At 49.4% G+C, this 121,896-nt stretch overlaps 35 protein-coding genes and 1 non-coding gene across 36 annotated transcripts; 17 read left to right on the top strand and 19 right to left on the bottom strand.

Annotated features, from left to right (window-relative positions):
* Positions 1-729: 729 nt before the first annotated feature.
* VC83_00098 (uncharacterized protein) lies at positions 730-2,464 on the bottom strand. The gene is made up of 3 exons (XM_024463795.1): positions 2,073-2,464; positions 972-2,022; positions 730-913 (listed from the first exon to the last, which is right to left on the bottom strand). Exons 1-3 carry the CDS (start codon positions 2,157-2,159, stop codon positions 798-800), a joined length of 1,254 nt encoding a protein of 417 aa, XP_024328691.1. The 5' UTR covers positions 2,160-2,464; the 3' UTR covers positions 730-797.
* Positions 2,465-2,520: 56 nt separating this feature from the next.
* On the top strand, positions 2,521-2,612 carry VC83_00099 (the record flags this gene model as incomplete). The annotated part of the gene is made up of 1 exon: positions 2,521-2,612. It is a non-coding gene; the product is annotated as a tRNA-Pro (tRNA).
* A 433-nt stretch (positions 2,613-3,045) lies between these two features.
* Positions 3,046-3,348, bottom strand: VC83_00100 (uncharacterized protein; the record flags this gene model as incomplete). The annotated part of the gene is made up of 1 exon (XM_024463796.1): positions 3,046-3,348. The coding sequence occupies one exon, from the start codon at positions 3,346-3,348 to the stop codon at positions 3,046-3,048; it is 303 nt and encodes a 100-aa protein (XP_024328347.1).
* A 1,406-nt stretch (positions 3,349-4,754) lies between these two features.
* Positions 4,755-5,214, bottom strand: VC83_00101 (uncharacterized protein; the record flags this gene model as incomplete). The annotated part of the gene is made up of 2 exons (XM_024463797.1): positions 4,755-4,759; positions 4,812-5,214. 2 exons carry the CDS (start codon positions 5,212-5,214, stop codon positions 4,755-4,757), a joined length of 408 nt encoding a protein of 135 aa, XP_024328206.1.
* Positions 5,215-28,538: 23,324 nt separating this feature from the next.
* On the top strand, positions 28,539-30,174 carry VC83_00102 (uncharacterized protein). Its single transcript, XM_024463798.1, has 5 exons — positions 28,539-28,839; positions 28,891-29,028; positions 29,081-29,234; positions 29,286-30,005; positions 30,058-30,174. Exons 1-5 carry the CDS (start codon positions 28,645-28,647, stop codon positions 30,141-30,143), a joined length of 1,293 nt encoding a protein of 430 aa, XP_024328349.1. The 5' UTR covers positions 28,539-28,644; the 3' UTR covers positions 30,144-30,174.
* Positions 30,160-30,921, top strand: VC83_09579 (uncharacterized protein). The gene has a single exon (XM_024472992.1). The coding sequence runs from the start codon at positions 30,308-30,310 to the stop codon at positions 30,740-30,742; it is 435 nt and encodes a 144-aa protein (XP_024328760.1). The 5' UTR covers positions 30,160-30,307; the 3' UTR covers positions 30,743-30,921.
* A 722-nt stretch (positions 30,922-31,643) lies between these two features.
* VC83_00103 (uncharacterized protein) lies at positions 31,644-31,958 on the top strand (the record flags this gene model as incomplete). The annotated part of the gene is made up of 1 exon (XM_024463799.1): positions 31,644-31,958. One exon carries the CDS (start codon positions 31,644-31,646, stop codon positions 31,956-31,958), a length of 315 nt encoding a protein of 104 aa, XP_024328372.1.
* Positions 31,959-32,060: 102 nt separating this feature from the next.
* On the bottom strand, positions 32,061-35,614 carry VC83_00104 (uncharacterized protein). The gene is made up of 2 exons (XM_024463800.1): positions 34,580-35,614; positions 32,061-34,535 (listed from the first exon to the last, which is right to left on the bottom strand). The coding sequence occupies exons 1-2, from the start codon at positions 34,868-34,870 to the stop codon at positions 32,760-32,762; spliced, it is 2,067 nt and encodes a 688-aa protein (XP_024328208.1). The 5' UTR covers positions 34,871-35,614; the 3' UTR covers positions 32,061-32,759.
* A 450-nt stretch (positions 35,615-36,064) lies between these two features.
* On the bottom strand, positions 36,065-37,729 carry VC83_00105 (uncharacterized protein). The gene is made up of 2 exons (XM_024463801.1): positions 37,390-37,729; positions 36,065-37,329 (listed from the first exon to the last, which is right to left on the bottom strand). Exons 1-2 carry the CDS (start codon positions 37,475-37,477, stop codon positions 36,365-36,367), a joined length of 1,053 nt encoding a protein of 350 aa, XP_024328209.1. The 5' UTR covers positions 37,478-37,729; the 3' UTR covers positions 36,065-36,364.
* Positions 37,730-40,413: 2,684 nt separating this feature from the next.
* Positions 40,414-40,908, bottom strand: VC83_00106 (uncharacterized protein; the record flags this gene model as incomplete). The annotated part of the gene is made up of 1 exon (XM_024463802.1): positions 40,414-40,908. One exon carries the CDS (start codon positions 40,906-40,908, stop codon positions 40,414-40,416), a length of 495 nt encoding a protein of 164 aa, XP_024328210.1.
* A 1,686-nt stretch (positions 40,909-42,594) lies between these two features.
* Positions 42,595-43,125, top strand: PLC1_1 (Phospholipase C; the record flags this gene model as incomplete). Its single annotated transcript, XM_024463803.1, has 2 exons — positions 42,595-43,005; positions 43,054-43,125. 2 exons carry the CDS (start codon positions 42,595-42,597, stop codon positions 43,123-43,125), a joined length of 483 nt encoding a protein of 160 aa, XP_024328211.1.
* Positions 43,126-44,152: 1,027 nt separating this feature from the next.
* VC83_00108 (uncharacterized protein) lies at positions 44,153-46,764 on the top strand. Its single transcript, XM_024463804.1, has 4 exons — positions 44,153-44,734; positions 44,785-44,977; positions 45,086-46,168; positions 46,268-46,764. The coding sequence occupies exons 1-4, from the start codon at positions 44,473-44,475 to the stop codon at positions 46,428-46,430; spliced, it is 1,701 nt and encodes a 566-aa protein (XP_024328343.1). The 5' UTR covers positions 44,153-44,472; the 3' UTR covers positions 46,431-46,764.
* Positions 46,765-49,239: 2,475 nt separating this feature from the next.
* On the bottom strand, positions 49,240-49,753 carry VC83_00109 (uncharacterized protein; the record flags this gene model as incomplete). Its single annotated transcript, XM_024463805.1, has 1 exon — positions 49,240-49,753. The coding sequence occupies one exon, from the start codon at positions 49,751-49,753 to the stop codon at positions 49,397-49,399; it is 357 nt and encodes a 118-aa protein (XP_024328344.1). The 3' UTR covers positions 49,240-49,396.
* Positions 49,754-50,136: 383 nt separating this feature from the next.
* Positions 50,137-50,990, bottom strand: VC83_00110 (uncharacterized protein; the record flags this gene model as incomplete). Its single annotated transcript, XM_024463806.1, has 5 exons — positions 50,137-50,321; positions 50,373-50,528; positions 50,585-50,722; positions 50,779-50,868; positions 50,939-50,990. The coding sequence occupies 5 exons, from the start codon at positions 50,988-50,990 to the stop codon at positions 50,137-50,139; spliced, it is 621 nt and encodes a 206-aa protein (XP_024328672.1).
* Positions 50,991-51,385: 395 nt separating this feature from the next.
* On the bottom strand, positions 51,386-51,760 carry VC83_00111 (uncharacterized protein; the record flags this gene model as incomplete). The annotated part of the gene is made up of 2 exons (XM_024463807.1): positions 51,386-51,478; positions 51,539-51,760. The coding sequence occupies 2 exons, from the start codon at positions 51,758-51,760 to the stop codon at positions 51,386-51,388; spliced, it is 315 nt and encodes a 104-aa protein (XP_024328282.1).
* Positions 51,761-54,881: 3,121 nt separating this feature from the next.
* VC83_00112 (uncharacterized protein) lies at positions 54,882-55,393 on the bottom strand (the record flags this gene model as incomplete). Its single annotated transcript, XM_024463808.1, has 2 exons — positions 54,882-54,889; positions 54,940-55,393. 2 exons carry the CDS (start codon positions 55,391-55,393, stop codon positions 54,882-54,884), a joined length of 462 nt encoding a protein of 153 aa, XP_024328279.1.
* A 1,725-nt stretch (positions 55,394-57,118) lies between these two features.
* On the bottom strand, positions 57,119-57,586 carry VC83_00113 (uncharacterized protein; the record flags this gene model as incomplete). The annotated part of the gene is made up of 1 exon (XM_024463809.1): positions 57,119-57,586. One exon carries the CDS (start codon positions 57,584-57,586, stop codon positions 57,119-57,121), a length of 468 nt encoding a protein of 155 aa, XP_024328278.1.
* Positions 57,587-58,068: 482 nt separating this feature from the next.
* VC83_00114 (uncharacterized protein) lies at positions 58,069-58,405 on the top strand (the record flags this gene model as incomplete). Its single annotated transcript, XM_024463810.1, has 2 exons — positions 58,069-58,152; positions 58,202-58,405. The coding sequence occupies 2 exons, from the start codon at positions 58,069-58,071 to the stop codon at positions 58,403-58,405; spliced, it is 288 nt and encodes a 95-aa protein (XP_024328277.1).
* Positions 58,406-63,050: 4,645 nt separating this feature from the next.
* On the bottom strand, positions 63,051-69,997 carry VC83_00115 (uncharacterized protein). Its single transcript, XM_024463811.1, has 3 exons — positions 69,746-69,997; positions 63,722-69,583; positions 63,051-63,662 (listed from the first exon to the last, which is right to left on the bottom strand). Exons 2-3 carry the CDS (start codon positions 69,500-69,502, stop codon positions 63,600-63,602), a joined length of 5,844 nt encoding a protein of 1,947 aa, XP_024328276.1. The 5' UTR covers positions 69,503-69,583; positions 69,746-69,997; the 3' UTR covers positions 63,051-63,599.
* A 31-nt stretch (positions 69,998-70,028) lies between these two features.
* Positions 70,029-72,655, top strand: VC83_00116 (uncharacterized protein). The gene is made up of 5 exons (XM_024463812.1): positions 70,029-70,277; positions 70,334-70,519; positions 70,570-70,909; positions 70,964-71,958; positions 72,008-72,655. Exons 1-5 carry the CDS (start codon positions 70,272-70,274, stop codon positions 72,014-72,016), a joined length of 1,536 nt encoding a protein of 511 aa, XP_024328275.1. The 5' UTR covers positions 70,029-70,271; the 3' UTR covers positions 72,017-72,655.
* On the bottom strand, positions 72,488-75,287 carry VC83_00117 (uncharacterized protein; the record flags this gene model as incomplete). The annotated part of the gene is made up of 1 exon (XM_024463813.1): positions 72,488-75,287. The coding sequence occupies exon 1, from the start codon at positions 74,321-74,323 to the stop codon at positions 72,488-72,490; it is 1,836 nt and encodes a 611-aa protein (XP_024328664.1). The 5' UTR covers positions 74,324-75,287.
* A 319-nt stretch (positions 75,288-75,606) lies between these two features.
* STU2 lies at positions 75,607-79,187 on the bottom strand. The gene is made up of 5 exons (XM_024463814.1): positions 78,674-79,187; positions 78,431-78,532; positions 78,162-78,373; positions 75,730-78,112; positions 75,607-75,665 (listed from the first exon to the last, which is right to left on the bottom strand). The coding sequence occupies exons 2-5, from the start codon at positions 78,488-78,490 to the stop codon at positions 75,639-75,641; spliced, it is 2,682 nt and encodes an 893-aa protein (XP_024328663.1). The 5' UTR covers positions 78,491-78,532; positions 78,674-79,187; the 3' UTR covers positions 75,607-75,638.
* VC83_00119 (uncharacterized protein) lies at positions 79,188-82,112 on the top strand. The gene has a single exon (XM_024463815.1). It carries the CDS (start codon positions 79,249-79,251, stop codon positions 82,000-82,002), a length of 2,754 nt encoding a protein of 917 aa, XP_024328662.1. The 5' UTR covers positions 79,188-79,248; the 3' UTR covers positions 82,003-82,112.
* On the bottom strand, positions 82,113-86,485 carry VC83_00120 (uncharacterized protein). Its single transcript, XM_024463816.1, has 4 exons — positions 84,987-86,485; positions 84,685-84,930; positions 84,256-84,448; positions 82,113-84,207 (listed from the first exon to the last, which is right to left on the bottom strand). The coding sequence occupies exons 1-4, from the start codon at positions 86,145-86,147 to the stop codon at positions 82,799-82,801; spliced, it is 3,009 nt and encodes a 1,002-aa protein (XP_024328338.1). The 5' UTR covers positions 86,148-86,485; the 3' UTR covers positions 82,113-82,798.
* Positions 86,486-87,082: 597 nt separating this feature from the next.
* VC83_00121 (uncharacterized protein) lies at positions 87,083-90,572 on the top strand. Its single transcript, XM_024463817.1, has 2 exons — positions 87,083-87,557; positions 87,613-90,572. Exons 1-2 carry the CDS (start codon positions 87,419-87,421, stop codon positions 90,267-90,269), a joined length of 2,796 nt encoding a protein of 931 aa, XP_024328339.1. The 5' UTR covers positions 87,083-87,418; the 3' UTR covers positions 90,270-90,572.
* Positions 90,573-90,901: 329 nt separating this feature from the next.
* On the top strand, positions 90,902-94,458 carry VC83_00122 (uncharacterized protein). Its single transcript, XM_024463818.1, has 4 exons — positions 90,902-91,966; positions 92,044-92,202; positions 92,305-92,469; positions 92,518-94,458. The coding sequence occupies exons 1-4, from the start codon at positions 91,788-91,790 to the stop codon at positions 94,400-94,402; spliced, it is 2,388 nt and encodes a 795-aa protein (XP_024328336.1). The 5' UTR covers positions 90,902-91,787; the 3' UTR covers positions 94,403-94,458.
* A 246-nt stretch (positions 94,459-94,704) lies between these two features.
* On the top strand, positions 94,705-95,931 carry VC83_00123 (uncharacterized protein). The gene has a single exon (XM_024463819.1). It carries the CDS (start codon positions 94,752-94,754, stop codon positions 95,628-95,630), a length of 879 nt encoding a protein of 292 aa, XP_024328337.1. The 5' UTR covers positions 94,705-94,751; the 3' UTR covers positions 95,631-95,931.
* Positions 95,932-96,479: 548 nt separating this feature from the next.
* Positions 96,480-97,054, bottom strand: VC83_00124 (uncharacterized protein; the record flags this gene model as incomplete). The annotated part of the gene is made up of 3 exons (XM_024463820.1): positions 96,480-96,556; positions 96,686-96,940; positions 97,003-97,054. 3 exons carry the CDS (start codon positions 97,052-97,054, stop codon positions 96,480-96,482), a joined length of 384 nt encoding a protein of 127 aa, XP_024328334.1.
* A 345-nt stretch (positions 97,055-97,399) lies between these two features.
* On the top strand, positions 97,400-99,267 carry NPR2 (nitrogen permease regulating protein). Its single transcript, XM_024463821.1, has 2 exons — positions 97,400-97,557; positions 97,738-99,267. Exons 1-2 carry the CDS (start codon positions 97,515-97,517, stop codon positions 98,943-98,945), a joined length of 1,251 nt encoding a protein of 416 aa, XP_024328335.1. The 5' UTR covers positions 97,400-97,514; the 3' UTR covers positions 98,946-99,267.
* Positions 99,268-100,493: 1,226 nt separating this feature from the next.
* Positions 100,494-103,603, top strand: VC83_00126 (uncharacterized protein). The gene is made up of 3 exons (XM_024463822.1): positions 100,494-101,654; positions 101,707-102,172; positions 102,223-103,603. Exons 1-3 carry the CDS (start codon positions 101,559-101,561, stop codon positions 103,455-103,457), a joined length of 1,797 nt encoding a protein of 598 aa, XP_024328332.1. The 5' UTR covers positions 100,494-101,558; the 3' UTR covers positions 103,458-103,603.
* A 511-nt stretch (positions 103,604-104,114) lies between these two features.
* On the bottom strand, positions 104,115-105,855 carry VC83_00127 (uncharacterized protein; the record flags this gene model as incomplete). Its single annotated transcript, XM_024463823.1, has 2 exons — positions 104,115-105,031; positions 105,177-105,855. The coding sequence occupies 2 exons, from the start codon at positions 105,853-105,855 to the stop codon at positions 104,115-104,117; spliced, it is 1,596 nt and encodes a 531-aa protein (XP_024328333.1).
* A 737-nt stretch (positions 105,856-106,592) lies between these two features.
* Positions 106,593-107,208, top strand: VC83_00128 (uncharacterized protein; the record flags this gene model as incomplete). The annotated part of the gene is made up of 2 exons (XM_024463824.1): positions 106,593-106,935; positions 106,988-107,208. 2 exons carry the CDS (start codon positions 106,593-106,595, stop codon positions 107,206-107,208), a joined length of 564 nt encoding a protein of 187 aa, XP_024328340.1.
* Positions 107,209-107,450: 242 nt separating this feature from the next.
* VC83_00129 (uncharacterized protein) lies at positions 107,451-108,118 on the bottom strand (the record flags this gene model as incomplete). Its single annotated transcript, XM_024463825.1, has 3 exons — positions 107,451-107,467; positions 107,551-107,921; positions 107,994-108,118. 3 exons carry the CDS (start codon positions 108,116-108,118, stop codon positions 107,451-107,453), a joined length of 513 nt encoding a protein of 170 aa, XP_024328341.1.
* A 238-nt stretch (positions 108,119-108,356) lies between these two features.
* On the top strand, positions 108,357-111,732 carry VC83_00130 (uncharacterized protein). The gene is made up of 3 exons (XM_024463826.1): positions 108,357-109,061; positions 109,135-109,861; positions 109,912-111,732. The coding sequence occupies exons 1-3, from the start codon at positions 108,878-108,880 to the stop codon at positions 111,332-111,334; spliced, it is 2,334 nt and encodes a 777-aa protein (XP_024328649.1). The 5' UTR covers positions 108,357-108,877; the 3' UTR covers positions 111,335-111,732.
* A 265-nt stretch (positions 111,733-111,997) lies between these two features.
* On the top strand, positions 111,998-112,551 carry VC83_00131 (uncharacterized protein; the record flags this gene model as incomplete). The annotated part of the gene is made up of 2 exons (XM_024463827.1): positions 111,998-112,321; positions 112,429-112,551. The coding sequence occupies 2 exons, from the start codon at positions 111,998-112,000 to the stop codon at positions 112,549-112,551; spliced, it is 447 nt and encodes a 148-aa protein (XP_024328648.1).
* A 184-nt stretch (positions 112,552-112,735) lies between these two features.
* Positions 112,736-115,379, bottom strand: VC83_00132 (uncharacterized protein). The gene is made up of 4 exons (XM_024463828.1): positions 115,239-115,379; positions 114,146-115,144; positions 113,210-114,095; positions 112,736-113,147 (listed from the first exon to the last, which is right to left on the bottom strand). The coding sequence occupies exons 2-4, from the start codon at positions 114,812-114,814 to the stop codon at positions 113,074-113,076; spliced, it is 1,629 nt and encodes a 542-aa protein (XP_024328651.1). The 5' UTR covers positions 114,815-115,144; positions 115,239-115,379; the 3' UTR covers positions 112,736-113,073.
* Positions 115,380-121,896: the final 6,517 nt, after the last annotated feature.

Here is a 121,896-nt window from a genome sequence, read left to right on the forward strand (position 1 = left end):
GGTAATGGTAGAACTATTTTCAATTTTTTTGAAGCTGCTCATATTTTGAAGGGGTGGCTTACCCCACCATCCCAGTAACGTAAGTCGTGGCGTAAGCGGCGATCTGGCGTAAGCGGCGATAAGTACCCTTATATACAACTTTGTATGGAAAGGTACTTCTACATCCAAAACTAAAACCTTAAATAGCTCCATGGATAAAAATCGTTAGGCTTAGCTGTTCAATATTTAGGTTCTATATATAGGCCTTTACCTAATATAAAAACGCTAGTATTGCTAGTGTGATTATTATGCTTCTATTAGTAGGAGAAGATTGCTCATACAAATATTTGTATGAGGAAAACTTAACCCTTAAATTAGCATTGCAAAAAGACACTAGCAATACTAGCGTTTTTATATTAGGTAAAGGCCTATATATAGAACCTAAATATTGAACAGCTAAGCCTAACGATTTTTATCCATGGAGCTATTTAAGGTTTTAGTTTTGGATGTAGAAGTACCTTTCCATACAAAGTTGTATATAAGGGTACTTATCGCTGCTTACGCCAGATCGCCGCTTACGCCACGACTTACGTTATGGCCATGGCCCCGGTATGGCCACGACCTACGTTACGCCACGACTTACGTTATCCCCACGACCTACGTTACACCATGTAGCCGGTTACACCACGACCTACGTAATTATAAAGTTGTTAAGTTATTATCTTGTAAAAATTTTGATTTTAACTGGAAGTTCAGTGATCCATCCTCTCGCTTGTGTGATCCGTCCACTTGTGAAATACTTAACCAAAAAACTATAATTACAGATACCTGCTGCGGAATGCATGACTAAGAGTGCTCATCTTGCTTGCCATGCCACCGTGCTGCATATTACTGAGCAGCGCCTCTTCGAGCGCGGATTGAGTCACGGAGGCATCTATCCAAGAATGTGTCAGTAACGGCCTCTAATAGCGGCATACATTGGACAAACTCACCATCAAGGTCGCTGAAACTACTACCCATACTTGGTGTCCCATCGCTCTCTCTCCCCATCCCCTGTTCCTTGCCTGTACTTACGGGACTCCTCCCTGCTAGTTCCGCGGTTCTGCGACCGGGAATCGGACTTGCGCCAGCCAAGCCCCGGACCTGCTTCGCATCTCTATGGCTGGGCGGATGGTTCTGCGCGGTCGAGCTGGCCGAAGAATCAGATGTATGTGACCGAAGCACGGCATCGGATATTTTCTTGCGATGTGAACCTCCAATCGCGTTTTCTTGCGCAGCGGTTGCGCTTGGGTTATAGGCGGCGGGAGGTTTAGTTGTGGCGGTAAATGGGAGGAATGTAGGCGAATCTTCGTCATCATCGCCATCTTCAGAGTGGTGGAGACGACGGGGTGGACGACGTAGCATTCGACTCTGAACTGGGAGGTCCGAGTCTGAGGAGGAGCCTTCTGAACCTGACTCGAGTACAGACGTTGGTGAAAGTGGGGTAGGGCGTGAAGAAACATGCGGGTGTGCGGTGTTGATTGTATTGGACAGCCTCCGTGCCCTTGACAGAGGTGACATGGACCGGCCATGTAGTTCGGCCTTCGCGGTGTGGGGGCTTGAGGGGATGATAGTGTGTCGACTTTGAATCTGGATTGCCGTGTTTGATGACGATGTGCGGCTTATTTGGGGGGCACCAGCCCGCCCGGTGGGTTGTTGAACGCTGCCGTCTCCATTTGCTGCAGGAGAATCTCTCCGAATCGAGAGAGAGGATGGAGTTTGTTGTTGGCTACCGCCAGATGCCGTTCTTACCATGGTCTCGCCACCAGTGCTTTCTGTACCCAGTATAGGTGATTGAACCATGTTCTTTGATGCGCCAACCTTTCGAAGCTGGGCCCTAACTTGGGAAAATTGACGGTCATAGAGGTATGCTGCTTGCTGGAGTAGGAACGATAAAGACACATCATAACTCTCAGCCAGTGTGTTCCAATTCATCTCGTTGTTCTTGGGTGTCTTGGAGAGGATCTTCCACAGCGACCTATCTTTCGATGCATCCCAGGCAACCTTCACAAAGAGGTCAGACAGATGCCAGGAAGGGAGGACGGGCAACATACCGGTGGAGGATCCACAAAGTTATCTCGGGGGAATGGCACCCTGACTATAACAGTATATAGGGGTTCTGGATCTTCTGGCGTTGACATTTTGATAGGATTCTTGCTTCCGTGATTGGCAAGTCAGGTCGGTGGAGTAATGAGGAAAGAATATAGCCCTCAAGGCTACATTTATGGCCCGGCTGTGGGCGGTATGTCATGGCAGAAAGTCACCATCCCACCATCCCACCAATCTAAACCGCACCGGTAGCAGATACTGTGAGTCAAATAGAACAACAACAGTTGCAAGTCATGTTTAGGTTATGCCCCAGTTTCCCTCATATAGGGTAGCTTTCTTGTTTGTTGTTGGAGAAGGTTTTGGTTTCAAGTAGGTACGTTGGGGGTGTTTTTTGCTGGTTGTAGTGCCTTATTCGTATATATGTACTAAAAGGAAGCATCCAATTACTAAAACGGGTCTTGTGGTCTAGTGGTATGATTCTCGCTTAGGGTACACCCTACAGCAATGTTTGCGAGAGGTCCCCGATTCGATCTCGGGCAAGACCCAACAGTGTATTTTTTGTATTTATTTTATATCCTCGCAAAGGGCTTGCTTCCCCGCAAACAGGGGTAGGGTAGGTAATTGCTCCGACTTGCAAGGACCCTTCCACTCTGCCACTGTGCACATTGCCCATATGTAGTAAAGTATATACTCTGAGTTCTCTGCTTGTGTGAAATCTCACAGTCCTGTGAAGTTATCCTATGAGTGTTGTCTTATACTCTTTTATTACTGTATACCCATGCAATTACAAGCTGTGTACTCGTGCAACAGTGCTGTGATAATGGCAGTGCATGTACCACACAGTAGCCACCCAGGCACCACGGCCCAACACTTCCCCAACCCGCAAGTAAGCCAATATATTACCTTGCTCGTTTCCTTCTCCTCCTTTCCTTTCTCCCATCTACCGTCCTCTCCAACCCACATCCCCCCCCCCTGTTTCTACTCTTCCAACCTATACCGGCGTTGATAATTGAACTCTCCATCTGACATTACAACCAACAATCGCACTCCCGTCAGAATGAAGCTTTCCGTGCTATCCGTTCCTCTCCTCCCCGTTCTCATCCACGCCCAAGCTATCCCCGACTGCGCAACCGCCTGTCTCTCCTCCGCCATCGTCGCCGCATCATGCACTCCTGGTGACAACGCTTGCGCCTGCACTTCCGCCAAGCAAATCGAAATTGGCATCGCCGGTACCTCTTGCCTCTTGAGCTCATGCTCCCCCGAGGAGCTTCCTGCCGTCATTGCTGCCGGAAGCGCGGCATGCTCCTCCTACTTCGCCACGCTGTCTGGCTCTGCGAAGGCAACGACGGGCAGCACAGCCACCCACTCCAAGAGCTCTGAATCAAGTGGTGCACCCACCATCACCTCCGAGCGAAGCACCTCTACCGGAACTACTTCTGCACCAGGCACCTCAGGGGACCCCAGTGACACAATGGTCCCAAGCGATGTCAGCACCACCGCTGGCCCTGCCTCAATGACAACCGGTGGGGCCAAGGCGCCTAGCTCCTCGACTGGCGGTGCGGCTGCCATGGCCACTGCATTCGGCGGCGTAGCAATGGCGCTCTTGGGCGTTGCCGTGGCCCTGTAAGGGTCCTAAGGCTTCGAATTGGCGAGGGACGACATTGAACAGACTTGACGTACCTTGGTGGATGGATAGGAGTGAGAGAGGACGAGTTGCACAAGGGGAGTAGGATCACAGAAGTGTTCCAGGATCTGCCACGTTACATTCTTGCTGTAGCCATGACCACTCATGACTTTAATAAAACACCATGACAGCCTTGAGACTACTCTCATCCATTCGTTCCGTGTGCATGAATTGCGTGCATCCGAATAACTCACACATCAGCCCCTCAAGCAACATATAGGAATGTCCCTAGAATAATAATGGTATTTTTATAGACCATGACGTTCAAGGCCTTTCGTTGTCAGTTCATGACGGTATTTAGTGGAGACCCCGCAATTGCCCCCGAAATCTGGGGAAGCTCCACGCATAATTATGGACTGCATTCATACGTACTGTATTAAATTGAGTCCATAATCCTGACACACGAACATCGATTATCAGGCCTATCACAGCGAGAAACTGGAGATAGTGGGGTTTACTAGTTTATATAGCTCGATAGATCAATTGCTTGATCAGAACGTAGGTGGCCCGATCTTTCCGCCAACCTCAGGTGACCCGCTCCACAACCGCCAAAACCTCGGCTGACCCCCCCACAGATAAATCTTCAACTTCTGACCTTCGACCCCGTCAACAACAGCACCAACTCCACCACCTCCGCCACCACGATGGCGCCCATCAAGCTTGACGATAATGTATGAATAATACATTACCAATGGATTGATAATTCTTAGGGCTCGGCACGGATGACCAATTTATCCGTCAAATCCGTGCATCCGTGAATATGAATACAAATTGTTAGATTCCAAAAAGTATGAGTATGAATATGAATACAAATTATGATTTTTACTAACGGATATGGATGCCAATCCATTCAATCCGCGGATTGAACAAATTAGATAGACTGTAGTTAGAAACTGAATTCATTGAGGTCATAGAATGCAGCCCTAGCCTTAACGCCCCCCTTTACTCAAATCCCTCTCCCACATCGCACGAAGTAGTGTTAGAGTCCTCATAGTTTCACTACTTAGACTATGCCGACGTAAACCTAATAAGTCTGTATTTTGGTTGAAAGGGCGCTCACAACTAACCTCTGTAATGGGAATTGCAAGGAAATCGCGTGCAACATGTGCCATTAGCAGATATTCTCCCTTATGAGAATCCCACCACTTTGGGAGCCAATCAGTTGACTTTGCATCACTAACAGCCACTGGTGGTGAATCAAGATATATACCAATATCAGACACCTTCACTGTGGTCTTCTTTTTGCCAAAGCGCTCAAGCATACGCTTATATGGATCTAGCTCAGGTTGAGATGTCATTGTTTTCAGATTGAGTAATGGTGGGAGTACCAGCTCATCGCTCAGAGGAGGAGTTGAATAATGATCATGAAGGTAGGTCCGTATTTGCTCCTTGACAACATTTGTCGCATCTTCGTCTTCAAATTCCTCTTTCAGCATCTCAAATTTGAGTTGTGGATCAAGCATCATCGCAATGTAATGAATATTTGACCCATAATCCATATATGCGTAATACTTTTCGTACTTTCTTAGCCCAACCTGCACAGCCTTTGAGATATCATCATCTAAGCTTGCAAAGTCCCCCTTTTGGTCAATTGCATCCTCAAAAAGCTCTTACACTCAAAATAGAGGTAGACTGACATGCTTATTTGTGGTGACGCCTGTGATATATGCTTTGAGAACTCATTAACTTGCTTGTTATGTTTTGCACTCAGTTTTGATCTTCGATGGTTGTTTTTTTCTTTGGCTCAATCGATTGAGAAGCAATCATTATTGCGGATGGGCGCAAGGCGTGATTTTCTCAAGCCACTCCCAATCAGCTTTTTCAAATAGGGGAATAGCAGTTGAATTATAATTGCAAAAGAGTGTGAATTGCTTTGATGACTTAAGGGCGTCATCAATCATCCGGAAAGTTGAGTTCCATCGTGTATCAACATCATACTCAATCATATTTGTTGGAAGGTTGTTAACTGTACACACAGTCTTCCAATTTTGCCGACGAACTGCACTACGATTCATCCAGACTATAATAAGTCTAAGTCGTGCAAGTGCAGCGATGCCTGATGGAAAAGGGGTTCCCTTTGCCATAGCGTTGCAAGTATCAACTGCAGTCTTCATATCCCCTGACTTTAAACTTTGTAAGATGTCTTTCACAATTAAATTGAGAACATGTGCAAGACAGCATACATAGCTAGCATCTCCTTCAAGCAGATAGTGTTACGATATCAAGTGCGCCTTGCAGCTCGAGTGGGGGTTCAGGGGTGTGGGGATCTTTCTGGGGTTGGAGCGAAGTTTTCAGTTGTGGAGTGAATTCTCAGAACTGGTCTCGCTAAAGAGAATTCACTCCACAACAATATAGCTGTATATAGATCGAGCCACTGCTCGAGTGCTCCTCTTCTCTTTCCTTTCTTCTCTAGATTGAGTTTAATTCATAATACCCAACTGGCGCCCTATGCCTTGGTGAACCGTGACAGATAGAGAGGTTTGGCTCCTCAATATATTGCATAATGTTGTTATGAGATAGTAGCTCATATAAATGAGAACATAGTATGCCATTGTTATCCGCATTATCTGCAGTGATCGCAAGTAGCTTTGAATTAAGATTCAACTCCTGACATAATGAGAATATCATTTCAGCCATATTCTCTCCACTATGTCATCCAGGGATCTCTGCAAACTCAAGGACTGACTCATGATATTGAAAGTCTTTTGACAGCCAATGGCCAATTACACCTAGCATTCCACAATGATTGGTACTTGTCCATGCATCAAGTGAAAAGTCAATAGTAGAGCACTCAACATCTAGCTGATTCTGTAATGTAGTAATGGTATTTTTCTCTTCTGTATGTAGAGGGTGTGAGGCTTGAACTTGCGAAGCTGAATCATGTGGTGAGATATTATCATCTTCTTCTCTTAAAAGTGATAAATCTTGAGAGATTTGGGCTTGTTTTTGGGCGTTTCGTGGTCGTTTAACTCGTGATATGACATCAGAGTCATATTCTTCGTCACTTCCATCATTTAATGTATGAAAATCAATTTCTCGATGACGTGTGCGCCGTGCTAGGGGAGAATTAGACGGATTCATATTTAGATAATATGAATATATCCTAAATAGAGCGAAGAATAAAAAAGAGAAGTTATGGGGTTTTGTCATGATTATAACACAAAACAAATATAACTTACCCCTCCTTTACATGATTTTACGGCCTCAATTATGGCACGTGCATACCACTAACGCATTGCCAAGCATTCATGAATATATTCACAAATATTCATGAATACGACGAATATGAATATGAATAGTTTTAATCTTCTATGAATATTATCACGGATTGAATATAAGGGCCTTCAAAACCCATGAATACAGATACGGATTGAGAAAAATTTGCATCCATGCCGAGCCCTAATAATTATACTAACAACCACAACAGGCGGCCTATAAGGCCTACAAACTCCTTACTGAACGCCCACTCGGAATGAAGCCTTTTCAATTCTAGTTCAACTTCACTTTCAACTTCACACTGAGATTAATACATTACTAATACATTATTAATGCATTAGTCATCCTTTTACAATAAGCATTGTTAAGGACACTGCAGTGTGTTGGCTTTGGTGGCTGAAGTTGTTTATGGCAATATTAGACCTATAATGCATTAATAATGCATTAAGAACACATTACTGAAGAACACACATTATTACACATAGCATCAACTACTTCTGGTGTCATTGAGGAAGTATTGATGATATAGGCGACCCCATTTTCAGATGTTTCAGGGTATTCTGGTAAATCTGTTGTATAGTTTACCTTCATTACCCGGGTTGCTTTGTCGCTAACAATCGCTTGAAATAACTGTGGTTGTTTCGATCTTAATGCATTAGTAATGCATTAAGTATATATTAGGCGGCTCTTACCTTCTCCGCCTCTTCTCCTTCTTCAGTGACAAGTTGTTCTTCCCGATATCTTTCATCCTCAAATTGAAGACTACTATCAATACTAACAGTATTAGACCATAGGTCTAGTTGAGGTAGTGAAATTATCCCATCCATTGTGAATAATGCATTAGCAATGAATTAGTACTGTTGTTGTTGCCATGCCCTACAGGTTTTACGTTGGTAGGAAATTAGGGCCCTATTATACCATTTTTCGCCCTACCTGACCATATCATGTGATGCTACATGAGTGTTACGACGGAACAAGAAGGCTGGCCAACTACAGGACAGGAAGGAGGGAGGTCGCATGAGACCGGCCCTGGTACCTGGAGGGGCAGCGGGGAATAGTAATTCCGAAAGTATCACGTGACGGACTCGCAGGATGATGAGAAGAGTCCTAAGAGTCCAGGACTCTGAGGACTCGAGTGAGTTCCCAGGAGTCCACTAGGCACGTGATGGACTCGCAGGATGATGAGAAGAGTCCTAAGAGTCCCACGCGAAGATTAGGGCCGAACGAGACAAGCCCAATGGCCAGAGGAAAATCCCCATGCTTAAAGACCTCTACGGGAACCTGTTACAGGGACTTCCGTTAAAATGCAAGGTGGACGACTGCAAGGATGACCTCTGGAGATACTACGACCAACTAACGAATACCCGCAGGCTGCTTGGCACGTCCCAAGACGTAGCTAAGTTGGAAGCCCAAGAAGCGGAAGAACTGGAGAAGGATGTTGAGCATATGGCTAAACTGAAGTATATGAAAAGCGTCGAACTTTACTACCAGGACCGCAGGAGAGCCCTGAAGAAGTACGACGAGAAAGCCAGAGATATGCTCCGACGGGAAAATGCGAGACCCACTCCACGCATCGAAAGGAGAGCCATGGAGCAACTAGACACGTTCTCCACGCCTCCGAGGGAAGATAGTGCATGGGTGAGAGGACAGCGGGAACTATCAACGACAGACGCAACAGAGACTGATCATCCCTGGCACGCGTATGTCTACTGGGAGTATTGCAGCAAAGATGACTGCAAGCTCCACTGGAAAAAGAAACACCAGAATCAGTTGTTTCCCCGATCCTCGCCCAGGATACACTTCAGAGACGCAGAGCAAGTTCACGCCCTCAGGCGAAGCCAGTCTGAAGGGGACTTGCCTATCAAAAGCGAACAGGTATACAAGAAATACCCACATCTGCTAGACGAAGCAGAAGAGCGAGGGAAACGATCTCCCCAAGGACCACCATTGGAAGCGGATGAATACTATCCTTCCTCGGACGAGTCAAAAAACTAGGAGTCCTCGATGGTAGGCCACCGGCGAGCGACACGAAGAGGCCTAGTACAGACCAACTATGCGCCACGACGGGCAGCATGCAACTATATGTGGTCGCTAAGATACAACAGCGACACCTCCGAGCAATGATTGACTCAGGAGCGACGGGCAACTTTATGACAAAGAAAGTAGCAGATACACAGGGCTTCAAAACAACAATGAAAGCCGAACCATACCCGTTAATGGTCGTAGATGGAGAGCCCATCTCGACTAATGAAGGAATGGTGACCCACGAAACGGTCCCATTGGAAATGGTCATGCTACACGGGCACAAGGAAACGATTCAGTTTGACATCGTGCACATGGACAACCATGCGTGCATCCTTGGTGTGCCATGGCTCAAGAAACACAACCCCCAGATTGACTGGTGGAACGAGAAAGTTGTGATGAGCCAGTGCGCGTGTGAACAACGGACGGACACGCGACAACGGGAGAAACCCTCCCAGGGCCGGAAGGAGTTATGTGCAACCTCCGAGCTCGATGACCTAGCCCAGGCATCCTCACCGACGAGTATACCGGTGGAGTACAAGGAATACGAGCAATTATTCCAGGAAGGCCCTAAGAACGAGGCGCTTCCTAAGCACCAACCATGGGATCACGAGATACCCTTGGAGAAAGACAAGAGTCCACCGTTCGGACCAATATATCAGCTATCAGAAAAAGAGCTAAAGGTACTCAAGGAGTACATTGATGATAACCTAGCAAAAGGATTCATCAAACCATCCACGTCACCCGCAGGAAGTCCGGTGCTTTTCGTACCAAAGAAAGACGGCTCCCTACGGTTATGTGTGGACTATCGAGCGTTGAACAACATCACAATCAAGGACAGGTATGCCCTGCTGTTAATCAACGAACTACACGATAGATTTCAAGGAGCAAAGATCTTCAGTAAGCTAGATCTGCGAGGAGCATACAACCTGATCCGAATCAAGGCTGGGGAAGAGTGGAAAACAGCATTCCGCACCCGCTATGGCCTATTCGAGTATCAAGTCATGCCCTTTGGGCTAACAAACGCACCCGCATCTATGCAATGACTGATGAATGATGCTTTGCATGAATACTTAGACATCTTTACCATTGTCTACCTAGATGACGTCCTGGTGTATTCAGCAACCAAGGAGGAGCATGTCAAGCATGTCAAACTCGTCCTGAAGAAACTAAAGGAGTACAGCTTACTCCTCAAACCAGAGAAGTGCGAGTTCCATAAAAACCAAGTCGAATTCTTGGGTTACATTATTGGAACGCACGGCATCAAGATGGACCAAGCAAAAGTAACGGCAGTGTTGGAATGGCCAACACCGACCACGGTCAAGGAAGTGCAAGCCTTCCTAGGCTTCGCCAACTTCTACCGAAGATTCATCTCGGGATATTCCAAGGTAGCTCAACCACTCACGGAGCTTACCAGAAAGGATCTCGAATTCAAATGGACGGACAAGGCAGAGGCTGCTTTCCAGGAACTTAAGACGAAGTTCACGGAAGCACCTATCCTTGCTACATTTGACCCTGCAAAGAAGATCATCCTCGAAACGGACTCTTCTGACTTCGCAATTGGAGCATGTCTGAATCAACCAGACGAGAACGGTAAGTTCAAACCAATCGCGTACTACTCTAGGAAACTGTCACCCGCGGAACTCAATTACGACATCCACGACAAGGAGCTACTGGCTATTGTCGTTGCCTTTGAGCAGTGGCGAGTATATCTTGAGGGATCCACCTACCCTGTGCAGGTATGGACGGATCACAAGAACCTCATATACTTCACCACGACCAAGGTTTTAAACCGCAGACAAGTCCGCTGGGCAGAAACCCTCGCAGCCTACAACTTCACGATAACCTATCGCAAGGGCTCCGAGAATGCAAGAGCAGACGCTCTCAGCAGACGGACCGACTACGCCGGCCCAAAGGAAGAAAGACCTAGAGCAATTCTGAAGAAAACAGATGCAGGAATACAGTACAACGAGTTACTAGCGACGATCTCAGTCATCGAAGATACAGAACTCGAGGAAAGACTCAAGAAAGCTTACGCAACAGACGAATGCGCCAAGCGAGTCTTGTCCAAAGTCGAAGGCGACTTCACCATCGACGAACAAGGATTGATTCGATACAAAGGGTTAGTGTATGTCCCAAGTCAAATGAGACGCCCGCTGGTGCAAGAACAACACTCGTTACCAGCACACGGTCATCAGGGAGTAACACGAACCTTCGAACGAATCACTCGACACTACTACTTCCCAGGTATGAGGAAGCAGGTAGAGACAGTGGTAAGAGAGTGCGACATTTGCAGCAAGTCAAAATCCAATAGGCATCTGCCATACGGACAACTCAAGTCGACACCAGTACCAAAAGGAGCGTGGAAATCAATAGCTTTGGACTTCATCGTCAAGCTTCCACCCTCCAAGGACCCGTTAACAGGAATAGAATACGACTCTATCCTCGTCATCACGGAAAGACTCACGAAATATGGGAAGTTTATACCATATCTAGAAGCTAGCGACGCCGAGGCGCTCGCATATACCTTCATTCGAGTCATATTAGCCGATCATGGGATGCCAGAAGAAATCATCTCAGATAGAGACAAGCTCTTTACTTCGAAATTCTGGAAATCATTGATGGCGCTACTGGGAACAAATCATAAGCTATCAACAGCTTTTCATCCCCAGACAGATGGCCAAACAGAAAGATTAAATCAGACCCTTGAACAGTACCTGCGAAGCTATGTCAATCATCAACAGGATAACTGGGTTCAGATCTTACCCATCGCACAGTTTGCATATAACAGCGCGATGACAGAAGCAACGAAAGTCTCACCGTTCTTTGCCAATTATGGCTACCAGCCAGAAGCATATAGGCAACCAAGACCGGATGAATCACGAGCTGAACAAGCCCTGATCGTGGTGGAACAACTGAAATCGTTCCACGAACAACTTGCGACGGACATCCAATTCTTAAATGAACGATCCGCCGCATACGCAAACAAGAAGCGCAGTATGGAACCTGCCTTCAAGGAGGGGGATAAAGTATACCTACTCCGGAAACATATCAAAACGAAACGACCAAGCACAAAGTTGGACTTCAAGAAATTGGGACCATTCAAAATATTGAACAAAGTCAGCTCAGTTAATTACAGACTGCAGCTACCCAGGAAGTCTAGACTACACCCGGTATTTCATGTCTCACTACTGGAACCAGCAAGAGGAAATACCCCAATTGCGACCGACACCGAACTCCAACCCAAGAATGAGATAATCGAATATGAGGTCGAAGCGATCCTAGACAGAAGGTTAGTAGGACGTCGAGAAGAGTTTTTGATAAAATGGGAAAATTACGAACCTACGGATAATTCGTGGGAACCAACAAGGAACATCAGCAAAGAACTGCTGGAGGAATATCGACGCCGCCATCCGCCAGCCATTGATCCCAAGATGCAGGGGAGTAGGCCAGTGGATCGGAGGAAGCGGAGGTCCCGGTCACAGACGAGGAGGCAGCGCTAACTGCCTGTTCCTCGACCTCAACAGCGTCACGCTTCTCAGCAGCCACACGTTCGGCCTCCTCTGCCGCATCAAGCTCGTCGAGGGTTTTCAAACCTCGTCGGAGCATATCTTTACCACGGGTTCGGATGAGGCGTTTCTGCTTTCGCAGACGAAGTAACTTCGAAAGGGTTTCTTCCTCTTCGCGATCCAGGCGATCCTCCTCCCGTTCGAGCTTCACCCAGTCGGGATGCTCAGGACCCATACAGTCACACTTTTCTTTCAAGTTGCGACGAACGCACTCGGCGCACCGCCGTGAATCATTTGGAGACGACACGCAAGTAATGTTTCGCCTCACGCAGTTCGAGCAAGAATCCATTTCGGGTAGTTCGTATCCGTGGTTCTTTATTCGACGGACAAGATCGTTGCGTTCCTGGAGTTTGCGGGCAGTGTCAGTAGGCATGTTGCATGTTGAAGGACTCGCTGAGGAGCAGCAGAGTCCCGGGGACATGGACGTACTTATAGGATTCGAGACGAATGCCCAGGGGAAGGGAGCGAGTGTTACGACGGAACAAGAAGGCTGGCCAACTACAGGACAGGAAGGAGGGAGGTCGCATGAGACCGGCCCTGGTACCTGGAGGGGCAGCGGGGAATAGTAGTTCCAAAAGTATCACGTGACGGACTCGCAGGATGATGAGAAGAGTCCTAAGAGTCCAGGACTCTGAGGACTCGAGTGAGTTCCCAGGAGTCCACTAGGCACGTGATGGACTCGCAGGATGATGAGAAGAGTCCTAAGAGTCCAGGACTCCGAGGACTCGAGTGAGTTCCCAAGAGTCCACTAGGCACGACGCCACTATATAAGTAGATAGTATTTCCTTAGATAGGAGCTTCGTGCTCAACTCAATACAGTATTTGTTATATACTAGTAACGTGTTACTTGAAGCCTTTGTGTCTGATCCCCTGCCTCCTCTGATAAGTAAACCTTTACGCAAGAGAACCTCTGTGTCTTCTATCGTTTAGAAGTCAGCGTTACAGAGGAGGGTTGAGCTCAGCCCCAGTATAGTGTGCTGAAAAGCCGTCCATTGTTAAGAGTATTTGCCGAGTAGTTCCAATATGCTGATAAAAGGCTTGAAGCCATTCGCTCATAAGTATTCCAGTCATCCAAGCCTTCTTGTTCACTTTCAATTGTGCCCCCATTGTTTGTATATTAATTCATTGTAATGCTCGAGGTGCTTTTGCATGGCCAATTGCCTAAACAGGGAGTCGGTCTGTTTCAGTAGCGTTGACGCAGAAACCCAGGGAGATCCGAGTCTTATTCTTCTTAACACAAGATTGGAGCTGTGATGAGAGGCCACATGATGGCATCATCTTCCAGAAGAGTCCAGTTTCATCCATATTTTATATATCCTCTTCTTGAAACGCCCCTGCTATTGTCCGTAGTGCCCTCATTTCTTACTCAACATTTTCCGGAACTGATGCCGCCTCCCCAAACCGTTGTCATGATTATGATGTCGCTTTTTGAATTTTTTGAGCCAGCCAGTAGAAAACGATGGGCACTCTTGGCCAGTATATTCTGGCAGTCGTTTTCAGATCTGCTGTGCCTTCTGCTGTAGTATATCACCAGTTGTAAACCCTCCCTTTTCTTCAATCCGAATCTGCCACTCCTAAAGGATTTCCTCTAGCTTTGGCCACTGGCCTAGTCGACGGCATTGGATTCTAGTGTCTTGGTTCTTATCAAGGGCCTCAAAGTTGCTGCTTAGTGATTCAGAAATAGTCGACTGGCTTAATTTGTGATGATACTGTCGTTCAAACCATTCGATACACTGCTGCTGAGTTGGCTTTGGAACTTGTTGGGCCCAGTGTTGAAGGGCACGCCGCTCGTCGACTGTAATCGGCCTTTTTTGAGGCATTTTGGGTGATTCTAATGGCTGTCAGAATATACGTTAAGACAGTAAACAGGCTGAAAAAGACGATAATTGTTGAATCGTATTTTGTATGTGTCCGAGCCGCTACAATGTCATACGATGTATCACCTAGAACTCTCGCTAGCAGAATGAATGGAATATCTTCCTGACGCGACTGTACCCCTAACTTACGTAAGTGTAAGGACAGTTCGAACTGAGGCTGACCTTCAAGTGAAATTTGAAGATGCTAAGGTGAATCAAGACATCCAACTCGCGCCAGTCCACCTACAGGAAGCAAGTATTCTAGACAAAATCCAAACTGCACAACTTCAAGACAGCTTATGCAAAGACACTATTCAGAAGCTTCAGAATGGAGAACGAAACAGTCCAGGCATAGCTCTAGCATATTGCGAGGTGAAGGAAGGGCTCTTATATTATCATAATAGAGTGTGGGTTCCAGAAAGTGCTCATGTCGAACTCTTACAAGAAATTCATGACCAACCAGCAATGGGACACCCTGGCATTGGGAAGGTCGATGGGCTGAGTTTCTGTCAAGTTTAACTTTCAAATTATATATCGACCTGGGAAACAGAACGGAAAAGCAGATGCATTAACTCGAAGACCAGGAGATAGACCAGAAGGGAACGAAGAAGATGACTGCCAAAAACAACAACTTCAAACCCTGCTACCACTCAAGAGACTCCATCCAGACCTCCAAGAGATAGTATCTGAAGTATAATGTGAAGACTTCGATACTCGAAGCAGTAGGACAAGGTATAGTAGTTCAGGCTCCAAAGCATCTACTTTATACCACAGGGGTCAAGTGGTGAGACTAACAGGTTGGCCAAGTTGTTTGACTCGAAGTAAGGGAATGCAAAGTAAGTCGAAGAAGGAGGAATTGCAAGAAGACCAGGTAGTGTATAATTTGCTAGCTAAAGATCAATAAGAGACATGAGCAATAAGTGCTTATATAACAGTAAAAATCCCTAGTGCCAAATAAGCGAAGGCACTAATTAACCGAACCCTAGCTAAGCGAGCCCTAGTGCAGCAAGCCAATAACAAGAGAGCCTAAGCCAGTAGTCAACATTTGGGCTGATCTAGGTCAGCAAGTGAAGCGAAGTGAGCGAAGTGAGCGAAGCAGGTGAAGTGAATGACATAGTGAATGACTCTGTACGAAGAGTTAGCTCTCGTTTGGTACATCCTCAACCTAGACTCATGTGGATTTTTACCCTAGCCACAAGCCGTACAAGAAATGGCTAACCTTCTACTCTCTAAATGAGGTGAGAGCCCTATTAGGAAGAACTGGACTACCAACTTCATTAAGTGTCGTATAGAAATCAAAGAAAAGTTCAGTCAGAAGTACGATTATAAACAAGCAAAATATGAAGATCCTAAGATAATTCAAGGATGGTTCTTGTTATGATGGTCACGGAGGTCATGATGCCAGTCCGGGTAAAGTAAGCTAGATTGAATCTAAAGAGAGAAGAGGAAGAAAGGAAGGAAGGTAAGGCTATCCCTCATTATATACAGTTGTTCGCTTAGCGATCCCTTGTAACCTTGGTGGCTATTATAGCTGCCTGTTCCCATAGTTGCTAGCAGCTGTGAGCTGCGATTGTAACAAAGCGTGTTCTGGGTCCCTAAGTAGTGTTTCTCTTCTGTTGTAGGTGTGGCTTTCCAAGGGGTCTTCGTGGCTTGTAGTAGACTGCGTTTCTTGCCCTTGATCTTGACTCCAGTCATGGATGACGCATCCTTGTGCATCACGTGCCATTGTAGCAGGCTTCACTTCTTGTCCTTGGAGTTGTTGAGGTCAGGATCTTCTTCTGACTTGCTGGAATCAGGAATCAGACACGTATATGGTGAGGGCCCTATTTGTAATGGTGGGTGCACCAGATGTGAGAATCTAGCCACCCAAGGAAGGGATGAATTTACTAAGACAACACACTGTCTTAGGAAACAGAGCCAAAGGGTTGTAGCTTAGACTATTCCACAACGCAGCAATCAGGTGTGTGATGTAGTGAAGTGGTTCAGACAAGTTGCAACAAATGTTGAGTCTGGGAACTCAGGGGTAAGTCAGAGGTTAACACCTCATTGACTTTTTAGAAACAAGGAGTAACAAGATGAATGCTTGGAAGCTTGGAAAAGACGTGGAAGTATGTGATAGTCGATTTACTGTATTGTCTGCTTGCCCTTTCTTAAGGAAAGGGCAATCCTATTTATGCTAAAGGAATGTAGTTCTCTCATTTTCCAAGACTTTCCATGACTTACCAGGCTTGGTAACTGTAGTCGACGTAAGAGAATCCCATAGAACCATCTCTTAGGTTTGTAGCCTATAGGAAGTAAAAGGAGGTCCAAAGTCAGAGTACCCCTATAGACAAATTATGTCATAGACAAATTATGTCACAGACAAATTATGTCATAACTTAACCAATCTTGTGGGTAACTAAAGAGCGATGACATGTAATGAATCATAGAGGGTTGTAGAGATATGCTATGTGGTAATATCGGCCCAGTAACTAAGGAGCGATGACGTGTAATGAATCATAGATGGTTGTAGCAATCGTTGAGTAGTATTGCTCTTGTTGTTGGTGTGATAAACCAAAATATGTATAGTGACTTGTAGGTTTGAGGAGGAGATTTCCAAGTTTGCTCTTGAGTTTGATAGCAAACTGAGTGCAACGAATGCCAGTATGACACTATTGCACAGGTTGTAAGGACACAGGGCACCCAGCTCACAGCATATGAGAGTGCGAGTCGGAGGCTAAACGGATGCTATCCTATAGGTCTACTACGAAGGATAGAAAAAAGATGAAGGGGGAACCCCGTTAAGTCTGTTTCTTAAGTACCCGAAACGGGCCCGACTCGTCTCAACCCTAGCCCTGAACCTTCCACCGCAACAGGTCCGCATCGACCCTGAACCCTACACCCTTACCGTCCCCCACTATAGTGTAACTCGCTATGTGCTCCTCTACTGGTTCGAAATCACACCGAGTCGGATTTCATGCTTGTGGTGACCGTAACAGCTCTGAGGCCGGTTCTTCACAGGTGTCAGCCATACGAGCCACTCAAGAGGAGCGCACTTCCGTCATGGTTATACCCTTGTTGAGGGAGCATCACGAAAAGGTCTGATTCTGCTGATGTATTCGATGTTTGAGTATAGGGCTTCTTCGAAATCTCAGGTTGTTCTGGGTTCTAAGTTTCTGGGTTCTGGGTTTTTTGTTTCTTTTCTGGTTTCTGGGGTTTCCAAAGAAGGGAATTGGAATTTCAGTATCAAGGTTCGTGCTCAGAGAGCAAAAGAAAGGTGAGATTCAATCTTATGTTATGATGGTCATGGAGGTCATGATGCCAGTCCAGGTAAAGTAAGCTAGATTGAATCTAAAGAGAGAAGAAGAAGAAAGGAAGGAAGGTGAGGCTATCCTTCATTATATACAGCTGTTTGCTTAGCGATCCCTTGTAACCTTGGTGGCTACTATACTGCCTGTCCCATAGTTGCTAGCAGCTGTGAGCTGCGATCATAACACTCTAGGCGTTCCTCCTTTTAGAACTGATGTAAGTTCACTCCTAGCCCACCCCTCTTAAAACTCACTTTCACTTTGAACTTCACCTCCTTCTAATACATTGCTAATCCATTCAGAATGCATTAGAAGACTGGCACCTTCATCGTTTCCTCTAGAGAGCTGCTCTACCGCCTTAACATGCTTAATGAACAGGAGAAGTATGAAGCTAGATTGACCGACTAGCCTACTATCTGCCTCTGCCATTATTATGTGAGTTCAACTTGGCAATTACTAATGCATTCCTAATGCATTACAGACTCGCTTCTCTCATACTAGCAACCTTTAGGTGCACCTAACGAAAGGCCACAAGGTCAAGCTTGCTAAGGTCTACAAGGGTGCATCGACTATGCAAAAAGTGATTATGCTAGCAGTAAGTCTCCTGGCAATACATTCCTAATGCATTCCTAGTGCATTACTAGAATTCTTTAAGGCTACCATGGCTACTCATTGTCACTACACTTTGGCCAAGCTTAACAATGTCGAGGTCGAGGACTATAGTGAAGCCCTAAAGACACCTTAGAAAGAGAAACTGCATGCTACGGTCACTGTCTGCCATCCTGCTATGCCTAAGAAAGGTGATGGATTAGTAAGTCTCCTAGTAATGCATTCATACAAAGACTAATAAGGCTCATATGAAGGCAATTGCCAACATCACACGTAAGTGCTAGGGCTACAAAGACAGCAAGGAGAAGTGTAAGTGAACCATCTAATATATTGCTAATACATTCCTAATGCATTACAGTATGCCTGCCAACTAAGCCTTCCGACCACTGTCTAGTGTGGGATTTCTTCACTAATGATGAGGGGGAGGAGGATGGAGGAAAGGAGGGCCTAGTTGTTGTCCCTTCTAATGACTCTTCATCTGACTCTAGCAGCTCTAATGAAGAGTAAAGTGGAGAATATATTAGCAATGCATTGATGCATTAGGAATATATTATAGATGATCCATATGATCTGCTCTGCCACGTGAAGCTTCACGTAGAGTTATAAGCTCAAGCTCTAGTTTCTCATTCTTAAGTTCCATTCGCCATACTCGTGCAGCTCTAGCTTGAAGTCCAAGTCGTGATCACTTAATTGAAAGTTCTTGAACCTGTGATGCTAAAGTAATTGATGCAACACACCGAAGAGTAGGCTGGGTGCTTCGCCTATAATGCATTACTAATGCATTACTAATACATTATATTGATATTACCTCTAAGACTGTGATTGTGATCTTGACTAGACCTTAACCTAGAGGATGAAGCACTTCAAATGACACTTATACTGTCATTATGGTCATTCTCTTAGTGGTGACGTTTTCAACCTTAATATATTAGTAATGCATTAGAAATATATTATAGGTAAAACTTACAGTGCCGAGATTCCTAGAGTGCATATTGAGATGATAGGCTATTTGAGTGCTAGGAGTGGTTTATCCCATAAGTAACCTTCCCTAGGTATTGCTTTAGGTCTATGTCATCAAGTATTTGTCCCCTATAATACATTAGTAATATATTATTAATATATTAGATGACTTACATCTGAATTGCCTTTAGTATTAACAGTTGCTTTCTAAGTGAGGTGCTTTTCCAATGTGTTTATTCAACAGCATTTGTATGTCAGCAGGTCTGAATAAATAGCTCATCATCCATTAAAGAGCAAGCTGCATTTAATCCAGATGCAATACAGAGCTGTTTCTTGTGTATTACCTAGAATCTAATCTGCTCTGTAGTTTATAGAGTATCTAATACATTAGTAATGCATTAACAATATATAATAAACTTACTAATTATTAAATTGCAGAGCTCCATATATTTCTCACATGTTGAAATATATAATACTTGCTCCATTTGCTCCTGTAGAAAGTTACTAGATAAAGCTGTTCCAACAGCCTTAAGAATTCCCCTTTTAAAATGGATTGTACAATATATAATAACATGTTGTACATGCCATTGCCAGGGGCAATCATGCTCATTAATATCAGATAAATATTGACCAAGTCCTTAATGTATTAGCAATGCATTAACAATATATTATGCAATTATCATACTAGACATTTGTTTTGAATCCATATCTATAACAATACCCCTAAATCCAGACTGGTGTAGATGCTTCTAACGAATTGTTGGCCTGTTTCCTTTGCTATAGCATTAAATACAGTATGGAAAAGCTGTGTATACATCTCAGTTGATTCTTAATTAACAAAAATTCAGACAAATGTCATAACTAATACATTAGTAAAGCATTATTAATATATTAGATGCTTACCTTTATTTAGCTCTGGTAGGAAAGCTGCAAATACAACCTCATTAATATCTATAGCTTTAATCCTCTTAAAAGTCATGTCAAATTCAAAGGAATCCTGTTTAAGTAAAACTTTAGCTGCTTCTGTATAGAGGCATACTGCCATAAAGATATCCTCATCAAGAATTAAATCTTTAATGCACTATAATGTATTAGTAATATATTTGGAATGTATTATAATAACATACACTATTTGGCTTGTTTTTATGGGATATATCCCACTTGTGTTGAACACTAATAAGGTGTTGGCTATATGGGTAGTTAAGTGTAATGGTGGGTGCACCAGATGTGAGAATCCAGCCACCCAAGGAAGGGATGATTTTACTAAGACACCACACTGTCTTAGGAAACAGAGCCAAAGGGTTGTAGCTGACTATTCCACAATGCAGCAATCAGGTGTATGATGTAGTGAAGTGGTTTAGACAAGTTGTAACAAATGTTGAGTCTGAGAACTCAGGGGTAAGTCAGAGGTTAGCACCTCACTGACTTTTCAGAAACAAAGAATAACAAGATCAATGCTTGGAAGCTTGAAAAAGACATAGAAGTATGTGCTAGTCGATTTACTGTATTGTCTGCTTGCTATTTCTCAAGGAAAGGGCAATCCTATTTATGCTAAAGGAGTGTGGTTCTCTCATTTTCCATGACTTTCCATGACTAACCAGGCTTGGTAACTGTATTAGAAATCAAGTGCGACCCACAACTAGCTTGCTAACCATGTAGTGAATGTAAGAAAATCCCATAGAACCATCTCTTGGGTTCCTAGCCTATAGGAAGTGAAAAGGAGGTCCAAGGTCAGAGTACCCCTATAGACAAATTATGTCATAACTTAACCAATCTTGTGGGTAACTAATGAGCAATGATGTGTAATGAATCATAGAGGGTTGTAAAAGCTTTTAGAGCTATTGTTCATGTTCCTAGGCCTCTAGTTGGTAGAGATATGCCATGTGGTAGTATTGGCCCACCCCCTTAAGGAGGATATTTTCTTAATAACTTGTTCAATGAGTGTCCAAATGATATACTGTGATGTATGTAGCATAAACAGATGTAGTAGAAGAGTTTGTAGCAATTGTTAAGTAGTATTGCTCTTGTTGTTGGTGTGATAAGCCAAGATATGTATGGTGACTTGTAGGTCTGAGGAGGAGATTTCTAAGTTTGCTCTTGAGTTTGATAGCAAACTGAGTGCAACGAATGTCAGTATGACACATAGTCACTATTGTCACTTGATATAACAGTAGTAAGTTCGGGCTTAATGCATTAGTAATGCATTAGTAATATATTATAGATCTTACCTCTTCTTCCTCTTCTGTTACTAGGCATTCCTCTTGTTATCTTTCATCCTCAAAACGAAGGCTACTATTAATACTTACCTGACCATATCATGAGTACACAGGTGAGCAGACCATCAGGGGTTAGCTCAGCTGACCCAAAAATGCCCACTTTTATGACTAAACCTTGCACGTTGGTCAGCTAAGCTCATTGTAACGCTGACTTCTAAACGATAGAAGACACAGAGGTTCTCTTGCGTAAAGGTTTACTTATCAGAGGAGGCAGGGGATCAGACACAAAGGCTTCAAGTAACACGTTACTAGTATATAACAAATACTGTATTGAGTTGAGCACGAAGCTCCTATCTAAGGAAATACTATCTACTTATATAGTGGCGTCGTGCCTAGTGGACTCTTGGGAACTCACTCGAGTCCTCGGAGTCCTGGACTCTTAGGACTCTTCTCATCATCCTGCGAGTCCATCACGTGCCTAGTGGACTCCTGGGAACTCACTCGAGTCCTCAGAGTCCTGGACTCTTAGGACTCTTCTCATCATCCTGCGAGTCCGTCACGTGATACTTTTGGAACTACTATTCCCCGCTGCCCCTCCAGGTACCAGGGCCGGTCTCATGCGACCTCCCTCCTTCCTGTCCTGTAGTTGGCCAGCCTTCTTGTTCCGTCGTAACACTCGCTCCCTTCCCCTGGGCATTCGTCTCGAATCCTATAAGTACGTCCATGTCCCCGGGACTCTGCTGCTCCTCAGCGAGTCCTTCAACATGCAACATGCCTACTGACACTGCCCGCAAACTCCAGGAACGCAACGATCTTGTCCGTCGAATAAAGAACCACGGATACGAACTACCCGAAATGGATTCTTGCTCGAACTGCGTGAGGCGAAACATTACTTGCGTGTCGTCTCCAAATGATTCACGGCGGTGCGCCGAGTGCGTTCGTCGCAACTTGAAAGAAAAGTGTGACTGTATGGGTCCTGAGCATCCCGACTGGGTGAAGCTCGAACGGGAGGAGGATCGCCTGGATCGCGAAGAGGAAGAAACCCTTTCGAAGTTACTTCGTCTGCGAAAGCAGAAACGCCTCATCCGAACCCGTGGTAAAGATATGCTCCGACGAGGTTTGAAAACCCTCGACGAGCTTGATGCGGCAGAGGAGGCCGAACGTGTGGCTGCTGAGAAGCGTGACGCTGTTGAGGTCGAGGAACAGGCAGTTAGCGCTGCCTCCTCGTCTGTGACCGGGACCTCCGCTTCCTCCGATCCACTGGCCTACTCCCCTGCATCTTGGGATCAATGGCTGGCGGATGGCGGCGTCGATATTCCTCCAGCAGTTCTTTGCTGATGTTCCTTGTTGGTTCCCACGAATTATCCGTAGGTTCGTAATTTTCCCATTTTATCAAAAACTCTTCTCGACGTCCTACTAACCTTCTGTCTAGGATCGCTTCGACCTCATATTCGATTATCTCATTCTTGGGTTGGAGTTCGGTGTCGGTCGCAATTGGGGTATTTCCTCTTGCTGGTTCCAGTAGTGAGACATGAAATACCGGGTGTAGTCTAGACTTCCTGGGTAGCTGCAGTCTGTAATTAACTGAGCTGACTTTGTTCAATATTTTGAATGGTCCCAATTTCTTGAAGTCCAACTTTGTGCTTGGTCGTTTCGTTTTGATATGTTTCCGGAGTAGGTATACTTTATCCCCCTCCTTGAAGGCAGGTTCCATACTGCGCTTCTTGTTTGCGTATGCGGCGGATCGTTCATTTAAGAATTGGATGTCCGTCGCAAGTTGTTCGTGGAACGATTTCAGTTGTTCCACCACGATCAGGGCTTGTTCAGCTCGTGATTCATCCGGTCTTGGTTGCCTATATGCTTCTGGCTGGTAGCCATAATTGGCAAAGAACGGTGAGACTTTCGTTGCTTCTGTCATCGCGCTGTTATATGCAAACTGTGCGATGGGTAAGATCTGAACCCAGTTATCCTGTTGATGATTGACATAGCTTCGCAGGTACTGTTCAAGGGTCTGATTTAATCTTTCTGTTTGGCCATCTGTCTGGGGATGAAAAGCTGTTGATAGCTTATGATTTGTTCCCAGTAGCGCCATCAATGATTTCCAGAATTTCGAAGTAAAGAGCTTGTCTCTATCTGAGATGATTTCTTCTGGCATCCCATGATCGGCTAATATGACTCGAATGAAGGTATATGCGAGCGCCTCGGCGTCGCTAGCTTCTAGATATGGTATAAACTTCCCATATTTCGTGAGTCTTTCCGTGATGACGAGGATAGAGTCGTATTCTATTCCTGTTAACGGGTCCTTGGAGGGTGGAAGCTTGACGATGAAGTCCAAAGCTATTGATTTCCACGCTCCTTTTGGTACTGGTGTCGACTTGAGTTGTCCGTATGGCAGATGCCTATTGGATTTTGACTTGCTGCAAATGTCGCACTCTCTTACCACTGTCTCTACCTGCTTCCTCATACCTGGGAAGTAGTAGTGTCGAGTGATTCGTTCGAAGGTTCGTGTTACTCCCTGATGACCGTGTGCTGGTAACGAGTGTTGTTCTTGCACCAGCGGGCGTCTCATTTGACTTGGGACATACACTAACCCTTTGTATCGAATCAATCCTTGTTCGTCGATGGTGAAGTCGCCTTCGACTTTGGACAAGACTCGCTTGGCGCATTCGTCTGTTGCGTAAGCTTTCTTGAGTCTTTCCTCGAGTTCTGTATCTTCGATGACTGAGATCGTCGCTAGTAACTCGTTGTACTGTATTCCTGCATCTGTTTTCTTCAGAATTGCTCTAGGTCTTTCTTCCTTTGGGCCGGCGTAGTCGGTCCGTCTGCTGAGAGCGTCTGCTCTTGCATTCTCGGAGCCCTTGCGATAGGTTATCGTGAAGTTGTAGGCTGCGAGGGTTTCTGCCCAGCGGACTTGTCTGCGGTTTAAAACCTTGGTCGTGGTGAAGTATATGAGGTTCTTGTGATCCGTCCATACCTGCACAGGGTAGGTGGATCCCTCAAGATATACTCGCCACTGCTCAAAGGCAACGACAATAGCCAGTAGCTCCTTGTCGTGGATGTCGTAATTGAGTTCCGCGGGTGACAGTTTCCTAGAGTAGTACGCGATTGGTTTGAACTTACCGTTCTCGTCTGGTTGATTCAGACATGCTCCAATTGCGAAGTCAGAAGAGTCCGTTTCGAGGATGATCTTCTTTGCAGGGTCAAATGTAGCAAGGATAGGTGCTTCCGTGAACTTCGTCTTAAGTTCCTGGAAAGCAGCCTCTGCCTTGTCCGTCCATTTGAATTCGAGATCCTTTCTGGTAAGCTCCGTGAGTGGTTGAGCTACCTTGGAATATCCCGAGATGAATCTTCGGTAGAAGTTGGCGAAGCCTAGGAAGGCTTGCACTTCCTTGACCGTGGTCGGTGTTGGCCATTCCAACACTGCCGTTACTTTTGCTTGGTCCATCTTGATGCCGTGCGTTCCAATAATGTAACCCAAGAATTCGACTTGGTTTTTATGGAACTCGCACTTCTCTGGTTTGAGGAGTAAGCTGTACTCCTTTAGTTTCTTCAGGACGAGTTTGACATGCTTGACATGCTCCTCCTTGGTTGCTGAATACACCAGGACGTCATCTAGGTAGACAATGGTAAAGATGTCTAAGTATTCATGCAAAGCATCATTCATCAGTCATTGCATAGATGCGGGTGCGTTTGTTAGCCCAAAGGGCATGACTTGATACTCGAATAGGCCATAGCGGGTGCGGAATGCTGTTTTCCACTCTTCCCCAGCCTTGATTCGGATCAGGTTGTATGCTCCTCGCAGATCTAGCTTACTGAAGATCTTTGCTCCTTGAAATCTATCGTGTAGTTCGTTGATTAACAGCAGGGCATACCTGTCCTTGATTGTGATGTTGTTCAACGCTCGATAGTCCACACATAACCGTAGGGAGCCGTCTTTCTTTGGTACGAAAAGCACCGGACTTCCTGCGGGTGACGTGGATGGTTTGATGAATCCTTTTGCTAGGTTATCATCAATGTACTCCTTGAGTACCTTTAGCTCTTTTTCTGATAGCTGATATATTGGTCCGAACGGTGGACTCTTGTCTTTCTCCAAGGGTATCTCGTGATCCCATGGTTGGTGCTTAGGAAGCGCCTCGTTCTTAGGGCCTTCCTGGAATAATTGCTCGTATTCCTTGTACTCCACCGGTATACTCGTCGGTGAGGATGCCTGGGCTAGGTCATCGAGCTCGGAGGTTGCACATAACTCCTTCCGGCCCTGGGAGGGTTTCTCCCGTTGTCGCGTGTCCGTCCGTTGTTCACACGCGCACTGGCTCATCACAACTTTCTCGTTCCACCAGTCAATCTGGGGGTTGTGTTTCTTGAGCCATGGCACACCAAGGATGCACGCATGGTTGTCCATGTGCACGATGTCAAACTGAATCGTTTCCTTGTGCCCGTGTAGCATGACCATTTCCAATGGGACCGTTTCGTGGGTCACCATTCCTTCATTAGTCGAGATGGGCTCTCCATCTACGACCATTAACGGGTATGGTTCGGCTTTCATTGTTGTTTTGAAGCCCTGTGTATCTGCTACTTTCTTTGTCATAAAGTTGCCCGTCGCTCCTGAGTCAATCATTGCTCGGAGGTGTCGCTGTTGTATCTTAGCGACCACATATAGTTGCATGCTGCCCGTCGTGGCGCATAGTTGGTCTGTACTAGGCCTCTTCGTGTCGCTCGCCGGTGGCCTACCATCGAGGACTCCTAGTTTTTTGACTCGTCCGAGGAAGGATAGTATTCATCCGCTTCCAATGGTGGTCCTTGGGGAGATCGTTTCCCTCGCTCTTCTGCTTCGTCTAGCAGATGTGGGTATTTCTTGTATACCTGTTCGCTTTTGATAGGCAAGTCCCCTTCAGACTGGCTTCGCCTGAGGGCGTGAACTTGCTCTGCGTCTCTGAAGTGTATCCTGGGCGAGGATCGGGGAAACAACTGATTCTGGTGTTTCTTTTTCCAGTGGAGCTTGCAGTCATCTTTGCTGCAATACTCCCAGTAGACATACGCGTGCCAGGGATGATCAGTCTCTGTTGCGTCTGTCGTTGATAGTTCCCGCTGTCCTCTCACCCATGCACTATCTTCCCTCGGAGGCGTGGAGAACGTGTCTAGTTGCTCCATGGCTCTCCTTTCGATGCGTGGAGTGGGTCTCGCATTTTCCCGTCGGAGCATATCTCTGGCTTTCTCGTCGTACTTCTTCAGGGCTCTCCTGCGGTCCTGGTAGTAAAGTTCGACGCTTTTCATATACTTCAGTTTAGCCATATGCTCAACATCCTTCTCCAGTTCTTCCGCTTCTTGGGCTTCCAACTTAGCTACGTCTTGGGACGTGCCAAGCAGCCTGCGGGTATTCGTTAGTTGGTCGTAGTATCTCCAGAGGTCATCCTTGCAGTCGTCCACCTTGCATTTTAACGGAAGTCCCTGTAACAGGTTCCCGTAGAGGTCTTTAAGCATGGGGATTTTCCTCTGGCCATTGGGCTTGTCTCGTTCGGCCCTAATCTTCGCGTGGGACTCTTAGGACTCTTCTCATCATCCTGCGAGTCCATCACGTGCCTAGTGGACTCCTGGGAACTCACTCGAGTCCTCAGAGTCCTGGACTCTTAGGACTCTTCTCATCATCCTGCGAGTCCGTCACGTGATACTTTCGGAACTACTATTCCCCGCTGCCCCTCCAGGTACCAGGGCCGGTCTCATGCGACCTCCCTCCTTCCTGTCCTGTAGTTGGCCAGCCTTCTTGTTCCGTCGTAACATCCTCCCCCTAATATCCGCATTTGCTGGCTTCCAGCTAACAGTACCAGTCGTTTCCAGCCTCTTGATCAATGAATTATTCAAAATTTTAAAGCTTATTATCGACAACATTGGCTTCAGTTTATAATTGACACTATCGATTCAAATCAAGATCCACAGAAACTTATGAATCTTCGACTCGCTCTTCGCTGGATTATTCGTGCTTGGAATACAGAGGTTATGAAGACTACGATATACAACTGTTTCCAGAAATCTACACTTGTTTCAAATCCAATTATCCTTCTGACAATAATGATACCTACTGGAATACAAGAACTCTATAACCAAGCGATAACTATAGCATCAATTACAGACTCAATGGCTATTTCGAACTTTCTAAACTCTGTGGAAGAGGCTGGAGCAGTAGAAGGAGAGACTACTGATGAAGAACTACTTGAGGAGATAATAGAGGGGCAACTTGGGCATCAGAACTCTAAAAATGATAACGAAGAGGAGGAGCAGCCTGAGCAGCCTGCGCCTACGGCAAAGGAGGCCCAGGATGCCCTCCGGATACTGATTGAGTATTCTGAAGGCCAGGATGCCCTTACTACGGGGCATATACGGGCACTAGAGCGGCTGCAAACAGCCTTTGAGGCTATTCAAGCCCAGTCACAGCAGCAGGTTACATTAGATAGGTGGATTACATAATATTACTCTATATAACGATATATACGATAAGACGATGGAAATCCTTGCTACGGATGCCATCGTCTTAACAAGGGTTTGACTGTATCTATGGTTACATGACATCAATCTAAGGTGATTACTAACCATTACTCTAACTACAATAGGTATCTAGCTTGCTGTAAGTCTTTAACAGATAACTGTCAAGTGTCTACAGTCCTATTTCCTAATTAGGAAATAGTGGAGTTCACAGGGTGCAAGGTTTGTATAGGGGTTTTAGGCTATATTTATCGATTTTTCTACACTAACTATATACAGGCATGTAAAATGAGCTGTTTTACAGCTGCTGAATTCAACGCAACCGCGGAACCACCGCCTATGGTGATGAGCGTGATGAGCGTGTCCGAAGGGCCCTGGACTCTAGAGGGGGGGTGTTGTCACGGGTAGGTAGGAAGTAGGAAGCGTTGGTCGCGGGGTTCGCGTTAGGCTGAGCTAACCCCTGATCTGATGGGCAGTTCACCTGTGTACTCCTCGGTATCCCCATCTTTTTACCGACTCCATCACGCTCGCAACAAGCCGAGGCCCAAGCACCTCGGTAAAAGCGGAACGGCTCCATTTGCAACTACGTGCTATCAACTTTATAACATATGAGGCGAATGATTGCCCTTTACGTAGTGACATGATTGTAGATTTGTGTATACTATCTAATCCTCCGCAATAATAATGGCAACATCTACAGAATTGAAGCCTTTTGGCTCGCGGACACCATTCGCAGAGCCCTTGTGGTACTCCCGAAATCTAACCCCGCATTATAACGAGTCCCACCGCAAACTAAGAGCTGCGATAAGAGCGTACGTCGACGATGAGCTTATCCCTTACGCCTTTGAATGGGAGACTGCAGGGCAAGTGCCAGACTGGGTAAGCTGCGAACCAGAGTTGTGATAACGCAAACTTACAGTCTGAATGTAGGCCTTTAAGCGACACACCGAGCTGGGATTTAGTGCCTTGCACACAAAACTTGACAACGTGCGGCTTCCAGGCGATATTCCGTTCAAGGATTGGGATAACTGGCATACTTTGATTATTACCGATGAGCTAGCACGAGTGGTTAGGCCCCCAGCAAAACATCTGTTGGTTTCGACTTCTAATTTATGAAAAGGGATACACTGGAGTCTTATGGGGGCTTGGTGGTGGTACCGGCATTGGAGTTCCTCCGATTGTGAACTTTGGAACCCAGGATCAGAAGGACCGCTTTTTGCCTGGAGTGGCCGACGGTAGTATTCGCTTTTGCTTGGGTATTACGGAGCCAGATGGTAAGGAATCTTCTCCTTAGTTAACGTTTGATAATAGCTGACATTCAAAAGCTGGATCCGACGTGGCCAACATCAAGACGACTGCCATCCGTCAAGGCGACCACTACATTGTTAATGGCTCGAAGAAGTGGATTACCAACGGCATTTGGGCGGATTATGTCACAGCTGCTGTCCGCACAGGTGGCCCTGGCTCAAAGGGAATTTCAGTGCTCGTAATTCCCATGAAAGTTGAGGGTGTCACCACTCGCAAAATGTTCAACTCTGGAGTAGGTGCATCTGGATCTACATTCATAGAATTCGACAATGTGAAGGTTCCCGTGTCAAACTTACTCCACAAGGAAGGCCGAGGGTTCGAGGTTATCATGTCGAATTTCAACCCGGAGCGAAAGGGTATGATTACATCTGCGTTACGCATGTCGAGGGTGTGCTGCGAGGATGCATACAGGCATGCCTGCACGCGCGAGACATTTGGCAAGAAGCTGATTGAAAACCCTATTATTCGAGCCAAATTCCTGAAGATGGGAAGGTTAATCGAGCCTGCCTTTGCTTTCCTGGAACAGCTAACTTGGATGATGGAGGAGAGTCGGAAGACCGGGAGGACCGATATCAGGATTGGCGGTATGACAGCCATGGGGAAAGTAATGGCAACGAGGTGCTTGGAGTCGTGCGTTAGAGAAGCGCAACAGGTTATGGGCGGATTGGGATACTCCAAGGGCGGCAAGGGTGGGAGGATTGAGGCAATCTCGAGAGACGTGAGAGTTATGGCAGTTGGTAAGTTACTCCCATCCGTTAATATGGGAAGGGTTCTAATTCATACTTGCAGGTGGTGGAAGCGAAGAAATTCTCAGTGAGCTGGCGCTGAGGGAAGAGGCAAAGGATCTTTTCCTGTACCATAAAACAAAGCTATGATTGCATTATAAGTACTGGGCATATATAGCGAACAAATACCTTTTATATATTTGGTTTCTTGTATGATATTGGCTTCGAACAAGAGGTTCGCTGGGTGTGACTAGGTTGTGTGAATATACTGTGACCTTGCAAAGCGCTCATTCACTTATACCCCGTAAGAGACTATGGATCTCCTAGGAATAGACTATACCAATAACTATTTTGCGCTTGCAGCTATTACTCTCTTGCCTCCACTGCCATCTTCTCTCAGCGAACCAGGTTCCAGTCCACAAAGTACAAAATACGAGGACAAGCTATTCTCACACCCAACTTTCAACATCATGTCGCTTTCAACACAGCGTTATCCCAGCACCAACCAACCGCCTAAGCACCTCAATACGGAGTATGGGAATAATACACCCGCCGCTCTCGGTCCTTTCCCACTTCCTGATGGCGACTCTCTGCTATGGGAAGACATAGATCTCCACAGAGAAGCAGTAGTAGCATGCCCCGATCCGACCAAAGAGCTAGACGACATACAGATGCGTGGAGGCTCAAGGTGGTGTGCGATGTTATGCATTGCTTGCCGTTGGAATTGCTGGAATACGAACAGGAAATAAGCTGTAGCTTGGTTTCGTCACGCAGGAGGGCAAATGCAAAGGGTTGTCTTCCCACCTTCTTTGTATCATAGATCGACCGGCATACGTAAGCCTTGGTTTACAGAGCAGACTGTGCAAAGCAAAATGGACAGAGAGAGATAGGATTAGTCCAATATTTCCAATGAATTTTCGACTATAGTGACCCTATATACGTTCTTTCTCCAACTAAATACAACCGAAACCTACTCACATGCGAGTACCACTGGTTAGCAGCCTGGCAAGTGCTTCCGCTAGCGCAAACAGTTCCGCCAGTCAATCCCAGACCGCCACACTGTCCATACTTCGCAACGGTGCCGCTAGCCGCTCCGCCCGTGGCAGTAGTGGGGACACTGGTGCTAGTCGGCGGGTTGGTGCCGGTGGCGCTGAGCTGACTGTTGATGAAGGCCAGTGCCTGCTGTCCGTACACGTTTCCGTAGCTCTGGTGCGTGTTCGCGTCATTGCCGTTGCAGCAGTAAGGATCAGCGGCATCGCAGTAGCTCTTGATCTTGCTGGCGGATGGGCACTGGAAACTCGATGGGCGGGGGGGCGAACTGGGGGTTTTATTAGCTGTGGTTAAGTGTAAAAGGTGGTAGGAAGGCTTACTCCGCCTGCTTGGCAAGTTCCGACGTTGTAGGACAGGCCCGGGGTGTGGCGTGGGTCACCCATGAAGATGGCAGCCTAGATCATGTTGACGGCTGAAGCTTGGATGGAAATTGAGGTGTCGCTGATCCCCTCGTTGGTATCACCACCACCGCAGAATGCATCGTCAAAGATTTGACCACCCTATTAACTAGTTAGCTCCTCTCTTCTATAATTCACCATCAGCTCCAGCTGGTTTCTAACCTGAGACTATCCGACAAGGACGAGCTGCGTGCTTGGGAACATGGTGTTGAATACACTAGACTCCCTGCTGAACAGAGTTGGCGTAGCTAACTCCGCCGCAGCTGGATTGTCCACCACAAGCTGGGTAGACAATGGCCTCAGCGGTGGATCCGGAGTGTGCGTTCAGAACCAAGTTAACAACAACGCCGGCAGTACCGTAGCCTGGAGACACCGAAGTCTCGCGAGCGCCAAAGATGTGAATACCGGGACAGCTGCTCTGGCGTTCCTCAAGTACGCCTGCTGGCGTCGCGAGTGCGCCGCCGAGGAGAAGAAGGGAAGTAGCTGCCTTGAACATATTGAGAAGCTGAATAGATAGATGAGTGCTGCTGTAGAAATTGGGATCTGGATGTATTCAAGATGGGGAAGGGAAGAAGTGAAAAGAGCAAAGGGAATACTGGCTTTATAGCCATATGAGAATGAGACGGCCCACCCATCATGAGGTGGTATTTTCTACCAAGCTTTTCTTGTCTTGATGACCTCTGGAGCCTTTCCTTTCCCCCGGAATGGAAGCTTTCTTTATTTACCCGCCAGAAACAAAAAGTCAAGTGCAGTTTCAATAACAAGGTCTCCACCAGCTGTCCAGCGTGCGGGGCTAATGTGGGGATATAGGCACAACACCGAACCGAGCACTTAGATTGATATAGACGCCTCAACAATGCAAGCGGCTGCAATAGACTGGCGAAAAAGCCATATATATGGGCCATTTTAAATAATTCGGATCAATCAAATGCAAAACAACTGCAGACCACGTGGCCTGGAAGAGGACACCAAGAACGACCTTATCCAACAATGCATCGTCGGATTCGTCGGATGCTAGGCCTAATTATCGTCTTAATTAAGATCGATGGTTGACAGCTACTACTTAACAAGCTTAGTAACTTCACCAGCCGGTGTCACAAATTGTATAACAGGCAGTCTGTTCATATCCCGTCCGTCCCTGCGCCCGTCCGAGGCATCTTCAAGGCCATATGTGGTGAAAGATAGATGGCAAGGGCCAGCACCGTAGCTCATTAAATCTCCAATGCCTCTGGGCTCGCGGTATCCCTTGTCACCGCCTCCACAGGAACACCCTTGGTCTTGGTGAGAATCCAGCATGATGCATACATATTGACGCTGTTTAGGAGTTAGCCATTTCCTTCCAGGGGATAAAAAGGTTAACATACCGATCAATACAACCGCCATTCTCTCTTACACCCTCCCTCTTAGCCACAAATCCCCACTTCTCAAATTCGTCGATATACCACGGCTTCTTGCCAGCACTCCTCAGCATAACCCTACCACCGAGCTTGAGGGCATTGTTTAACTTCGAAATCTGCGTTGCCGCCGCCTGACTCCCTGGGTCAAACCAATCCATGCTGTCCATCACAACGGCCACAGTCAATGTGCCAGGTCGTATCCTGTTTACGACCTCTTCGATCTCATCAGTGTGAATGCGTAGGCCCTCGAATGCATCTTTGCGAGATAGCTTCTTGTGCGCCCTCTCGTCCAGATACTCTGGGTGACACTGTGGCGTGTATGTACCCGCCATACAGACCTGGTAGTAATGGTTGTCCTGCCCGATGAGAGTGTGCTCAACAACTGGGTCAAGCGTGTCCACCATGTACTGCCAAACTGCCTTACCTCTGTTCTGCTCCCTCACCCTCTTATCCAGGATTTTTCCATCAGAAGAATCGGTGCCCTGAGATATGGAAGGATAGTCGCTCTCAATAACGGCAAGCTGGTTCTTTGGCACACCGAGTGCGGCCCACAAAAAGCGCGGCTGTGAGATTAAGACGCTTGAGAGGATGCGCGAGAGGATTACTGGTCGGATTGAGGAGCGGTAGATCTCTCGTTGCTCAATCAAAGTCTTTGCGCGGAGTACCTTTCGTACCTCGTTGGAGAGACCGAACACATTCGACATGTAACGGAATAGCTTCACGGCGTATCGGCTTCCACCTGTCTCATATAATCCGCGACCCCTGGGCGAGAAAATAGATACATTGTCGAGCCAGTACTGGAACGCGCGGCTCGACAAGTGTGGCGACAGCTTCTCAATCAGCAGCTCGCGGAAGTTGGCATGCTTTCCTTCGCCGAAGATCCTCCAGAAGTCGGCGTAAGGGAGGCAGTGATAGCCAGCGACCTTGAGTTCGAGGAGGTTGTTCTGAGAAGGGTTCAGGTCCACGGCGTGGATGCGAGCCGGAGAGCGTAGAGCGTACGAGAGGATGTTGTCGCCAGCGCTGGTGATGGCGAGTACGACGTCGGAGGGGGTGAGATTCAGGATACGGTCGTCCACACGGGTATCTTCCCAAGTAAAGGCGTAAATGTACTCGTTGTTGAACTGGGTGTGCTTTTGTAACTGATCGTCGAAGTGAATGCGGTAGTGGTGGTTTTGATAGAAGAACGAAGGGAGGGGAAGGTTGGAGGTCAGGTTCAGGAGAGCGGCGGAGTAAGCCTTGGATCGGATCTCTGGGTTTGCCTTCTCAACTGCCTTTGACAGGTTGGCCGTGTAGTTCGCGGGGTGTAGGTAAGGAGATTCGGTGACGGCCGCATCTATGCGCTCGATAATATCATGGCTGGACGGAGACAGTGCTGTCGAGTGCTTCTTGGGGCAGCCAAGCCACATATAGTAAGGGATGGCGCCCAGGGCATAGTTGCGGCTGTCGGCCGAGAGGACCGTTCCAAATCGGTATTCAAGGTAATCACGGCGGCTGGCATCGAGACCGACGCGGTCGATGTCAAACCACGCACGCCAGAACAGTCGGCTAACCCAGTTGACGTGGCGTGTCAGGGCACCACCGGTGTAATTCCTGGAGCTCAGATCGACGACAGATTGCACGTAAAAGTCGACGACTCCAATAACTCCAGACGGAGAGAGGAGGTTGGTGAGAGAGTCGATCACTGAGTAGAAATCGGGCTACGCAATTAGCTTGGTACTTTTAAACTGGAGGCGTCACTCACAATCATTGACAAGCTGTATGACATTGTAACCAAGTCTGCTCCCACAGAAGATTTTGAGTCGGAGAAGTACTCATAAATGGCAGGCGGGGGGAGAATGAGGTCGCTGGAAGACTCGTCGCTCTCGCCCTCGTGGTCTTCAAGTCGGAAAAGTCTCGCATCCTGGCACACAACTTTCACATTATTCCATCCAAGGCGGACAAATCTCTTACGCGCCACTTCGCACAGCGAGGGCGAGAAGTCGACAAGATAGACGCTGGAGAAGAACTCGGGGACGTTTACGTATTCGGACATAGCCTCGATGTTGTAGCCTGTCCCGCCACCAACCTGGGTATCTAGCGCATCAGTTGCCGCGACTGGCTGGAGGGTGCGGCTCTATACTCACATCAACCCAAATACGTCTCTGGTTCTTCGACTGGTTGGCTGCTGTAGCCTTTTGCTTCAACTGCGCAGCCACCAACCCAAGCATGTCCTCTCGGCCACATAGGAGTCGTTTGCGGGTCGCGTCATAGACGCCGGCTTGCGCCTTGTAGAAGCTCTCGAGAGCATCTTGCTGGCCATTCTCACCGCTCTTCTCGTGCGGCTTGAGAAAGCACGCGTAGAAGAAGCGGATGAACGAGGACCACGTGCTCAGCTCTTCGTCATTTTCGGGGTTCTTCTTTCCCCCGAAGGTTGTGACAAATACAATACCGACAAGAATCGCAATGGATGCTCCGGCAGCAATAATTTGGGAGTGGGAATCCTTGGGCAGGATGTTAGGGATAAGAGAAGCCATGGTACTCTCTCATAGTGTGTGAGAAAAGCACCGCGGAGATTTGGATAGAAACTGCACAATGAAGCAAAGCTGCTGGGCGGAGATAATAGGTAGTTGCAAGAAATCAGAGGAAAAAGGAAAGAGGAAAAAGGAAAAAGGAAAGAGGAAAAGGCAAAAAGGAAAGAGAGGAAGGGGACAGCAGCGGGGAGATATAAAGGCCCAATGGGCCGTACTGGGACAGGCATAGCTGTGTGTGGGTGGCGGTAGGAGGGGTGGAGGCGGGGTGACGTTTCAACGTCGAGCAATACACACAACGTGGACTGATTCAGGAGGAGCAGGAGGACCAAGGAAATGACCAGGGACGATCAGGGCTCAGTTGATGACCCCTCGTGGTCCACAGTAACATCCCACTATCTGGGCGGTTATCGGTACAGCGCAGCGGTGGAGTACTTTAACAGACCACAATGTGACCCCCATCTGCAACATTTCCATACTGTATAGCTACAGCATCACCGTCTTGGGGGGACAGGGGAGCTCTCGTTGACAGGCCGTTGTGGTTCTGATGGAACGGGGCAGCATCGACCTATCATCGCGGCACATGGCCTGGTTACACTGTGTTGGACGAGTAGTATACTGTACTGGCGCTGTACGGGTGCTGCACTGCAATTGTATCCATTTAAAGTAAGAACAGTAGACAAATCCCTGGCTCTCATCAGATTTGACGATCCTAAAGATCGTCTCTATAGAAACGTGTATGGTCTCTATGGACGAGAGGTGCCAAGACTCACGATGGTCGAATGTCGTCATTTCGACCAATCAGATGCGCAAGAGCAACCACGACCTAGCGACCTTAGTCAGCCACCCACCACAAGCCAGACGTGCTGCCCCAGTGCCCATGGTCTATCCATTTCCCTCAGCCTTGCCCGTAGCCTTCCCCTTCCCTCTTACAAAACCTACAGAACAAACTGTGGTAGTGAGCATCCTACAGTATACGCAAGCCCAAAACGCCATTACCTCGGCACCCACCCTCAGCCTTAAGCCCGCCTCTCACGCTCCTGCCTCTCCATCTCACTTCTAAATACATTACTTCCCCTTGCCCCTCCCCCCACGCCATTCCCGAACTCGGGTCTTGTCGGGGTGCTCACCAAGCTCCCCAGATCGCTGTCCCTCCTCCTTGCCCGATCTTGCTCCAATTCAAACGTGTCATCTCTGAACGACGTCTGGGCATCGAGAGGAGCACCAGCCTCTCCTTCCCGCTCCTGCAACTTAATCGCCCCCTTCCGCCCCATCCCCAACCGCTCGCCCCTGCTCTTCCCGATTCCATACCCCTTCCTCCGACTCATCACGTTGCCCAGCCCAATGACCCTGGCGTGTCTGTTCCACCAGAAGCCGCCGCACACACAAAGGATGATGAACCCAAACACTGCCGGTAGCGCGATGTATAGTGCCGGTCCCTTGGGCACCTGCGTGGGCTTGAACTCGACTTCCTCTGGCGCAGTGCCAATTGCTATCCGTGGGCCCGGCAGGCGTTTCCCACCTGTTGCGGTGGCCAGGAACAAATCGATATAGTTCTCCTTGGATCCCTGTTTCCATGCCTCTAGGGCATTCAGGGCGTACCACCCGCGAGAGCCCGACAGTGTGTCTGACTGAAACGCTTGCTCGCCACCAACAGAGGCATTGAAGTAATTCCCAAGGACGAACACGGATGCGTTTCCGGGGAATGCGCTTGTATCCCAAGTTATATAGTATGTGGAGCCGGGTTCAAGGTGTGTGCCATTGGTAGGTACGCAGAACGGCGCGTTGGGACCATCTTTGTTGTGGCAGACGTCGAAGGATGAGCCGCCTGCTTGTGTCTGCTGAGCACCCGCACTAGTTGTAGTTGCGCTTGGAGAGGCATTTATGGTCGTTGCTACGCCATTGATGGTTGTGGCTACTGGCGTAACAGTCGAGGCAACGCTGGACGGGTTGACGGTTATCCACGGTTCGAGGCCCGAGTTATCTGTGCAAAGTAACAATTTTAGCATGTGTAACAATTGGAGGAGCTGTTATGAAGTAATACCACGACGATGGCCCGGTACGGCGAGTGCAGAGGGTGCAAAGGAGGCCAGGCCGAGGAGAGCAACACTGAAGCTGGCCAACGCGTGCATTGTTGCAGCAGTTCGCGAGTTCAGACGTGGAGAGCGAGTAAACAAAAGCAACAGATGCAATTATGAAGACTAATTGGATTTCGTAGACATTGAAGATAAACGATCGGTAAATCACAGGCAATTAATTGGAAAAGGAAGACAATCTTCGGTCAAACCTTGCTACAATAATTAACAAGGTACCTGACGAGTTCCAGCATACGGACACCAGTGTCCGAATAAAGCGAACGACATTCGCGGACACCCCTGGATTTGTAAGCGGTTACGTAAGCAAACCCTAGCAAACTGAAACGGGCCAAATTGATAAAGGGATTCATAGTAGAGTAAGGTGCATAATAGTATAAATGAATCACTAAATAAGAAGTGATTCATAGTAAGAATACCCCTATTTCTACTTGCCTTATTCCTCTTCATGCCTTTCCTTTCTTCTTGTAATATGAACTTCTTCAACTCTTACTTTAACTATTACTAATTACAATGTCTTCCTACTGTAATGGTGGGTGCACCAGATATGAGAATCTAGCCACCCAAGGAAGGGATGAATTTACTAAGACAACACACTGTCTTAGGAAACAGAGCCAAAGGGTTGTAGCTTAGACTATTCCACAACGCAGCAATCAGGTGTATGATGTGGTGAAGTGGGTTAGACAAGTTGCAACAAATGTTGAGTCTGGGAACTCAGGGGTAAGTCAGAGGTTAGCACCTCACTGACTTTTCAAAAACAGAGAATAACAAGATCAATGCTTGGAAGCTTGGAAAAGACGTAGAAGTATGTGCTAGTCGATTTACTGTATTGCCTGCTTGCCCTTTCTTAAGGAAAGGGCAATCCTATTTATGCCAAAGGAGTGTAGTTCTCTCATTTTCCATGACTTTCCATGACTAACCAGGCTTGGTAAATGTATTAGAAATCAAGTGCGACCCACAACTAGCTTGCTAATCATGTAGTGAACGTAAGAGAATCCCATAGAACCATCTCTTGGGTTCCTAGCCTATAGGAAGTGAAAAGGAGGTCCAAGGTCAGAGTACCTATAGACAAATTATGTCATAACTTAACCAATCTTGTGGGTAACTAAGGAGCGATGACGTGTAATGAATCATAGAGGGTTGTAGAAGCTTCTAGAGCTATCGTTCATGTTCCTAGGCCTCTACTTGGTAGAGATATGCCATGTGGTAGTATTGACCCACCCCCTTAAGGAGGAGATTTTCTTAATAACTTGTTCAATGAGTGTCCAAATGATATGCGGTGATGTATGTAGCATAAACAGATGTAGTAGAAGAGTTTGCAGCAATCGTTGAGTAGTATTGCTTCTGTTGTTGGTGTGATAAGCCAAGATATGTATGGTGACTTGTAGGTTTGAGGAGGAGATTTCTAAGTTTGCTCTTGAGTTTGATAGCAAACTGAGTGCAACGAATGTCAGTATGACACCTACCTTACTCTAACTACGGTCTTAGCTAAGTTCAACATCCCTAGATGTCATGTCCACCCCTAGGTAGTTGAATTCAATGACAAGGCAGATAGGACCAAGAAGATGGCTACCTACACTAACAAAATGAAGGCAGCTAACTATTACTAACAGACTGTAACGCTGACTTCTAAACGATAGAAGACACAGAGGTTTCTTGCGTAAGGTTGACTTGACAGAGGAGGCAGGGGATTATACACAAAGGCTTTCCAAGTAACATGTTACAGTATTGTAAAGAATACTATATTGAGTTGAGCACAAAGCTCCTATCTAAGGAAATACTATCTACTTATATAGTGGCGTCGTGCCTCAAGGGTAATCTGGATAGTTGGCGGATAGCTAGATATTCAGGATAGTTCGTGGATAGCTCAACTATCCAATATCCACTAGTTTTTGCAACTATCCATTAGCCCCATCACATGGCAGCCTACCCCGCTTCCCCCTGTGACTCACACATCACGTTACTAGGCCCTGGCCCTGTAACCATGACGTCATGTTACTGTAGCCGTAACACTCTGCTGGTGACATCTGATATATTGGTCCGAACGGTGGACTCTTTCCTTCCATGATAGGTATCTCATGATCCCATGGTTGGTGCTTAGGAAGCGCCTCTTTGTTAGGGCCTTCCTGGAATAACTGCTCGTATTCCTTATACTCCACTGGTATTTGCCTCAGTGAGGATGCCTGGGCTAGGTCATCAGACTCGGTGGTCGCACATAACTCCTTCCAGTCTTTGGAGGTTTTCTCCTTCTGCGTTGTGTCCGTTCGTTGTTCACACGCGCACTGGCTCATCACAACTTTCTCATTCCGCCAGTCAATCTGGGGGTTGTGTTTCTTGAGCCACGGTACACCAAGTATGCATGCATAATTGTCCATGTGCACGATATCAAACTGTATCATTTCCTTGTGTCCGCGTAGCATGACCATTTCTAATGGGACCGTCTCCTGGGTCACCATTCCGTTGTTGGTTAAGATGGGCTCTCCATCTACAACCATTAATGGGTATGGGTCGGTCTTCAGTTGCATCCTGAAACTGTGTGTGTCTGCTACTTTCTTTGTCATAAAGTTGCCCGTTGCTCCTGAGTCTATCATAGCTCGGAGGTGTTGCTGTTGTATCTTAGCAACCACATATAGCTGCATGCCGCCCATTGTGGCCCATAGCTGGTTTGTACTAGGCCTCTTTGTGTCGCTCGCCAGTGGCCTACTGCTAAGGACTCCTAGTTTTTTGAATCGTCTGAGGAATAACCGTCTGAGGAAAATCAATCCATCATGTTCACAATATTCTAATGGTCGTAGAACTGGTACCCTTTCTCTTCTTTGTTCTATTTCACGGTGTAGGCGTTCGTGTGCTTCTAACACTCGTGTTCCCCTTTCTTCTCTTGGGATGCTTTCCTGGGAAGGATACTTATTTGCATCCCAGATTTCTGCAAGCTGTGATGCTTCATACTCTCCCTCCTGTTCTAGTTGTTGTAATACTCATAACAGGTTGTTTCGTCGAGCCTTATATACCTCATTCTTAGGGTGGTGTATGTCATCGATTCTCCAATCTGCGATAGCGTCCCGGACGTTGTATTCGCAGAGCTTGTACTCTAGCCATCCTGTGGCTTCCTTCTCTGTGTATTTCGCTCCATGGGGTTCCTGCTGGTGAGGGTATTCTGGTCGGCACCTGATTGTGCAAACTGCAACCTCCCAGTCTTGTGTCGTGTCCTGCCAGCTCATTGGTGGCTTGGGCACAGGAATTTCTTGATTGACCATCTCTTGAAGCATGGCTTCCTTGAAGGTTCTCACTGCTCCTGGCAGTTGTTCCTTGAAGAGAGTCTTACTTGCTGTCTTCTCAAATGCTTGTAACTGGTGCTTTTGAGAGCTAGTGAGCTCCTTGTTGTCATTCTTGTCTTTCTGTTTGACAAGTGGAATTCCTTGAGATCCTGAGTAGTAATACTCCAGTTCTCTTTTCCCTTCAACGTGGCACATAGCTGTCCTCGCGGGGCCTTATACCCGCCTTGACCTTGCCAAGTAGCGTTAAGCTGTTTGCCATACTTTCATCCTCCATTCCCTTTCTTTGCACCACCCCCCTTCTTCCTCCCCCCAGTGCGGTCCGGAACCGTCACGGTGACAGCGATGGCAGGAAGCCTGCCCACGGCAGCCACCACTTCCCCTAAAAGAGCCGGCATGCTCCCCTGCTCCATCCGAAGACGGCGCAGTGCTGCCTGCAGCAAACGCTGCAGAAAATGCTCCTGTGAAGGCCCGTCGACAAGTGGGGGATCGCACATAGAAGGCTACTGCGCCGTGACAGAAAAGGTATCTGATCATGCATCCCCGCCTCCGGACCAATCACGGCCCACATCTTCTTCATCGTCATCACTGCGAGACGTCGATGAGCCTCTCACTCCAAGAATGGATGTAGATTTTAGGATAGATTCTCTCTCGGATATCTTTGACATAGCAGTAGATACTCCCGGCTCTTCTCCAGCAGGATACAGTACCTTTGAAGGTGAGTTTGAGCACTACCACAATCAAGTAATGGCTTCTAGGGATCCAAACTATGACTTTTCCTCTACTGTCTGGCAATACTGATGTCATTTCAATTCGATCAGCTTTTATCCCGTAATATGATACCAGTCGTAGATCAAGGCTGGAGATCTGATGCAGCGCGTCTGTCGCAAGTCTTGCGGAAGCTGCTGGCCAGCTGATCATACGCCAAACTCTTACATTTGCTGCAACACTGCCACCAGAAATGTCTTCTATTATTTCATTACATTACTATTATTACAAATGTCCTTACTTTTCACCAAATCAAGGAATACCAAAGCCGTTTATAGAGGTCCTGTAGAACAGGTCATATGGTTGCGTCAGGTTATACTGGGAGTCTGCAAAGACAAATTTACAAGGAATGGATTTCACAGGCGTATGTTATAGCAATGATCTGCAGAGGTGTGGTTATAGGGAACAGTTATTTTGATATATGATTAATTGTCACTTATCTACCAAGACGTGCCAGGCTCATGTGATTCCATTGCTACACAATCCGCCGACTTTTATTCACGTATCAAACATTTCAAATATAGCTGTAAAACAAAACTAACACTGACAAAAATGCATACTAGAAAGGAGAGCAAATCAGAGAAGTGTATTAACTTATGCTCCCACAACATCTCGCGCCTGTTCATGGTACCGGAAGCCTCGGTGAGAACTGACTGCCGCCAGAGCTACCATCCACTTGAGGTCTTCTTTTTTCCAACCGAGCTGTAAAAGCGGATGCTGATTAGATGTAGCACAACTTGTAGTGGGACTTGCTTACATCTAATAGCTCGTCAAATGATCTGGCTACTGGATCTTGGCCAGGAAGTCAACAGCTTTGCAGTCGGCTGGCCATCGCTCCATGTTGTGGGCACCGCTGGCTCCATTGTCAGATTGGACAACTTTAGGGCACTTTCATAAGTATCTTAAGTTCTTTTATCAAGCAACACTTGCAACAGAAGGATATGAAGCTACTATTGACCGAGTATTATCTACTATGGAGTTTTTCTTGAGAAGCTAGAGGCAGCAAAAGTAGAGTTCAAAGAGGACGCTTTTCTAAGCCCTTGTGTTAATTCTGCGTGGAAGAAGTTGGATAAGTACTATGGCTTAACAGAGAGATCATCAGCCTATACTACTGCAATGGTCATGGTTCCTAGCCAGAAATGGACGTGGATTGAAGATAATTGGGAGAATTATTGGATCAAGATTGCAAAGAAGCAGGTACAAGAGCTTTGGGATACTGAGTATAAGCCTGTTCAATTGCCGCCGCCACCAAGAGTTGAGATCTCGATTGAAGAGAAAACAGAGCATCAGATTTGGCTTGAGCAAAAGCGACGACGACCCCTTGTTTTAGACGAGTATATGAAGTACTGTGGAAGCCCAATTACCTCCGATGTTAATGCAAGAGCTTGGTGGATGGAGCCAGCTCAACGAGCAGCCTTCCCAAATCTAGGAAGGATGGCTTTAGATTTGCTGTCAATACCAGCGATGTCACCCTGCGGTAGAAAAGCAGCTCTACTGCAGTATGCTGCCACTTACAGCCGCAAGGCAGTAGGTCCTCGTTGTCAAGGCCACAGGGGGTGTCTAATTCATCGTTAGGAAAGAGGAATCGCAGAAGGTGTACTACTTACCTTAGGGGAGCAGCATCAGCTAGTTCCTAGTGCAGCCTAAAGCTTCGTTAGCAACGAGACAAACAAGGGATAATATAGAACACTTACAGCCATAACATTTGGCAGTGGTGCTAGCATGCACTTCACCATTAGTCTTGTGAGGCCAGCATAGGCGGCTAAAGTGTTACGGCTACAGTAACATGACATCATGGTTACAGGGCCAGGGCCTAGTAACGTGATGTGTGAGTCACAGGGGGCAAGCGGGGTATGCTGCCATGTGACGGGGCTAATGGATAGTTGCAAAAACTAGTGGATATTGGATAGTTGAGCTATCCACGAACTATCCTGAATATCTAGCTATACGCCAACTATCCAGATTACCCATGAGGCATGACGCCACTATATAAGTAGATAGTATTTCCTTAGATAGGAGCTTTGTGCTCAACTCAATATAGTATTCTTTACAATACTGTAACATGTTACTTGGAAAGCCTTTGTGTATAATCCCCTGCCTCCTCTGTCAAGTCAACCTTACGCAAGAAACCTCTGTGTCTTCTATCTTTAGAAGTCAGCGTTACATAAAGGTTCGTTAGCAACAAGGATTATAGACTACTAATTCACTTACTGTAACTGCTCCTCTAAGCAGTTGGTATTCTGCAGGGGGCAGGCAGCGATAGTTCCCTAGCAGGCAAGGTAGGCGGTGCGGCGTTGGCTAAAGACTTGTTACTAACGAGGATTCTAAAACCATAACTTTCACTTACGTAGGAGTGCAGTTCCTAAGGATGGCAGGATCCCATCCCACCATAGTGGTCTAGGCGGCGTTGTCGAAAGTGTATTGTTGTGGCATTTTCTAAAAGACTCGTTAGTGATGAGGAAAAAAGGTTCGGTAGGGGCGAGCCTACGAGGTAGGGGGGTAGAAAGTCGGTAATTATTCCTAAAAGCGCACTTGTGCATGCCACTTAGCCTAATTAGGGCTAAGCTCCTAGACAACAATGCTACAATAGCCACCTTGCCTAATTGGGCTAAGTGGCCTACCCACCTACCTGCGCAAGTGATTTTTCAGGTGAATTCATCCTCAGGCATAAAGTTCTACTTTCTGTGGAGTGGTACTAAAATAGACAAGCTTAAAAGTCCCGTGACCCCGCGTGTGTCGCGTAAAGTTAAGTTTCATCTACGTTAGTCTTCCCATGACGCGCCCGATAACAAACAATCTAGTCCAACACACCCCATTGTTACCCACGTTTCTCCGGCTTCCCCAACTTCGACAGGGAGTTTGATTAAGCAAAACTAACAAGCCATGCGTGTGGCATAGTTCTATATTTCTACTAATTTTTAAACTCGAAAGCAACGCTTAAACAACAACTCCGAAATCTAGTGCAGACCCAAACTCCGCCACCAACCGTCCATAATGGCCCGTCGAACCTCATCGCGAGCAGCTAGCCATGATCAATATTCATCGCCACCCAAGCCCGACGCTTCCAGGCGCACTGTTCGAAGCCCACAGAAACGCTCAACGCGCGCAACCCGCAGCCAGAGTCGAGATCTTGATGAGCCTTATGCGCAGGACCTGAGACAAGGCGGGGGCAGCGTGGACAGTGTAGGCAGCGACGCTAGCAGGGCGAACAATAGTCGCGGAAAGAAGGTGCGCGGTAATGCGCCAATACAACCAGGTAGGATTATTGAGGCAAAGGCGCAAGATTGCGATCTAACATACGATCAGATTTATCAATGGTGGCCGAGGATGAAGAAATGCAAGGATCGCTCGAAAATGAAGAAGAGGCTCAGGAATTTCCCAGCGTTCAGCAACCTCCAGAGCCTATGCCGGGCCTTTCCGAAATATCACAGCCAGCGCCTTCGGCTAAGAAATCCCTTCTCCCTGCCGCTCAGATCCGTAGTACCTCGCGAGGAAGCAGGTGTGTGGAATCCATCTTTACCTCACGTTGTTAGATTTATTTAAATATGGCACGACCAGTTGAAGGTAACTCACTAAGCCGCGATACCCATGCTAACAGTCGCTTTAGTCTCTACTGGGGACCGACCAGCGTCAGCTATCTCTTCTCCAAAAATCCCCAGGCAAGTGCGGTGCCTCCTTCAAACCAGCAACAACTACAGCAGCAAGTCGCCGCTGGTCCCTCAGCACCCAAGACACCGCAGAATAGTGCGACGCGCCATTTACCCTCGACCGCCCCGGCGAAAACATCACAAGAAGAGCACCCAGAAGCGGATGACAACAGGCACATACATTTCTCGAATGAGGATTTTGCAAACATGATGACAGAATATGACGCGGAGAAGAACAAAGAAAACAGGCCTCTCACTACCGAGGCCATCCCTCAAACGTCAGCAACAACACTTCCTGCAAACCCTCAACGCAAGTCCTTCATTGAGCGCCAACCCAGCGCCCATAGAGTATCCCAAATCAGTGACTCCGACGCTGATTCTCAGCCGGATCCCACGGCCAAGCAACACGCCAAGCGCACACGAGAGGAACCCGAAGAAGTTTCTGAACACGAGGTAGAAGCGGCTATGGGTGAGGACGAAATCCCGGAAGATGATGGCTTCGAGCAGGACCGCGCCCGGCTACTTAGTCGCTTCCGGGACCCCCCTCCTGAGGTCATACAGGTCACAGGAGGTTCGCGCAAACGCGCAAGGATTCCCAGCCGCGTCGTTTCGCACGGTCCCGTAGGAGAAGTACAGTCCAGACAACCGCGCATCGAGCCTACAGCGTCCAGATTGCAGCAGCAGCCCAGTTCCAGCCGAGTGCAAGGTAGCAATGTCGTTTCTCCTATCGAAGAGAAATTGAACGAGAGAATTAAGGCGTACCATCAAGCGCAGCACCAAGCAACGCAGTATGATGCAGCGCGAGAAATGGCGGCGCAACAGGCGCAGGCGCGTCAGCTGAATATTGGTGCCCACAGGCCGACCCAAAGGCGGATGAAGTGGACACAAGACGAAGAGGCCGGGTTCATAAACCTGATAGGACGGTATGGGGTTGGCTGGGCAGCACTGCATGCGAGAGGTCACGCAGAGGGGATATTCGACGAATGTCGGAACCAGGGATCACTGAAGGACAAGGCTAGGAATATGAAAGTTGACTTCCTGATGTGAGTTGTCTTTTACCACCCCTCTCTCATTGCTGGTATTTCCATTGGCGAGGGCATTGGGGGATTGATGTGAGTATAGAAATAAGCTAATGATAATAGTTCGGGGGGACCTCTCCCTGCGAATTTTGACCTCATTGCGATAGGGCAGAAGGAGAGAGATAAGGTGCTTAGCAGGGGCAAGAACCCCTATCGCAAGGAAGGCGAGCTCGTGGGTCAAGAAGCTATCGATATGGATGGGCAACCTAGAGGTGTCTTTGACTGATCTCCTGTCTCTGTTTGTAGGGGCCGTATGACTGCAAATGGATGAGGTGGGTCGGGGTAGGGAGTTGGTCGTGTTTCTGTCTTTTCAATATACCCAAGAGGATCACAATGGATGAGTTTTTTCCGTCGTTCACAAGTGGGCTCACAAACCCGTTTTATTTATATATGATAACTTTCCTTCGCGCCTTTACGGTTGTTTTGGATGATGGTAATGTTACGATATGAGGGGAGAGCTGTGTTGATTCGGGGAAATAATAGGTGTTTTGATATCATAATTACAATCAACATGGGGAGCTGGAGTCTTCCTTAGATTTTCCTCTTCGTAATAAGACTGGTCTTTTGATTGAACCAAGTCACTTGCAACCCGTGGCAAGCACCTCACTAGATTGACCAGTTCACCAGTAAACCTATCACTGCCAGTACCGTATCTATACTATACAGTAAATCTTCATAACGCGATACACGATTATGCGATAATCACGACAACACGATATTTTTCCTGGGAATCTTTGATTTCTCATACAAATCACGATATACAGAATATCAAGTCCTATTACGTCAATATCGTGTTATAGTATTCCTGTGTCCTTTTGTCGAAATGCCTCTAAAAAAGCAGCAGGCGATCACAAATGAGCACCGACATGCACCCGAAGCTGGCACCGAAGCCACTATCCTCGACCGTATCAGAAAGCCTGTATCGAATGGTTCTTCAGCCAATATAACCACCGTCTTACCCAGTCACAGTCTCTACATCTCTTGGCCCTTGATACGACAAAGTCGACAGTATCCAGCAGACTCCTACACACCAGGCCAAAGCTTGTCGACAGAAAGAACCAGCCTGGCCACTTCTTGAAGCAGTCCTTTACGACTGGCAGAGGCTTGTAGAGGAACGTGGGGCTATTACAACAACAGAGATTCTACAGAAGAAGGCGAAGGAGATCTGGGAACAGCTTCCTGAATACAAAGACCAGCCTACACCAGAGTTCAGTTACGGCTGGATCATTAATTTCAGAAAAAGGCATAACATACGAGTTCACATCCAACACGGTGAAGCAGGGTCAGTTAGTGAGAGTGCAGAAGAAGAGATGCGAGCTTTCAGACTATTGCTGGGGATTTTGAGGAGGACAATATCTATAACATGGATGAGACAGGGCTTTTCTGGAAGATGTCCCCTTCAAGAGGGTTGTCATCAACGTCAAGACCTGGAAGAAAGCACAACAAAGCTCGAATCACTGTTGTTATTTGTACAAATGCTTCTGGATCAGATCGGTTTCCTCTATAGTTTATTGGGCATGCAAAAACACCAAGAGCTCTTCGAAACGTTAACATAGGATCTATGGGAGGAGTTTGGAAGTCAAACAAGAAAGCTTGGATGAATCAGTTCCTTATGGTTGAATGGTTACAAGCCTTTTACTTACATATCGGCACAACGAGGAGTGTACTTCTTACCATGGACAACTTCTCAGCACATATTGCTGCTATTGAAGCAGCTCCACCTCCTTCAAATATTCGAATTCTCTGGCTTCCTCCAAACTCAACAAGTCGATTTCAACCCCTTGATAAAGGTAGTATTGCCTCCCTTAAAGCCGATTACCATCAACAGTGGCTTGAATACATGCTTAATGCATTTGAGAATAACATGAATCCCTTCAACTCTATTAACTTACACTTCGCTATTCGCTGGCTTCTTCGGTCCTGGCATCATGATGTTACAGATACAACAATATATAACTGCTTCCGAAAAAGCACAATGCTTCGAAACCCAATACAGCTTTCAATCCAATCTCTTCCAGCACTCAACAACTTGTACAATCAAGTATGAAACTCTGGGCAAATTCATGACGCTATGGATATTGCAAACTTCCTTAATCCAAGTGAAGAAAATATACACGGTAGTGGAGAGCAGGATCAAGATCAAGAGGCATTACAAGAAGTTCTTTCACATTATACTCAAGATGTTGAGGATCCTGGAGCTCAAGATGATGACGAAAGCAGTGAGCAAGTCTTGCTGCCTGTGCCAACAACTCAGTCAGCTTTACAAGCCACACAAGTTCTGATTGAGTTTCTTGAGGCTGGGAATAGTGGCGTATTAAGTACGGAGTATTTAAGAACTTTAGAACGGCCTGAGCGGCTTGTCAAGGTTAAGCAGGCAAATGAGGGCATTCAAGGCACTTTGGACAGTTGGATAACGTAGTCACGTGTATTTGATACCGTGATAATCTTGTTAACACAATATGAAATTACGGGATGCTATCCTTCGTGTTATCGAGATTTTACTGTACTACATTATAAAAGGCCAAGACTGATTGATTGGTTATCATTTGTCGAAATTCGGGATTGGCTATGTTAGGTTCTAGCCCCACTTCCTACTTCTATAGGCTTAACGCATAGAGTTTTCCAGTAAACAATTTCCCGTCCGCTTATGCTTTGCTATGACTATTAATAAGTCTCAAGGCCAGTCGTTTAAGCATGTAGGTGTTGATCTATGGGCAGCTATGTTTAGTCATGGGCAGTTTTACGTTGCAATGTCATGGACGTCCTCCGTAGCTGGACTACAGGTCCTACTCCCTGAAGGAGAGGATAATACTACCCAGAATGTAGTATATCCTGAGGTTTTAGTTGGAATCAATTAGACGTACATCCTATACTACTTCTTAGCCTCTAATGTCTACTTTTGAGGGTGTTTCTGTTCTGTTATGGCCATCTACGGTTATCTACAGGTGCTGTTGTCACCTATCCTTAAGAACCTATCCTTAACTATCCGTAAGACTTCACATCACATTTCTAATCATAATATACAGCACAATAAACAAAGGTAATTGCCCGTAGGTTTGTCATTTACTATTCTACACTATTCTACAATAATATACGGCCCTTTGGCCCCCTCCCCCCCATTCTCCTGACAACAACACCTGTAGACAACCGTAGATGGCCGTAACAGAACAGAAACACCCTCAAAAGTAGACATTAGAGGCTAAGAAGTAGTATAGGACATACGTCTAACTTCGTCAGCTTTGAGGATGGGGTGCCAGCCGGGTTCATCTCCCTAGAGGGTGGAGAGGCACCCCGGAAATGGCAGATGGCAGCCGCAAGCTCCTCCGTAGGATTAAACCTACCACAGGAAGCAGCAGCAGCAGCGGCGACGCGATCCACCAGGGCGGTCTGGGTGTTGCAGGGGGGGGACGGCGAGCGGGTGCGGGCGCAGCGGGACGGATGGCTATCCTTGAGCTGGGGAGCCGCGCGCTTATGGCCCCCAGGGGCTTCCTCTGTAGGCGCCTCGTGGGCGCTTGGTGCAGCGGCCGCAGCAGGGCGGCCGGCACGCATGCCTTCTATCTATTAGTTATGGACCACAAACAATAAGGATGAGGGGGGAAGGGAGGGGGGGCTTACCACGTCGTCCTGACAGACTGCCCGTAATGGGCGCAGAGGAGGGCGTGGACACGGGCGCGGACGGAGCCAGAAAGCCTATTCCATTGGTATTAGAACAATAATCAAAACAAGAGAGATAGAGAGAGAGAATACTTACTGCAGAGGTTGCAGCGCGCGCCTTCCCCACTGAAGTGGCAGTTCACACAACTACCACCAAGGTATCCCCCCCACGCGGATGCACTCAGAGAAGTGGCCATAACCAGCTGCACAGCTGCTGCACTGCAGCTGCACCAGCTCCCCAACTGTATACCCAACTGCTGCTTCGAGGTTTTGCATCCTCAACAAATTGGGAGGGTCGTTGGAGTCGAGGGCGCGAATTCCAAATGTTGGGCGTCAGGGAGGGCGATGAGGCCGGCGAGGGCATGGGAGTGGTGGGGTTCCTCTAACAAGCCAGACTGCAGCAGCTGCAGTGCCATCTGCTGGCCTTGGGTTGGAGAGTCGAGGACGATTGGACGTGGTAAACCTATCCAGTTGTTAGTATCTATCTATCTTGCGGGGGAGGGGTGTTACTTACTTCTTACGGCCATAGCTGGGCATGCCGGTGTTGCGGGCGACAGGCAGGCCACAAGTTCTGGCGCCGTCGAGGGGCGCACCGGAGACGACACAGGGTCGGGTGGCGGCGACGTTGGGGTGGTCATCGGAGGCTTTGGCGGCACAGAGGGCTCATCACCTATCGAGTTGTTAGTATCTATCTATCGATTGTGCGGGGGGAGGGGTGTTACTTACTGGTCGGTGTTGCGGTCGGTGTTGCGGTCGGTGTTGCGGTCGGTGTTGCGGTCGGTGTTGCGGTCGGTGTTGCGGTCGAGGTCATATCTGTAGCGGCGGAGGTTGGGGTTGGGACAGTCGACTCGGAGGCAGCTTCATCTATCCAGTTATTAGTATCTATCTATCAATTGATCAGAGAGAGGGGTGTTACTTACCAGTTGCCGTTGTTGCGGCGCCAGCTTCAGTCGTGGCGGTGGTCATGGTAGTGGTGGTGAGGGTGTTGGCGGGGGCGATGGCAGCCAGATCTTTTATCTGAAGGTTAGTATACAGTAATCAATCAAACAAAACAAAGGAAAAGGAAGGAATTGAACTTACTGGTGGCTTTTAGGCCAGAAGCCTTGGTGGTGGGGGTGGTGGTGGTGGCCATCGTGTTGTTGAAGAAGAAGGAAAGTGAGGTTGGTGGGGGGTTGTGGAAATATTCACGTTTGACGCGTTGGGGTCACGTGACCAATGCCCAATTATGTGCTTTTATGGCTTCACGGCAGGCTGCTTACAAACTGGCGCCCACGGCACCGGTCGACAATACTCGTATCCCACACTTGACCACTTTTGTTGCGTACACACACGCCAAGGAGACACCATCAATAGCTTTCGAAGTGCCTACTTCGACGTCGGCTATACATTTAGTAGGAACTAGGGTGAACAGAGAGCATTCTGCTATCTGGTAGCAAGATGCACTCAGTCACAAAAGAACCTGCTCTAGATGCCAAGTAAAGCACAGCACCGGCAATGTCCCTGCAGAAGCATTAGCATTCGATCAATTTAAGCATACCTCTTCTGTGCCTGCTCGTGTAGCGGGAATAGCTTGCTATGGCAAAGAGCCGTGACGCTGACATCTCCCTCTGGGGTGTAGGCCTACTCCCATATAAGCTTCTACTCAACTGTCAAAGGACCTTGTTTTTTTCTATCACATACCTCTGTCATCTCTGTTACAAATGTACCAGGGGCAATAGCATTGGCCCGGATGCTATGTTTGGCATACTCTGATGACAAAGTCTTCATCAAGTGGTTCAGAGCAGTCTTACTGGCGTTGTAGACATAGCTAGGAGCTTCAGCTCGGCGCAAGCCATCAAAACTAGTAGTACTAATGAACTGACTCTGTAGCAGTCCAGACTTTCCTATGCTGTCAGGGTGCATATTGCTAGCTCTTAGCAAGCCTAAGAAGGTGCAGTGTTATCAATAGTATAATGTATTTCACAGGCGAAGCGATCACTGAACTTCCCACCTAAAATTGAGAAATTTACAAGATAATAACTCAACAACAACTTCATAATATCTTCTAAAAATGTGTGTGTATCCTTATATATACACGTAGATTCCTTTATTTTAGGCTTTAAAGCAATTAGACTAGTAGATATTGAAATATAAAGACCTAGTCTAATCAGTGCCTAAACTTAATATCTTAAGAACTACTGAATAGATTATTCCTAAATGATTAGGTACAAATTCAACTAAATAGAAAAGGCTAGAAATACATTTTTAATATATATTATTAAGTTGTTGTTAAGTTATTATCTTGTAAATTTCTCAATTTTAGGTGGGAAGTTCAGCAATCGCTTCGCCTATGAAATACGTTATGGTTTCTTAGCAATATGCCACAGTAATTACTATAGTCATAATCTGTTAAGTCGATAGCTCAGCTCCTGTAAATAATATCAAGATAGCATAAATATTAAGATATCAAATTTTACGTGACATCTATATAAAATGAGGCTATTTACATAAACCAGCCATCTAAGGTTCCCTATGCCTTAGAATTGGCTACTATAAGCCCTAACTCTCTCTTAAACTTCTCAAAGGACTGTAAATATACTGCTGCCTCCTTTGTGCCACTATTCCTAGATTCCATGAACTTAATCAGGCGTTGTATATTGATGTGCAGCTTTGTAATGGTGGGTGCACCAGATGTGAGAATCTAGCCACCCAAGGAAGGGGTGATTTTACTAAGACAACACACTATCTTAGGAAACAGAGCCAAAGGGTCGTAGCTTAGACTATTCCACAATGCAGCAATCAGGTGTATGATGTAGTGGAGCGGTTTAGACAAGTTGTAACAAATGTTAAGTCTGAGAACTCAGGGATAAGTCCTCTGACTTATGATGTAGTGGAGCGGTTTAGACAAGTTGTAACAAATGTTAAGTCTGAGAACTCAGGGATAAGCACCTCACTGACTTTTCAGAAACAAAGAACAACAAGATCAATGCTTGGAAGCTTGTAAAAGACGTAGAAGTATGTGCTAGTCAATTTACTGTATTGTCTGCTTGCCCTTTCTTAAGGAAAGGGCAATCCTATTTATGCCAAAGGAGTGTAGTTCTCTCATTTTCCATGACTTTCCATGACTAACCAGGCTTGGTAAATGTATTAGAAATCAAGTGCACACGCGATTGAATTCGTTGCTGCCATATAATAAGGAGTCACTCCACTTCTGGCCACTGTCCAACTCATAGTCATGATCCCGTAGGTTGTATAGCTTTGTCTAGGTCTTCAAAATGTGAGCTTAAAGACTCGGAAACTGTCGACTGACTGAGTTTATGGCCGTAGTTCTGAGAGAACCATTTGATACATTGCTTTTGAGAAGGCTTCGGGTGTTGTTGATGTGCCCACTTGCATAGAGCCCGGCGTTGCTCAATAGTTATTGCAAATCGTTTCATCATTTCAAGGTCTGGATGGGAACACCATAGCACAGATAAAGCGATATTCAGGAAAGGGAGCACCAATATCGTGAGTATCGGTAATTGTATGGTGGTGTTGTCGGGACCAGGAAAAATATCGCAATAATGAAGTTATCACTTAATCGAGAATCGTTATAATGGTGCTTTACTGTATCTACACAGTGCGGGCGTGGTGCGAAAAATACGAGAGGACGCATGTCCGCTGCAAGGTGTTCGTTGTTGCTTATGCGAGGTGGTATGTTCGCATTTTTCACTTCTCCGGCTGCCTGGTCTCTGTTCTACAACAACCAAACACTAAACACTAACACCCTACGATTGATGAATCTTTGCTGTAGAAGCATGCCGCTGGCGTCGTATTATGGTCCTATTGTGGGTATAGCCAGAACGTCCGATATAATTCGGTTTGGGCCGGTGGATGCTGCAAAATCTTATCCGAGCTTTCTTCGAGAGATAACGCCTTCTTTTTCGGATGCTGAGATTGCATGAACGGCGAGAATCTTGGATGGGTTTCTTTTGGTGCCGCAAGGCCAACTCGACTGTACTGATATCTCGCTGTACCATTTTTGGTTGTGGCAGAAGTGGTAGATAAAAAGTTGAACAAGAATGAGAGTCGAGTATGAGCAAGGAGTAAAAGAACGAAGAGAAGGGTAAAGAAAATACTCGGGGTAAAGAACGAGGAGGAAGGATGAGGAGGAAATGGACCGAGGTTAGAGATGGCGCTATGGACAAGGCACAGTTGTTGGAGTGTGAGACACGTTCTGGTGTTATAACCATTAATGATAACGAGGCAAGTATATCCACCTGTGTTAGACCACCCCTATCGTTGCTCCACAGCAGTGGGTAATACAAGGGGGGCTAGTCGAGAACTGCTGAAAGAAGCGATGAGGGGTTCCCCGCAATTGTGAGCCCTGGAGCATTCCCCATGCTCAACCTCCCATATTAGAGCTGAACTCATCAACGCCAGGCTGCCCACATTTACCGAGTGTTATACCCTCATATGGCCAGTACTCTAAAGAACTTAGTTGATTTATTTATAGACTCTCCTTGCACTTCACGTACGGTGGTAGATTATGTACACAGAGGCCAAGCTCGAAAGTATGCTAAACAAAAGAAAACATAATTGCGCAGCAGGACTGGTTAAAACTCGCCATCACGGAAATTATGTCCACACCAGAGGTGACTTAGATTCAGAACCACCGTAAGAAACATATGGACTTGATATCTTTCTTGGGGAAATGCAACACAGCAACTTCCTCACCCAGGAACCCAGTGTAGCATTGTATTTATCTCCATTATCTGCAGAGCCCCCATGTATATATGAATGATAATACAGCACTGTAGGCAATATATTCCTTTTGCTGTCGGGATTGGCGTCCTTGTATTCACGTAGAGACTTGATAAAATCAGTGGGATTCTTGCAGTGATCACTTAATGACGGAACGAAAGGCAGTGTTATATTATTTGACCCTGGCCTCCATATCCTGGCCTCTGATAATCCCTCTGGAGTCGTAATAACGTATAAATAAGGCTCCCATGTTGTGTCAGGAACTTCTTCGCTCCATATGTCGCGAGTGATGGGGGAGGGTCTAATTGGCTATTCAGCGGTTAATTATTATAGCGAGAATGGAAATGAGAAGAGCTTACTTCCGTCCTGGTGTATCTGGGTCGAAAAGCTCCTTGGAGGTTTTCGACCAAGGACGGTATGGGATCTAGTGTTGGGAGTGGCCGAGTAGGGTTGAATGGCACATCTCTGTGGTTCTGCTACTTGCAAGCCATTGCCTAATGTGCAGACGTTTGGACCATGCAGAGGCCGGATCTCCCAATCACCACTCAACAGAACAACAGCACCCTTCTGCCTCATCCCCTTCACTCCTTCAGAAATGGTATCACCTTCCAGGGATTCCTTAACCAACATTTGAATGGTCTGTTGGTCATAGCTAGCTGCCTTCATTCTGTTGGTGTAGGTAGCCATCTTCTTGGTCTTATCTGCCTTGTCATTGAATTCAACTGGGTGAATATGACATTCAGGGATGTTGAACTCAGCCAAGACCAAGTTGACTTCAGGGAGAGAGGCAGTTGGAGTAAGGTAGGAAGACATTGTAATTGGTGATAGTTGAAGTAAGAGTTGAAGAAGTTGATATTATAAGAAGAAAGGAAAAGTACGAAGAGGAATAAGGCAAGTAGAAAGAGGGGTATTCTTACTATGAATCACTTCTTATTAAGTCTATTCTATAGCTATTCTACCCTACTATGAATCACTTCTTATTAAGTCTATTCTATACCTATTCTACCCTACTATGAATCACTTTATCAATTTGGCCCATTTTATGATTCTGGGGTTACTGGAGCGGTTTGGTGGTTGGGGTTTACTTACGTAACCGCTTACAAATCTAGGGGTGTCTGTGATGTTGTTCGCTTAGTATTCGGACACCGGTGTCTGTATACTGGAACTCTGCATACACAGCCCTGCTTAGTCACATAACAAAGCGCCGCTCAACTGGTGAGCTAATGCCACACTAACCACTCCAAAACAATACTTGCACGCCCAAAATCCTTATGCGTCTTTAATGAAATTTTATGTTAAGCTGCCAGGCCCGCAAGAAGCCATGCTCTCCGAGCAACAATATGACTCAATTTGCACCTCGCCCTAGTCAAATACCCGATAGAGACACTGATAAATGCCATCATCCTCATCCTCATCCTCATCCTCATCCTCACATTTACGGCCAATGATTAGCCTGGTCCAAACTACCTTACAGGCGACAGCCCATTTTTTTAGACGTTTGTGGCACTCTTTGATAGGGTGCTGGCCTAATGTGGGCCATATGATGCTCGCCAGACCAGTCCAGGACTAGTTGCCCAGTACAATATCTCCACCGTAACAGTATTCAACACTATGATAGGCCTCTCAAGCGATATCCATGGCACCAAATATCCTTCAAAACTGAGCTAATAAACTAAGTGCTCTATGAGAGAGTATGGAAATAGCTGTACACTGTACAATAGTATCATCATTATGACATGATTGTTTCGAAACTATTCCATATAAATTCAATACAATATCGTTCCTTATGTATGAAATTACACATGTCATATACAAATCATAATATTCCAGGACAAATGTGATTTACTCTATCCTATTTACAGTTTTCTAATATACAATGATGGTAGAAAATCCATCCATGACCATAAATCCTCCACTATTAGCCATACGCCATAAAACATTGCTGTAAAAAGGGGTACTGAAGTAAAGCTGCTACTGCCTTATTCAGAATGGGCAGTCGAAAGAGAAGGACTCAATGGTCTGTCAGGAGTCATACCCCTCATTAAGAACCGGATCATGGCTTTTGACTGGGTCTACTACATTCAACATCCTAATACCGTAGGACTTGACAGTAGGAGCAGTGTCTGGCAGTACAGTCTTCTGTACATGTACAGAAGAGTCTGTAGCCATTGGAACAGAGCTAGCATTAAGGTGGGTGGTAGCGATCGTGCTCACAACCTCAGAGATTGGTGCTAGCATCCACACAAAGCGCCTCAGAGCCAAGCTCCTTCCGATATCGTGAGTTGTTGAAATCGCTGGGGACAAGAAGGGCTCCTCACTGTCTTAGTTATGGTCAAGAAGGGCATTGTATTTAATGTCAGGGGGGACCTTAACCCCTGTCTTAAACTGGCCTGAGTGTCAAGCAATAACGAGGCGTAATCCACGCTCTGCAACTGCTGAGTCAAGGGTACCCTGGATCTCTACACCAGTGTACACATGGTTTGGGTCCATGCTTAACAACACAAGAAAATCAAGTTCATCTTGGTCGTAAAGAGCTTTCTACTCAGGGCTTCGTCCATGACCTCTCTTCCATGAGCTGCGAACAGTCTTTGCTAGCATCGCACGCTTCCTCTTCAGAAGAGGACGATTAACTGGAGTAAATGATGGCCCTGGTTTGTCTTCATCGCTAGTCCAATCCTCAGTGGTAGAATCACCAATCGTAGGATCAGGAGTAATCAAATTAACATCCTCTAGGACAGGCACGAAGGATGATCTGTGAAGCTGCAAAGGAAGAATTTCTTTCCCAGCCAATAGTATCTGTCCCATGGGAGAGAGATGAGCAGCCACAACCTCGTCGCGCATGTTGTTTAGTGCATCAGCAATGGCCTGGAATGATTCGGGAGAATGGAGCTTGGTCAGAATATCAATGATGTTCTTGTCAATCTGCTTAATTTCTCGCCAGGCATCATGGCTGTTTAGCACAGATAGTCTAACTATCGTGACTTTCTTCTTCTGAGAAACCTCCATATGGATTAGCAACCTCCTCTGTACATGTTCCATGGGTAGGGGGGGCTCTTACTCTAATTGGACGATAATGAACCTGCAGTTCAACTAGGTTGATTACTGTTGTTATCGAACAAACACAGTGACATGCACCATCTAAATTTGCACCTTGGGACAAACCGCATACATCATGATGAGTACGGTAAGGCTAGAGTGAGGGTCGGTCAGTCCAGCATGTAACACCCCTGCTCGAATGTAGAAGGTCTTGCAAACCATCTCTACATACCAAGCGGAGACTGGTATCTCTTCAGAGCACAAGAGTTTATTCCTCTTTCCATCCTTGTCTGGCTTCATGCAGTGCTCCATAATATCCTTTATGATCCATCTCATTTTGGGACTCCTGAAGGTCAGGTGCTGTAGGAGATCTGAAGCATCCGTAATAGGTCTATCCCCTCTCCTCAAAGTTGAATGTGCTAGATGAAGGGCATAAGGTCCGCAATTCCTTGATGCAGATCCACGTTGCAGTGGCAAGGTTATGTGTGAAATACCATTGGTTTCTAACTGGTACTCCAGTCCAGAATCAAAGCCTGGTAAGTGAACCAATTCCTATACATGTACAGGGCGCTGCTAACAATGAAGGATATATTGGGACCATTGAATATCCTCTGGCCCGAGATCAGGAAGGGCGCCTACCTCACCAAAGAACGGATTAGGTGGCTTGGAACTCTAAAAGGTACTTACCAAGACTTCAATCTTCTACTAGAGCCAGATGGCAGCCGTCTTATTGTTCGTGTCAAAGATATACCAGAGAACTTGAGGACTCTCCACAGAGCCATCATCTAAGTAGTCGTTGTCTCTTAATAAAGCTTCGTTGTAGTCGGTTTGATAGGCTTCCTCTGTACATGTATCAACTGAGTCTGGTTCCATAATTGGCATTGTAGGCCCGTTGGCATTAGACTCTGATTGAGGGACCCAAGCACGCTCGTTGTCATTATTGGCATTATACTGAGTATAGTAATCTTTTGGCTGATTTAATGTTAGTGAAGGAGGTAGCACATAGGGTCGACTGTTACTTGACCCAGTATCTTGTAAGGACACAGGGCACCCAGCTCACAGTAATAGCATATGAGAGTGTGAGTCGGAGGCTAAACGGATGCTATCCTATAGGTCTACTATAAAGGATACAAAAAAGATGAAGGGGGAACCCCGTGAGTCAATTCCCTTAAGTACCCGAAATGGGTCCAACTCGGCTAACCTGCCCTAACTCTCCCCACGTGACCGTAACCTGCCCGACTCTGATCCTTTCTGTCACTGAGGGCAGAGGCATCCTTACATATCTAGAACAGGAAGCTGTAGAAGTTGTCTCCGGGTGGCCTCAGCCCAGTTCATCTGGTTGGTCTGATGTGTAACATGCCTCCAAAGATTTGCCCCATAAACTGGCCACCTAGGTCTGCCGGCAATTTGGATTACCGAAATCCTCTGCTGTATATTTTGCATTTGGGTCTGAGGTCATTGCTGTATGTGGTGGGTTGATTTTATAAATCCCAATTTTTATAGGGGTTATAAGAGCCGCATCATGAACAGTCAAATTGGAAGTCTAGGCTTGGCGACTGTCAGTCACGTGACTTTTCTAGACCACCATGCAAGTATTTTGCAATTCTTGGATTTATACACCCCATTACGAACTTTGCACTTATACTACAATGTGTTGGTGTCTATAACCAGTATATAGGAGTTTACTATCGGTACCCCCCCTTAACCCCTCCCCCCTCTGAACATGTACAGAAGGGAGGATAATTTCAGAGTTGTAAGATCAATACCATGCCAAAGACAACATCACGCCGCCCGAGATGCGCCACTAGATGCTTAACTAGAGATGCGTCACAGGCATATAATCAGGAAGAACACAATCAAGAAGGCTCGCAAATACAGGAATCCCAGATTTCAATCTCCCAATATCCATATGGTGCACGCAGCATAGTTCCTTGCAACTCAAATATCCCAGCAATTTCTCAAGGCTCTTTATAAGGCAAGCGGCAATACAAATACGTGGAAGCACCAGACTATTACCTGCATGATGGTATGACTCCTCAACCCTTTATGTGGTAACTTATCTGAACATGTACAGGAGTGGGTTAGCAAAACCCTCGCAAAGCCAGATATATTCGCTATGCAGAACGAACATGATCCATCTCAAATACGGGATGTGTTTGAGTCTGTTTATAGTGTAGTGGATGCAGAGAGTGTGTTCTGTTGGGCTAGCCGATACATCCTTTTCTATGAGAAAATATAATCAAGTGAACCGCGTCCTGACAGGACAGCCTCAATTGCTCCTGGGCCATTCTGGATTAAATGTACAGTCTATTATATATACAAGTATACATGCTAACTAACTTAGTCTGGTTTATCTCATTGGCAGTGAAGGTAAAGCTACACCTTGACTTCAAAAGGAATCATGGTGTTCGCAACGGCGTTCCTAGGCAGGTGCTCCTTAATTGGTTTGATGCCTATCCAAGGAACCAGCATAAAAACATCAAGCCTACCCGGCTAAAATTTAAGGATATGTATGGACGGCGGAGGAAAATGCCACTTATTGATGACCAGATTGCACAACAATCAATAGGCACCTTGAAGGAACATATTGACTGGGGTTCAGCAGATGAGGAGGATGGTGGTAGCTAAGGGCAAAGGCAATATGGGGACGACGACAATGACGAGGATGATGACCAGTACAATGACAATAATGGTACTTCTGGTAGTAGAGAGGATTTATGTAGTGTGTTTGATGAAGGAATATAATAGGACGGTATTTGTACTTGTAGTGGATATAAATTCAATGTTTTTAATTACACTTATATTATATTTTGTATTTGAATATCACATGTGTTGAATTATTTAACTCTGACAGTAGCCTCTCACATAGGTTTCTATCTCTATCAACTAGAGGCCTAGGAACATGAACGATAGCTCCAAAAGCTTCTACAACCGTCCATGATTCATTACACGTCATCACTCCTTAGTTACCCACAAGATTGGTTAAGTTATGACATAATCTGTCTATAGGGGTACTCTGACCTTGGACCTCCTTTTACTTCCTATTGGCTAGGAACCTAGGAGATGGTTCTATGGGATTCTCTTATGTCAACTACAGTTACCAAGCCTGGTTAGTCATGGAAAGTCTTGGAAAATGAGAGAACTACACTCCTTTAGCATAAATAGGATTGCCCTTTCCTTAAGAAAGGGCAAGCAGACAATACAGTAAATCGACTATCACATACTTCCACGTCTTTTCCAAGCTTCCAAGCATTGATCTTGTTACTCCTTGTTTCTGAAAAGTCAGTGAGGTGCTAACCTCTGACTTATCCCTGAGTTCTCAGACTCAACATTTGTTACAACTTGTCTAAACCACTCCACTACATCATACAGTTGATTGCTGCGTTGTGGAATAGTCTAAGCTACAACCCTTTGGCTCTGTTTCCTACAGTGTGTTGTCTTAGTAAAATCACCCCTTCCTTGGGTGGCTAGATTCTCACATCTGGTGCACCCACCATTACACTTGGCACCCCTGTCACTATGTAAGCCTCCTGAAAAGATCAGTGAATAAGATTTATTGGTTTACTTGACCAAAGCATCAGTGACACCACGACACTCAAGGTTGTCTTTGTTCTCATCATAGAAGACCTTGATAGCTTTTTCAGCTTCTAGCCGTGCTTCAGGATTCTTTTTGTAGATTTCCTCTGAGAACCACCTAATGGCCTTTGTCACGGTTCACCAAGGCATAGGGCGCCAGTTGGGTATTATGAATTAAACTCAATCTAGAGAAGAAAGGAAAGAGAAGAGGAGCACTCGAGCAGTGGCTCGATCTATATATAGCTATGTTGTTGTGGAGTGAATTCTCTTTAGTGAGACCAGTTCTGAGAATTCACTCCACAACTGAAACTTCGCTCCAACCCCGGAAAGCTCCCCACACCCCTGAACCCTCACTCGAGCTGCAAGGCGCACTTGATATCGTAACACTACCCCCCCCCCCTACTCCAGAGTTGATCTCCTGATCAAGAAATCCCATTTTCAAAAAAATTGTCTCCGGCTCTCATTTTGGTTCTGAGGGTATTTTCTGTGATATGCTTGGGTAACTTCTGGAGAATTTTCGAAGCTCTCTGCAGTATACCATGTCTCATTTGGTGGATAGTTCTTCCAAGCTGCCTTGTAGAAAAGCTTCTTTCGAATAACTTTTGAGTCTAGGATTTTGTCCACTTCCCACTCCTCTTCGCCATTAACAATGACTGGAGGCTCTGGCTCCTGTTGCTGCCCTTCGGTTGCATCATTCGAGTCGAGTCTTAATAGATTGGCATGAAAGACTGGATGAATCTTCATGCTGTTTGGAAGTTTGAGCCGATATGCAACATGCCCAATTCGCTCTAGAATTTCAAAAGGTCCCACTTGCTTGTGGTCTAGCTTCTTTGATGGCCTCTGTGTCTTTATATTTCGAGTTGAAAGCCATACTCTGTCTCCCACTTGATAGCGTGGTGCAGGTTTCCTTTTCTTGTTTGCGAAATGTTCCATTTTTGCTTGCAAGAGCGTGATTTCATCCTGCAGAAACTCCCAAACCTTTGCCATGGTCTGAGCTATTAGTTCTAAGGGCTAAGCTTAGAGAAGAGCTTAGTATTGTTAAATTCAGATAAGAAATCGGAGAAGGCAAGGGGGATAGGGGCTACTAGTAGCGTGATTTCTAGGTTAGATGGCTGCGGCTACTGCCATCTAAGGCTATTTAGAAAGCCAGACAAAGGAATAGGGGGGCTATAGGGTATATTTAGTAGATTTAAAGGCTAGATAGGAGGCATATTAGCCTAAAACGTTAACTAGAATGTTAAATAGGGGGTATTCATACTGTAATTATCATATATAGATTAATGGAATTACCACTAACTTCATCTTCGTACATTAGAACATAGTTTTGCAGCTAACCTAATTTAATTTAACTAACTACTTATGAATAGTAACCCTAGATGCAACACTGTAGCAGCTGGTATCCTAATCAGGCAATTATGATGCCAAGCCTACTAGAGTTTATATGGCTAGTTTTATGGGGCTGCTACAACATGGAGCAGCGTTACAGCAAATCTACATTGCTCTAATGGCGGCAGGGAGTTGGAATGTTGCAACTATTTGGAAGAGCTGTCTGGTGACGAAGAGATGGCGGGGAGTGCCGGTGGAGTGATGGGCACTGTGTGTTGGTATGCAATGTGTTTCATTACTCGGGAGGGTACTTGTTGGTTTCAAAACGTCCGCGAGTAACTCCTGGTTGAAGCCGATGTCCTCGATGCCGGTGCTATCGCTCTGGTGATCAGCGGACGAGGTGGTGGAAGGGAGGTGGATGTCGTACTGGTCAAATTTGGGCGACGATCCCCATCCATAACAACCGTAGATTCTCACATTGACAACATCGAACTATACTCGGTGTGGTAGTATACAAAAGAAAGGATTGAATTCCTCTCCCATGTAGAGTTCTATGTGGTATTCTAGGTTTATGAACGGGGCTTACCCCCCCAAAAAGCGCTTGACAGCGGCACAGGAAGTCGTTGTATCAGTCAGGCGACATACAACTAGTACCTCATGCCCTCAACACAACAATCACTACACTCCCCAAAACTACCAAAACCACCAAATCACATCCCCTCATAAGAAAGAACAATAACCTCTATACATCTATCTACCCCCTCACCCACCACTCCAGCCAACAAAACCCTCAAAACGAACACAACCACGAAAATATGCCCGCTATATGGCTCCCCCCCAGCCATCAATGTGTTGCTATGCCGGTTTCCAAGCCCCAAAGTCTGCTCCTTCCCATGCCATATCGTATATATTCCCACTCCCATTCAGCCATCCAGCCAAGCTCGTGTGTTCTTTCCCATTCCATGAAAATTTATGTCTTTCCCAAAGCGAAAAAAGGGGCATCAAAATATGACATGTTTATACGTCTGCTGTTCACACCACACCTATTCATATCCTGCATACCTCTCCTAGTAATCGTCGATCAGGCGAAGTAACTCTTCCACAACACGCCCTCCAGATCCTCCAACTGCTCAGGCGTAAAGTACTACAACCCCCCCGTTAGTCAACGTCCCAAAAACAGCACACAAAAAAGGGACAACAAACCTTCTGATCCGTCCCCCAAGTATCCTGCCTCGTCTTCTTAAAATCCGCCAACACCCCCTTAACCGTCTTCCCCACCGCCCCCGCATCCGCCGCCGCCCTCCTCGCCAACATCGCCAAAACCCCCGGCATCCACGCCGGCGGCGGCGTCGCATACGGAAACGCCTGTACCAGCGCTCCCAGCCCCAGTACCGCCGCATGGCGCCTCAGTACCTGCTTCGCATGGTCGACTGGTGTATCCCTGCCGGGTCGCTTGCGAGGCATCGGGTTCGCGTCGAGGAGATCCGAGAACTCCTTAATCAACGCCGTGATGGCCGAGGTCCGCAGTGCGAGCGGCGAGCAGCGGATCATACCCGCTAGTGTGGTCGCGGCGCCTATGCGGACCTCGAGTTGGGTGTCTTGCAGCATAGCGGAGACGGCTGCGAACAGGGCGGATTGCTGGGCTGGCGCAATCAGGAAGATACGGCGGAAGTAGAGGACTTGCATGTTAATCAGCGTACGCAGGCGCTGGTGCCAGGAAGTGCTGGAGCGCCCGATGCGGATTAGCGCGTCGATGAAGGCGGCGTCGCTGCCGCGGATGGGGATGTTGGGGAGGTGGCGGTAGACGTGGTAGGCGAGGCGCTGGAGTTCGGGGTCTTCTTTGACGTCCATCATGTGCAGGAGCTCTTCCATGAAGGTGTCCGCGAAGAAGGGGAGGAGGGACGTGCACTCGTATGAGCAGAGCGTTGTGTCCAGCCAGAGCATAGCGGTTTTAGAGCCGGAGGTGTACGATGACGGTGTTTGTTGCCCTGGGGTGCGCTCTGTGCGCCATGTCGCGAGCTGCGTGAAGACGCCTGTGATAGTTTTAGCGAACTCATCGGTGGGAACGTACGGCTCGATACCGATTGTCGACGCAGCCTTATTCGCTGCCAGAAGTGACGGCACGTCCTTGAACGATTCGTAGTAGCGTGTGCGGAAGACGGTTGCCAGTGTACGGCCCATTGCTTCGCGCACGCTCTTGTACGGGTGGTCAATGTGGTCGAGGAAGTCCTGCACGATTGGCTTCTCGAGGCGGAAATGCCATCCGGCGTCTGCGATCGTAAACTCCAGCAGCTGGATCTTCGAGCTCTCCTTGAACGCCGCATTGGATGTCATGTCGAGGCGGAACGCCGCGAAACGATTCACGATCTCCCTTGACCGCCGAGGATCCTTCGAGTTCGTAACCAGATGTAAACATGTCATCCAGTATGCAATGTTCTCTGGGGTCAACCCATCCGCAAACACACCCTGCATAATCGGCACCGCGTAGCCCCAGATCTTGTCGCGCAACTCCAGCGGCTCGTCCATCACGCCGGCGACAAGCGCACCCACGATCTCCGCCGTCGCGCGGTGCTGGTGCTTGTCACTGCCGTCCTCGAACACGCGCGCCACTTCCTCCTTCACGTCCTCTAGCGTCGCCGCCGTCAGCCCGTCATACAGAAGGTCGAACGTGTGCATCAGCAACGTCACGCTGGCCATGCGGAACTGGTCCGACCGCGTGTCTCGCGGTTCTTGCTTTAGGTACGCGAAGTACTTCGCATACCACTCGCGCGTGATCAGCTTGCCGATGCGTGTCCGCGTCGTCATCTCAAGCTCGTCATACCCGTCGAAGCGCTTCGCTGGGCGTGCCGTGAAGGCGTTAAACTTGTTGCCCCACACGAGCCAGCCGGGGTGGTCACTGTCAACAAAGTACTCTGGCAGCGCCGGGTCGGCGAAGCTGTCAAGGAAGTTCTGCGTCAGGTTCGGATCACTGCGGTCGACAGGCACGACGATCTTGTTCGGCTCCGTCTCCTTCTGCAGGAGGAAGTTCTTATACTCGTGCGCGTACACGGCACGGAGGTCAATGGTCGAGAGGATGCGTGTGAAGGCCTGCGAGTAGCAAGCGCGGAGCCCGGGATGTGTGTCTATGGCGCCCTGCGCCGAGATGGCAATGAACGAGTCTGGCGCGATGGTCTCAAAGCGCAGTCCAATATTATTGACAAACAGCACGCAACGGCTCGCAACAGCCCAGTGCGCCGTCTTCAGCACCTCAACCAGCTCCTCCGCAAACTCTGCCTTCTTCGCCTCGACAGCCGCGCGGCGCTCGACGATGAAGTCGCGCCTGCTGTTGATCGCTGCAACCACCGACTCAGACGGCTGAATGTCCGCCAGCAAATCCTCATCCAATATCACCATCCGCTCTAGCGGCCTTCCAAACTCCAACAGCGCGAACAGTGCGCCGCCCGTCAGTTTCTGGATGGACGCCTTATCCACGGCGCATGCCTCAAGGTAGAGCCTGATCATCTCCGGCGCAACCCGCCAGTCCTTCGAGATAGTCTTCAGCAGGCTTCCAAAGAGCAGGGTATAGAGCCCACCCTTGACGCGATCGAGGTCGTTTGCCGCAAGTGCAACCTTGAACGCCTTCAGGAGCGGCGGTATGATCAATGGACGCCCACCAATGAGAACCTTGAGCGCCGACTCTGCGGCTGCCTGCGCATTGCGTCGGACCTCTGTGTAAAGCGACATGCTAGACTGAGTAAGGTCGAGTAGCATCACCTTATCCGTGCCGCACTTCTGCCGACCCGACGCATTATGCCTGACGCGCTGGAGATGGTATACGCTGGCCCTCTTAATGAGAAGCGGCCGCGGGTAGTTCTTGCGAAGGCCGCTGACCTTGAACGGGTTGATGTCGGCATTGTACAGTTTAATCACGCGGTCGAGAGTGTGCGCCGAGCGCTCCGTCCCGACATCTGTGATCCACACTTTGTATGCGCTGTACAGCGCCGTGAAGCACGCGACGTCGTCCTCCTGGTGCTGGTTGAGGAAGGCATGCGTGCGGGACAGAAGCTGTCCAACTTCACTGCGCAGCACGTGAATTCGCACGAACTCTGGGCTGTCAGGCTGCAGGAGGTAGCCCGCCTGGTAGTGGAACTGCGGGCGGGTCTCATCATCATCGCCTTCAGCAAGGAGACTATTGTCTTCATCACCCTCGTTCCCATCCGCATCCGTCATATCCAGATCGCGATCCCCGTCACCCTCACCATTCGCCTTATGCGCGCCGCGCTCCCCAGACGCCTCCTTGGGATCGAACAGTGCCGAAAGACCCGAGATGACGAGGCGTAATTGAGTCAGGTTGCGCGATACCTCATCGGACCAGACCTTGACCTTTCCGCTGCGGCTCACAGGCGGATTGTCGCTCATCAGGTCCGTTAGCCTCTCAGTGGCCGTCTTAACCTGTGACTCGAACAGCTCGACCGCGAATGCGATCTCCTCTTTGGACGGGCGATGCCAGTTGATGGTTAGCTCCGACAGCGGGGTCTGGCGGCCCCAGTCCTGCGCATCAACGCCGCGCGCGATCACACTCGGCTCGTACAGCGCGTTGTCGACGGGGTATGTGAGCGTCAAGTTCAGGAGGAGGTGATGGATGTAATTGGAGATGTGCACTGTAGGCAGCCCACGGCACTTCTCTTGCATGTAGAGCGCAATGTCAAAGAGCTCGGTCTTGTAGTCCATGACGTCGGCACCGACGTGCACGATGATCATGCTGAGCATGCTGATGTGCCATACGAGCGCGCGGTCGCGCGGCAGCACGTCGGTGCCGCTGCTGCGGTCAGACGCCGCGCCGTTGTGGTCGATCTCGTTGCGGATCCCGACGATGAGCATCGGTACAAAGGTGCGCAGCGTCCGCTTCGGGTTCGCCTTGCACATCGCGTTGGTCATAAAGGCCACGGCATCGCGGGCCTGGTGGACGACGTGTCCGCCTACGAACGCAGCCAACTTCTCCAGCGCGACTTCGAAGACCTCTGGCGACATCGCAGCGAACAGCGGCGTTAGTGCAGCGGGGAGCGTATTAATAACATTCTCCTCCGGTGACCCGCTCCTGACCCTCGCCGCATCGGGCAAGTTCTCAAGCAGCGTGAATATCTTGCCCAGCAGAGCGCGCACAAACTCCGCAAAGCCCGCGGTGGAGCTACGCAGGATGTTCACTTCGTCCTCGTCGCTGAGCCCTTCCTGGTAGTCCAACACCACGTCTTGGCCCTCAATCTCCATCTTCTCCATTTCGCCCTGCACCCACTGAATCGCTAATGAGGTATCGTGTATCCCGCCGTCTGGCCGCGTGATATCCACAAAGGGGATGCTATATGCGACAGCCTGGAAGAACGTGAGAGTATTCATAGTCTTATCCAGATCATTCGCATCGATGCCGGGCAGCGCGAGCGCCAGCAGTGCGGTGAGGTGGCAGCGGAAGCCCTTCTCCCTTGCCATAATAGGAGCTACCATCTGTAGGCCCCGCAAAGACGAGCTCGTGCGGTGCACCTCCACCAGCCCCTGCAGAGACGGGTAAAAGCGCTGTAGCGCGCCCGGGAGGATGACGCTAGGCTCCAGGTACGCAAGGCCCTGCAAGGCAGAGAGGTAGTGGTTCAGCGACTTGGAGCTCTTGGCAAAGATTCCCATGAAGGTGACCTCCTTGAGGCACAGAACGAAGCGGCGCTTCAGTGCGTCGTTCAGTCTGCGCTCGGGTGGAGTGTCCATCTCGCCGCTGCGCTCGCGGTTCCAGCGCATGACGAAGAAGTCCACGAGATAGTACGTCAGCTGCGATAGCATCGTTGTCCAACCACCCTGGTTCGACGGGTGGAAGAACGTATCCACCGACTCGATCAGACCTTCAAGATTCGCCATGATGGATCCTGGGGCGTCCAGACAAGCCGGAGACAGCGACATTACGATCCATCGCGATACCGTGTAAGCAATTGGGTGCTTCCTCTTGTCGCGCTCGAGGTATATCGCCGCGCCGACGCCGAGGTCGACGTTGCCGCTGTACGGCGAGGAGGCTTGGCCGACCGGGATCTCGGTCAGGCGTAGGATGGCGGTGAAAATGAGGTCTGATTGCGCCTTCGAGAAGACACCATGCTCACTAAATGGGACATGCTCGCAGGCCAGAATGTCGCGTGCAAGCCGGGAGAAGAGGTCGATGAAAATAGTGTCGAAGACTTTAGACCTGTTAACCAGCGCCCATAGGTGAAAAAAGGTTGGTAGGTAGTCCGCCGGTTGGAGCTGTCCCGGCTCATCCGGCGCCGCCGTCGTGGGCATAAGCACATTCAGCACACCCCCAACGATAAACGCCCCCGACACCTCAGAAGTCGAGAAGTACGGGAAGATCTCCTCAAACATCGCCTGCCGCTCTCGCGGATCAAAATACAGCTGCGCCAGCATACAGAAGCGTGCAAGATGCCTTGACGGCCGCCTCTTCATGTTCTGGTGCGGCGCAGTCTCGGTCGGCAGCACGAGGCTGCGGATCTCACTCCACAGCGGCCGCCAGTCTAGAGTGAGGTCCTTTCCGGGCTTGAGGTAGTGCTTCTTCTTGGTGAGAACGAGGAACATGGTCAGGAAGCGCTCCGCGGAAGATGGGTCCAGGCCTGGCGCAAGGCTGAGCATGTAGTACAGGTTGGCCAACTTAACGCGCAGCTCGCGTGTGATCTCAAACTTGAGCCCCAGCCAGCCCTTGAGCTCGCGTGTCCAGTGCACCGCGCCCGGCGCAAAGTCCTCAGCCCGCACCGCCGTGTATAGCTGCTTGAGGATCTCTTGTAGGGCGACATTCCGCTCGGTATCGGCTTCGACGGGATACGGCAGGAGCTTGAAGTAGGGAAATGTGCGTGGTCGGTAGCGGCGCTCGCGCTCGGAGTCGCTGCTGCTGCCGTCCCAGCCAAGGCCAGGGGAGGTGGAGCGGGAGAAGGCATCGGAGGGTGGGATTTGGGGCCCTAAGCTGTCATTGCCGAAGTTGTTCATTGTGTTTGTATTTTGGAGGGAGTTTGCGGGCGGTTCGCCAAGAGGAGAGGCGGTCGTGTATGACGGTATTCAGCTGCAGGTCTGGGAAGTACGAGTAGTTAGCTATTTGTGTTTGCCATTGGTGTGCTTGCCAGTGACAAAGGGTGAATCAAGGCTGAGATGTAGAGTCCCATCTTGAAGCAGGTAGAACTGCGTATACCACAGCCTCGTAGTCTCTGTGAGCAGCGACAGCATCAGACTCACCTTTTAAATAGCCTCAGCTCACCCAACCTTCCCCTCCGTTCCTGTCGACCGAACCAGCCTACAAGCTTCCCAGTAGCGTCTCCCAAAGGCGCCGTCTATTCCGCGTCTCTCTGTCAGCTTGGCGCACACGCAAGGATCAATCGGGCTCGTTGTGCAGAAGATTGAAGAAGGTGTACAGTGTACAGTTTGTGTGCAGTGTGGCCTGGTCTCGAAGCTCTTCCCTACCCACAGCCTTGTTGCATAACTTAGGCGCCGTCGGTTCAGCGATTACCTAATGCAGTGGCAGTGGAAGCTCGGGTACCAAGCTCGTAAGCGCGGTGGAGGTGGTGACCGTAGTCCCGTGGCGACGTGGTACGAGTACCGTGGACACGACCTGGTCCTGGCTCCCACAAAAATGACGTAGTTAAAATATCAAGGATTCAACTCACGGCAAAACATTTCTTTCCCTTCAAAGATATTCTCATCCTTCTTCATCACCCTATTTTCTCTTGGTTTCTCCAACGGTGAGAGAAAACAGCACAGCACAATGGGTGTAAGTTCACATCGCACTCAGTTTACCCCGCATCTACGAACTAACTGAACCCCTAGCTCGCATCGAAAATGGCCGCGGCGCAAGGCGGTGCTGGTGCCTACGGAGCTCCTCAACCCCCATACCCAGGTGGACCGGCTGGTGGACAGCCTCCATACCCTGGGGGACCAGCTGGTGGACAGCCTCCATATCCTGGGGGACCAGCTGGTGGGCAGCCTCCATATCCTGGGGGACAGCCTCCATATGTAAGACATACTCTCTGTGCGAACCGCTATTTCACACGCTGACTACTTAGCCCGGCGGAGGTGCCCCGGCGTACCAAGCTTATCCAGGAGCGGGTCCTCCTCAGGGCCAATACGGACAACAACAAGCATATGGTGCCCCTCCTCCACAACAGGGTGGGCAGAAGCCAGCCCACCAGGCACAGACGAACCCGCAAGCCTACCGCGGGCTTCTCCAAGCAACAATCCAGGAGAAGAATATCCAGGGCTTCTTCACGAACCCAGCCACTCTCGACCAGATATGCGAGGCTGCGCCTGGAAAGGTGCAGCACTTGGTTCAAACATGGAAGGTTGAGCCGGAGGTTGGCCAGGATATCGTCAAGCTTGCCTTGTTCGATATTGTCCTTTACATCGGTATGAGTTGCTTGAAAAATAGTCATAGAAAATAGCTATTCTAACACCACCCAGATGACAGTGGATCCATGCAATTCGAAGAAAACGGTGAGCGCATCCAAGATCTCAAGCTCATCCTCTCCAAGGTCGCCTTCGCCGCCTCCCTCTTCGACTCCGACGGTATCGAAGTCCGCTTCATGAACAGCGACATGCAAGGCAACAACATCCGCAACGAAGCCGAAGTCGAGCAGCTCATCTCCCGCGTCCAGTTCAAGGGCCTCACACCCATGGGCACCCAGCTCCGCAACAAAGTTCTCGAGCCCCTCGTCATCCAAAAAGTCCGCTCCAACCAGCTCCGCAAGCCCGTCCTCGTCATCACAATCACGGATGGTCAGCCCGCCGGTGAAGCCTCCACCGCAGTCTTCGACGCCATCCGCTACACCTCCGGGGAGCTGACGCGCTCGCCATACGGCAAGGGCGCTGTGAGCTACCAGTTCGCGCAAGTCGGAAACGACCTCAAAGCGCGCGAGTTCCTGGGTAAGCTCGACCACGAGCCCGGAATCGGCGAGCTCGTCGACTCCACCTCCAACTTCGAGGTCGAGCAGGACGAGATGTCGCGCGCGAATCCACCAGTCGACTTAACCCCCGATCTGTGGCTGTGCAAGCTCCTCCTCGGCGCCATCGATTCGAGCTACGATACCAAGGATGAGAAATCCAACAGGCCCGCTGGCGGACAGCAGGCGTATGGAGCACCACAAGGTCAATATGGCGCCCCACCCCAGGGACAGGGTCAATACGGCGCTCCTCCACCAGGCCAGTACGGTGCTCCCCCGCCCGGCCAGTACGGCCAGCAGCCCCCATACCCTCCTCAGGGACAGGGGCAGTACGGTCAACAACCTCCTCAGGGACAGGGACAGCAACCACCTTATGGGCAGCAGCAGGGGCAGTATGGTGCGCCCCAGGGTGGACAGCAGGGATACCCGCCGCCACCGCAGGGGCAGTATGGACAGCAGCAGTATGGTGCCCAGGGGGGATATCCGCCGCAGGGACAGGCGCCGCATAAGCCTCCTGTGAGTTTCTCTCCTTCTTCCTGAGAGATCGATCGCTGACAATAAATAGAAGTACTAAACATCCCCGCGTTGTGATGGTGGGATAGTCGAAGTCGGGAGATGGTGGATTGTGGTTTCTACATAACTCTAGCAATGAAGTAAGCTTTGGCGAGATTTTACGTCTGATGAATTTGCCGTTTTCATGAGTACTCGCTGGCTTTTTATCGAGGGTGGATGGATTTTGATATTAATGTGACAATGATGTGTTTTATGCCCCATTCCTCCCATCCTCCCATCCATCTCGTGATATCCCCAGCTTATTCTCTGCAATACGTCATTCCCATTCCCAAACACCACCCAAAAAAACAGAGTATAAGTATGTACGCCCACCCTCCATAGGCTTGCTTTTCCCTCCTCCCGCTATGCTGATATCCCCCCGTGTATGCGACGCTAATAGTTGATAGTTGATAGTCGTAGTAAATTGACGTCCCTCGCCGTCGCTAACAAAAAAAAAGTGTAATAGTACAGACAAAAGAACAAACATCGTATGTTATAGTTGTGTGTCGTCGCGTCGCCTCTCAACTCCTCCCCCCCTTCCCCTCCTAAAAAACTTGATAATCGAACTAAACCTCCGATTCTCCTTCTCCTTATCCTTCTTCGCCACGGGTGGCGGCGGCGGCGTCTTCTTCCCCTCACTCTCCCCACCCCTCCTCCCAATCTTCCCCCCCACAACCTCAGACAACGGTCTCCTCCGGTCCTTCACCAGACTCTCCCTGAACCCCAGACTCGGCAATCCCAACCCCGGACCAATCCCATCCAACGACCCCCTCCTCGGCGTCCCCACCCCCTCACTCCCACTCGAACTCGCCGGCCTCCCCGCCCTCCTCTTAGCAGCCTTCTGCATAAACGCCGCCCCATTCGAAAACGACCGTTCGGGCAGCTTAAACTGCAGTTGCTGAAACGCCGACGGCGGCGCCGAGTTACGCTTATTCCCAGCCCCAGCCTCCGACTCGACCAGAGCGGCGGAGAAGGTACTAGCGCTGAACGTCGCCCTCGCAAACACGCCACGCCGCGATCGCGTGGTGCCGGTGGAGCTATCGACCGATTCGGGGATGGACGTCACGGTGTTACTCCTCGATCGTCGGTGTCGCGCCGCCCCACTAGGCGTAAGGGAGAAGGAGCGCGGCCTCTCACCCTTAAACGAGGCCGTAGACGACGAAGGCGGGGTAGCGAATTTCGCCGACGAGGTAGGAGAACAACAATCCCCGTATCGGAAAGACGGACACCACCCCTGCTTCAGCGCCACCCAAACCGCCGAGACCTCGATAAGAAGGCGCTGCTCTTCATAGACCGTCAGGACTTTACGATCCACATTCATATTCGAATCGCCATCCCCCTGCTCCCCATCCAACGACGTCCTCGACGACACAGGCGGGTGCTCCTCCTCCGAATTAGCGACGGGACTATACGTATCCGAGATCTTGAGCGTCCCCTGCGTCAACGTCGCTAGGATGGGATGGCGCCGCGTACTCGGATCGATAAAACTAAACTGGTACGTCGGCTCCGCGCCCGCGGGCCCCGTCCCCCTCGCAGGCGTCTGAAGGGAATTACGCCTCGATGTCCCTCTCGGCACCCAGCGCCCGATAGTGCGCTCGCCGGTCAGGGGATCTGTTTTGATCAGCTCTAGCACGCCTTTAGAGGAGGGTCCGGCGGTCCAGCGTGAGCCGTCTTCGAGGCATATCTCCACTGTTCCGAGGTCGCCTTTGGGGACTTGGCAGATGACCGCCAGCACGTCCCTATCCCGCGCGGCATCCTCTACAACGGATTCAACCTCCTTCTCCTCGTCGAGAGCGTCGTAGTCATCGCTCCGCACAATCATGACGTCGTTTATCCCCAGCTCCCCAGAGCCCCTGTAGAGGTTCGGGAATTTCTTCGACAGCCGCGGAACGAATGTAGACGAGGATATCACATCCACCATCGGGCGCGGCCGTGCGTCCGCAGAGAGCTGCTGGAGTTGCAAGAGCAGCTTGGGCCTGATATGCAGCAGCCTCTGCTTCTGCGTCAACGTCGGCGCCGGATGGGCCAGGTAGTACGACGTGCTCCTATGCCGACATTTCCTCTTCGACCGTCCCCGCGCCACGGCGCTGCCCTCAGAGTACGCGCACGACCGCCCATCATCGCTCATGGCATCGTCGGCGACGCGATCGGGGATATCGCGCAGCTTGGTTGGTGAGAGCTGGCCCGTCGTCGTGCGGCGGGCTGGTTTGCTGGGTGTTTCTAGCTTCGTGCGGTGTAGTGTGATTTGTGGTGATGGAGAGCGGGATTTTGGAGCGTTCTTGGAGTATTCGTGGCCGTCGAGGCCGGCTCCGGGGTGTAGTAGGTTCATTGCTCTTTTTTGTGTGGTTTGTTTATCTTTTTGGGGGGCTTTGAAGTATGGGTTGCCCCTTCCCGCGGGGTAGTTTGTTTTGCTTTCGAGTTGTGGATTGGTTTCGCCCCTTCCTTGCGGGGTTATTTCTTGAGGCGCTCCAAGGGAAGGTGGGAAGGAAGGGCGGGATGGTGCGAGGTGAGACACGAGATTGAGAATGTAATGTCTCGTTCAGAGCCCAGCAAGGGGAATTGGTTTGTATAATATGAAGGGCGGGCGTGCGTAGGCCGGTCACAGAGCGAGGAATATAGGCCGCTCTACATAGCTACGTAAGGGCTCCATGCAGAGTCGGAGAGGCGGGAAGCGGACGGTAGAAGTCGGTGTCTGAGGTCAGTTTTTGGTAGCAGGAGGGAGACTCGGGTGGATTGGAAGTTCCTGCACCCCTGCCTGTACCCTCGAACTCGGTCGGCCGGGAGAGAGGAGGGCTACACTCAGGAATCCGAAAGAGCCGCGGCTCTTTCATCGACGGCGCAACAGAAGAAGGGTGCAACTCCGGCGTATCCGGTATCCGGTATCCGGCAGTCAACCCCACTACGGATACCGTACTACCAAAACATCCCAAAACATCCCAGAACATACAAAAACATCACCCCGATCACCTCAATCACCTCAATCACCTCAATCACCCCAATCACCAACCAACTAACACCCATAATGTGAAGGATAACCAGGTCGATCCATCCCGCCACGCCTCCACCCATCGCACCCGCCCTGATGGATGAGTTTGGTGGCTGCCGCTGCCGCTGCCGCTGCTGCTGCCGCGTCCCTGCCGCCTGTGAACACCGAGCGACTACTACGCACGGCATTCACCGAAAGTGCCAGTGCGTGCTGCACAAAATCGGAGGAATATTCTACCGACCGGTGCACGGTCTTGACCTTGTAACTTGGGAATCTTGCTGCCATGAATGAATCACGTGCACCACAGGAAACAGCATGTCTAACTTGTAGATTATGTGACTTATCTCTTTCATTAGGAATGCCATAGCCGGTTTACTGTTATGTATGTATGATATGCCATTCATTCATCACTGCACCAAAATTATGTGTGTGTCTCGTTTCATGCTCATCTCATCTCGTTCTCATTCAACAAGGTCATGCCACGGACACCGACGGTTCATCCCAAAACGCCTCCAATACCCGTCTTGCCATCTCACGTTTTATCTCATTACAGCCCTGGTGTCAACCGTAGTCGACAACCGTCGTCAGTACATGCACCCAGCCCCCTATTTCAACATAACCCCCCCTCACCCCCCCTCGTCGTATCCTTACTCGAAACCTACGGCCTCGAAATCCCCTGTCTCGCCTAAACACAAAACCAGTCAGCAATCACTCACCACACACACACCCCCACGAACAGCACAACTAACCTTCATCTGCTCAATCTTCGCCTTCAACGCACTCGTCACCTCAGCCGCCCTCTTCCAACTCTCCACCGGCTGCCCATCCCCCGGCGCCGGGCTGGGATTACTCGCCTCTCTCCCCCCTCTATACGCCTCCCTCGCCGGACTCCTCCCACTACTCGCGCTCCCCGTCCTCGACAACCCCCTGCTCAACAAATCCGGACTGCGGAGTTTCCTCATCCCCGCCCCCGGACTCTCAAATCCATTCCCATTCTCCTTCTCCTCCCCATACCCGGCGCCACCACCCCTGCCGCCAAACCCAGGCGTCCGTCGGCCTTCCTGCCCATACATTCCCGTATCGCGATAGATACCGGCCTCGTCGCTCCCACCACTCATGCTCCTCTCCCCCATCCCACCAGGACTCACCGGCCCCGACCCGGCGCGCTCCGCAGCAGTCAACGCGCGCTTCAACCTCTCCATCTCGCGCCTCAGCTGCGCACACATCGCATCCGCCGCCTCGGCCTCACTCCTCGCGCGGACAAGCTGCGTCTCCTTCGCCTTAATACTCAGCATATCCCTCGTATGATCCTCAATCAACTGGGCATTCTGATTCCGCAGCTCCTGCACCTCGGAGTTCAACCTCGACCGCTCCTGCCGCAGATCATCGCAGTTCCGCAGCAACCTGTCTTTGTCGAGACGCAGCTCGTCGAGTTCCGCTTTCTCGAGAGCAGAGAAGCCGGAGGAGGGGGGGGGGGAGGGAGAGTCCATGCGCGCGGCTGGAGCTGGCTTGCCGAGGGGTCGGCCGGCAAGTCCGCGGCCGCCGAGCCCGATGCGAGGGGCGGGTATGACTTCCTCTTCCATCTGCGCAGGCGCCTGACTGAGTGGTCGGCGGGGGGATGCCAAGTTCGGTGCCGGCGCGCCGCCTGGTCCAGCGAGGGTGCGCTTCAGCGGTGCCTTGAGTCCCGGTTTCGTGCCGAGTTTAGAGACCGTGCGTCCAGTCGGCTGGGGCTCTAATGCGGCCTGTGGCTGCTGCGCGTAGATGCTCGGCGGGGCGGGGGCTTTCTTCGCCGCGGCTGGCTTCTTAGCTACGACCTTTCGGGCTACTGCTGGGGCGGCTGCGGCTTTGGGAGGCGCGGCTTGGGGGGGTGGCTTGGGCTTGTCTTTTGCCTTGACCTCAGCGGCGTCGAAGAATTCCTTGATTTTGGTTTTGCGGATCTCGTCGAGACCCTCGAGGTGAGGCCCCATAGCGCGCTCGCCCATGATCTTCATGAGCGTGCCGAGCACCTCGGCACCGCCGGAGCGGAGACCCTCGCTCGACTCGGAGAGGAGCTTCTTGCCGGCTTCGGCGATGGAGGCGACTTCTGGCTTGGCGGGGGCTTCGCGCGTGGTTTTCAGGGAGCGGATGAGGAATTTCATCGTGCCTTCTTTGACTTGGGGGTTCTTGTGTTTCAGGCATTCTAGAATCTCTTCCAGGCAGTCGCCGAGACTTGTGGCCATGAAGACTTGGTCGAGAGCGGCGCCTAGGGCGTCGGCAACGGCGGCCTTCTTCTCCTTGAGCCTCTCTAGTACGGGTCCCATGATGGTAGAGCGGTATCTACCGAAAGGTTTCCGGAGGCCCTTGGCGAGAACCTCAATACAATTAGCTGCAGTTGTAACGACTGCCACGTTGGCATCCTTCATGCACTTCGCAAGACCCCTCGTAATCTCCCCGTAATCCCCGTCCTTGATTCTCGGGACGTCCAAAATCTTGAACAGGGCCTCGCACGCCTCCTTCCGCTCCTTCCATTTAGAAGAAGCTAACTGGTCGCTGAAATCCGGCGACACTTTCGACAGGACGTCTTGTGGTTCCGCCAGGTCGAAAACATCAACTTCCACGACCTCCTCTTCTTCTTCCTCCTCTTCTGGTCCTGCGTCTGCGCCTGGCGGTGGAGCCCGCGCCATTGCTGCTTGTTGGGATCGTAGGAAGCGTTCTTGTTTCGGTGCAGGTTCTGCCTTGAGCTTCTCGAATTGGGCCTCCAGATCGGTCTGTTGTGTGGGCTTCAGCTCTCCCCAGAACATGGGTTTCATAGCATCTCTCAGCCAGCGGTAGAATTCGAGGGTCAGGTTAGTGGCCTCTGCTCTGACGTTCTTGTCGGCGTGTCCAAAAGCCTTGGGGAGGATTTTCAAGACCGGTTTCGGGTCGGCCGTCTTGCATCCAAAGTTGTGGAAAATCGCCGTCAGCGCAGCTAATGTCGCAGCTACAACTTTGGGTTGTTTGTTGCCCAATGATGGGAGAAGCTCCTCAATCACAGGGCCTGCTGTATCAAGTTCGACATAGAGCAATATCGCTTCGAGCGACGACGCTTTCGTTGCTGCCCTTGTCGATGAGAGACCTTTTTCGGCTAGAGATGAGACGACGTTTCCTCGTGTCCTGACAGTGTTATTAGAAGTCCCATAGTGAAGCTTCGGAACCATCTTACCTTGTACTGCATTCGCGCCCACCAAATTTGAGAAATGCGCATAGCGCAGCAACACCATCCTGCTGTGCCGCAACATTCGAGTCCGCCGCTGCCCCCTTCCATAAACTCCCCGAGTCTTGGAGGAACGGCTTGAATGCGGGATCGTGTTCGTCTGGTGTGACTTCGAATTGCTTGACCGCATCTTCATAACCGGCCTTTCGTACTTTCCAGTTCTGCAGGGGGGTTAGCGCAGGTCTCGCTTTGGCTCCAGCATTGATCGCCCATCATACCTTGTGCTGGAATCTATCGGGTAGGGGGAGGGCACTGAAGTCCTCTTCGGCTTCCGCCATGGTGTGCTAAGCTGGAGGTTGAAATCGAGTCCCGATAGGGGTCTAGGACGCGTGTGTTAGTCGGCGCATCCACAAGAGCAACACAGACTATAGCAAGAGCTCCCAGGGTATTGCAATATGCAGTTACAGCGCATACGGAGCTATCGCCACAGAGCGTCTGGCTGGGAAGAATTGGCTGCGTACGTTTGGGCTCCTAAAGTATTTATGGTTGTTCGTCGTGGGCGCACTGAGGGGTTCCTGGGCCAAGCCGGTATCGGGTTAACCGCGTTTGGTATGGTGGGATAGAGGCGACCTGGGTATGCTGTGCCACTTCCGCAAGCTGTATATGTAACCTCGTCGTTGAAGTTGGCGGCGGTGAGTATCGGGTTGATTGCGATTGTGTTGTTGATGTGAATGTTGGGCTCAGTCGCTACGGTGATCGCCAATATTTCGGCAGCCACATGATAAGGATGGAAAGCTCTCAGCCCAACGATAAACAAAACGGCAATTAAGTAAATAAAAGTCATAAAAGTCAGAACAGAGCAAAATAGAGAAAATACACCATATTATAACATATCAGACGCCATCCTTCTTAATATTACTTCAAACCCCCAGCTAAAGCAAGCTGCACGTGACCTGACGCGCGAACCCATAGTTTTGGGACAAGGCCGAACTTCTGCCTTCCCTCTCATAATTACTTTCGCAGCCAATTTCAAGGGACCCCAACACAACGTCTCGCTCATGCGCAGCACGTCCAGCTGGGATCCGAATCACACAGCATGAATACCTTCGGTGGCGGATCGTCCTCGGAATCCGAATCGGAGTATGACTTCCTACACCCATCCGCCGACCCAAATGCCGACGAGTTCGCCGACTACAATCCACGGAAGCGGAGGCGGACAGGGCGTGATGCGAAGGAGAGCGCGGCGCTGGGTGTATTTGGCAGCGAGAGCGAAGATGAGGGGCCTGGGAGACGGTGGAAGAGCAAGACGCTGAGGGGGAAGGGGATGGCATTTGTGTCCTCGGGCGACAACCTAATTAAGGGCGAGGAGGACAACGAGGAAGAGGAACATACGACAGCGAGAGCTGGGGGGCAATACCTTGAAGACGCCGAAGATGTGGATATTGACGACGCTGCCGACGACACTGAGGAAGTACCTCGAGCTGGCCTCGGAGCCCAAAGCGCTCCCAGTCTTGGACAACGGAAACAGGGCCTTGGTGGCGGACTGGGATGGCAAAGCCCTGCGGCGCGAAGCATGAGGCTGGGCAATGGAGGTTCTACGTCACCTTTAGGCCATGGTTTCATGCCATCCTCTGCAGCAATACCTGTCCTCAAGGACTTCAGTGACGAGAAGTCAGTCAAACGAGTTGCTATGCCCAGCGCATTCTCGACACCGACAGCTGCGAAGGGTGGGCGGCCTGGTGCACAGAAGGCAGCACCAATAAATGCGGGGTCGTTCGCTGCAAGGATGATGGCAAGGATGGGATACAAAGAGGGGGAAGGCCTGGGGAAGGAAGGACAAGGGCGCAGCGGGGTCATCGAGGTTCAATTACGGCCTCAGGGCGCTGGATTGGGAGCTGTGAAGGAGAAGTCCAAACAAGAGAAGGAGGAAGAGAAGCGACAAGCTGCTAAGAGAGGCGAGGTGTTGGAGGATTCAGAGGAGGAGGAGAGGAAGAGGCGTCGCAGAAAGGCGAAGACGAGCGGGACGGATAGTGGTATGAGCACGCCAAAGCGACGACCGAAACCGAAATTCCAAAGCCTACCGGAACTTCAAAAAGCTGCCCCAGGGTTGAAAATCCCAGATGCCTTTACTCCTATCCTGGACATGACTGGTTCTGGTCAGAAATTCCTGACGGCCAGTTCTGGTCTTGCAACGCCTACTTCCGGTGTTGTCGAGTCTACCGAAGTAGTGGAGGCTAGAAAGCTGGCACGAAGAGCACAGAATGACCTATCGTCCTTCGTCGAGGAATGGAAGAACCTGGAGGAACGAAAGGCTTGGGTTGAAATGGAAATACTACAGCAACAGCAAGCTGTGGACGAACAAAATGGCTCTTCGGAGCAATTAAGGAAGGCTGCGGGGATTGTCGAGGGGTTATCGGTCGCAGTGCGAGATGGGCAGTGGGACCCAGTCATAGATGCCTTGGCGGTAGTGGAAAAACTCGATGTAGCTGGTAACGATGAGCTGGCAAGCATCGCCGTTGCGGCTGTCCACCCCTTCTTCCGCCAGGCCGTCGAAGGCTGGCAGCCGCTGGAAGACCCAAAACTCAGTGGCGTCGCATCTGATGGATTCGTCTCTGCCATCTCCGGAATCAGGAAACTCCTTGGGATGATCCCCGAGCCCAACGGAAGCTCCGCTCATACTACCAAACCTCACAGCAACCGCGTCCATAAAACAACACCTTACGAATCCCTTATTTACACCGTCTGGTTTCCCAAAGTTCGCTCCGCCATAACCAACACCTGGGACGTGAAAAACCCCACTCCGCTTCTCACGCTTCTGGACCTATGGACTCCGCTCCTCCCGCCCTTTATTAAATCTCAGATCTTTGAGCATCTCATTTTCCGCAAACTCGACGAGGCCATCGCCGATTGGAACCCCAAAAAGCGCTCCAGAACGAACAGCCTGCCGCACATGTGGCTCTTCCCCTGGCTACAACACCTGCCCGCTCACCATTTGGATCCTCGCTCTTCATCAGGACTTGTTGCTGATGTCAAGCGAAAATTCAGAGTGCTTATCGACAGCTGGGATTTCCGGCGTGGTGTCATCCCCGGACTTACACAGTGGAATGACCTTCTCCGACCGTCGTCGTCCAGTAAAGATGATTATTGGACACCCCTCCTCATCAACCACGTCCTCCCCAACCTCGCCAAGTACCTCCGCAACAATTTCCAAGTAACCCCCCAAGACCAAGAACCCTACATGAAGACCCTAACCAACGTCCTCGAATGGCAAGACATCCTGGGCAACAGAATCACAGGCCAACTCCTCGTCGACGAGCTCTTCCCAAAGTGGCACGACGTCCTCCACCAATGGCTCACTCTCAACGACGTCAACTACCTCGAAATCAGGGACTGGTTCGACTTCTGGCGCACCATCATCCCCGCCTCCCTCTCCTCGGTCCCCTCCGTCCAGCAAGAATGGCAAAAAGGCAACGCCCTCATCAACGCCGCCCTCGACCTCGGCGCGCGCGCTAAAACCGATCTCCCCGCGCCCACACGCCCAAGTCGCGCCAGTCCCACAGCGCAGCCAGCGCCGGAACCGGCGCCGAAGATCGAGAAGCCGGAGCTGGAGGAGGTCACGTTTAGGCATCAGTTGGAGGATTGGTGTATGGCGAGGGACCTGCAGTTTATCCCGGAGAAGAGCACGTTGGAGGCGAATGGGCCAGTGTATCGCGTTACGGCGGCGGCGATTGGGAAGGGGGGTGTGTTGATTTATTTGAGGGGGGATTCGATATATGCGCAGATCAAGAGGGGCACGTGGACGCCGCTTGGGAAGGAGACGGATGCGTTGTTTGAGTTGGCGCATCGGTAGAGCAGAGGCGGGCGGGTTGCAAGCTCATGTATTTCTCAGCGAGTGGTAAGACTAGGAAATTGGAAGTCTAATCACTATAATACGGAATAAAGTATACGGCACTCAATTTGTGTGATATGCATGGTTATCTATTCCTTAAAACGAGTGATTGGGTGTATCATATGCTCCTTCCCCGTCTATCGGCAAAGTTCAATGCACGCTATCTCACTCCTCCTCTTCCGCCCTCAAGTCCCCAAGGTGAAATGCCTCAAAAACGCAAGGAATCTCATATAAAGTAGAAAATAGCCCATCTACGCCCCATCCCCCCCAAAAATACTGGCGCATCTCTTGATGCCCAGCACACACACAAAATATATAGGGGGCCATTACCCCGACAAAACGAATTCCAAAAATTTCCCAAAAATGACTCCGATATCAAGGGAGGGTGAATAGAGCGTTTCCCCCCTCTCCCTGACTGATCCCTCAGTTCCCATATCATCTCAACGTCGCGTTCATAATGTCGATCCTCTCCGTTTCATAAATGCAAACCTTAAATATGCGTCAAAAACATAGTTCGTTGTCCGCCCCCCTCGCTCTCTCGTTCGTTATGGGATATCATCGATACCTGCCCAGTCCTCTAGCTGGGATCGCATACTCTCTCCAATACTACTCCACTCCGACTCTTGCTTGTTGTGAAGCTAAAAGCCCATAATGCCAGTGATGGCCCTTTCTAGCTGTCCAGGAAAAAAATCCCTAGCACCACCCGTCCCCCAGCGCTCCCGGCGCTTCGCTCCACCTATTGTTGTTGTTGAAGTGCTCACTCGATGCTGGCGCAGAAGAGCTCGATCTCTCCCAGCATGCCGTTCTTGAGGCCTTCAATCTGCTGCTCTCGCCATTCCTGGAATGCGATGTGTATGTCATCATCTGATTCGATGGTTACGTAATCTCCGTCCTCGTCTTGGTATCTCAATCTCATCGTGCCCCTCGCAATCGCATTGTTACTGAAGCGGCCGACCTTGGCGTCGATGCGGTCAATGAGGCTTCGGTATGTAATGTTGAACGCCACTACCAGCGTGACGTAGTTGCCGTCACAGTTGACCTTCACCTTGAGTTGAGTCGGGAGCGGCATGTTCATTTCAGGTAGCGCATTGCTTAGAGGGGGCGACATGGTCTGGGTACGGTCCTCGCCGCCCTTCACTGTCGCAAGAACGGGGGTTGTGTTGCTACGCAGGTACGCAGGTGGTACTGCTGGATAGCTTGCTTGCGGTGGCTGGGACCCGTCACGTTGGGTGCCCGGGCTCTGCGTCGCGGAGCGAACGGGGATGCCATTGATCGGGGAACCGTTGCTCGAGCGCGGAATGCTGTTGTCATAAGCCGGGTGGAGATGGGGCGGGATACCAGGCACAGCTGGTACGGGCTGGCTGTCGTTGCGGCGACGAGCTGCGTTTACCTGCGCATTGATGTCAGGAGTACTGTATGATCGACTGCGGTTCTGGGCGTTAACCATCTGCGCTTGTTGGGATGACATGACAGGGAGGGAAGGACGCTGGGGGTTGTTGCGGTAGTTAATAGACTGCTGCGACTCGCGAGACGGTGTACGGCCGATGGCTGGGGCGGTGTAGCGATTGTGGTCCTCCCAGTTTCCTGTCTGGGACCCTTGTCGTGGGAAGGGGAACATGGAGTTCTGGCTCGTTCTCGATGATGCGGGAGATTCGGCGACAGGCGAGAAGTAGGAATCACCACCTCTCGTCCCAGGAGGGGTTTGTAGAGGCATTTGCGTCTGTAAGCTTAACGGAGGCTGGGGTCCCATGGGAAACCGGGGAGGGGCTTGTCTAACCGCTCCTGCGATGGATTGAATGCTTTCGCCAGTCGTTGACCTCGATCGCAAGCTAGTGCTTGAAGTATTTCTATCCATCGCAAAGGTATTTTGTTCAGGGGGCACAGCTTGTTCGGCAAACACCCCGCTGTTGGCTAATTGCGGATACTCGTCGTCATCGTCGTCCTCAGGTTGAGCATAAGGATTATCGATGGGCCCTTTCTGCACTTGCATCCATGCAAATTCGGGTGTTCCAACTTCAGCCCCCCCTTGTTCGCGGTCAAGGCAATCTTTACGCTGCTTATCAACCGCTGCCGACCACTTTTTCATGACCTCCTCGTGGGAGAATCGAATCATAAAGTTCTCAATTCCAGGGTCTCCTTTCCACCAAATCTGCACGGTGTACGACCCTGAATCACGTCAGGATAAATCTTTGGGGGCGGGAGTGGGAAACAAACCAGGTTTAACCATTGACACAACGTCTGTGACGTTGGTCATAAATATGCGGCCTTTCAGCTGAAGCTTTATAGTTTTACCGGATTTATCCTTCTTATCTTTCGCGGCCTTTTTATCCTTTTGGCCTCCTCCCATAAGCTTGTCTTTGACCTCTTTACAGCAAAGCAATATGCGTTCGAAAAGGTATATCGTATACTGTGTGGTTCAAAGGCAGACGAGCCCCTCGTGTCAGCTACGGTTCTTGCTGTTCAAACCAAATTATAGGCTTGGAGGCTTATGTCTGGAGCGGAGACTTCACGGTTGTATGTCCACTGGAACAGTTATTGGCAGAGCCATTAATTTACACCAACCAGAGTACGAATAGGGGAAGTAGGCCACTGTTCACTTGACAGGCTAGAGGATACGTTTGCGAAGGAAATGTGAGTGTTTACCTCTTTCTCCAAATCACTTTTACCAGTGATCACAGTGAAGACACCGTGGAGGAGTAGGTCGCCAAACTGATTAATATCGTGGTTCTTCCAATCATCAACGCGTGTGCAAAGATCTACCAAAGCCTCGTTTCTCAGCTCCCTGTCGACTGCAGCATTCGCTTGGTGCAGAACACGATTAGAAGCTTCCATCCCTGCTGTAAGTTCTGCTTTCGTTTGGTCATCCGCATTTGTTTTATCGCGCAAATCCTAACAGGTATTAGCCAATGCACGAAGCCAAATCCCAATTCATTTCGGAGGCTCACCTTCAATAACAACGGATATTTGACCAATCTCTGCATAGGTTTTAGCAGGAAGCCGTCCAGTGTGTTGAAATCAACAACAACCGGGTGGTCTGCCAACGAGATCTTGTCGAACTCTCGTTTGGCAATATCGGCTGCTCTTCGCTGGTTGGCTATAAATGGTTGATAAATCCCAAAGGATTCTTCGTGAAATACAAAAGGCGCGCCCCACTCCTGCCTTGCGTCCGGCTGCGAATTCGTCGTTTCGATCCGGATCAAAAACCTTCGCTGGAAGTCGAGAATCGCATTGATGTTTAAAAATATAGCATGCACAACATCACCGGGGATAACGCCTTTCTGCTCGATTTGCTTCTTGAGCTCGTGCAAATTCTCCAGGTCCTGCACATATTTGCGCTCGGTATCGACAAGTTCTCGAACAACATGGTCCCTGTAGCTCATCTTTCCCCCCACAGCAGCGTTGGGAGTCTCGGCCTCTGCCTCCGCAGTAAGTAGCAGACCCCGCTGCCCTGCGACGTCAAGCACCACATTCAGGACCTGAGTGACCTTAACAAAACCAGTTGTATCGTCGCCGAGCAAATCGTTGAGCACAAAAACCTCCTCGGGGGGTAGCTTCAAATCTTTCAGGCATGCCAGCACGAACTTTGATGCTGCGCTCTTCGGTTTTTTCGCATCCGAGACCTTATCATCGACTTGTAGGGGTTCGGGTGGTTGAAGTGCGTTATATATCGTCATTAGGGGGTATCCCTTTCGGAGGCATCGCCACAACGAGGTAACGGGGTCGTCGTCGTATATCTCGTCGTCGTCCAACTCTTGCAAGTGCTGCTCGAACCCAGGGACCAGGAGGAGGCGCTGTCGCAGACTGACGCATATCTGGTATAGGGATCGGGAAGCATCTGCCCGCTGGTTAATGATATTGTTGGTCGCCACGACATTGCTCCCGTTCTGCGATATGGTCGTAGTGGTCGATAGAGTGTTTAGGGATGCTGAGGATGCTGAGGTGAGTGTAGAGGAGGACATTTTGGAGGATCGAGGCCCATGTCCAATCATTTTACTTGGAAAAGGGTCTCTCGAAGTTCTGGTCGATGTCGATGGAGTTGGCGCGGTGTGAATGCGTGTTAGGCCCGGTCCGTGCGCCATGGCCATTGTGATTGTGCCCGACGACATCAAAGAAGATATATAGGTTGAAGAGGGACAAGAAATACGCAGCTAGAACGTCGCAAAATGGTTACGTAGAGGCAGAAGAGGTTATGCAAAGGGTCAGGGAGAGTCAAGACCCTTTGACGCTGACGACCTGGCCCTTCTTAAGGAGGGGGGTTTGTATGATTCGTACTGTGACTGTGGGACCCACTAAGAACGGGCGCTTGCCGAGCCTGTAGAGCCTGATCCTGTAGAGCCTGTAGAGCCTGGTCCTGATTAGGCTGTAGAGGCTGTAGAGGCTGTAGAGCCTGTAGAGCCTGTAGAGCCTGTAGAGCCTGTAGAGCCTGTAGAGGCTGTAGAGCCTGATCCTGATAGAGCCTGTAGAGCCTGTAGAGCCTGTAGAGCCTGTAGAGCCTGTAGAGCCTGTAGAGCCTGTAGAGCCTGTAGAGCCTGTAGAGCCTGTAGAGCCTGTAGAGCCTGTAGAGCCTGTAGAGCCTGATCCTGATATAGGCTGTAGAGCCTGTAGAACCTGTAGGCGCCGTAGATACAAATGCTTGAACAGTCCGACTAAAAGGGTATAGCTTCCATATCACGGGGTTGATGTCTACCAGTACAGTATAGCCGAGTATGGTCTTCATGTCTATGGTGGCTTGTACGACAGAGAGCTTCAAAGTATCCCCCTTCTCCCCCTCAATCCCCGTGCCATGCAAGTATAGTGTTTACAAGAACCCCCTTATTACGGGGTAATGAGGGTGATGAGGGTGATGAGGGTGATGAGGGTGATGGGAAACAGTAATATGTGATATGTGATAGGTGATCGGGGTGTTACGGTGGGTTGTACGACTCAGACGTGCAGACAGCCCCCTCGCCCCCTTTGTCACGGGATTTACGGTTGTCCATCCACTACAGAGATGCACTTCCCCATGCTGTGTGCTGTGCCAAACGCTCTCAGATAAGTGACAGGAAGTACTATGGACTTCAACTGCCACCAACATTCTCCCACACTATCAAGTAGACAGTACTTACCACCAACCAATAGGCTCCGTTCCAGCCGCATAACATCAACCCAGCTTACTCTACTCTACCCTGCCAAAAGTAACATGGCAGTGCTCCATCCTCACCACCGAAGAGAAGACAACAGATGAGGCATACACGCTCGAGTATATTTACTGTCGGCCGCGTCCATGAAAGGCTGAGCTGGGCCATCGCCATCGCCATCACCATCGTTGCTACTCCAACACGGATGACACGACAGACAGCCAACCAATGCCCAACTCAGGGGCCCTATAACCCCAATAATGACTCTATTTAATGCCCCTCAAGATGAGGGCTATAGCGAGGCTCCTCTGGGCACACACGTGTCGGCGAGAAGCTCGGGGCGCATGGATCCAGCGATAGCCTCGTGGTATTCGTCGTTGGACGTCGATGACCGCATCAGTAGGAGATCCAACACGTCTGCTACTCACTACCTCACTAACGCGTGTCCCTCTAGGCCTTGCGATGACCATTATGGCCGACCTACCAACATCTGCCGTATACGATATAGTTAATTCCATGGGCCCTTTGTTACACGTCAACTTTTTGGACAGACTCCCCCCCGAAGTTTGCTTGAAGATTCTGGGATTCCTCGATCCGTTGTCAGTGCTGCAGATGGCTCAAACGTCGCGTGGTTCGTTGCCACTGTCCATGGACTGGACTCTATGGCAACAACTATACTACAGGGAAGGCTGGCGTACGAACCAAATCGAGCTTCAGAGCTTCGGGAAAGAGCTGATGAACGAATCGCTCGAGACCAGATCGGGATTCCGGTCACAGGGAGGGGTGGTGCGCAAACAGTCTCCCTCCCATGACAGGGTGCCGCCACGGAAACAATTAAAACTTACAGAGAATAATAATAGGCCAGAGTTTTATGTTAAGGACCAGGACGATGATTTAGAGATGGCTGACGTTGGGCCAAGATCTCCCCCTGAGCATAAGTCCATATTTGGGAACCCAGCGCCACAGGTATCACGAAACTGGACCTCAGAAAGGGCTTATGCCTCAGAACATCCAGCTACTGCACACAGGGCTCCACGGGAAAGTTTAGCACCACAACCCATAATGCGGCGGCAGTCAAACCGGTCGACGAAGCCAGCACCCACGGATGTTTCAAGCATGTCGTCTCTGGTGGTGTTAGACCGACGGGAGAGCAAACGAAAACTCAACTGGCACTATCTTTACGCTCAGCGGAGAAGACTAGAGGCCAATTGGGAAGCCGAAAAATATGTTAACTTTCAACTGCCACACCCTGATCATCCAGAGGAGGCACACAAAGAGTGTATTTATACCATCCAACACAGCGGCAAATATCTCGTGAGCGGAAGCAGGGACAGGACCCTTCGGATTTGGAATTTAGACACGAAAAGACTCGTTATGCCTCCTCTCCAAGGCCACCAAGGCTCGGTCCTATGCTTGCAATTCGATCCTGATCCATCCGAAGATATTATCGTTTCAGGGAGTAGCGACTCAACTGTGAGGATATGGCAATTCTCTACGGGCAGGATGCTTCAAGTTTTGGAGAAGGCACACCCAGAGCCAGTTCTGAACGTCCGATTTGACCGTAGAATACTCGCCACATGCTCCAAGGACAAGACCGTCAAAATATTTAACCGCAGACCGATGCACCCTGGCGAGCTAGGATACCCTGGCGAGCATCAGGGCATTCAACCTGCGGCTATAGTATTAAATAATTACGGCTATAATCCTTCGCCACGCGAGACCCTTCCTATACTGCCTCCTTTTACGCAGATTGGGTGTCTAGAAGGCCACGGTGCTGCTGTCAATGCGATCCAAATATATAAGAACGAGATAGTCTCGGCATCTGGTGACCGTAACGTCAAGGTCTGGGACTGGCCGCTTCAGACTTGCATTCGCACGCTCGTGGGGCATTTAAAGGGCATTGCCTGTGTGCAATACGATGGCCGTCGCATCGTAAGCGGCAGCAGCGACCATGAAGTCAAGGTGTTTGACAAACAGACAGGCCTTGAGGTTGCAAGCCTAAGAGGGCACACCCATCTTGTTCGAACTGTTCAAGCTGGGTTTGGAGACTTACCGGGGAGTGAAGAAGAGGACCAAGCTGCAGCCAAGAATGTAGACAGTGACTATTTCAAGGCAGTAGATAGCGGTGACATTCCCCGCAACCTACCCAAGACGCAAAAACGAAACGCAGGGTCGAGCAGGCCCCAAGATATCATGGCATATGGAGCCAAGTTGCCTCCGGGCGGAGGGGGCGGTCGATACGGCCGCATAGTTTCTGGATCTTATGACGAGAGCATTATTATTTGGCGCCGAGACAAGGAAGGTGTTTGGAAGGCGAAGCATACCTTCCGCCAAGTCGACGCCGCCCGATCCGCCCTGACCAATTTCGAGGCAGGCCGTCCCCCACCGCCAAGCCTTCCAGCACAGAGTGCCGCCTATTTCCACGCGCTAATCGACCTCGTCGTTCCCCTCGGCGCCAATGTTCTTCGCCTGGCCATCCATGAGCACCCCCAAATCATATGGTCCAGCCGCCTAGGATCGGCTATCATGGCTGAGCCTGTCGAAACCCGACGACACCAGTTACGTGCGGTCCTGGATCATGCGATGCACCGGCACACGGGTTTATCTTCGTCGGATAACCACAGTCTTGCAACTCGTGGGATGGCGCCAGCACAGGACGCGCCTGAAGGTTCAACGCGGCCGCAATCGTCGGCTGCGCAGTCGCAAACTATGGCACAGCAACAAACAACTAGCATCCCGCAAACAAACAATGAATCCCCAATCCATCACACCCAATCCGCACCACCACGAATCCCGCAACCCCAAGCATCCTCGGCACCGCCACTAGATACACAAGCCACCATCCAGGCAGTTGCACAGGCCCAAGCCACCGCACAAGCCCAGGCCCAAGCACTCCTCCACGCGCAAGCGCAGACGCAAGGCCAAGCCCATCAATCTGCAGCTGCGGCGCCTGCGAACCCGGGGGCGAACATGGCGCGGGTGTTTAAGCTGCAGTTTGATGCGAGGAGGATTATCTGCTGTAGCCAGACGCCGATTATTATTGGGTGGGACTTTGCGAATGGGGATACGAAGATTGAGGAGGCGAGTCGGTTCTTTGGGGCGGTGGAGTAATGGGGAGGTTTAAATGGGGGGGGGTTTAAATGGGAGTTTTGCTTTTGGGGTGGAGACAGAATGGGGGTTGTAGGACTCAAGGGAAAAGAGGGGGGGTTACATTTTCTCGGCAAGCGGGCGTGTGTGTTTGTGTGTTGGCGCTGTTCATCTTCTTCTTTTTTGAATTATGCGGGAAGCGCGGTGTTGGTATTTTTGTTTTGCCTTATGATCAACGCCTGTGGTATGGATTATAAACGTATATATAGAATAACGAAGTCGAATATTCCTCAAGGCTTTCGAGTCTCAACACGGATTTGGAATAAGTGATCTTCCTTCGTCTTCAATCAGATAGATGCCACGAAGGATGGCAGCTATGATGTCAATTGTCGACAGGCCTGTCGTTGGCTTGCGCGGGGCAGCAAAAGTGAAGCTCGGGATATTCAGGGATTGTGTGGTGCGATGTTTACAGGCTCGATGCGCGCGAATTGGCGCTAGTTGCGCGAAAAGTGCGCAGATTCCTAAAATTGAAGCTCAGGCAGGATATTCACAGAAATACGCAGGTTCTCAAAAGGGGAGCTCAAGATATTCAAGAATTGTGTGGTGATGATTGATATATCTAGAAGCTCGATGCGATCAATCTCGCGCAGATTGGCGCTAAATGCGCCAGAGGTGTGCAAATTTAGAAAGTGAAGCTCATAATCTGGGCTCTTAGTGGCCCCTCTCTTCGCCCTCGGCATATGTCAGGCTTCGGTAATAGGGGCAGATGAACAGCCGCCCTCGGAGAGGTTGACGAAGATTCCTCCTTCCTTGGCCAGGATTTTTCTTTTTCGTTTCTTATCACTGTTTTCCAAGTTTTGGCACGGAGCGGCTGAAGATGGGTTTTGTGAATAGCTTCATACATCTCACGTTCCCCCTCCTGTGTCGTTGCGCTATGCTCATCATCAGTTCCTATTCTCTACTACTTTGTCAATATGGCATGATCATCCCTATTTCCGTGATTCTCAGTCACAAACCGTTATTTTCAATACGCCCTTTTCTTCAACACCGTCATTATCCTCACAACCCGCTGTGAACCGGCCGAGTCGCCAAAGCCGCCGAATCGGCACAGGTGATTCACTCACCCGCTGGCGCTGGCTTCGTTATATCGGTCTTCATTTTCGTCTTTGCTTCCTCTCCTTCTTTCAACCTACGCCTCAACATATCGAACATATACGACTTCTATTCCTCCAGAGCGTATTCATCCACCCGGGCTGGCCCCATCATTCGAGCTGATCTTTCATAACATTCACACCACGACCACTATCACGAGTTGCCACGAGCGTATTTGGATTTCAACAGACAGATACTTATTCATTTATCGTTACAGATTCATGCTGGGTCGTGGTATCCTTTCTTACATTCATTATTTGTGAGAGCGCTTGCTTCGACGCATTTTTTATTCAAAGAGTCAAAGTCTGGTTCTATTCCGTTCAAGGAAGATATTGAAAGAATCACTCGAGCGGGCCAAACCACCAGGAAGTTCTGATACTGTTATCAAAGATGGTTGGCACGCAGAAGTGGTCGATGGAGGAGATTCTTTGGGTGATTACGATGGTCAAACAAGGGTTGAAAGACGAAGAGATATATGAGAAATTCTGTGGGATATTCAAGAACGCAAGACATGTCAGAGGAGCAAGCAGTATCAAGTACTGCAGGACTGGATTTATGAAACAGGAAGAGTAGGTTCTCGTTTCTGTTCCTTGGCGATGCTCGTTCTGGTCCTGCTGTGAATGGATACTGACAGCCCATTTGATAGGTACTCTCAGGAGAAGTACTGGGAGGATTCCCCCGGGAAGATAGGATTCGTCCTTGGCCGCTATGACGCTGGCGTCTATAACGGCCACCAGGTCGTGGCTGATGTAATGCACCATTTCCCAGCCCATATCTGGGTCCCGCATGTCAAGCCAACGGCCAGGTGCATTGATTTTGTCATAACGAAGTACAGGAAGCTTCAAAACAGGCAAGTGATGTGATCATTCTTCTTCAACAAGGTCATCAATTAACGTGAGAATGCTAGATTCTCTGGCTATACTCGAGAAAATCCTCTCGTTGAGCCTGTCCTCTGTCTCACCAAAGACGGGGTATCACCCGGGGAGATCTTCAGGACCGCAAACGAGAATGGAATTAGCCTTGATGATATATACTATATCATGGCCAGGTTTTGGATGGAAGTGAATCCACGGTTGGTCCCCCCACATCTGTAGAAGCATGGTGTCTGACTGTCGTATAGCCCAACTGCTCTGGACAACTCAACAGCTGGCGCAAGCACAAGCCAAGCTGCTCCAGCAAATGGCAAAGCAAGGCCACTCATTTTTGAGCTACCTCCACCGGACTCGAACAAGAAATCCACAGCTCATATGTCTCAGCACAACACTCATCGTTCCTCCTCCGACAGAAATTCACATTTGCCTCCTCACGATCACGGATATGAGTACTTCAACGGGGCGGGGCATCAGGTGGCATATCCTGGGGTGCAAACGGATTTGGAAACGTCTTTGTTGAATTCCGGATACCCACAGCAGATATCATCTGGGGCATCGTCTCAGGCACAACTACATGATCTCCAACGCCTTCCTCGGCCAGGACTCTTTCAGCCGTCACAACAGCATGATATGAGATTCCAGTATCCACACATACCCCAAGATTGCCAACTGCAGCTCCCGATGGCACCACAGCGCTTTGAGCAGCGGAATCTTTGGGGATACGCCGGAGAGTACCCAAGTCCAACTATTCAACAAAACATACCTGGGCACTTCAATCAGCAAAATTGGGGCTATGATTCTACCTTTGGAGGGCAACAGATAGTACCAGAACATCCTCAAAGTGGTTTCGGGGGCTATCAACAGCCTCCTGGTCATCTTGGCCAGCGGAACTATGGCAGCTTGTCACAACCAGGGCAGTTCTCATACCAGGCTCTGCCAGGTCATAACCTATCGCAAGCCTTCTATCAGCACCCTCAGGTTCTTACTCAAGGACGCCAGCGGCCTGATATTCCAGTTACAGGCTATGAGAATATTGACCCTGCTTTACTGGGAATGGACACAACCCAAGTGTCACGCCCGGATATCGGCATCACGACCCTCTCCCAGCCTCTTTTGACCCCGCGAATTGCTCCTCGGGATTTTCTGCATCCCTTTGCCTATTCAGGGATCCAGAGCGGTCAAGACGTGTCTCCGCTAACAATTGAAAATCCACAGTTTCTGGTTACTCTACCACCAACACCGGAGGTGGCGCATGATGGAGTTGAGCACAGAGGACAGTCAACGATACCCGACCCTTTTGCTCAGAGATCAGTGCTGACGGAACAGGTTCAATTGGCACTTGGGACTGAGTTGCATCATTCCAGTGGAACGAGCGGTTTTGATCAGGATACTTTTGATCAAACTCTCACGTTGTCAAGTGAAACTAATGATGCTACCTTTGGACATGAAAACTCAAGTGAGTCTATACATTCCGTGTTGGGTATCCCGAGTCAGCAGGGAAATCAGAAAGGGGATGGAGAAGGTTCAATTTCTGAGCAGGCAGGCCAAAACTTCTTCCAAAGCCCAAACTCCATTCTTCATACTACAGTTGAAGAAACGGTTGCGGGCACCCCCAACACTAACCAAGAACCGCTTGCCGATGTTCAACACATGGAATTGGACATTTTTGACGAGGTTGCCAAATCTGGGGAGCTTTTCGAATTGTTCCCGGATCTTCAGTATCAAAATCTTCGGGGGTGTAACTTCAATTACGATGGGTCTATGATTGGAAGTGGTGTTATTGACACTTTCGAAAATGACTCGTCAAAAAACAGCCTTGAGGCAAATGGTCTACAGGATAAATGGCCTTGTGATAACAAATCTTCGTTGGAAGCCATGGATGTCTTGGGCAGGAATCTGGAAACAGAGATGGCTGGCCCATTCCTTACCCAAAACTCCTCTGGGTACAACAATGATTCCGGTGGAATTCAGAGTAGCGACCCTGGAGCGTTTGAAGACGATTGGGCACCGGAAGGGACTTGTTGTGCCCATCATCGAAATTTCGAGTGTTACTTTGAGGTTCCGGATTCGGACGGTGAGAGTGCTACTGTTTCAAACTTTGAAGCTGGTGTGGATTTTTCTTTTTACACTTGATTTCTGTTGAGGTCAGGCACGGAGTTTGAACAAGTGAATGGATTACGCAAAGCGGAACGTGTTTTATACCCAGTTACTGCGATGGTTTTAAATTCAAACGGGCTAGGTGTTATTTTGCGTTCCTTTTACCTTTATATGTATTCCAAATATGACCAGAATAGGTGCTGAATTTATTTTGGATAAACTTTCTCTCATTTACTTGTTGCGAAATGTGGATAAACTTTCTCTCATTTACTTGTTGCGAAATGTGGATAAACTTTCTCTCATTTACTTGTTGCGAAATCTGCACCACTGAATCCAATAGTTGACTGGGATTCAGTTACAGCTATACTGTGAAGAGAACCAGTGGATGGCCTCACTACAACGTCGCTCGCATTCACTTCGAGGTCCAGCATATATGCTATCATTTTCTCTCCTCTACGAGTTTTACATCCCTCATCTGCATCGACTGCCTCTAACGGCGGCAAAGAAAAATACACAATCTACTACAACACAAACCCGGCCCAAGATGTCCCAACTAACCCCCCAAACCCACACCCACTGCTCCGCCTGCGAAGCCACTGCCGCACAGTGGACCCGAGTAAACGCCTGCACCCATTCCAACCTCGGGTTGAGCTCCCCAGGCAAACCATACCCCATCCCCCCGACCTTAGGCACAGAGAGCCATCCCTACGCGCGACAGATCGGAGAAACCCAGTTCATGACTGCTCCCGAACCAGAGGTTCAGGTCACACAGAACAAAGTCTGGATACAGCCCGAGTACGACGTCGTGGTAAAGAAGGATGTCGACATGGATTATATCAAGGAGTTGATTGCCAATATTGTCCTTCCTGGTTCGAAATCAGAGGATGAAGGTCCAATGCCTCCAAGACCTACTATTCCGACGCTGTCGGGTGTGCCTCCGAATTATTGCGTCTTGAATTTGAAAGTGGAAGATGCTATTCCACCCCCGAGACCGAATGTGCCGGGTAGGCCTCCGAGGAAAAGCTTTTCTGGTGTGGAAATGGTGGATGCTATTCCACCTCCAAGGCCGTATGTGCCAACGCCGCCATATGAACTTCTTTCTGGCTTTCAAACCGAGGATGCTTTTCCAACTCCAAGGCCGAATGTGCCGTTGCCGCCGGATGCGCCTCCGAACCAAGGCCTCTCTGGTTTCCAACCCGAGGATGCTTTTCCACCTCCAAGGCCTTATGTCCCGTTACCACCGGATGCGCCTCCGAATCAGTGATTTGGGTCTTGGACTGGGTTGTTGTATAATAGTGGAGGTCTTGGTGTTGATGCCGGTGCCGTTTGCAGAAGTTCGGGGGTTGCTGGGCTCTGTTGCGATGGTTTAAGTCTTTTCGGTCTTCTGGACAGATGTATAATAGGAATATGACTAGCAAATATAACGTTGATTTATCATATGCAGCCAACCATGCTCGTGCCGTCTATGTCTATAATCTATCATCCACAATCTATACTCCCGCCCCCTTCCTCTTCCAAATCCTCCACCAACAATGCACCCTAACCCTCTCCCCATTAACTTCCCAATCATCAAACCCCATCTCCTCCCCCTCCCTTACAATCTCAAACCCCCTCCCCCCCAACTCCCCCTTCAACACCTCCCCAAACCCCCTCGTCGTCTCATCCCTCAACGGAAACCCCACCATCGCTCTCGACCCCTCTCCACGGCTCAACCTTCCATCAATGGCCGCCGCAAGCCAAACAGGATGTTCAGGCTCATACAACGGATCCGCTGCAATTACAAGATCATACTCCTGACCCGGATTCATACACGACCAGTCCAGTATGTCGGTTTTAGCACTACCCCCGTGCTCACCAATGGCCCCCTCATTAGCCACAACATTCCTCTCAAGATTCGGCACAATAGCAGGTAAATCCGTCATCACCACCTCCGTCCCCCACAGCGCCGCGGCTGCAAGCCCGAGAAGTCCCGTCCCAGCCCCTAGCTCAAGGACAGACGGGACCGGTTGGTTGGGGGTGAAGAGGTGAGGGAGGTGGGAGGGGATGTGAGGGAGCACTTTCTGGGCAAGGATTAATGCTGTGCCCCATGTTTTGAAACCGATGTTGTCGTTTGTCATTGTTGGCTCGTGGATGGAGAGGGTGGTGGGGGGGGGGTGGGGATGCTGAAGGTGCGGGTTTGGGCGGGCATTCCTGGGAGGCGTTAGGTTTCTTCCGGTTCGGGGGGGGGGTACCCCTGAGTTTTCACGTGATGCTGATGTTGCGGCTTTTGTGGTAGAGCTTGTTGCCAGATCAAATAGGGGGGGTTGGAGGCATGCTTACCATTACGGCCGGATCGCTCGCTCAGTCTGATGCTAGCTTGTTCCCAAACCTCAACTTGCTCGTCGTCGGTTAGCCACGTGAGGGGGCTTGATACGATCTTGGTTAGGTACGATGCGATGGCGTTTTTGTCCTCTCTTGGTTGGTCATGGTCGGCATCGCTTTCATCCCAGGATATTGGCTTTGGCTTGAGTGAGATGAGGGCCGAGAGTAGAGCTAAGCTGGACGGCTTGGTGTATAGCTGCGGTAGGTCAAAGACTGGCGGGTATTAGTGTGTATGTCTTGTATAATTTTGTGGGACTGAAGAAGACAAATATTACCATTTATAGGCTCGCCATTTTGGCGACTAGGTTCTATCTCTCCCATGAGCATGTTCGACCTCTATGTTCCTCACAAATATATTTCTTGCCGTTTTATTTATTTTATATTTGCGGAAAAAGGGCAATAAATCAGGTGATCACGATGAGGAAGGGATGACGGTAGAAATGGTATAGAAGCCAGGCATAAATATACAGACTACCACCACTAAAGGAGCAGTAATATTTTGAAGAATCGCCGAGCCATTCGTGATACGTAGACGTCGATGTACGGTACGAATATTAGTCTTGTCAATTTATCAAATTTGCTGTTCCCCATTAAAAAAGCGCGGATTAAAATTAATCCGACCCCAGCATTAGGTTCCGAGCGATGACAGGGCGGTTGCACCACCCAGCTCATTCGATGACAGACATCCTGAAATCAAGCAACTATTAAATGCTGTATAGCAAGTTGGATGCAGGATGAGTGGAGTTGTTATATTTGCTATGTTTGTAGATAACGATATCTTGTGAGGATGATTCTTGGAATATTCTATGCTAGATTCCTCCCGCAGGAAGGTAAGCCATCACGCTTTCATTGCGAGTTCCAATCATGCATATTTCATACATAGAAGAATGTTTCCCATATGGTTACACCTTGTTTTTGAATCGGGATACGAGGGGAAGTGTTAATATCACCACCACCGCACTCACCGAGACTCTCAATCAGACCAGAAACCACCACTAACACGTGCCCAGGAATCAAAATCGTCCACCAAAAACCCCCCGGCTGCATCGTCCCCGAACCCGGCTACGAGACCGCGCAACTCCTCCACTTCGACGCCATCACCGACTTCGTGATCCCGCGCCAATCCTTCTGCAACCGCTACATCACCGGGCGCGACCCCAGCGGTCACTACCGCATCCTCGGCTTCCCCGTGTGCCTCCATAATGAGAAATACGCGCGCAACGAATTCATCTTCAACTTCGGCATCGTCATATCCACCGACCATGATACCGCGACCTACGAGCCGGTGATCCGGCGGCTGGCGACGATGTTTACGGAGATGGAGGTGCAGACGCAGTTTTTGAGCCAGGAGGGCGTGGCGGACCATGTGCAGAGGAGTATTGGGGGGTTGCTGGAGATTATTCGAGAGGATCTGAATAACTACAATGAGTGCATGATTCCGGTCGACAAGTCGAATACGATTAACATGAAGCTGTTCCCCGTGCAGTGCGATCCGCCACCCGTGAAGTCGTGGCACGTACCCATCGCTAAGATCCGGTTCGACGAGATCGTGGATGATAGATGGGACTTGACGATGCGGAAGGTGATCCCTCTCATCGACGGGGTGCGCGACGTGCGACGCATCGCAGCGACGGCGGATGTATCCCTCGAGCTGACGAAATTGACGCTGAGGCATCTGCTGTACTACAAGACGATCATGCTGGTGGATATGTTCTTCTTCAACAACATCTACGCCGTGACGCCGCTGATACGCGATTTCGTGAATAATGTCGATAAAATGCAAGATGAGTGCGCGGCATACGTGCTTGCGCAGCGGCCCAAGGCCGTGGGATACCAGTTGTGTCGGTTACTCGGGACGTTTGGGCAGGGTCGCACGATCAGGGAGTGGCTGCGTCTGCATATTGATGATGGGCAGGTGGCGGTGGATGGGCTTGATGTGCGGCGTCTGGTGCAGTTTGGGGTTATCAAGAGCTTGCTGAGGCGCGTGCATAAGTTTCCTGTGTCGGCGGCGTATGTGGCTGAGTTGGCGGAGGGGAAGGGGGTGGAGAAGGGGAAGGGGCGGGGGCAGGGGGAGGAGGACGGGGAGGCGCTGGAGAAGTATACGGATGGGAGACATCATTTTGATCAGATTATTACGGAGGTTAATTTGGGGGAGGCTGAGATTATGCGGGGGCTGAGCAGGTTGTCGGCGGGGGATGTTCAGATTGTGTATAGGTGAGCGTGGGTGTTGGATGGGGATTGTGTATGGGTTAGCATGGTTGATGGGCTCTTGGTATTGTCAAGTCTGCCATACAATTAGCCGGTCTCGAAGAAGACATGAACTTACATTGAAGTTGCCACACAAGGGCTTAGGACGAACTGAAGGTTACTAAGTGGTTTGAGAAATACTTCTGATTTATATGGGATTGAAATATACAGCCGGAGTCACTTTGGAATATAGACGAAACTGGCTTTCGAATTAGAATTCCTAGAGGTAAGAGAGTTATAGTACCACAAGCAGCAAAGGAGCTATATACTCTAAGCCCTGAGAATCATACGTCTATTATAGTAATAGAGACAGTATCTATAGCTAGAAAAGTGATTCCACCTGTACTTATCATTCCGGGCAAAGTTCATATGGATTTGTGGTACCCTAAGAACATAAGAGTAGTGGGCTGATACTACTCTCCGAACCTGGCTATTCGAACAGTGAGCTTGCCTTACGGTGGCTACAGCATTTTGCAGAGCATACTGCTTAGTACGATGATGGGAGTGGGAATCATCTTATTCGCCTTTCCTAGCCATCTTACACACGTTTTATAGCCATTAGACGTGGGATTATTCCAGCCATATAAGCACTAGTACCGAGAGGCTGTGCTTCATGCCATACGGAACATGGACGTTACGTACGACCTACCCTCGTTTATGAGAGATCTCACCAAAATCCGGGCCTAGACTTTTAAGGAGTCTAGTATTACTTTAGCTTTCCGGAAAGCTGGAATCTAGCCCATAAGCCGTAATACAGCACTTGAAAAGCTCCATACGTACTCACAGCCTACGCCTACATCTACACAGCCTACACCTACCCTACTAATACGGCCTATTACCCCTAAACCCTCTACTTTTCAGGGGGGTAAAGAGGGGCTATATCGCTAGAAAGACCGGATTCCGGAGGCCTAGAGCAGCCCCTTAAGAGAGAGCTACCAGAACTTTACTTACTAGCACCGAAGACCAGCTCCAAGAGCTAGACCTAGTATCCCTCTGGCGCTAGGTGGAGGAATCGAAGAAGCGGGCAAGCCGAAGCCAGACCCGCCTTTAGTATAGGGGCGAGCTCGTTGCTGCCGAAGCTCACGAGCTTCAGGCCCGTAAAGCCGAGCTTCTGGCTTAGAAGCTCAAAGCCAAAGAAGCCTAGAAACAGCGCTAGGCCAGAAACCGAGCCTAGAAGCAGCTTTGCTAGGCTGGAATTGAGGCCTAGAAGGAAGAGCGCCTACGGAAGAAGGCAGTGGCCCAATTCCGTAAGGAAGGCCTCCTAACCCCTCCTAAGTTTGAGGAGCCAATTCGGGACCTAGAAGCCCCCGAAAGCGAGTGCGAAAGCGAGTATGAAAGCTGTGAGAGCGAGGGTGGGAGTGGGAGTGGGAGTGGGAGTGGGAGTGGGAGTGGGAGTGGGAGTGGGAGTGGGAGTGGGAATGAGGAAGTGATAATTTCGTAAAATGGAATATTTAGGTAGCTTTACATACAAATTACTATGGTGGGGTACTTCCGATCGCAAATTTTTGAGTTGCCGCAACTCGCTTCCTCTCACCTGAAGTGCCGCAACTCGCTTACTCCAACCTTGAGCTTCGCTCAAGGTTGGTCACGACGATTATTACTAATCTATACACTAACTATATACAGTAATTAAAGCTGGCCACGGCTGAACAGATATCTGTCAGCCATAACCAGCTTTTGATTGCCAAAAGCACACGATTCTTTGTCGTCTAGAACAGGGGGTAGTAGGGGGGCGGCAGAGTTAAATTACCAGCAGGCATTGGTCAAGCCGAGGGTCGTCTGAACTGACGATACTTTCGTCCCCTCCTCCGGCCGGCGGTTTTGTTGTATGGACAGATGCGGGTGGCTAATACTATTTGTTGGTGGGTAATATGGAAATCAATACCTCGCCGCCGACCTGCATTAGCGTCGTCATAGTCCCCGTCGTGGTCATCGTTCTGGCCACATTTTACACGCGAAGGATGGGTGGATGGGTGGATGGGTGGATGGGTGGATGGGGATAATGGGGATACGGGGATAGTAAAAAACCCTCATCATCCCCCTCTTTTTACTCCATGATTGGCCTATCTTGCCCCTTCTTCATCCTAGACGACTCCTTCCCACTCTTCCCATTCACAAGGCGCATGTTGGCCCTGCATTCAGCTCCACCGACTGTTATAAACTTGTACCTGCATACTTCAAGATAACCGCTTTGCTTTGGTCATATCACCACACCACTATTCCCGCAACCAACATCTCGCTCACCATCACCCATTCACTCAGCGAGCGGCTCCATGAATTCGTTCCATGCCTCCGTTTCGTCATCCTCGTCTGCGCCCCCCATGTAGGTTTGGTCACGATCTTCTGCTCATCTTCCCGTCTTTTCCCTTTCCTTTTCTCTTTCCCTCCTCCCTCTTTCTCTCTCTTTTCTCACCTCACCCACTTCCTTCACACCGTCCTCATTCCCACGCGGGATCGTCGATATACCTCGTTGCAGACTTTTGTTTGCGTCCTTTCGTTGAAAGTCAAGTCAACACCACGCTCTTTTGCACCGGCCTAGGCATATCACAATCTTTAAACCCCTTCGCTGCTTTATATATTTATCATGGGTATCTCCAAGACCTTTGCGGCCGTTGCCGCCCTCTCAGCCGTGGCGAGTGCCACCGGCTCCTCTGCAAGAAGCGCCGTGGCCACATACTGGGTACGTCTACCGAAAGAACGGCACTGACGCGGAGATGCTGATGATAGAATAGGGCCAATCTGGCGGATCTCTTCGCAGCTACTGTGACACTGCTGATACGGATTACATTCCCCTCGGCTTCATCAACTACTTCCCGGAGCAGGGGAACGGATGGCCAGGTTCCAACTACGCCAGTTCATGCTGGGCCTCGACATACACCGCCCCGGGCTACAACGGCGTTGACAACCTTCTCCACAACCGCCTCTTTAACCATTGCCCGGGTATAGCGCAGGATATCCAGTACTGCCAGTCTAAGGGAAAGAAGATGCTTCTGTCCCTCGGTGGCGGACCTAACACCTACTCCCTAACTGGTAAGGAGGATGGAGAGTCCTTCGCCGATTTCTTATGGGCAGCCTACGGCCCAAGCACCGATGAGTGGACTGGCCCCCGTCCCTTTGATCCTCTCCCAGGTACCGAGGGCGAGGGCATCGCGACAGTTGTCGATGGATTTGACTTTGATATCGAGCACCCAGACACCGGTAAGATTAATATTTCTAAATTCAGGTATGCCTGTCGCTAAACCTGTTAGATAAATCCGCTGGATATATCGCCATGATCAACAGGCTCCGTAACTACTTCCCAGAGGGCAGCAACTACCTCATTACTGGTGCGCCTCAGTGCGTCGTCAACGACGCGAACATGGATTTGATGATCCAGGGCGCCAAGTTCGACATCATCTGGGTTCAGTTCTACAACACCGATGGTTGCGCTGCTAGAGACTGGGTTAAACTGAACCCTAACTACGAGAAGACCGGTGTTGAGACTACTGTCCCCAAAGACTACCCCTTCGGCGGTTTCTCCTACGACGCGTGGTTGAAGCGTCTCCAGGCCCCTGGCTCCAAGAGCAAGAACGCCAAACTTTCCATTGGTGTTTTGGGAACGTCAAACACGGATCGGACTGTTTCTATTGACTACTACCTGTCGTCGGCCCAGCTTAAGCCGCTGATCGACGAGTATTACTGCCACGATAACTTTGGCGGGTTCATGATCTGGGACGCCGTCTCTGCTGGCAACAACAAGGACGCGAACGGGGTTACTTACCAAGCTCAGATCAAGAACCTCCTGCTTGCCAGAGAGGCCAAGGGATGCGCAAAGCCCACTTCAACTGTCAGCTCCACCACAGCCAAGTCGACCTCGACCTCGAGCACCAAGGCTCCTGTCACCACCTCCACCGACGAGCCAATCACTACTGGCCCGCTCACCACCGGCCCATCCACCACTGCCGTGCCTACCTCGACAGGCCACTGGGGTAACAACACCATCAGTGACTCCCCAACCCTCACCTCCACCATCCTCCGCACCACCGTCTACACCGTGACCAGTTGTGCCCCAACCGTCACCAACTGCCCCCTCGGCCACCTTACCACCGCCACCCTCACCGACTACACCACCTGGTGCCCCGGCAACCCCACCATCACCTCCGCCCCAACCACCACCGGCGCTGCCAAGCCCACCAAGTCCGGAAAGGCCAGCACCGTCTACACAACCATCATCCACACTATCACCGCTTGCCCGCCTAGCGTGACGAACTGCCCCGCCAATGAGAAGACTACCAGCGTCGCTACGGAGACGAAGGCGCTCTACACTACGATTTGTGACGAGGAGACGACTCTTCAGACCGCTCCTGTCGCGACTGGCGGCATCAAGGCCGTTGGCACTGGAAGCGCGGTGATCCCCCAGGCTCCGTTCGTTGGTAGCACTGGTCGCGTCGGTGGCAGCGTCTTTGCGGCGGCTGTTGTGGGTGTGTTGGCGCTGCTGATGTAAAATGTGTGTGAGGATGGGATCTGGATATTCGGTTCTATGTTTTAAGGACATATAGTGACAATATATATATATATTTTTTTGGAGATAATGTTTGTTGAAATCTGAGTTTAGCGGTGGGGAGGGGGTGAATGAAATGTATTGGATTGGACAGTGTTTATGTTTCTAGATGTTTTAGTAGGTGCAACGATGTACGGTTACGCTCGCGCTACATCCTACTAAGCCAAAAAGACTATAGTATTCCAGCTCGTTGAAATACGCGTAAACACACTATATATACACTCCGTAGCCTAGTGTCATTTATGGATCTAGCGAGACGCCTGTGAGTGGTTGTTTTGGTGTATTTATGCTGGTTTAGTTTTAAAATTTTACAGAGGAGACTTGAATGGAAGTGTTATGCTTGATGCTGAACGGTCTTTTATTGAATCACTCAATATCATCAGAGACGATCTCGAATTAATAACACAGCCGCCTGGCTTATCCTTGCAACTGGCGCTAATGCATGTGTAATTTAGAGTTATCACCCCTCCCCCTTGGCAGCGCTGCTCATTACCTGATTCGGGTTCTCGTATCGTATCGCATCGATGTTGATGGGTCGTTTAGTTGCATGCTCGCTCGCCTTCTTGGTATATTTCTATTTCTACAACCCCCCCCCCCTTTTCAATCCCTCCCCACCCAAGCCTGACTCCCAACCCTCACCCCCCTACCCTCCTCCTCCCTCAAATCCTGCTTCACCACACACCCCCCAAACCCGCCATGCGGACACACCCTCTCCCTCACAAGCTCCTTATCCCACGGCCCCCTCGGCCCATCCACCCACCTCCTCCACCACCACCACCGGCTCTGCCGCTCATCCCCGTCTTTATACTGTTTATCGCCCCAGCGCCCTCTGAACTCCATCGCGCCCACTGGATTGCCCTCTTCCCCGCCTATATCCCCGGCACCCGTGAACTCCGCGGTGACGGCGTCGTACGTATACCAGAACGCGTTTAGGCTGGGATCCCACAACGTCCCGTTGCACGAATAATCCGTCAGCAAAAGGTCAAACGGTAAATGCGTCCGGGGGAGTAACATATCATGTCTCCCTCCTCTCGCATAATTCGCATGCGTCTCCCTCGCCGCGTACCCCACCGGCCTTTTCCCGATCTTCTCAACAGCATCATAAGCGAATGCCTGCCCGCCGCCGTGCTGGGAGAACCAGATTGCCTCAGGCACACCGGAGTGGAAGCGGATCATGTTGTGTTCCCAGTCGCCGACGTGGTTGCCGAGGCGCTGGCCGAGGACCGTGGGACCGAGGTTGAAGGAGTAGAAGTAAGTGTAGAAGACGTCGACGACGGTGGGGGAGCGGGGGACAGCGATTATGGCTGCGGAGGTGGAGGAGGTGAGGCCCGTGTGGAAGGGTTTTGTGCCGGTTAGCCAGGGGAGGAGGGTGGTGACGTCGAGGTTGGAGGTGAGGTAGATGTTGAGCCCTTCATCGCCGAGGGCGTTGAGGAGCGAGAGGTTGGAGAGGGTGAGTGTTGTATTGAGGCGTCGGCCTGGCAAGTCGGTATTGCCTGTCAGCTCAGGGGACTGAAACCCTGAGCTATAGCCAGTAGTACGGCTTGCGCATATCTCTGGGAAATGGATTTATTGGCTCCATCCTGCTGAGCATGTGAGGGTAGTGGTGTGTGCCTGACCATGGCTCCCTTCAAAGGTGCCCTCAGCTCCTGTTGACTGGCTCACCGTCTTCGCCCAACCTCTTCACTTCCGTTCTGTCCATGACACCCGTGTCTAAGCGGACCTTGGCCACCTCTTCTGCGACCACAGCCTCCCAGGACTGAATCATGGGGTGTGAATCTACGACATCCTTCCATCCACCACCACTTTCTTGTACGTCGTATACCCAAATGCCGTCCTCACCCCAGTACTGCCTGCCAAAGACACCTTCAGTACGTAGATCACTGCGTGCCTTCACGACCAAAGCCTTCAGCCTCTCAGTCTCTGGTTGAGCTCCAGTGCCCATTCGGACTCCACCATCGTCCAGAGCTGGGCCACGCTTGGTGTCTGGTTTCGCAACTGCAGCCCAGATCCCCTCCAATGTCCCTAAAATTGAACCTATCCGCAAGCCCATAGTTGCGCCCAGTCCATATCCCTCGTCAAACCCTTCTTGAATTGTCGTGCCTTTCGCAGTCGTCATGCCGTCTCGGTATCCAGCAGTACTATGCGCAGACCGCAGTCGGGGAACCTCAGAGGGCTCATCATTGCGGGTAGATCGCATGGCATAGGACAGAGTGGGAGACGACGGGGCGGACCCGAAGACGTCGTCGAGGTTGTTTGCCTCATCCTGGCGAGTTGTTGGAGATGGTGGCGGGGAATGGCGGGGGCGAGAATAGGAGGGATGGAAGGAGTCGTCACGAAACATGGTGAGGCGGCTTGTTTTACAGCCAGGGAAGATATTCGGTGGAAGGGCCGTGCTATAGTATAGTGGTGTAAACACTGGGGGGCAGTCAAGTAGCTTACCAACAGCGGCAGAATAACACACCGCCTTCCATAAATAGTACCATGCCGTGGACCACACCCGCCGGCTTGGGTCCGTGGATCAACAATGTGCCGATGGTGAATGGTGGAGATCATCCCCCTCACACAACTACTTATTCCGTGCATCTCCAACGCAACGCCTACAACACTGCAATAACACTGCACACGGCACTCCGGTATGGTATCTTTTCTCCATATGTCCTATCCTATCCCTACTCTACTTGTGTCTATTACTCTGCACCCACCTCCTTCAGTCTTGGTTCTTTTCGGTCCTCTCTCGTCCTTTCTCTAGTACCTCTTTTCCTCTATTCAGGCAGAATCCCCGCGCGCCGCCGAGGACCAGAGGAAAAAGCAAACGTGTCCTGTAGATGCACCGAGCCCCCACATCACAAACCGATAGCAAGTGAGTACATCCTCCCTCCCAACACCCTGCGCGCCGCCTGTATCGGGGATACTAACAGGCAAACAAGGGACAAGTAATCAAATCGTGCAGACCATCCGTGCGACCGAACACCACAGAACCCCGCCGACCCGAACTCCTCACATTTTCTCGTCGCGGCCGCACACTCCTTCACTCTATCCGTCGCCCACGCCCTCGTATCCATCTGCGCGAATCGTAGAATGGATTCTGAATTGTCGAAGCAAAGCCTCTGGGTCCCTCGCCGGGCTTCCACCGCCTCCCCAATAGAGTCTCCCACCTCCCCCACCAGCGGTGCCCAAGCACAGCCACCAGTCCCAGAGCACACTGAGAGCGACGGCGAGTCTTCCCCGTTGTCCCCGTCGGACCCGACATCCACGGAACCACAGCAGCGGCAGCGCCGGGACTCGCGCGTCAAGAATACGGGGCGGCGCATCGCGCAGATCGTCAAATTGAAGCCCGAGTTTGTGGAACAGTACAAGGAGTACCACGCGAATGTGTGGCCCGAGGTGTTGAAGCAGATCAAGGAGTGCCAGATCCGTGACTGTGAGACCCCCCCGCTGTCCATACTGTCGGAGCAATTGCTAATGAGATGTAGATTCGATATTCCACGATCCCGGAACTGGAATACTCTTCGCTTCATTCCTGTATGTCGGCTACGGGTTCGCAGACGACATGGAGCGCATGCGCGATAATCCGAAGGTAAGGGAGTGGTGGGCGCTGACCGACGGGATGCAAGAGAGTCTCGTTGAAGGGGCGGTCTCGAGTGCCGACGGTGGGTGGTGGAGGGAGGTTGAGAGCGTGTTCTACGCTGCATGAGAGGAATGCTCGCAGATGATGCAATACTCAAGTACCAAGGGCAAGGTCACAGCAGCAAGAAGGTGGAGCGCAGATTGTGTGGTCTCTCCTAGAGTCTGACGATTGATCTAAGATAGCTGTCATGGTTGGGAGGGCCCGAGCTCTTATGTATGAGCGAGACAAATTCGCTGCTTGTGCATTCAGCCGAGGGGCTTTATAACATAAGAGTACTTCTGCAATTTATCGTACTATATCCCACCTATCTACCCTTCCACCAGTTCTTCAACCAGTCAGCTAGTCATAACTTCCCAAACAACCCCCCGAACAACCCCTGCCCTGTGCCGCCTCCCCCGGTCCCCTCACCATGCCGCCGAGCTTGCCGCTCAATCCACTCCCTCAACCACTGCTCATTACTCATATTCTTCACACCCGTCTCCCTCTCCACCACCTCCCCTCTATCGAAGACGACCAGCGTCGGAAGAGAGGAGATTATAAAATCCATGCCAAGGCTGCTCCCCATATTCTCTGGGGCGTCGAACTCAACCTCGACGAAGCCAACCTTGTTCGCAGGATCGGCCGGGCATGGCGGCGAGTCAGAGGATATGATCTGGTGGAGGATTGGCGATATGACCTTGCAGGGTGGGCAGTACCCTGCGGACCAGTATGTGATGAGGGGCGTACGGGACGAAGTTGACAGCAAGATAGTCTCGTGCAAGGCAGCGGGGTGGCGGATCCTGGGGAAGGGTGGAGGGTCAGCGGTATAGAGCAGAAAGTGGGGAGTGAACGGCGGGGAAGGGACCACTTACGGCGTGTAGATGCGGTTTTTGGACGAGTGGGGTGCGGACGAGGAGAACTGGCGAATGCTGCGGATGCATACTCGCACGGTGAAGGTGGTGGAGGGGAGTCTGATCGACATGATTGATGTTTGCATGCCGGGGCGCCCCGGTGAAGATGGTATCAATGGTAGGGTTTATATCACAATTCCAGTGGCATCTCACATGCAGGTGGGTGTGCAGACCTCGTCTTACCCCAAAACAGGTGCAGGCATGGATACGAAAGCCTAAGATGCGCCTCGTGCGTCATAGTTCGCGGAGCGGAATATCTTTAATTCGGGGCTCGGTGAAGACGGTGAGGCCGTTATTGACATAACGTTTCTATATCTAAGTTGCCGTCGGCGTGGGAAGATATATACCAACGCTGATCCCATGTACCGCTCACCGACAGTCGACATCATCCATCTATCTGCTCACTACCTCTCAACAACATCAAAGGCTCTTTTCTTCCCGTCCCATGAATACGACTCTATAGGGGATATCAACCACCCAGTCTCCCCCCGCCTTCTAGTTCTCCTACCCCCGTACCCGCGTTTGCCCCTGCAGCCCGCACCTATCCCCTTCCATGCAGCTTTGAGACACATAGATAGCTCTTAGCCAGCAACCCCCACCGACTATCAAGGTGTCATATGCCAGGGTAGCAGCAAACAGATAACATGGCATAAAGCCCTCGAGTCGACGTCTTTGCTCATATCATCATCGTTGCTCATAGCACTACCAAGCTACTCTGCCGCCGCTCGAGTTCTTAGCTACTTTTGCCCCCCCGCTTTGCGAAATCACTAGATATATTTACACCCTCGGCGCCTCTCATCTTCAGATATAACCTGTGCTGAGTTGTTCTTTGCCTTTTCTTTACCATGGAATCCTCTTTAGACTCCCAGGACGGGGAGAAGCCTCCACGCTCGCGGTGGCGCTCGTTCTTCAGGCGCAACGCAGGCACACCAGGATCGCAGCCTGACCAGGCCAACGGCGACAGAGAAAACCTGCCTTCGAAGTGGAGTATGGGCGTTCTCAACGATAGGGAAACCCATGAAGTGCCTGGTGTGTATATTACTTCAACTTTTCCCGTTCCTGCACATCGAGTCTATGTCCAACGTACTAATAAAAACGATAGGCTCCGTTCTCCTCCTTGCCAACCTCCGAAATGAACCTCTTGGCTTTCGAAATGCACCCGCTCGCACTTCGCACTCTTCTCTCCCTTCACAATACCCATCGCCATCACCAGCACCATCACGAAGGCAAGTTAGGAGGACCGTCTCCGATATTGCATCAAAGAAGAAGACGAGTGACGGCACCATCGTTCTCGAACCACAGCCCGAAGACTCAGATAATGACCCCCTGAACTGGCCAGCATGGCGCCGAGATAGTGCGCTTCTGTCGTTGGGCCTCTACTGCATGGTTGGTGGAGGAATGACATCTGTTCTTGCGGCTGGCTTCACAGACGTCGCCAAAACTTACGATGTGTCGGTACCACAGGTCGCTCTGACTACAGGCTTGTACATGATGGGCTTGGGAGTGGGCTCAGTCTTTGCAAGCCCAACGGCTATTCTGTACGGAAAGAGACCTGTATACCTGGTTGGCTGCGTCTTGTTCGTTGCCACCTCAGTCTGGTGTGCGGCATCTCCTAGCTACCCATCATTAGTAGCCGCGAGAGTGTTGCAGGGCATGTCGGTTAGCCCTGTAGAGTGTCTTCCCTCAGCTACTATTGCTGAGATTTTCTTTTTGCATGAGCGGGCGTACCGGATTGGCATTTATACCCTTTTGTTACTTGGTGGGAAGAACTTGGTGCCTTTGGTTAGTGCTGCCATCATCGAGGGACTGGGTTGGAGATGGGTTTTTTGGTACGTAATCCTAAGTTTGCAGAAGTTGATTTCGGTGCTGACTTCTTTAGGATTGTTGCCATGATTGTTGGCTTTTGCGGAGTACTTGTTTTCTTCTTCGTCCCAGAGACGTTCTGGGACCGCACGCCTCGCCCTCGAGGTCGCACGTTGTCGAGGCTCCCAAGCGTCGTCCAAATGTACCACAGCGTGGCTAGCACAAACAGGAAGAAAGCAAAGAGTGACGGCGATGGTTTGGATGAAGGGAAGAACGCGGCCTCTTCAGTTCCGCCCACTCCGAATGTCGGTGATGCGCCTAGAGGGCCTCACCGAAGGCCAGGATTAAACCGAAAGAAGACATCACTTCATGTTGGATTTTCTGTACCAAGCTCAAGGCATGAAGACGGACCACTTGATGGGGACTACTTTGGACTCCCGATGTCTACAATCACGGACCGCGATAATGTTGATACCCCAACTATATCTATTAATCAGGGTGAAGCAATGGAGACTCCTGTTCCGGCAGCGCGCCCACAAACTTCGCAAAGCGAATCCCAGGGTCAGGTCCGTGCAGTCACTGATCTATCCAGCAGGCCGATTAGGGAAAGGGCTGAAAGCCCTGGGGTGGCTCCCGGCGCTGACATGTCTGAGATTCCTTCTGACTTGGAAGCTGCCGTCGGAAAGCCACCTGGGCGGAACCCCAAGACTGGCGAAAAGTATACAACTGTCCTCAGAACTGCGCCCAAACGCTCTTTTATCCAGCAGCTGCGTCTGTACGAAGGCCGCTTGCACCAAGATAACTGGTTCCGTGTTGCTATCCGCCCGTTTATCCTCTTCGCCTACCCAGCGGTCTTGTGGTCAGCGATCGTATACGCTTGCTCAGTCGGCTGGCTCATCGTGCTCTCCGAGACTGTAGCGGTGGTCTACCGTAACCCCGAGTCATACAACTTCTCTGCTCTGGGCACTGGTCTCATCTACCTCTCGCCCTTCATCGGCGGCGTCCTCGGAACGGTCGTGGCGGGGAAGGTGAGCGACATCATTGTACGTGCGCTCGCACGTCGCAATGGCGGGCTGTACGAGCCGGAGTTCCGGCTCATTATGGCGATTCCCGTTGCGCTGACTACTGTCATCGGGCTTATGGGGTTCGGATGGTCGGCTGAGAACCATGATGCGTGGATCGTGCCGACGATTTTCTTTGGTCTCATGTCGTTTGGGTGCACGTTGGGGAGCACGACGGCTATCACGTTCTGTGTGGATAGTTATCGGCAGTATGCTGGTGAGGCACTTGTGACTCTCAACTTCTCGAAAAATATCTTCCATGGACTTGTCTTCAGTCTGTTTGTGAATAAGTGGATCGATGATAAGGGCTTGAAGGATGTGTTCCTTGCGTTGGGTGGGATTCAGCTTGCTCTGTTGGCGATGACTATGCCGATGTATATCTATGGGAAGAGAGCAAGGATGTGGACTGTGCGGATGAATCTGATGGAGAGATTTTAGTAGCTTGAAGTTCAGGATAGGTATATATTGAAGGGAGGCAGCATTTCTTGGGGGGTCTTCTTTTGGGTTTGCAACAGGCTGGTGTAACTGGTGGGAGTTTGCATCGTTGGCGTTACATCTTCTGTACGGCGCGGGACTGTTTATTCGATTGTTCGGCCGTATGACCTATCACTCATATCCCCAACATATTTTGGTCTCAAACCGCTTGCACGTTACAGTAGTGGACACAAAGACAAGTAATCGTCGTGACCAAACTTTTCGCTTTGCTCAAGGTTGGAGTAAGCAATACGCGGCTGCCCAACCCGAGAGGAAGCAATATGCGGCTCGTCGGAACGTGCGTCTGTTCACCGCCACTCCTCAACAAAACCTCCACCATAGTTGTCCATAGTATTTAGATAGTAATTATATGTAATTCATTTAATGGAAGGGACTCCTCTATCAAATGCTCGTGAGTGGCTCCTAGAGAACCCCTCTGAAACAGCAACTACTGCCAGTCGGATTTTCAAAGTGCCTAAATCAACGATACAGTCAAGCATCAGCCGACTAGCCTAGCAGCTCCCACACCGAGGGGGCTAGAATAAGCTACTCTCTACTGCGCAGACACAGGCCATAAAGAAATGGATCCTTGAGCAGTATTACCTAGGGCTTGGAGCAACTAGGAATATGATATTTGCTGCTGTCTATAAGCTGCGGAGCCCACAGCTGCCCCCGTCACAAAGCTGGCTTACAAAATTTATACGGAATGAGCTTAAGGAATATCACTTTATTACTACGAAGCCAATTGCGCAGCAGCGTACGAAGGCTCAAGATGAGCCTACAGTTCTAAAGTGGTTTCAAGAGTACGGCTGGTTTATACTAGAGCGTGGTATAAAACCAGAGTCAATCTGGAATATGGATGAAACTGGCTTTCGGGTTGGGATTCTAGGTGGAGAGCGTGTGATTGTGCCACGAGCCACAAGGAGCTCTACACTCCAAGCCCTGAAAATCGTACGTCTATTACTATACTTGAGGCTTGTCTGCAACTGGAAAAAAGTCATGCCGCCTGTACTTATCCGGGCAAAATACACATGGATTCTTGGTACCCCCTCCGAAAGAAGGGGGTAGCAGCTATTAGGAAAGCTGGCCTCCCAATTCCTCCAGAGTTTGAGGACCTAATTCCTGACCCGGAAGCCCTCCAAACTGAGGGCGAGGGCGAGGGCGAGAGTGAGAGAGGGTAGGAGTGGGAGCGAAGAAGTGAGATTTCATAGAATGGCTTAATTATGTACCTTTACATACAAATTACTATGGAGAGGTACTTACAGTCGCAATTGTGACGAGCCGCGTATTGCTTCCTCTCGAGTTGGGCAGCCGCGTATTGCTTACTCTAACCTTGAGCAAAGCGAAAAGTTTGGTCACGACGATTACCATTGATTAGACATCTTTATTCTCATACATAGGCGGGAAGACCCGTGCTGTTCAGCTATAAACTATGTGTACTCATTATATTACCTCGACGCTTCCACTCTCCCAATAATAAAATGAACATCATTAACGCCGTCGGCCATGCCGTTATCCTTCCCTCTTGTACCTCTGCGAGTTATGGGACCTCTTGTGAGCTTTTACCATGTTATACAAAGCACCTTATGTGCCCTTAGAAGCAAAGAAATCCGGAGACAATGCCGTGGTCGTTGACAGTGCTACTGTATATACATAGTGGCCCATTCAGGGCGATTTTCGTTAAAAGGTTATCCGTCTGCTTCTCATGTCGAGTGAAGCGAGCCCAGCAGGTAGACGATACCGAAGATGATGAATGCGAAAGCTCCACCGAGAGTGACTGCGTTCGAGAATTAGCAAAGCGGACTTATATACGTTAAAATGTGTGGGATTAAAACTTACCAACTCTCAGCGATACTTTGCCGGCAATTGCCCTTCCTCCAATAACAGCGACGCCAGTGCAGACCGCATGCCCGCAAATGGCTCCTGCAGTTACCCACCAGTAATCCTGTCCTGCTGCCATGGCAATGGTAGCAATCTGACTCCTATCACCCCATTCGCCCAAAAACGTCATAACAAAGGTTTGAACCCAGGCAGGACTCAACAACAGAGATACAAGGTTACCTAATCCAGCTGCTGCATTCTTCAATGCGGAACCCGGGACTGGCGATGATCCTCGTGACGATGATGGGCTTCTTGGTGGAGACGGCAAGCGCGTCTTTGATCTAGACTTCCTCGAGTTATGGCCTAGACCCATCTCTAAGGAATATGGAGAGGCCGACGAGCGACGACCCTGTTGACGCAATTCAAGTTCTTTCTCCTCAAGTTCCATTTCGACTTCTTCCATTTCCGCGGCGACACCCTCGGTTGGGCTCATGGCCTGTCCCTCTCGCAACATCTTCACGCCGAATATTAAAAATAAAATTGCAGCCATGAAGTTGGTAACGCGTTGTGGAAGCAGGCTGGGAACAGCGTGGCCAAGAACTGCGGAGAGGACAGTCATGGTGATCAGTGCAGAGAAAGCTGCAGAGAAGACGAGGATTCTGTCGTGCTTCATGGCCATTAAGGCTGCGATGAGGAAGGTCTTGTCCCCGATTTCAGAAACGAGAATCATAGTGAGGGAGAGGATAAACGAATGCAGGGGCTGGATGAGACCTTCAACCCCCTCAGCATCAACGTCGGATTGGCCAGTTTTGGCGGGCTTTGCTAAATCCAAGTGGTCCTTGTGGGCAGAGTCGGGAATTGGATGTGGTAAATCTACCGGTTTCTTTGGTAGCTCATCGGGTTTCTGTATATATTAGATTTGGCTGCACTAAAACACTCAAGACCAAGACATACCTCAAGACCCGCAAGTTCGTAATCATCATCGGGGTCGGCTTCTTTAGCTTTTGGCTTCTTTGTGTCCTTTTCTCCCTTTTCATTTCCGGTATTAATCAGCTCCTGTTCGCTTTGTGGCAACGGAGGGGCTTCTTTCGGCGGGTCTGGTTTCTTTTCTAGTCGCTCTCCGGTCTGTCCTTCTTGTGCCTTCCTATCTTTATCCTTCTGGCTAACCCCTCCCTCTGTTCCAGTCGTCCCATCTTTCGGTAACTGGCGTCCCGGGTCGTTCATGACGCCGTCATTTACATCAGGTATTTTTTGGCCATCGACCATGGTGATATCCTCCGGTGCTCCCTTCAGGGGTGTTTGCTTCTTTGAGTCGACAAGCTCATCTGAAGTGCCTGTTGGCTCTGGCTTCTTTCTATCCGAGTCGACAAAGGGGCCAGCGTGCGGTTTGCCGTCTTTTCCGTCGACAGGCGCGTCCTTCGTTCCATGGAGGCCCAGGGAAGTGGTCTTCTGGCCGGCGATCTGGGCACCAAGTTCGGTGGCTGAAGGCGGAATTTCTCTTGCCACGGCGATGTTCGTTGGAGTTGGGGTGCCTGATGCATCACCTGCAATGGCGGCAGCTGCTACCAACGAAGGGACGATCAGAACGAGGAGTGGCGACGCACGACATAATCGAAGCTTCATGGTTATAATATGACGCTGATGTCGAGTAAAATGTCGCTAGGTTCGTTGATTTGGGCGAGATACAGCGATGGAGGCAATGGCCGTCCTAAATATCGATTAAAAGGAGGGATGTGGCCCAACAGGTATTGGCTCAATTCCGATAGCTTTTGCCTGGGCTATATGATGTGTGTCGGCAAAAAACCGGTTGACGCTCTGCCCAAACGGACGATCATGAAAATTATAGTTGTGACAGCGTTTTGAGAGCAGATGCGATAGGAAGTTTGGTGGAGGATGGGTTGAAGTCGCGTGTACTGTAAAGTCGAGTAGTTGCCACAGGGCCTTGACAGAGAGCTAGACCGTTCATGGAATAAGTTAACATGGATCTCAGAGACACTTGGTCCGCGTACTTTATATAGATCTTAAGTATCTATTCGGGGGGAATTACCAAAGAATGCACTTCAAGGAGACAGTTATTCGTAAATGAACTCTGTAGGGAATGTGAGGGAAATAAGAGATATAAGGTGTAAGATGTAAGAAACTTAAGAGATATAAGAAATCCTGTAAAGAAAGGTTCGGACTCTTTAAAGAGGAGAGGATGAATAAATTATAACCTTCACCACCCCGGAATCACGATGAGCGATTTTTTCGCTGCCTCAGGCCACAACTACCCCTGCACCCACCCTTCCGAATTGGGCCGTAGCCCCCACGGTCGCAACGTCGGTGCCACCTCAACCGTGGCTTCAGCGACTCTGCTCGGTGGCAGCGACCGTATATAGCTCAACCTTTGTAAAAAGCTGTAAATGGGCTCTTATATGCTGTACTACCGTACACTACCTATGTAGCGATATAAAACAAGTGCTAGGGTGAACGGTAGAAGCCTGTAGAAGCCTGTGTTCTGATTGTAGGTGCTGTATTACTGTAGGCTTCACTGCGGTTTCGGTACCATCGAAGCTCTCCCATAAAGTTATGGGGCCACTTCTTACTTTAACACTACTATTGGCTACTACGATGACGGTCCCAAAATCACGATTCTCATCGTGATTCTACTCGTATCGTCGCCCGTGCCGCGTCACGTGCTGAAGATCAGGTCAGCCCTTAGCACGTGATCCTGCTTTGGTGCTACTTATTGTAGCTACGTACAGTAAAGCACCGTTATAACGATTCTCGATTAAGCGATAACTTCATTATTGCGATATTTTTCCTGGTCCCGACAACACCACCATACAATTACCGATACTCACGATATCGGTGCTCCCTTTCCCAAATATCGCTTTATCCGTGCTATGGTGTTCCTATTCAGACCTTGAAATGACGAAACGATTTGCAATAACTATTGAGCAACGCCGAGCTCTACGCAAGTGGGCACATCAACAACACCCGAAGCCTTCTCAAAAGCAATGTATCGAATGGTTCTCTCAGAACTACGGCCATAAACTCAGTCAGTCGACAGTTTCCGAGTCTTTAAGCTCACATTTCGAAGATCTAGACAAAGCTATACAACCTACAGGATCACGACTACGAGTTGGACAGTGGCCAGAAGTGGAGCGACTCCTTATTATATGGCAGCAACAAATTCAATCACGTGGAGGTTTTACAAGCAGTGATATACTACAAGAAAAGGCTCGAGAGATTTGGCAACAACTGTCATACTGACATTCGTTGCACTCAGTTTGCTATCAAACTCAAGAGCAAACTTAGAAATCTCCTCCTCAAACCTACAAGTCACCATACATATCTTGGCTTATCACACCAACAACAGAAGCAATACTACTGAACGATTGCTGCAAACTCTTCTACTACATCTGTTTATGCTACATACATCACAGCATATCATTTGGACACTCATTGAACAAGTTATTAAGAAAATCTCCTCCTTAAGGGGGTGGGCCAATACTACCACATGGCATATCTCTACCAACTAGAGGCCTAGGAACATGAACGATAGCTCTAGAAGCTTCTACAACCCTCTATGATTCATTACACGTCATCGCTCCTTAGTTACCCACAAGATTGCTTAAGTTATGACATAATTTATCTATAGGTACTCTGACCTTGGACCTCCTTTTCACTTCCTATAGGCTAGGAACCCAAGAGATGGTTCTATGGGATTCTCTTACGTTCACTACATGATTAGCAAGCTAGTTGTGGGTCGCAGTTGATTTCTAATACATTTACCAAGCCTGGTTAGTCATGGAAAGTCATGGAAAATGAGAGAACTACACTCCTTTGGCATAAATAGGATTGCCCTTTCCTTAAGAAAGGGCAAGCAGGCAATACAGTAAATCGACTATCACATACTTCCACGTCTTTTACAAGCTTCCAAGCATTCATCTTGTTACTCCTTGTTTCTGAAAAGTCAGTGAGGTGTTAACCTCTGACTTACCCCTGAGTTCCCAGACTCAACATTTGTTGCAACTTGTCTGAACCACTTCACTACATCACACACCTGATTGCTGCGTTGTGGAATAGTCTAAGCTACAACCCTTTGGCTCTGTTTCCTAAGACAGTGTGTTGTCTTAGTAAAATCATCCCTTCCTTGGGTGGCTAGATTCTCACATCTGGTGCACCCACCATTACAAAAGAGCCAAAGGGTCCTAGCTTAGACTATTCCACAACGCAGCAATCAGGTGTATGATGTGGTGAAGTGGTTCAGACAAGTTGCAACAAATGTTGAGTCTGAGAACTCAGGGGTAAGTCAGAGGTTAACACCTCACTGACTTTTCAGAAACAGAGAATAACAAGATCAATGCTTGGAAGCTTGGAAAAGACGTAGAAGTATGTGCTAGTCGATTTACTGTATTGTCTGCTTGCCCTTTCTTAAGGAAAGGGCAATCCTATTTATGCCAAAGGAGTGTAGTTCTCTCATTTTCCATGACTTTCCATGATTAACCAGGCTTGGTAAATGTATTAGAAATCAACTGCGACCCACAACTAGCTTGCTAATCATGTAGCGAATGTAAGAGAATCCCATAGAACCATCTCCTAGGTTCCTAGCCTATAGGTAGTGAAAGGAGGTCCAAGGTCAGAGTACCCCTATAGACAAATTATGTCATAACTTAACCAATCTTGTGGGTAACTAAGGAGCGATGACGTGTAATGAATCATAGATGATTGTAGAAGCTTTTGGAGCTATCGTTCATGTTCCTAGACCTCTAGTTGATAGAGATATGTCATGTGTAGTATTAGCCCAGTAACTAAGGAGTGATGTCATGTAATGAATCATAGAGGGTTGTAGAGATATGCTATGTGGTCATATCGGCCCAGTAACTAAGGAGCAATGACGTGTAATGAATCATAGAGGGTTGTAGCAATCGTTGAGTAGTATTGCTCTTGTTGTTGGTGTGACAAGCCAAAATATGTATAATGACTTGTAGGTTTGAGGAGGAGATTTCTAAGTTTGCTCTTGAGTTTGATAGCAAACTGAGTGCAACGAATGTCAGTATGACAATAACCACCCCTTTTTTTTTCCCGAGTTCCTCATATTACAATTTGAGGCTCCTATGGGGATACGTTGGGGGGGTGTGTTGTAATAGTCACGTGATCACATGTGATCTCCGTATGGATTATCGGTAAAGCCAAGTATAGGTTACATAGTCAGGAATACATACATTTATTACTCAACAGGGTGTATCGAAGTCAAGTCACGTGGTATCAGTCACGTGAAGCGTAGCGAGATCTGTTGAGTAAATTTTCTTTTTTCTTCGAGGCCTCTAGCCGTAAGGGCAGAGTTTTTCTGTAGTTCTACCTGTGGTCGCTTACTGTAGCCCCTGTATATTATAACACACCCCCCCAGGTGTTACAGTTTATATAAATAATAATAATAATAGTAACTTAACGTACATGTATAGCGAAAGCGCCAAACAAGCGAAAGCGCCAAAATTATCTACCCTCACGACAAACATTGCGATAAATCTACCATAACATTAGAAATCAATTGAAACTACTCGGAGTCCTCTTCCTCAGAGGTGTCTATTACAATCTGACACGTGCGCGCATTGTGCCCAGTCTCACCACACTTGCCACAGCGACGGGCACGGGTTTCTTCCCTTGGCTTCCGACCACGGCTTGCCCTTATTTCCTGCTCTACCTGCTGCACAACATCCCTCTCATCCTGTAGCTCTTGCGCCCCTTGTTGACTAAGTGATCCTCCTTGCTGTAGTCGTGTTTTCCTAGCTCTCCGGCGCTTGCTTAGTACTTCATTTGCCTGTCGTAGGTTTTGGTTCTCTCCCTTTAGCAGTGCTAATTGATGCATTATTTGCGATGCACCCTTTGTAAACTGGTCAACAGCTGCATAGATTGAGGTTGGAGAGCTATTTTGATGGCGTGAAATCCGAGTTTTAATAAATGTAGACTGTGACATAGCTTCAATTGGGTTGTTTGGTGTCTGAGAAACCCAAGGTTGAGCAGTACCTGGGCGGGAGCTTGGAGGCGTTGGTGTCCTTAACTTAAGATCAAGTGTAGATATCACTCTCTCAGGGTCAAATGGAAGAAGCCCTGCCCCTCGGAACCCGCCTCAAATGTTACTTTCCGTCATTGTAGTGTTAAATGCAGCGTGGAAGGCAGGAAAGAAGTCATCCTTTGTAATATGAGAAATATGAGCCTGCATCATATCTTCAATTTGCCGACCATAGGCCTGCTTTAACGGGCCGAAACAGCCAACATCAAGTGGCTGGAGTAGATGAGAAGAGTGAGCAGGCATACAAAGCGTAATAATGTTGTGTTCCTTGCAGTACTCCTCAAACTCATCTGAGTGGTGGCTCTCATGACCATCAAGGACTAACAAGCGATAACCACCAACACTCCGGGCCTTTGTATGCTTCTCAAAGTGCTGAATCCAATCCATGCCTCTCTCGTTTGTAGTCCAGCCATTTTCAGTAACAGAAATCACCCAATCGCTTGAAAATCCACTATTCTCATACCAAGATGTAAGGTGGTTTTTGCCTGCAACAATGATAAATGGTGGTACTGCCCAACCTTGAGAACTAACGCCTTGGATTACTGTAACCCATTCCCGATTACCAGGCTGTACCTTCTTTGCTTTTGCCCGCCCGTCTGAGCTTGTTACAACCATAGCAGTTGAGATAACGCCCATCATAAACCCAGTCTCATCAAAGTTGTAGATATCTGCTTCATCGATACCATATTTCGCAATTGTGTTACGCACAAGCTCAAACCAGCCATTAATAACTTCTGGATCTTCGCACTTAGCCCTCTGGTAGTCGTATTTGCGCTGAAAGCATGTCTGGAGCTCTACACGCCGCTTAACAAAGTTTGAAGCCCAACGCGACCCAACGCGTGACGCGTCGCGTGTTGCAAGTAGTCGACTTGCCATATCTTCAACAACAGACAGCCGAGGAGGAAACCCTTTGGCAGCTAGGTCGAGTATATACTGAACAAGGACGGACTCCTCTAGGTTAGTTAATTTCCGTGAGTTGGCTTGGATATCGCGTCGTGAAGGTACACCTTCTAGACGACGACCTAGCTTGCGGTGGTCCACAGAATAGATCCTAGCAGCAACTCGAAGGCGTAACTTTGGGTCGCTTTGCATAGCCTGGATAGCTAGCACTAATTGGCTTTCATCGTTTTTATGGGGCATGTTTTGTTGTTGAGGAATTTAACATTTAGTTGGGGGGTTTGGTCACCGCATCATTTTGGCGCTTTCGCTATACATGTACGTTAAAAGAAAAGACTAATTAAATGAATGAGTGTTAATTGAAGTTTTGTCGCTTTTCATAACCTGTAGAACACATAATTGGAGTTTGACGACTTCTTCGGTGTTGTGGTGGAACTTTGGTGTTCCTCGGGTTTTTGTGTTGTATGTGTACCGGTCGGGTTTTGTAAGGTGTCATCTACAGTAGACGACTAATGTCGGCCAAGTTGAGATGCTTGATGAAATCTTCATGCTTCTGTCGAGAGAGTGCTTTTGTAAATCCATCAGCAGGCATTTCATGTGTCGTGATCCAGTTGATATGAATCTTCTGGTGTTCAACTTCTTGTCATAGCCAGTGGGAGTGCACGTCGATGTGCTTCAGCTTCGTGACGAGCTTGGGCGATTCCTTGAGTAGGAGCCGTACAGTTTGCAGGTTGTCACATTGTAGGGTATATTCTTCGTGCAGTTCCAATTTTATCATAGAGAAGAATCGCTGCCACCAGTACAGTTGTTTTGCGCAGTGAGAGAGCGCAAGGAGCTCAGCTTCTGTTGTCGAAGTTGACACAGTTTTCTGCTTTGTGCATCGCCAGTCAATGGCGCCGCCAAAGAGTGTAAACAGATAGCCTTCTGTGCTTCGTCTTGTTTCCTCACAATCTGCATATGAGGCATCACTTGAACATTGGAAGCGTGGTTCGTCAATGTTTGGTCCATATTGAAGTGCATAATTCTTCGTGCCTTGCAAATAGAGCAAGAGCCGGTCGGCTGCAGCATGGTGGTCTGGTCCGGGGTTGATGAGAAACTCTGCTAGTTTTTGTGTTGTGCGGGCTATGTCAGGTCTAGTCACGACTGCGGCATAGTTCACTGATCCAATCTTCCGTTGATAGAGATGAATCTCTTGTTTTGTTGCTTGCCCATTGTATGGGGTAAGTTCGACTGTGATCATTGGTGTCCGCGGCATCCTTGTTTGTGTGACCTTGTAAGATGCAATAATCTTTTCAATATATGAATCTTGACACATCCAAAGTTTGCGCTGAGTGCGGTCTCGTACAATTCTAATTCCGAGGAACCAATTTAGTTCCCCTATTTCCCGGAACTCGTATGCCTCCATGAGTTTTGTATGGAAGTCTATTGCTTCACGCTTATGTCTTGGGTGGCTGAGGATACAGATGTCGTCGACATAAAAGAAGACTATTATGGTGTCGGACACGAACAGACACTGTGCTTCAGGAACTTGTGTGAGACCTAGAGATGTTAACGTCTCTGAGAAGTCACGAAACCAAAGTAGTGGTGACTGTCGTAATCCGTAAAGGGCGCGGTTGAGTTTCCAGCACATCCCTTGTTCTTTATATCCATCTGCGCAGCGCACATACACTTCTTCGTCAATGCGACTATTTGTGAATGCATTGATCGCATCCATTTGATCAGTGTCGAGGTCGAAGTAGGCTGTGATTGC

Source organism: Pseudogymnoascus destructans (assembly GCF_001641265.1).
Source record: "Pseudogymnoascus destructans isolate 20631-21 unplaced genomic scaffold scaffold_1, whole genome shotgun sequence".
Taxonomy (NCBI): domain Eukaryota; kingdom Fungi; phylum Ascomycota; class Leotiomycetes; order Thelebolales; family Thelebolaceae; genus Pseudogymnoascus; species Pseudogymnoascus destructans.

Bases quoted from the DNA above. Each gene is read 5' to 3' on its own strand.
- VC83_00120 (XM_024463816.1), bottom strand. From the start codon at position 86,147: ATGTCGTCGGGCACAATCACAATGGCCATGGCGCACGGACCGGGCCTA. The intron at 84,931-84,986 runs GTGAGCCTCCGA...AATACCTGTTAG, and splicing joins AATATCCGTTGTTATTGAAG to GATTTGCGCGATAAAACAAA. The intron at 84,208-84,255 runs GTTTGTTTCCCA...GACGTGATTCAG, and splicing joins TGTGTCAATGGTTAAACCTG to GGTCGTACACCGTGCAGATT.
- NPR2 (XM_024463821.1), top strand. From the start codon at position 97,515: ATGATTCTTGGAATATTCTATGCTAGATTCCTCCCGCAGGAAG. The intron at 97,558-97,737 runs GTAAGCCATCAC...ACACGTGCCCAG, and splicing joins TAGATTCCTCCCGCAGGAAG to GAATCAAAATCGTCCACCAA.
- VC83_00115 (XM_024463811.1), bottom strand. From the start codon at position 69,502: ATGAACAACTTCGGCAATGACAGCTTAGGGCCCCAAATCCCACCCTCC. The intron at 63,663-63,721 runs GTTTGTTGTCCC...GGGGGGTTGTAG, and splicing joins CTTGGGGGACGGATCAGAAG to TACTTTACGCCTGAGCAGTT.
- VC83_00116 (XM_024463812.1), top strand. The intron at 70,520-70,569 runs GTAAGACATACT...CTGACTACTTAG, and splicing joins CTGGGGGACAGCCTCCATAT to CCCGGCGGAGGTGCCCCGGC. The intron at 70,910-70,963 runs GTATGAGTTGCT...AACACCACCCAG, and splicing joins CGATATTGTCCTTTACATCG to ATGACAGTGGATCCATGCAA.
- VC83_00098 (XM_024463795.1), bottom strand. From the start codon at position 2,159: ATGTCAACGCCAGAAGATCCAGAACCCCTATATACTGTTATAGTCAGG. The intron at 2,023-2,072 runs GTATGTTGCCCG...CTCTTTGTGAAG, and splicing joins ACTTTGTGGATCCTCCACCG to GTTGCCTGGGATGCATCGAA. The intron at 914-971 runs GTGAGTTTGTCC...ATTCTTGGATAG, and splicing joins TAGTTTCAGCGACCTTGATG to ATGCCTCCGTGACTCAATCC.
- VC83_00121 (XM_024463817.1), top strand. From the start codon at position 87,419: ATGACTCTATTTAATGCCCCTCAAGATGAGGGCTATAGCGAGGCTCCT. The intron at 87,558-87,612 runs GTAGGAGATCCA...GTGTCCCTCTAG, and splicing joins GGACGTCGATGACCGCATCA to GCCTTGCGATGACCATTATG.
- VC83_00108 (XM_024463804.1), top strand. From the start codon at position 44,473: ATGGCCCGTCGAACCTCATCGCGAGCAGCTAGCCATGATCAATATTCA. The intron at 44,735-44,784 runs GTAGGATTATTG...ACATACGATCAG, and splicing joins TAATGCGCCAATACAACCAG to ATTTATCAATGGTGGCCGAG. The intron at 46,169-46,267 runs GTGAGTTGTCTT...TAATGATAATAG, and splicing joins ATGAAAGTTGACTTCCTGAT to TTCGGGGGGACCTCTCCCTG.
- VC83_00102 (XM_024463798.1), top strand. From the start codon at position 28,645: ATGGCAACATCTACAGAATTGAAGCCTTTTGGCTCGCGGACACCATTC. The intron at 28,840-28,890 runs GTAAGCTGCGAA...GTCTGAATGTAG, and splicing joins CAGGGCAAGTGCCAGACTGG to GCCTTTAAGCGACACACCGA. The intron at 30,006-30,057 runs GTAAGTTACTCC...TCATACTTGCAG, and splicing joins CGTGAGAGTTATGGCAGTTG to GTGGTGGAAGCGAAGAAATT.
- VC83_09579 (XM_024472992.1), top strand. From the start codon at position 30,308: ATGGATCTCCTAGGAATAGACTATACCAATAACTATTTTGCGCTTGCA.
- VC83_00132 (XM_024463828.1), bottom strand. From the start codon at position 114,814: ATGAAGCTTCGATTATGTCGTGCGTCGCCACTCCTCGTTCTGATCGTC. The intron at 114,096-114,145 runs GTATGTCTTGGT...TAATATATACAG, and splicing joins ACGAACTTGCGGGTCTTGAG to AAACCCGATGAGCTACCAAA. The intron at 113,148-113,209 runs GTAAGTTTTAAT...TCTCGAACGCAG, and splicing joins CAAAGTATCGCTGAGAGTTG to TCACTCTCGGTGGAGCTTTC.
- VC83_00105 (XM_024463801.1), bottom strand. From the start codon at position 37,477: ATGCACGCGTTGGCCAGCTTCAGTGTTGCTCTCCTCGGCCTGGCCTCC. The intron at 37,330-37,389 runs GTATTACTTCAT...TACTTTGCACAG, and splicing joins CGTACCGGGCCATCGTCGTG to ATAACTCGGGCCTCGAACCG.
- VC83_00123 (XM_024463819.1), top strand. From the start codon at position 94,752: ATGGCCTCACTACAACGTCGCTCGCATTCACTTCGAGGTCCAGCATAT.
- VC83_00119 (XM_024463815.1), top strand. From the start codon at position 79,249: ATGAATACCTTCGGTGGCGGATCGTCCTCGGAATCCGAATCGGAGTAT.
- STU2 (XM_024463814.1), bottom strand. From the start codon at position 78,490: ATGGCGGAAGCCGAAGAGGACTTCAGTGCCCTCCCCCTACCCGATAGA. The intron at 78,374-78,430 runs GTATGATGGGCG...ACCCCCCTGCAG, and splicing joins CCGATAGATTCCAGCACAAG to AACTGGAAAGTACGAAAGGC. The intron at 75,666-75,729 runs GTTAGTTGTGCT...TTTTGTGTTTAG, and splicing joins CGAAGATTGAGCAGATGAAG to GCGAGACAGGGGATTTCGAG.
- VC83_00104 (XM_024463800.1), bottom strand. From the start codon at position 34,870: ATGTCCGAATACGTAAACGTCCCCGAGTTCTTCTCCAGCGTCTATCTT. The intron at 34,536-34,579 runs GTGAGTGACGCC...CTAATTGCGTAG, and splicing joins CATACAGCTTGTCAATGATT to CCCGATTTCTACTCAGTGAT.
- VC83_00130 (XM_024463826.1), top strand. From the start codon at position 108,878: ATGGAATCCTCTTTAGACTCCCAGGACGGGGAGAAGCCTCCACGCTCG. The intron at 109,062-109,134 runs GTGTGTATATTA...TAAAAACGATAG, and splicing joins GGAAACCCATGAAGTGCCTG to GCTCCGTTCTCCTCCTTGCC. The intron at 109,862-109,911 runs GTACGTAATCCT...TGACTTCTTTAG, and splicing joins GGTTGGAGATGGGTTTTTTG to GATTGTTGCCATGATTGTTG.
- VC83_00126 (XM_024463822.1), top strand. From the start codon at position 101,559: ATGGGTATCTCCAAGACCTTTGCGGCCGTTGCCGCCCTCTCAGCCGTG. The intron at 101,655-101,706 runs GTACGTCTACCG...ATGATAGAATAG, and splicing joins GCGCCGTGGCCACATACTGG to GGCCAATCTGGCGGATCTCT. The intron at 102,173-102,222 runs GTAAGATTAATA...TAAACCTGTTAG, and splicing joins TATCGAGCACCCAGACACCG to ATAAATCCGCTGGATATATC.
- VC83_00122 (XM_024463818.1), top strand. From the start codon at position 91,788: ATGGTTGGCACGCAGAAGTGGTCGATGGAGGAGATTCTTTGGGTGATT. The intron at 91,967-92,043 runs GTAGGTTCTCGT...CCCATTTGATAG, and splicing joins GGATTTATGAAACAGGAAGA to GTACTCTCAGGAGAAGTACT. The intron at 92,203-92,304 runs GTGCATTGATTT...TGAGAATGCTAG, and splicing joins CATGTCAAGCCAACGGCCAG to ATTCTCTGGCTATACTCGAG.